Source organism: Mustela lutreola, chromosome 9, assembly GCF_030435805.1.
Source record: "Mustela lutreola isolate mMusLut2 chromosome 9, mMusLut2.pri, whole genome shotgun sequence".
Lineage (NCBI taxonomy): Eukaryota > Metazoa > Chordata > Mammalia > Carnivora > Mustelidae > Mustela > Mustela lutreola.
In genome coordinates this window covers 9,359,271-9,503,449 of record NC_081298.1, presented here as the reverse complement: position 1 = coordinate 9,503,449, position 144,179 = coordinate 9,359,271, and the positions used below count along the sequence as shown (strand labels likewise).

Here is a 144,179-nt window from a genome sequence, read left to right as displayed (position 1 = left end):
AACGTGGGAAGGAAACATTGGGAAGCGGTCACCAGCCTGTCAGGTGACTTGCATGCTCTAGTCCAGCAGCTGGTTTGTAAGTGGCGGGGACTTTGTCCCACGGGGCACATGGGGCACTGTCTGCTGACATTTTTGGTTCTTTTGACAGGAGATGCTGCTAAATATCCTTCAACGCCCAGAACAGCCCCCACGACAAGGAATTATCCAGCTCAAACTGCTGGGAGTGCTGAGTGATGTACTAGTGGGGGCTCTTCTCCTGCAGCCCATGTAATGTAAAGTCGGGTCGCTTAATGCCCTTTTAGGATGGGGTCCAGCCCGGGACGCGTCGTTTTTTCAGATCCTGGGAGGCGTTGCCAGGAACCACAGACACAGCAAGTATCACCTGGGGAGCACGGACTCTATCATTTGTCCTCACAAAAAACAATGTCAGAATAAAGAACTCAAGAAATAACTATAAAGGGAAGACATTCAGTTCTCTCCTTTGGTAGAGAGGGTGTAGGGAAAATCAGAACACTAGCTGAAAGAGGAGATTTGGCTGCGTGGTCCTCTCTCTGATGGGAGCCGTGTTATTTTTTATTTATTTATTTTTAAAGATTTTATTTATTTATTTACCAGAGAGAGAGAGCACAAGCAGGGGGAGAAGCAGGCTCCCCACTGATCAGGGAGCCCAAAGCTGGACTCGATCCCAGGATACTGGGATCATGAACCGAGCCAAAGGCAGATGCTTAACCCACTGAGCCATGCAGGTGTCCTGGAGCAGGTTTGACTCAGCGTTGCACAGACCCCCTTGGAATTAAGTGGTAAATATAATTTGTATGTGGCAAGGGGCTGCAGCTTTCATCAGATTCTTGGTGGGATCCATGACCCCCCCAAATATTAAGAACTACAACTGCAAAGGGTTCCAAATACCACTGGTGGCTCCCGCCACCGCCGCCCCATTTCTGAATATAAACTATACTTGCGTGCAGGGGAAGCAAAAAAAATTAAACGGTACAAAAGGTAGCCACAATGGAGGCTAGGGTGAGGGGATCCTTCATTCATCTTGTGCACAAGATTTAAAGAGGGTGTCCCAAACCTCAGTCATTGAGATAAATACTATTTTAATGCAATTTTAAAAAACCTCAAAATTAATGGAAATTAATGGAAATGAAAAAATGAAAAAAAATTCATGATGAACAAAATGTGGAAATTTTGAATTAAAATAAGGTCAGTGTTAGTGATTTTTCTTCTTGCTTCAAGCTCCACTGTGACTCAGGAGACCAGTGTTACCCCTCATGTCTGTTGTTAAGTTTCTTGTTTCTTACAGAGATTCTAGGCAAATGCAAGCAAGTATGTATAAATCTACCACTTATGTGCATACTTCCTGTTACACTATATATATCACTCTATATCTTGTTTTCTCTTTTTAATTAATTAAAAAATTATTTATTTGACAGAGAGTGGGGAGCAGCAGAGGAGGAGGGAGAAGCAGGCTCCCCACTGAGCAGGGAGCCCGATGTGGGGCTCAAGCCCAGGATGCTGGGATCATGACCCGAGCCAAAGGCAGATGCCCAAGGACTGAGCCACCCAGGCACCCCAGAAAGAGAGACTGTTAAGCAGGCTCCAGCATAACCCGACACAAGGCTCGATCTTGCGACCCCAAGATCACAACCTGAGCAGAAACCAAGAGTCAGATGCTCAACCCACTAAGCTACTCAGGTGCCCCTGTCTTCTCTTTTTAAAAGTTTTTTTTTGTTTTTAATTTTTAAAGATTTTAAAAGTAATCTCTATACCCAATGTGGGGCTTGAACCTACAACCCCGAGATCAAGAGTCACCCACTCCACCGATGGAGCCAGCCAGGCGCCCCCTGCTCTTTATACAATTAAACTTCCTTCTGCAAAGTATAATCTTTTCCTTCAAAATCCATTTCTCTAATACAGGATGCTACATTTATTTGCCAAGTCACATCACACACACACACACACACACACACACACACACAATCTTTAGAGAACAATACTTAATCAGTTCTCTATTTTTAAAAAAAGTGCATGCCTCCATTCCTCCCTTACTGGGGTGGGTAAAGTTCTAGAAGTGGCTAGACTGACTTGGCAAGACTCCCAGGTAAATGGAGTGTCCTGAAGGGCACGCTGGCCTCCTCAAGTTACTGGTCACTGCCAATTAGTTTAGAGAGTATAAACCTTTCATATTCTCAGATTCCGTTTTCAAAGAAACAGGAGGTTTAAGTCGCCACAGATGTGAGTGATGTCACCAAGAGGGACCTCATGAGCTGTAGCAGAAATTCATCTGAAACTGGCAAGGCAACGTAAGCCCACCCCACGCTGCTGAACTCCGCTATCGTGACTCATTCAGCTCAGGACCCACACAGCTCATCCCTTCAGGAGCTCAGTGGCCTCTAACAAATTCTGAAGGATGCACGCCTCTTGTTTCAGTTCTTGATTAAAGAAAAAAGAAAGTAAATAGCAAAGCTGGAAATCTGTCTTTTGTTGGAAATTTGACCAGCATGTTGTCCCGGGGTAGCCAATGTCCTTATGCCAATAAGGACCCCGATTTAGTAAAACTTCCTTTATGTAATTCCCTTTATGGTTTTTCTGATTACACATTTCCTGTGCCCAGTAATTCAACAAGTATTTATGGAGGGTCTACTTCGTGCCTGGTTTTGCTTCTGGGACCGGTGATAGAGGACAAAGAAGGCAAAGATGAACCAACAAATAAGAGTGTTACAAAATACAGTCCATGGGAAGGAGAGATTCTGGCTCAACCCTCTCCTGGGACAATGATTTCTCCAACTTTTTTCCTTCGATGCACATGCATGCTAGCATATACTATTTCACAACAATGGGAGTTTCTTGTGTGTATATGCACGCTCTTCTACAGGCACGTAGATAGTCTCAGTGACATCTAGGAGGGGAGTCAGAATCAAGGGATTTAAAAAATATTTCTTTAAAAAATATTTGTTTTATCTTTAATCTTAACACAGAATTGTCTTGAAAATTGCTACGACTCTGAACCATATTCTATATTTAAAAGAGTTTTCGGCCTTTGCTCATGGGTGAAATGTTGTCACATTTGTGTGTATAACAATGGCAGCAATGGCAATAATCATAGAAACAAAAATGTTCCATTACTGAGGTCTGGCTGGCTGACCGATAACCTACAGAGTGTGTTACTTAGGCTGGCTTACGAAATCACACGGCAACCCTTTGTGGGGGGGGTGGTAATTCACGCCCCCGTCCTACCCCCCAAACACCCCGTGGAGAAGAGCGAGGCTCAGAGCAAGTTCTTAGAAGTTCCCGTTACAGATCTGTCCCAAGTACAGCATTTTCCACTATAATACCATTTAAGCAAAGAAAAGCATTCACAAAAGCTATAAATCTATGTGTAGAAAGCTAGGTATCATTTGTCAGCCGCTGTGTTTCTTTGGGGGGCAAGTGCCACTAGAGAAAAGAGGTCGAGATCTGGATTTCTAAGTCTCTACTCCTATGTTGTTACTGGATGGTAACGGGTGAGTCTAAGTTGGATTTGTCTTTGCACTACAAAATGAAATGAGTATTCAAAATATGGACCCCCAAAGGGGTTCCTATCTTATGAGGATTAAATCCTTAAAAAAAAAAAAAGTCTGGGTGGCTCAGTGGGTTAAAGCCTCTGCCTTTAGCTCAGGTCATGATCTCAGGGTCCTGGGATCGAGCCCCGAATAGGGCTCTGCTCAGCAGGGAGCCTGCTTCCCGCCCCCCTCTCTCTGCCTGCCTCTCTGCCTACTTGTGATCTCTGTCTGTCAGATAAATAAATAAGATCTTTAAGAAAAGGTCTATAAACTTATTTATTTATTTATTTATTTAAAAGCTTTTAAGTAATTTTATAACCAACGTGGGGCTCAAACCCACAACCCCAAGATCAACAGTTGGGTGCTCCATCGACTGAGCCAGCCAGGTGCCCTTGGAAATTTTTAAGTGTAAAACTATCTTACTGTCTTGGCGGTGTTTGTATCCCAGTAGCTTATTATTTTAAGATTGTTTCATTTTATTTACTTATTTTTTTTGAAGTGTAATTCACATAACATAGAAGTAAGCATTTGAAGTGTACCATCGAGAGGCTCTTAGTGCATTCCTGACGTCAGGCAACCACCCAAGTGCATTATCTTTATGAACATACATACACTGCAGGTGACAACTTTGGGCACCAGACGCTTCGTTATTCTGTCCTTTAGTAATTTAGTGCCCCTGAAGGACACTAGGCTCCTGCAAGAGTCCTCCAGCCCATAGGACTCTAGCTCACACAGGGATTCCAGCCACTTCTCAATCTTCTCATTGAATTTCAAAGTCTTACAACCGCACCCAGCAAACTGCTGTGGGTGTTTGCGGTGGGTGGCTGTTTCACAAAGCAAGGGAATGCCTGGGTCTCTGGCGACAAACCCCCCAAATAATTCAGGTTGACAAGAAGAAATTTTAATTATAACCACACTTGGCTTTAAAGACACTCAAATAATATTCGTACGCACATGGAACCCTCTCCTCCCCACCCCCCCCCATTTCGTCAGGTCGCTTGGTTTAGGATTGACTTCAATGTTTATACTGTTGGAAATTTCTAAAAATAAAAGGCTCAAGAACATTTTCGACTTCAAAATGCCCTGAAATGCGGAAGCCAGCTTGAAGTATTTTCCATATCTGATAACTGGAGCTATCATTTCTTTTTAAATGCAAATAAGGTCTTCTGAGTATTGGTGGGGGGGAGCTAAACTGGATTACTTGTGGCGCTGGGCAGGATTTTACTTTTGGAAATAACGAAGGTTTCCACAGGGACCAGTGCTGTTTTAGTTCTAGACAGGTCGTTTTATAGAGTCACGCAGAAAGAGAGACCGTGGCATTTTCTCTGAAGCCCCAAAGAAGCTCCGTCTTTCTTTTGGGTTCTTACGACGTGTCCTGGGTCAGGCAGTTTGCCTACGGTCACACCACCAGCAGCATCCAGTTCAAAGTAGGGGAAAAACAATCTTAACAATGCAAGAATTTCCAAAAGTCCAAACATCCTTGGCCAGGACGCTCCCACAAATGGAAATGGTGTCAGATCTGCATCATAATTGATCCTCCAGATTTCCATCCGCAAAAGAAGGATGTGGTCAATAAGAACAAACAGCACCAGGGGCCGCAGAGCAGCCTTTTTGCAAACTTTCCCCTGGCCTCCGCCCACAAAAGTTTAGCAACTGACATCAGTTTCGCTGTAATCCCTCAAGATACTATCACCTTGAGGTTTACGAAATGTTACGGAGAGCAGTGGACAAGCAACATCTGTGCGAGATTTTTCCCCTCGGAGATGTGAAAGGCTGATAACGATCCACCGTCGTGGGTTTTTTCCCATAATTTTTTGAATTTTCAAAAAGCCAAACCATTCTTAGAGTCACAGCTTTTTTGCCTCTGCCCTCCCAAACACAAGCTGGGGTTTGCGGGGCGGCGGGGGGGGGGGTGGGGAGGAGGTGGGGGAAGGGAGAAATAGAGAGGGAAAATGAAAGAGAAGAAAGAAAAAATTTGATACAGATAAAAGAAATTAAGGGAGCCATAAAGTCTGTGCTTTATTTTAACTGGGTTGGTGGGTCCCGCTGTGCTGCCTATAATCCAGCTGGAGGAGGGGCTCCTGCTGGGTGGCTAATTAAAACAATTATAAATACAAAGAAGGTATCAATGGCATTCCAAGACTCAAACAAAGAGATCAAGCATTGAAGATTTAAGTTGTCAATGGCCAGTCTCTCTTTAAGGAGGCTGTGAAGGAGCGTGAGTGTCCCCAAGCCTCGACAGCTCCTCTCTGACCTGACTTGGGTCTGGTTACTCGGGAGGCTTCCTTTTTGTAGGTTTATAGACATCAAAATAGATCAATGATGGGAGTTAGGGGAGATACAATCATAGGCTGGAAAACACTGGGTTGTCCTGGCATGTCAGGATAGTGGGTCTGAATTTAAAAATAAAATCCTCTGTGGGGAAGGGGAAGGGGAAAGGGGGAACGGCCCTTGACCTTCCTTTTGCAATCGATAGTTTCAAAAACAAAACAGAAAAGCTCTTGAGACCTTTTTACTCCAAGTGATAAGAAGAGTCAGTGCAGAGTGTGATCCCTGTTTTAGAAGCAGGGCAGACAATCCAAGGATTGTTAAGCAATTAGCAAGGGTGCTTGGATCCCTCCTGAATGTGTTTTATAAAAGTGATCTGAAAAATTCAATTAATTCTCCAACAAAAATGGACATGTTTCTCAATGTAGTCGCCAGTTTCCCCTACCCCCCCCCCCCCCCCTTTCTGGCTTTTGTAGATGGAACCTTGAAAGGAACACCCAGAAGTAAGATAACCTGAACGAAATAAATTCGTTCCCTGATTATAGTCAAGATTCTTCAAAGGCATGAAACTGAAAGGCGCAGGCAAGGCTGTACCCAGGCAAAAGCCATGCACATTCTAGAAACCATCCAGCACACTCCCTGAGGAAGAGGATTCCAGATCGTCTTCTGCACACGCCTTGCAACTTTTTCTCACCCTGTCCTCGCTCAGAGCTTGCTGCGTCCCTGGAACATCTCAGCACCGCAATCAGAGTGAGCACAAGCGAACGCAGAGGTCCCAGGTGAGTCTCTAGGGAAGAGTGGTCCCTCTGCTCTCAGGAGGGAGATGGGGCCAGTGTGGCCCCCCGAGCACTGGGGCCCGTCTGCTGGCCTACAGGAGCAGGACCCCGAAAGCTCCAAGGCGCCAAGGCTGACCCTTAAAAGGAGCAACTCTTGTTTGTACCCAGAAAGAAAGTAACTGGTGTCATAGGTGAAAGCCGAGGGGAGGAAGGCGGTTAAAGTGGCGGGCGCTAGGGGGCGCGAGGGGGCGCCCGGGTGGCTCAGCGGGTTAAGCCTCTGCCTTCAGCTGAGGTCATGATCTCAGGGTCCTCGGATCGAGCCCCGTGTTGGGCTCTCTGCCCAGCAGGGAGCCTACTTCCCTCTCTCCCTGCCTGCCTCTCTGCCTACTTGTGATCTCTCTGTCAAATAAATAAATAAAATCTTTAAAAAAAAAAAAGGTGGGGGGCGCTAATAAGACCTCAGTGGGGGGGTAGGAGCCCCAGAGACATTCCTTCCTTCCCCCTCCTGCTTTCTCAGCTTCCCTGCTCCCTCTCCCTCCTCTCCCCCAGCCCCTGCTCCCCCCTCCCCCCTCCCCCCTCCCCTCATTTTGTCTCCTGTTGCCAGGGGATTGAGTCTGGCTTCTTTGGGAGTATCAGTGGCTTCCCACTCTTTGCCTTTGTGTTATCTTCCCCACTGAGTCACTGGAAGCTTCATCTCATTCCGGGTGGTGAAACGGTACCACGACAATCACTAAAAAGGTCGAAAGGACTGAATGGACACCTTGGCCCCAAACCTTTGCAACACAGGATGGTGATGACTTAAAAGCACGTTTGTTGTTTTACGTATTTTTAGATGACCATGTAACCAGAGTATTAATACACAGCACAGGATCTCCTCTAGTTATGAAGGTCCAGTCCAGACCTTTTCTTGATGTGAACAAACTCCAGAGCGAAAGCAAAAGTGTGACAACTCTACCTGATGCCAACAGAGGGCGATACATTCAGGCTCTGTCTCTCTTTTTATTTTTTAAGAGTTTGTGTGTGGTTTTTTAAAGATTTTATTTACTTATTTATTTGACAGACAGAGATCACAAGTAGGCAGAGAGGCAGGCAGAGAGAGAGGAGGAAGCAGGCTCCCTGCCGAGCAGAGAGCCCCATGCAGGGCTCGATCCCAAGACCCTGGGTTGGTGACCTGAGCTGAAGGTAGAGGCTTTAACCCACTGAGCCACCCAGGGGCCCCAGGCTCTGTCTCTTAAGTCTGGTCAAAATTCGTAGGTAAGGCAACATTGAACCTCAGATGCGCTCAAGGATCAGAGCCCAGCAAACCAGCAGATCTCAGCCCCAGCCCACAAAGTCATAAATCAGCCGAAACAAATTTTAAATAGATCACTGAATACTCCTCCAATGACAAGTACATTCCTGACGACCAAGCCAAAGCCTGCGAAAACCATCAACAACGAGAATTTCCATATGAGTGCACATGGCTGGGTGTTCTGCGGTTGGGCCTGTGATCGTATTCAAATGAGTAACAAAAATAACTCACAATCATTTATCCTAGGTTGTGTTAGTGTCTGGTAAGGATTACATATGCCATTTCTTCTGTGGCTTCCATTTCGGTAAAATTATGAAATATGCAGTTACAGCCAAGGGTTCTTTTTTAAAACATATTTTTGAAGATTTCTTTATTTATTTGAGGAGAGCAGGAGAGCAGGAGAAGGAGAGAGAATCTCAAGCCGACTCGCTGTGGAGTGCAGCGCTCAGGACCCTGAAACCAAAAGTTGGTGTTTAGCGGCTTAACTGAGCCACCCACACATCCCCTTTTTAAAAACTTTTAAGTCATCTCTCCACCCGGTGTGGGGCTTGAACTCACAACCCCGAGATCAAGAGGGGTTGATCTGACTGGTTCAGCCAGGAACCCCTGTAGTCAAGGTTTTACATAATTTATGTCCTATTGACCAAAGGTTGGCAAAATGTTTGTAAAGAGCCAGAGAGAGTTTTGCCTGTTTGTTTATTATAAAGGACTTATTTATTTGAGAGAGGCAGTCCAGGTGAGCCCAAGCAGGGAGCGGGGTGGAGGGAGAGGGAGAAGCAGGCTCCCTGCTGAGCAGGGATTTTCCCCTCCCCTCCCCTTCCCCCCCTCATCCTCCCAACATGGGGCTCGATCCCAGGACCCTGAGATCATGACCTGAGCCGGCTGAAGAAAGACACTTAACGGACTGAGCCACCCAGGTGCCCCCAGAGCGTGTTTTAGGCTTTATGGTCTCTCATATATATATTTTTAAGCTTTTATTTAAATTCAATTAATATATAGTATATTATTAGTTTCAGAGGGAGAGGTCAGTGATTCGTCAGTTGCATGTAACACCCAGTGCTCATCTCGTCACGTGCCTCCTTAGCGCCCATGCCCCAGTGACCCCATCCCCCCTGCCCCCCTCCCCTCCAGCCACCCCCAGTTTGTTTCCTAGAGTTAAGAGTCCCTTATGGTCTATCTCCTCCTCTGATTCTGTCTTGTTTTATTTTTCCCTCCCTTCCCTGATGCTCTTCTGTTTTGTTTCTTAAGTTCCACATATGGGTAAAATCATGTAATTGTCTTTCTCTGACTTATTTCACTTAGCATCATACCCTCTAGTTCCGCCAACGTCCTTGCGAATGGTATCATATATTCTTTCTTGTTTTACAAATCTTTAACATATTGTTATTAGCCATTATGGACAAAATACAGCTCACTAGAGCCGTTAGGCTTTCAGAACTAAAATCCTCTCATCAGTTGACTCCTGCTATTGATGATAATGATCTAAAAGATGAAAAGAAAAATACAGCCATACTTAAAGGATAAAAAAGTTGAGCATACGTTCACTGAAACATTAAATGTTAAAAAACAATACAGGGGCACCTGTGTGGCTCAGTGGGTTATGCCTCTGCCTTTGGCTCAGGTCTTGATCTCGGGGTCCTAGGATCGAGCCCCACATCAGGCTCTGTGCTCAGCGGGGATCCTGCTTCCCCCTCTCTCTCTGCCTGCCTCTTTGCCTACTTGTGATCTTTGTCAAATAAATAAACAAAATCTTAAAAAAAAATACGGACTTCATACATATTTAAAAATACTTTTTGCCCAAGATACCCAAAATTATTGAAGACAGGAAGGTAAAATACAAATGATAATTGGTATCAAGCTTCACATCAAAATTATTTAAACTGAAATGTGCCTATATACGTTTTAGCTAAATCCCCCTAAATACGTTATAAAAATAAAACTACTTTCAAGTCCAGCACTCCCTTTTCATCTAGATGCCGATATCGAGAATCTAAGGGGCGCCTGGGTGGCTCAGTCGGTTAAGCATCTGGGTTGGACTCCAGTCATCATCCCAGGGTCCTAGGATCGAGCCCCAGATTGGGGCTCTGCGCTCAGCAGGGAGTCTGTCTCTCCCTCTCCCTCTATCTGTAGCTCCCCCTGCTTGTGTGCTCTCTGTCAAATAAATAGAATCTTAAACAAAGAGAGAGAGAGAGAGAATCTAAGTATATTCAACAAGACCAATATCTAAGTAGACTCAAGAGTGTTATGAGTTGCTGAGTATTGTGGGATGCTCCTTACCCAGTCCCGTGGCCTGGGTAAGCCCATGGCATGACGTGTTGAGACAATGAGAAATTGTCCAGGGAAGCCCTGGTGCTGCCGGGGAGACCCCGTGTACCTGTATCCGCGGAGTCTACGGAGCCGCCACAGTGAGTGCCCGGTCCTTTTTCTTTCCCGGTGGCTCTGAGTGCTGGGATCCTCCCTACCCTGTGCAGATCCTGCAGGCCCCGCAGGGTGGGGTCTGCCTTCTGTGCACAGTGGCGCAAGGACACAGCTGCAGCACGCAGGGGCCGGTGCCTGTGCTTTGCAGAGGACCAGAGATGTGCAGGAGTGCTTTCCCGCGGTCTAAGGGTGTTAGCCACAAGAGCGGATGTGTTGTGCCACAGATGGCCCCGTGCCACCCCTGGGGACCAGCGCTCAGGGCCAGATTGGCCCATGATGTTCAACAAATGTTTTGTCTGTGTAGTTTACAGTCAGAGCCACCACAGCGGGGCATCGAGGGCAGAGGCCCCTCTCGGTCAAGTCTAACGGGAGACCCGGGGCTGGATTCAACAAACAAGTAACCCAAGTGGAAAGACACAGGGTTGCTGACACTTGGTGGCAGAACCAGGAGATGACGGGAAGTGGACTGCGGGCATCTGGCAAGCCCACGCCCTGTCTGGAGGGAACTGCTGACCGTCTGCCCGCACCGATGGCAAACCTGGAGGAAGGTGGCCCTGGGGTTTGCTGGGCTGTCCGATTTCTCAAGAGAATGCCAGATCTGGGGTTTTCATGCACAAGAATAGATATTGATAGGTAATAAAAAAAAAAAGTGGTGGGGGGCATCTTTGAGCTAGATTGGTTCCCGAAGCTGCCGGTGATCTGCCCTCTGGTCTCCTGTACTTTGCCATAGTTTGTGTTTATTTTTGAACATTTATGATCATTAATTCTTCACTTTGGATAAATTCTAAAGAATGGCAGAGTCAAAATTGTGGAGGAGAAGGAGATGCAGAACAGGGCCAGGAAAGAAAGTGATGGGCACATGGGGTCCCCCGTATTCAGTCCCTTAGACTCAGCAGAACATGGACCCAGCAATGTCCTGCTTCTTCTTCTTCTTCTTTTTTTTTTTTAAGATTTTATTTATTTATTTGACAGAGAGATCACAAGTAAGCAGAGAAGCAGGCAGAGGGGCTGGGCGGGTGGGGTGGGGAGCAGGCTCTCTGCTGAGCAGAGAGCCCAATGCAGGGCTCAATCCCAGGACCCTGAGATCATGACCTGAGCCGAAGGCAGAGGCTTAACCCACTGAGCCACCCAGGCGCCCCCAATATCCCGCTTCTAAGAAGAGAAGCCACCGCAACCCAAAGAGTTCATCTGCTTTTGGCTCTGCCACTAAGGTAAGAGAGTTGTTTTTGTTTTTGTTTTTGTTTTCATTTGTTTTTTAGAGAGAGCTGCATTATACTTCCAGCTTATTTTCAGTAATCGGAGAGTGGTGCCAAATGTGAACCTGGAAGGAAGGGAGGTCAGAGATCTGAGAAGAATATTTTCAGGAGGTGCGAAGATTCAGGACATAGGGTTACAGGCTGGGGCTCTAGGAGAGCAAACAGAAAACATCCGGCATGGGAGTTGTGGGGTGGAGAGGAAAGGGGAAGGCAGCAAGTTGTATGTTTCAGTATTTTGGAGCACAAGTGAGATGCCGAGCACCCATGATTAAGAGGTTAGACTGTGGGGCACCTGGGTCACTCAGAGGGTTAAGCCTTTGCCTTCAGCTCAGGTCATGATCTCAGGGTCCTGGGATCAAGCCCCACACTGGGCTTTCTGCTCAGTGCGGAGCCCGCTTCCCCCTCTCTCTCTGCCTGCCTGCTTGAAATCTCTCTCTATCTCTGTGTCAAATAAATAATTAAAGTCTTAAAAAAAAAAAAAGAGGTTAGGCTGACACAAGTTCAAACCCTGACTTTAGCATTTGCAAGCTGGAAAAGTTGCTTTTCCCTCCGAGCTTCTGTTGCATTGTTGGTAAGAGGGTGATAATGATGGCCGACCTCAGGGGGCTGCTCTGGGTTGTAAATGAGTGAATCAAAGTCAAGATCTTGACTTTGATCTAGTACACAGTCCACAGCAAGGGCATGTGGGCGAATGGTTGGGGTTAGTGATGAGAATTTGGGAGTTAGCTCAGAAAGGTGGATGGCTGACATCCACAGAGGACACCTTGGAAGACACAGGACATAAGTATTTGGGGAGCATCTCTGGGGGAGTAGAGGAAGGATGGGGAGTCCTCAGAAGGATCAGGGAAGGAACAGTCAGGTAGGACAAAGGCCAGGAGATGGTTAAGGGCAAGCCCCTGTGTGAGAATAAACTAGAGACCTTATCTCACATCAGTCCTGCGTGAGAATCGGTTGGGCTAGAAGCTCCGTAATCTTTAGGTTACCTAAGAGTCACCTAGGAGAGGGGAGATGTTTCGAATGCAGATTCCCAGAAAGACTGGCTGGGTAGTTCTGGGCTGGGGCCTGGGGACCTACAGGGATTCCAACCGCAGACAGGCGACGAGCCATACCTGGAGGGACACCATGTGAAGACTGAGAACGCGGCCCAGGAGAGGAGCAGAGCGGCCGCCATCCTTTCAAGGCAGATAATTAGGGCACACACACCCTCCTCCACCCATGCACTGAACAAAGTACAGTCTCCTGGGGGAAATGGGTTGCTTTCAGCAGGTTGCTTGGCGAGTGAAAGAAGGCATGGTGGCTGGCAGTGGTTTTTTTCTCCTGTGTATGTGTAATGGCAAGGAGATTTGAGTATCTGTGGCCCTGGGTTGTCACGGGAGAATTAAACTGGTTGGTCTTCACGTATTAAACCAGCCTTGCATTCCTGGAATGCTCCAGCTCGGTCATAAGGGATAGTGGGAAAGAGACATATGGACCAGCCCTCAGTCTCAGGTCTGTGCTCCCTTTCCTCTCTCCAGACTTCAGGCATGCACGACCTTTTCGGCATAAACAACCCAAAAGCTCCCTAAGACTTGGATATACATACCGGGTCTTCTAGAACGTGATCTTCCAACTGTTTTTCTCTTCTGCCATCTAAAATAATTCTTTAAGAAGTATATACTCCTCCCCCCGCAAAAAAGTGTATACTCCCATAAATGTTGTGAAGTTGGTATCTACAGTGATTTTACATATTTAAATAGTTTAAAAGGATTCTGGGGCATGGTAATTATTCATTACATGATTTATTTAAATGTATTTAAAGTAGTCTGAATATTATATATCCTGGATCTCCATGGTCCATCCATTTAAGTAATATACAATATTATTATATAATATGTATAAATAATATAAGCAATATATTTTTATTAATGAAATAAGCTGTTCTTTAAAAGTTGAGATTCCATGTTATTACTGAAGGAGTTTTTCCCCTAAAACTTGTATTTCAATTCCATTTCCCCATGGGATTTTATAGTCATGCAATAATTATTTTGGGGGGCGGTGCCTGGGTGGCTCAGTCCTTAAGCATCTGCCTTTAGCTCTGGCCATGATCCCAGCGTTCTGGGAACAAAGCCAGCTTCAGGCTCCCTGCTCAGCGGGAAGCCTGCTTCTCCCTCTCCAGCTCCCCTGTGCTTGTGTTCCCTTTCTCGCTACCTCGCTCTGTCATAAATTTAAAAAAAAAAAAATCTTTAAAAAAATTATTTTTTGGCTTCGATGTCTTATATTGATCACCCTTCAAACTTCTTAGCAAAAAAAATTTATACATAAATTTAAAAAACCTTTTTAACTTCCTTTGGTTGATCTGAGTTACTATTATAATGATTATTTTAATGTAACTGATGAAATGATTATTTTTATGCCATTGATGCAAACGAGGAGAGGATATTATAAAATCAGAATGACTGCAGGTTGCTAGCTGCGGAAGCTGGCTCATGGGTAAAGAGAGGAGCATTGTGATCTTCACTCCTCTCTATGGGTTTGAAATTGTTCATAATAAAATGCTTAAAAACATGGTGGACATGTTTTATGTAATATTATATAATAAATTATGTAATAGATTCTTAATTTGGGGGGCAATTATATATATATATATATATATTACATTTTTAAGTATCTTATTTATTTATTTGTTGGAGAGAGAGCAAGCGAGCGAACACATAAGCAGGCAGAGAGGCAGGCAGAGGTGGAGAGAGAAGCAGGCTCCCCGCCGAGCAAGGAGCCCGATGTGGGACTCGATCCCAGGACCCTGGGATGATGACTTGAGCTGAAGGCAGCGGCTTATCCGACTGAGCCACCCAGGTGTCCCTGGCAATAGTATTTTAACAGGATGGCTGTCCCTTAGATGGTCTCTTTGGTGCCAGTCAAGAAGCAGACCACTATTGCCAGGTTCTTGTGTATCTTTCCAGTGATACTGGATGAACACATGAAAAGTACTCATCTGTACTCCTTTGATATGTAAATATAGCATAGAGTATGCACTTATGTGCCCTATTTTTTTGCTTATGTATTTTTGCATATGAGCGCATCATGCAATATATGTGTACTCACACATTCTTGTTCCACATTTTAAAATGTCTTCAGAGAATTCTATGGCTCCAAAGAACCACAGTTACTTAGACAGACTCCCTCCATGGGGGTGAGGGGGGCACTGAACTGGTTTCTAGTCTTTTGCTTTTACTAACATCAGTATCCCATGAATAATGTCCACAAAATGTTGTTCTGCTCATCTCTGAGTTTATCTTAGAAACACACACACACACACACACACACACAGTTTTTAAGACCAGTCTTGATTGAAAAATGCCTCCTGGGGATAGCCCGTGAGATACCTATCCTCGATTTAAACACAAAAGTGATCAGAAGTGATCCTCTTGGCTTTCAGAGGAGATGGTTATACGCCCTCCCTGCTTTTCGAATTCGAGTGAGCCAACATCAATGACGTCATACAAATCTCACTTCTCATTATTTGTCAAATATACAAGCACAGCTGATTGCTCCTTTTTCTGAAATGACAGGGAAAGGGAAGATAGGGCCGGCAGAGGATTTACGAGGTGTGGGAACGCCATGCTAGGGGGTGCGTTACCTGAGACCCCTCACAGATCCTTCACCACACCCCCACGGTGTGGACACTGCTTAAATATAAGAAAGCTGGGGCGCTGGTGTGGCTCAGTCAGTGAAACCTCTGACTCTTGGTTTCAGCTCAGGTCATGGTCTCAGGGCCCTGAGATCAAGCCCCGTGTCCATCCAGAGCTCTGTGCTCAGCAGGGAGTCTGCACAAGATTCTCCCTCTCCCACAGGGCTCCTGAGTGGCTCAGTGGGTTAAGTGGCTGCCTTCCATGATCCCAGGGTGGTTGAGCCCCACCTCAGGCTCCCTGCTCAGTGAGGAGCCTGCTTCTTCCTCTCCCAAGGCCTGACATTCTGTGTGCTTGTGCTCTGTCAAATAAATAAAATCTTAAAAAAAAAAAAAAAAAAAAGATTCTCTCTTTTCCTCTGCTTCCTGCTGACCCCTCCACTCCCCAGACTCTCCCTCTCTCTCAAGAAAAAAAAGAAAAAAAGAAAGAAAGAAAAAGAAAAATAAGGGACGCCTGGGTGGCTCAGTTGGTTAAGCAGCTACCTTCAGCTCAGGTCATGATCCCAGCGTCCTGGGATCGAGTCCCACATCGGGCTCCTTGCTCAGCAGGGAGCCTGCTTCTCCCTCTGCCTCTGCTTGCCATTCTGTCTGCCTGTGCTTGCTCTCTCCCCCCCCTCTGATAAATAAATAAAATCTTTAAAAAAAAAAAAAAAGCAAGCCATAAAAAAAAAAAAAAGCAAAGAAAAATAAGGCTTTGAGAGGTTAAGTCACTAGCCCAAGGTCACACAGCTGGTAAATTGGTGGGGGGTGGAGGAGGGAGAAAGAGATTCTTCCCAGGTCTGTTTGATTTCAGGAATTCCTCCACCGTCTCGAGTCCGACAACATCTACCTATGCCACCCAAGCCAACACTTCCACACTTCTTTTCTCTTGACGTGCAGTTGGCTTACAATATTATATGAGTTTGAGCAGTGCAACATAGTGATTCAATGCTCACGTACATTACGAAGTCATCTCCAGGATAAATCTAGCTGCCATGTGTTGCCACACCAAGTTATTACAATATTATTATTTATTTTACTCTTTCAACATTTTTATTTATTTGTGAGAGAAAGAGTGAGTGAGAGATCGTGAGCAGTGGTGGGAGGCATGGGGGAGGAGGGGCCGAGAGACGGGGAGAAGCACACTCCCCCCTGAGCAGGGGGCCCCACAGGCTCCATCCCAGGACCCCGGGATCTTGACCCTGAGCTGAAGGCAGACGCTTAGCCGACTGAGCCACTCAGGTGCCCCCACAATATTATTAACTAGATCGCCTATGCTGTACATTGCATCTCTGTGTCTTGCCTTAGAACTGGAAGCTTGTACCTTCTAGTTGTCTTCCATGCTTTTAAAACTACCTTTAGATTCACGGGAATTTGCAGAGACAGGACAGAGAGTTGTAGGTGTGGCTCACCCAGCTTCTCCTGATTAACAAACCAAGAGACTCACATTGGCACACCACCACTAACTAAACTAGACATTTTACTTGTATTTCACCAGTTTTCCTCCTAATATCCCCCTCCCCCCCTTTTTTTGTTTTGGGATCTAGAATACTGCGTTGCTTGTAGGATTTTCTATGCCTCGTACTTCTTTCTTTTCTCTCGGTCTCAGCTCCCCCGCTGCTTCTGGAGAGAGAACGATTATGGAACGTTGAAGTCCAGCCCCGGGCCCTAGGGACAGTGCCGGACTCGCAACATGGAGTCAGTCACGACGTGCCGTGATTTATCAGGTTTGGACTGATTTATTAACGTTCGGGCTGTAGAAGAAAACAGAAGGATCCAGGGCTCTGGGATATCAGGTGTGCTAATGAACGTCCTCTAAAGCCGGCGGAGCACATCAGCACGTTGTCACCTTGTCTGCCAGGCGCTGGCGGAAGTGGGAGATTTGTTCCTAACACCGGGTCATTTCCTCCCTTCCCAGTCTGACCTCCGCCACTTTCAGCATCAGCCCCGACGCCAAGAGCCAAGGCACTTAGTGACATCTTAAGGGGAGGCGAAGAACTGACACGGTGTGCGGTCCTAAAACTCACAGGGGACCCTCCATATCCAGAGGTCCTGTCCTTGGAGGGCTTGCCATGGGGAAATACGAGGAGTCTAGATTTTAAATGGATATTTGAATATCCTTCATAAAGACTATATATTTGCTATGCAATTTTACCCAATCCCCATGATTATGTAGTACTTACTATCCATAAGTTTTTATAAATGCGGCGGAGGTGGTCATTCATTTATTCATTTAACAAGTGTTTACTGAATACCTACTATCTTCTAGGCACTGTTTTAGGGCTTAGGTATAAGGAATAAATGTTAGAGTCCTAACCCCTTCCCTGAAAGCATGTATATAGATATAGGAAGCAGATCGCTAAACAATCGACAGTCAACAGGTAAGTGAAATGTTAGTCAATTGTGCTAAGTGCTACTTTCATTTAGTTAAGTATTTGACCACCTTTGTGTGATAGGCACAGTTCTAAATGTTGAAGATGGGAGAGGGAACAAGATAGTGCCAAAGCTTTAAGAAGACAAATTCTAATAAAAGGGAAGGACCCTTAAATAAAGGCATTGGGGAAGGCATCTTCAAGACTGTGTCCTTTAATCTGGGATCTAACAGACAGAAAGAGCTAGACTTGGGCAAAGGGAGTTAAGATTATTCCAAGCAAATGGGGCAGCATGTGCAAAGGTCCTGTGGTAGAAAAGAGGTTGGCAGATTTGAAGAACTGAGAGGAACACGGTGGAGTATGTAGTGAGCAAGGGGAGAAGGCAGCCACAGTGTGGAGTGAATTTTTGCTCATCAGAAGTTGGAAGCCACTAGGCTAAATTGTCTGTTGCCCTTTGGACATTTCCCAGAATCCTCTTCCCTATGGGTTCCAGGTTAGAGACTGCCGGTGGGAGGCACTGTAAGCCAGTTGGCCTGCAGAGGAAGACAGGATAGCTGAAGACAGCTGCAGGCATGGGATCAGGGGTGAGGGTGGGGTGGAAGAGGCTGAGGCAGCTTCCTGGAGAACTTCGTATTAACTGTGGAACTACCTACTGAAAGCTTTCTAAGAGTTCATAGTGCCTTTGGACAAGGTTTTGAAACCACCCGTGAAGGCAGGCCAAATCCACCTCATTGCCCATTTTGTAAATCAAATTTCTGTGGAACATGGCCATGTTCATTTATTTGTACTGTGTTTATATCTGCTTTTGTGCTATAATGGGCAAATCAAAAATAGTGACTTTCTGGTCCTTTATTACAAAAAAAGCTTGTCAACCCTGTACCAAGATGTGGCAGGCCAGTAGTGTTGGCGGCTGGCCATGAGCAAGGCTTCAGTTCCCCATGCTCAAATATGTAGTGATTTCTGTGGTCTCAACCTGACCTTGACATCCACCAAGGTTTTATGCAAAGAGATGATAAGGTCCAAATTATGTTCTAAGATTACACTTGTTACACCATGGTGGGTGAATGGGAGAAAGGCTTTCTGGGGACCCACAAAGAGGGGATTATTCTGATGACATGTGATGGCTTACCAGGGAGATAGCGGTTGGGGAGGGAGACAGGACAGGGGGTGGGAAGGATGGAGGGAAGATGCAGGGTACGGTTTGGAGACACCCAGTAGCAAATGGCACACCTAGTGCCCAGACTGATTTCAAATACCCTTTTTCAATAAAAGAAACCTGTGGGTTTTTTTTTTGTTTTTTTTTTTTTAGAAATGGCTTATTCTACTGCTGGGGCAGGAAATGTACAAGATGAACCTGGAACATCTTGTGAGGCCAGGAAGGAAGTGCTTAAAAAATGATGGGGGTGTTTTGAAAGGACACAGGAGCCAACATGAAGACCTCCCAATGGCCAAAATCTAGACCAAATGAGCAACCAAGTACGTCATGAGAGCAGTGACCGATTCAAGTCGACAGCTGAATACATAAATGGGGCGAGAGGACCGTACTTACAGAAAGTCCGTATGATAAATGTGAAAGTAACGACAGAATTTGAAAAATTGTCATTTGGCAAACAACACAGCAATAATCGTGGTGACCACAGAGCATCGATGGACGCTAAAGTGTGGGGCAGGTTGGGGGGCGGTGAAGGGAAACTGATGGCATCAAAGAATCTCCCCACAAGGTCCTTATTAAGGACAAAGGGGAAGAAAGTAACCTTAGAGTGGGCAGACCTTACGGACATGGCCTTAAGACTGCAGTGTAGCAAGTTTGTAGATTATGGGGACTGGATCCTCAGATCTCATGTTTTTTAGCCCTTGTCAACACATGGCATCACCAACTGTAAAAGGTTTGCCAGTCAGATGGTTGGAAACTGTCTTACCATGCCATTTTCCTGAGTCAGGCTCGGACCAGCCGCTTGCCTACAGTACTGACCACATGTCTGTCCCTGTTGGTTGTCTGTCCACAGCCTTTGGCACATTTTTTTCCCTAGTGGGTTGTCTTTTTCCTACTGATTTGAAAGGGTGCTTTGTGGATTCTGGATCCGTCATTTGTCTAACACAGTTGGGAAATAGTTCACCTGGTATCCTGTTTGTCTTTAACTTTGCTATGTGCCTTATTATTACTACTACTTGGTATTTTGAATCTGGAGATGTCCAGTGGCTTTGATGGCTTTTGCGTCCTTTAAATATATTTTTTAGGACTTGTTATGTAATTAAAATTTTTGAGGGGGGTACAGAGGAAGAGGGAGAGTAAGAATCTTAAGCAGGCTCCACGCTTAGCACAGAGACCAACAGGGGTTGGGGGTAGGGGAGGGACTTGCTCTCACAGCCTTGATATCAAGACCTGAGCTGAAGCCAAGAGTCAGATGTTTAACTGACTGAGCCACTCAGATGCTCCCAGGCTTTGTTATTTAATCAGTGGGGATTTTCTTTTGTAACTGAAGTAAGGAATCCAGGGGCATCTGGTGGCTCAGTGGGTTAAAGCCTTTGCCTTCAGCTCAGGTCATGATCCCAGGGTTCTGGGATCAAGCCCCACATCAGGCTCTCTGCTCAGCAGGGAGCCTGGTTCCCTGTTTTCTCTGCCTGCTTCTCTGCCTATTTGTGGTCTCTGTCAAACAAATAAATAAAATATTAAAAAAAAAAAAAAGTAGGGAATCCAAATTGACTTTTCTCCCCTACTCAATAGTCAATTCTACCAACCACATTTATTGAATTGTCCCTCATCTTTTTCTTTTTAAATTATATGTAAGATTGAAATCTTCTACAAATTATACAGTAATTTTATAATAAAATACCCTTACTTGAAAGAAATAAAATCCTATATCAAGTACTCTCTCTCTCTCATGTCTCTGTCTCACAAACTGCCAGGCACACACTAGGTGCTTAATAAATATTGTGGAACTGGGGCACCTGGATGGCTCAGTGGGTTAAAGCCTCTGCCTTTGGCTCAGGTCATGATCCCAGGGTCTTGGGATCGAGCCCGGCATCGGCATCGGGCTCTCTGCTCAGCAGGGAGCCTGCCTGACTCTTCCCTTACTTGTGATCTCTGCCTGTCAAATAAATAAATAACTCTTTATAAATAAACAAACAAATAAATAAATAAATAAATATCACAGAACTGAAGGCGTCCACTTTTGTTTTCTACTTAACATTGTTACGAGTGGTACCCTCTTCGTGTTAGCTATGGCACCATTATGGACATTTGGGGGTAAGATCATAATCTTTTGTTTTCTTAGTGTTTAGTTTTTCCTCGAGGTTTTACAGAATCTCATTCTATGGCTGTAAGACCAGTGATGCTGGGTGCCAGGAGTCTCAGTTTTATAAAAATGACATCAACAAACCACATATAATCTTCAGGCTCTCTTACGTCCTTTTTCATCGCTGGATTATTCACATCACACATTCTCAGCTATTTTTAAACTGAGCTACTTTGCAGCGACCTTGACTCTTTTCCCGAAGAATTGGACGAAGTCATAGAAATGACTGCATGAGCAGCCCGTAAGAGAGACTAGATAAGTATTTCTCCTCCCTTTTTAAAGACGCTGACTGGAGGGGCTTGCTGGGGTTAGAGTCCCTCCTCCCTCCCCCAAGGCTCCCATTCATCTTCTGACGTAAGGAGCTTTGTCAACGGCTGCACATTTCCGATTTTTGAGTTGCCCTCAGAGTTACTGAAAATCCGGCACAGCTGTACATTTACTTTATGGTAGCCCCTGCCCCCATACCCTTTCCTTGATCAGTGCTTTGTTCAGCTATCAAAAGTTACATTTAAATACAGGAGTGGAAACTGTCTCTGAGGCTATTAGCAATGAGAGCTAATCAATTGGAAATGGCTCCCTGCTGGACAATTTTCCAGCCGAGTCATCACCAAAACCCAACTCTGCTGGCAGCTTTTGGTCATCATGAACATCACCGTCCAATTAGAAGTTACATTCCAATGACTTATATACAAGCAATATTTCATATTGATTAAGCCAATCAAGACACATGGGAAAAATTCCCAACATGGGGGCAAAAAGTCTGGGTTCCTAATAATTTCCCTTTTTGCTGGTGACTAGAATCATATGCTAAATAAGGTGATGAAATTACAAAAGTTTGTATGTCTCTATAGTGTTCATTCTGCTGTCAGATTAAGTGATGGATACATTTTCTATTTGTGTATTGATACCTGGCCATCAAGATACTCATAATCCTTTTTTTTTTTTGTCATTCTTTTATTTACTGTACTATCTATCACTTTATGCAAAAATATGACCATGTATGGATTCTTTTTTTTTTTTTTTTAAGATTTTATTTATTTATTTGACAGAGATCACAAGTAGGCAGAGAGGCAGGCAGAGAGAGAGGGGGAGGCAGGCTCCCTGCTGAGCAGAGAACCCGATGTGGGGCTTGATCCCAGGACCCTGGGATCATGACCTGAGCCGAAGACAGAGGCTTTAGCCCACCAGGTGCTCCACCATGTATGGATCCTTAAAAGCTCCTCTACTAACCCCATTAAAAGTTACTAATAAAATAATGATAATCGGCTTATCTAAATTAGTATGGTACTTTGCAAAATAATACCCAATTTTGGAGCAGGGGAAGTAAACTTGGCCTCTCGGTATTGTTAATGAGTATAAACTGGTCCAGCCTTTGTGGAAAGCAATTTGGCAACATTTAGCAAGTGCCTTAAAATGTTAATAACATTTGGCCCAGTAATTCAATTTCTGGGAATCTTATCTGGAGAAAATAATCCTATATCGGAAAGAGCTTTATGCGTTAAGATGATAAATACAGCATTCTTTTTCTTTCTTTCTTTCTTTCTTTCTTTCCTTCCTTCTTTCTTTCTTTCTTTAAGATTTTATTTATATATTTGAGAGAGAGAGAGAACACAGCAGGGGAGAGTGGCAGGCAGAGGAGGAAGCAGGCTCCCCGCTGAGCAGGGAGCTGGATGTGGGGCTCCATCCCAGGACTCTGGGATCATGACCTGAGCTGAAGGCAGAGGCTTTAACCCACTGAGCCACCCAGTACCCCCAGCATCATTTCCAATTATTAAAAATTCGAAGCCTGAATGTTCAACAAGGATGTAATGAAAAGTAACCTATATTTGTAAGCAGGATATAATAACACGGGGGAAAAGTTACATTTTAAAGAAGGGAATAGAAGCATTTCAAATTGTGCATATGGTAATACATTCGGCAATGATGTAAAAACATAACAAGCACATCAAAACGCTACAGAAATAGAGCAAAAATGTCAGGAAATGTTGCCTGCGACTTTAGGACTAAAGGTGATTTTACTTTTCAGTATTATTCTGCATTTTCTGAATCTTCTACAAGCATGAATTTAACTTAGATAATGAAAATGATCACATTGCAAGAGGTTAAAAATGAACATGTTAAAATTTAAACATTTAAAATTTAACATTCAAATATTTAAAACTTAACATTTCCTTCTCGTGTGAAATCTCACTAATAAATTGTGTTGTCCCTTGTACAATACTCCCTGTTTTTAAGAGATGGAGAATATTCTTTAGAAATATTTAATCAGAGGAAAGCACAAGAGTGGGAGGTAAGTTACAAACAGTGAATAGACACACTCTGTGACAGAAATTTTTTTTTTTTTTTTTTGGACAGAATCAAGGTCAGCTGCTGAAATGGCCACTGTACGGAGTAAACTTCTATTTTATCCTGAAGTTAGAATCTCAGAGAATAACAAAGAAACCCATGAAGGTGATCGATTCTTCTAGGCTCACATTTGGAGAGATGAGATTCTGCAACTCACAAACTGCCTTAGAACGTTTCCCATTTGTTGTCCGAGCTCTCCAGAGACTGGCAGGTTAAAAATGTCCAGAAGTGGGTGGCGAGGGGTGGGGAGACACAGGTGCAGAGGCACCGCAGAGAAGCAAAATACGAGAAGGGAGGTGTTCGTAGGACTCCTAAATTCCAAAGGATTTTACGTGTTTAAATTAATGTATTGTATATATTTACAACGTGGACATCAAAGTGAATAAGTGAGAATGTGGGAGAAAAACTTAAAAGCCATTTTTGTTATTTATGTAGTCCTTGCTTGTTGTAAAAAGCCCAACAGAAGGCTATTAAAGTAATAAAATCTCCCCTCTCCTCACACCTGCTTCACGGACCAGAGACAACCACCATTCAAGTTATTTTGTATCCTTCGAGGCAATAGGCGCACACAGAATTTCTCTTTTGAATGCTACAGGGACTACTGTACAGAGAGCTCTGCAACTTGCTGTTTGCTCACTTAATAAAACTGACCTTCAACCATTATCCATATCAGCACACAAGGGTCAGAATTACACCTTTTGAAGAGGGGGAAAAAAAAAAAGAACCCATAAGGGTTCATGTGTCAGCCACTGCATGGCTGTGTTATGATTTTGCCTGTGCTCATGGAAGTTTTGGCTGGATGCTGCTAACTGGGCCTACGGACAATGTCACTTCAACCGGCTTAATACACATTCACTTGCACATGTAACCAAATTCTTTCCATGGGAGAAACTCCTACAAGGAGCATCTCTGGGTCAAGGAGAGTCACCTTTTCTATTTTCTTTTTTTAAGATTTTGTTTATTCATTTGACAGGCAGAGATCACAAGTAGGCAGAGAGGCAGGCAGAGAGAGAGGAGGAAGCAGGCTCCCTGCTGAGCAGAGAGCCCGATGCGGGGCTCCATCCTAAGACCCTGGGATCATGACCTGAGCCGAAGGCAGAGGATTAACCCACTGAGCCACCCAGCCGCCCCTCGCCTTTTCTATGTTTGGCTACATTCCTCTTCCGGTGAGTCTCCCTCTAGCAGAGCCCAAGACTCTCTTGCCCCACGTCTGGCCGTGGAATTGAGTTTTGTCTGTGATACACAGACGATTTCCATTCTATTGAGTCCCCATATTTGCAAGGGACAAGCATCTTTCATTTGGCCAAAGAGAAGAAAATAAAGGGCAAGATGTGTATAGGTTTATTCAAGTCTGAGCACTGGACATGACTACTGACAAAATAGATAAAATACAAACGTAATAGAATTAATTCCAAAGTCACACATAAATGATTTAAGGAAACTCTTGCACAGCCTCGTAGGCGTGGGTAAAGAACTATGTGCAGTTATTAACCACTCATTTACAAATACAAATTATAATTAGCCAGCTCGCGATCTGAGGCTTATCATTATGTGCCAGACACCCTCCTCGCTCTCTACACAAATTTATTTAATCTTTGTGACAATTCTGTGAGGTCGGCGCTATGATTATCTTCATTCCGTAGATTTAAAAAAAAAAAGGAGGCACAGAAGTCTCAAGTAAGATGACCAAGGTCATGCAGCTAACACAATGACAAAGCCAGAATTCAAAGCAGGCATCCTGACTTCTGCCTCTGGGCTCTAACCCACCATGCTATATTTGAAGTTCACATTCAAGAAATAAGGATGCACTTGACAGTTCTCCACGAAGCTTTTCACTGTAGCATTTCCAACAGGGAAAGTTCCTTACCTGCCTTTGGGTTGCAGGTGCTCCAAGATCAAGAAACTAACAATGGCTAGAATACAGGTTTTTCATTTTTATTTTGCTTTTCAACATTTTCCCTGATGACCACATACGGCGGGGTCGTAAGAAAACAAAGTTGCTTAAAAACATCGACAGTTCTTGAGGACAGAACACTTTCCGTAGCAGAAAGTGGTTCATCTTTCAAATGCCTAATCTACCCTCCCTACCAACGGCCACCTGGCATCAGGAAGGTTTCAGGACACCAGACCACAAAGCCTCGTAGGCACCAGAGGCAGAGTTTCAAAATTCCTGATTATAACATGTCACAACGGCGTTTCACATACTTGGCATACAAATCTGGAAGATACTGCGCACCCAGAGAATTTAGGGTTTCTTTTCTTTTCTTTTCTTTCTTTCTTTCTCTCTTTCTTTCTTTTTTTTTTTTTTTTTAAAGATCTTATTTATCCTGGAGAGAGAGAGATCACAAGCCACAAGCAGGAGGGAGGGGTAGAGGTAGAGGGAGAAGCAGGCTCCCTGCCGAGCAGGGAGCCCCACGCGGGACTCAATTCCAGGATCTGGGACCATAATCCGAGCCAAAGGCAGATGCTTAGCCGACTGGGCCACCCAGGTGCCTGACAATTTAGTATTGACTTGAGCATCCTAGTGTCTGTATCCCCGGTGGAGGGGTATGACGTGGGCAAAACAACCTTACACACAAACCCTAAAAGCAGAATCCGACAAGAGCTATTGTCTGCTTTGGGAAGGGAAAAGGAAGAGGAAGCCCTTCCAGCCCCGCAGGATTAGGAGGCGGCATCTGAAACAGGCTTTCAAGGATGGCCAGAATTCCAACAGAGAATGTGAAGACCAGGCTAATCGCACCGCCCAGGGGTTGCTGGGACTCTCCTCCCTCGGATGCTTTTGTCTGTTCTCACTCTTCGGCACAGCAGGACACAGCACCTAAAATCCACTGTCCCTACTAGCACTTGGATGGAGCAGAAAGACCGAGAACAGCATGGTGGTTAATACTCAGGTTTGGGTTGTGTGGGGTTCTAAGCCGGCTCTGCCACTCATAACCTTTGTGTCCTCGGGCAAGTTCTGCAGCTCTAGTTGAACTCGTGTAAAATGGGGATAAACGGGGTTTTCTGCCCCCGCACCCCATACAGTTCTTGGGATGATTCCATGACTTCCAGTAGGTAAAGCTTATGAGAGCATCCGGCATGCAGGAATCCCAAAATAAAGGCAGGCTCCTGCCAGTAGAGGGGGTGCCTGCTGTTAGGGGTTGGGCCAGGATGGGCAAGCAAGCCCCTTCCGTAAAGACCACGATCTTTGATGGTTAAGGCTCTGCAGGACACCTGCTCCCTGCCTCTACTAGATCACTGGAACTCAAAAGCAGTCACAGACAAGGCCAATGAATGGCTGTGCTGTGTTCTTTATGGACACACATTTGAATTTCATGTAGTTTTCCCATATTGCAATTTTTTTTTTCTTTCAACCATTAAAGAAAATCTGAAAACTATTCTTAGCTTAATGGCTGTACAAAAACAACCACTTTGTACCGCGGGTCATCATTGGGGGAAATTGGGTGAACTGTGCAAGCGCTTGCTCTGTATTCTTTCTCGTGACTGCAGGTGAATTTATGACGATTTCATCCGCATGTTGAGATTCTAGTAAAAGTATAAAAAGAGGCAGCAGGCCAGATTTAGCTCATGGACTGGAGAACGCTGATCTCTGGATTAGCTTCTAGGTTCCCTGCTCTTTTCGAACAGGATTACACACCCCCACCCTTGGCTGAAGAATGCTGTGGTCCTCCCAGTGCATGGAAAATGTATCTCCCTGCCCCTCGGGTGTTGGGTTTTCTATAGCCAATGGGATATCAGCCAACGGGATGTGAGCCGAGGCTTTATCCAGTTTTGCCATTTTTGCTTTGCCCTGTGCCTTGCTCCCGTGACTGGCCAGGAGGAGATCATGACCATCACTGACCCAAGGAGAATGTGGATATTCAGTGAATAGACCAGAACCCAGCCCGAAACCTGGAGCCTGGTCTGGTTAACCTAAAATTGAGCTGTTAAGACAACCACAGATGAGAAAGTAAATGTCTGCTGAGAGTCCCTGTGTTTGGGTGATGGTGGTAGTTTGTGATGCAACATTATATCAGCCATGGTTGATTAATACACCACCTAATGCTCTGAGCCGAGCACTGGGGCCTTGTTTTCTGGCTTGAAGGGTCTTTGTCAGGGTGTAGGTTTTTCTTGCTTCACCATAGTCTGTTTTCCAGATGAAGGACTACGGATTTGTAGCTTAACTAAAACATGTAGCCTTATTTTGATGGTTGACCATGCCCACTGGATATAAAAATGCCAGGAAGTCAGCAGGGGGGATGTGTGTCCTGTTAGTTTTTGCCTAATCAAGAATAATTTTTTGAAACTTGAATACTTGTAGAGAAGAGGAGCGGACATTTGCTCCAGAGATCCTTATAAGAATGGTCACAGGAAATGTGCCATGACTTGCAGGGAATACATTTCCAAGGTGACCAGATAGCCCTCTGCAATAGCCGAGTAGTGCATGTCTGTCGGGGGTGGGGCCCCCATGCAGACGGGAGAAGTAGAAAAGGAAGAGGGAATGCAGAGAGGTCATTCGCAAGACAGGAGGCCAGGATCACCACTGCTCGGGCCGTGAGGGTAGACAGGCGGCCTTCGGCACCATGCCCAGGTGCTTCCTGTGCAGGCAATGGGGAAAATCGCGAAGAAATGTCTGCGACCGCTACCTGCGAGTGACTAAGGACTTTTCCAGGAGCTCGATCTGTAAAGTGGGGCCAGCATCACCTATGTTGGAAAGTCGCTGTATGGAGTAGAGGTGTTTGAGGTCTGGAGCACCAGCTGCCACTGGTGGCTACTATAAATTACTGTTGGCGGCTAACCCAACTCAAAAACAGCCATGACGACAAATTTGAAATCAAAACTTCTAAGGAAACAAAGACACAGCTAATGATGACCGCCTCTTGGAAGGGACGAAGAGGGACCCAGATGAGAGACTTCTCACAGCACATCCTGATGTTTTTCCCCCTAAACCACATGTACATATTACTATTTTAAAATATAAACAAGACGCTAAGAATGCAAGTTTCATTTACAATAAATGACTTTCCTAATTAGAAAGTTTGACACGTCATCTTTCCTAAATCAGTGAACATCTGACAACGTAAATGCACTGCATCTATCCCTTTGATGCTAGAGAAATGCTAGAGTCTTTGATTATGTGGATACCTATACGAGATTTTGTATTTTAATTGTATTTTGTATTTTAATTGTATTTTATTGTATTTTAATTGTAATATAAAGGCAATGTTTGGGAATGGCACACATCAGAAGAAATCGTATTCAAGCATGCTTTTCGTGTCAAAAACAATCTAAGAAATGAGAGTGATTTAAAATTAAATACCATGTTTTATAAGTTTTTCTGACCGGCAGTGGTTGTAAACTACAGCTCAGGGGCCAAATCCAGCCAGTTACCTGTTATTTCATAAAACACAAACAAACAGACACCCTTTCTACTGAGAACTGTAGGTCTGTATGCAGTTGTACAAAGTAAGAGAGAGATCCCTTGTACGTTCCGCTCTGGGTTTCCCATGGTAACCCCCCCACTTGTTTTTGCACAGTCCATGAGCTAAGAGTAGTTTTTAGATTTTCAAATGCTTGGGAAAAAAATCCAAGTCTTTTGTGACGTGATAAAGTACATGAAACTCATTTCACTGTCCATAAAGATTAACTGAACACAACTATGCATTCCTTTACTTACTGTCTATGGCCGCCTTTCTGCTACGGGGTCAGAGTTGAATGGTTGCAACAGAGATGGAATGGCCCACAAAGCCCAGGATATTTACTACCTGCTTTACAAAAAGTTTACCGACCCCTGGGCTAGAAACTGGTCTAGGGGTCAGGGAAGAAATGAGGATCTGGAATAAAGATATTTCTTTCAAAGGCTAAACATTTATCTAAAGGACATCTGTACCATGAATGCCCTCAGATACTGGTATTAGAAAGGTCTTCAACTGGGGATGGGTGGACAATCGGAGAGGCAAATTGTATCTAATTTTTCTCAAAATCCAGAGATGTCTTTTTTTTTTTTTTTAAAGATTTTATTTATTAGAGAAGGTGTGAGAGAGAGAGAGAGAGAGAGAGAGAGCGAGCGCATGGGGGGTGGGCAAGGGGCAGAGAGAGTAGACTCCTTGCTGAGCAGGGAGCTGATGTGGGACTTGATCTTGGGACTCCGGGATCATGACCTGAGCTGAAAGCAGACACTTAATTAAGGCACCCAGGGGTCCCCAGAGATGTCAGTTTTAAAAGAACTCCACACAGGGAATCAACTTCTCTTACCTATAAAGGGATCATTATAAAAACTAAAAGAAATGGGGAGCCTGGGTGGCTTAGTGGGTTAAAGCCTCTGCCTTGGGCTCAGGTCATGATCTCAGGGTCCTGGGATGGAGCCCCGCATCGGGCTCTCTGCTCAGCGGGGAGCCTGTTTCCCCTGCTCTCTCTGCCTGCCTCTATGCCTGCTTGTGATCTCTGTCAAATGAATAAATAAGAATCTTAAAAAAAAAAAAAGAAAAAAGAAAAAAAAAAAAACCTAAAAGAAATGAAGGTAGGTTGTTTCAAATCCGTAAGTAACCACCAACACGCATGAAACACCATTCCCTCCCCTCCATGCCCACACTTGTGACAAGCGCAAAGGACCCCGGGTCTGAATACTAGAATTAACTGTTGTGATTCACCTGTTACCCACCCAGCTTTGGGCAGACGCCTGCCCTTAGCGAAGCCTGTCTTTTGCAACCTTCCAAGAAATATACGGTACAAGGTGAATGGGGGCAGTGGCTCTAGAACTTCAGAGTTGTCCGATAAACCTACAGGGTCTGTTTTCTATGAGTCAAAGTCCGTTAAACTAACATGTGAGGATCGAGCCCCTCATCAGAAAAAGACCGTACACCGTGCTACAGAGGGCTCATTTGGTGAAGCCCTCCTACTGCAAGGTGTTTGGGGCAGGGGTGGCGGGAGTGGATTGTTTTTGTTTTTTTGTTTAAGATTTATTTGAGTGACAGCACAAGGGGGAGAGGGAGAGAGAGAATCTCAAGCAGAATTCTCCCAGAGCCTGGTGGATTGGGGGGCTTCATCCCAGGACCTTGAGATCATCATCTGTGCTGAGACCAAGAGTTAGACACCCAACCGACGGCACCACCCAGGCACCCCAGGCTGTTTTCAAATGCTGGTTCTACTCGATCTGGTTATGACAGAAGCAAGTGCAAATTCAAATTTTACAATGGGCACCAGATTTGAGAAGCTGCATTAGCATTAAAGGTCTCCATAGAAGGTCAAGAGGACCATGGATGGAAGTTAGAGGGTCCAAGGACTTGGACAGGAAAGAAGAGGAACTCACTGCACAAGCCTTTAACTGAATCGAGCATTTCTGTTAATTCTGGACATAGGTACCAAACCACGGTGGCATTAGCAAGTCAAAGGAAATCAGGTATATGCATACAACATGTGAAATAGAACTTTTCAGGCTCTAGTTATCTTGAAATACCATCACCACTTCAAAATAAAAGTAGTTATTAGATCTGCTGCTAGAACTTATTTAAGCACTAATAAGTGTACATAATTCAAAAACTATTTTGATAACTATTTTAATATAACGGTTTTCCTTACAAACAGATGCACTGTTTTCTTCTTTTAAACATCACTCAGGGGGTGCCTGGGTGGCTCAGTTGGCTAAGCATCTGTCTCTGGCTCAGGTTATGATCTCAGGATCCTGGGATTGAGACCTGCATTGGGCTCTGTGTTCAGCAGAGACCCTGCTTCCCCCTCCCTCTGCTTTTGGGCTCTTGGCTTGCTCTCTCCTCCTCCTCAAATAAAATCTTTAAACATCACTCACAAGGGAGTCATAATTTCATTGGACTGAAAGACGTCTGGGCCTCAAAAAAATGAACACAGGCCTTTAGCTAAGTCTCCCAACAAGGCAGTACTGGGTATTAGAAGGACTTCCTCCTGCAGGCCTCCGACATGGGTTCAAATCCAAACGCTCTTTAGACACTACAATTATGTAACCTGCCTGCCTTGGAAGGTCATGTCGGTCATTCCTGTAATACTTGCGCCAGCATGCAGTTGGACAGCCTAGGGACATTTCTGTAATCATCTGATAACCATAACTGAGGGTTTTTTTTTTTTCCCCAATCACACCATAGACCTCACCATTCTTGCAGAAAGAGCTTATCCTTTTTCTGCCTTAACACTTGGAACTCAAATGGTTCTACCTCTGATCCCCCCATCTCTGCCAAGGGAAGACTCCCCACCCCAAATACTTGAGTGGAGAATGAGACTGCCAATGCCATGCGGGGACGTGAGCCTGGTACACACGGTGTGACCATCCCGCACTAGCTATATTAACTTTTTCTGAAGATCGGTTCCCTTATTAGGACAAATGCAAATGCCATTCATGGGGGGGTGTCTGAATGGACTCATGCAGAGGAATGCATGAACACTATGGTTCCCTGGGCTTGGTCCTCCGATGCAGAGCCCTGCTGGCCAACCATGGTTACAACAGTTTCTGGACCAGCCACACAAGCCGGTGTCCTTCTCAGGCAGATTCTTTTTTTTCCTTCGCAGGACCAGCTACATAATTTGCACGGTCTGATGCCGAATGAAAACACAGGACTCTTTGTTTAAAAATTAAGAATCTTAGGATGGCAAGAGCACAGCATGAAATTAAGTGGGGGGACCTTTGTGACAGCACAGGTGGCACGCTGGTCCCCGAGGACAGCTCCACTCCTTCAACAGGAGCAGCGGTCTCCGGCTGCATGTTAGAATCACCTGCAGAACTCCAGAAAATACCATTCCTTTCTTGTCCCCCAAGGTAGATTCCATATACCTAAGAGCTTCCCAGGTGACCGTGGCCATTGTTGAGCCCACCAGACTAGAGGGACAGAACACCTTGGACAAGTGCCATGGACCAACATCCATCAAAAGCAGGCAAAGACAGGCCCAGCAAAGCCCTGATAAAAGAGTTGTGTGCTGAACACCCTTGGCATTCGGGATCTGAGCCACGTGATTCCCAGGAAAGTCCCCTCCAGTGTCAGGAGGCTGCTCAGGGCAGAGAACACTCGTGACCCAGGGTCTCTTTCCAGGTTTGAACTTAGCACAGGCTACTCCAGAGCCACCATCTCCCAGTCCCCTTCACGACAGCAAGGCTGGAGGACCAGCCAGGTAACCAGGTGAGGTGAGTGAAAGTTTACGTACAGCTTGCTGGCAGTGTTAAGGGGAAGGGGCTTGGCCTTTTCCACCTGGTTGGAGCTTAAGGCGGTGCCACCTTGGGCCACATGCGGAAGATCTAGAGGGGGAAGACAGAAGCCAGGTTCCCCAACATCAGAAGGTCGCAGTACTAGTTCTTGGTTATTTTCCAATCTGTCTCCCCCAAAATGAAACAAGAAACAGGCAAACAGGTAAGCCAGCCTTGGTTTTGCTTTACAGCAACTGATTTGATCATGAAGCCAAATGCCTGCAGTGGTATATTTAGAGGAGCAAACAGAGAATCCGAGTCTCTGGTTGGATGTCAGCCACAGAGCTGGGGCTTCCCACTTCCTTCCTCCTCAATCCCATTAACTTCTGTCAAAAGGCTTCTTTGGGACTGTCCACACCACGCTGCTCAATTTATTACTTCAATAAAATTTTTCTCTGAGACCCAGCCTAGCAGCTACCCTGCCAGGGGCTGAAACCCAAATCTGTTCTAGAAGTTTCTTTACCCTTCACACGGTTTCTGCTTCTGGACAAGAGGCAGGGATCAGGGTGGGGTGGGTGAGACAGTTCCTGCAGGTGCCGAATAGAAAGTGGTTCCCCGAACCTCATTGATCAAGGTCAGTATTTTAATGCAATTTTACGTGAAGGTAGGATCCAATTCTGCCCCTAAACAGCTGGCCTCAGTTCCTAGGCCAACTTCTAATGCTACTTTGCAACAACAAAGCGACTGACCTGCGGGCCACAGTTTGCCAATTAAAATATTTCTTTTTTTTTTTTTTTTTAAGATTTTATTTATTTATTTGAAAGACAGAGATCGCAAGTAGGCAGAGAGACAGGCAGAGGGGGAGAGAGAGGGAAGCAGGCTCCCTGCTGAGCAGAGAGCCTGATGCGGGACTCCATCCCAGGATCCTGAGATCATGACCTGAGCCGAAGGCAGAGGCTTTAACCCACTGAGCCACCCAGGCACCCTAAAATATTTCTTGATTATGGAATTTCTGGTGCCCTAGGCAAAGGCCTCCCCTTCCTTGCCCAGTCCCAGCTCTGGATGGCATTGGGAGAAAGCAGTGAACACAGGTTAAGTTCTTAGCATAATGTCTGGCTCCAAGTAGGGACTCCTGTTGCCACGGCAACAGAAAAAGGCTCATCTTCAAGAAAGAAATGAAATGCAAGGACAAAAATCATGCTCTGTAGTGCCTAGACGGCAGCGAGAAACTGTAAGCAGGAAAGAACATAAGGTCATCTTGATTTCTGGACTCTTCCCTGGGATTTTAGAGCCGGGGAATAATGAGTAAGGGTCAGAAGGACTCCGTTTTCCCTAATGCCTAACCTTGAACGCATCTGTTGCATGAAGCAGCTCCCACCTTGATGAGACCAGGACATTTAGCATTCTCAGTATCTCTTTCCCACGTTTTCAGCCCACGATCATTCACCCTGTTGCTTGCACTCAACAGTCCAGCTCAGGGGTCCGCAAACTAGGCCTTTCACATCATGGCCTTTTTCGTAAATAAAGTTTTATCAGCACACGGCTATGCCCATTCGCTTACCTACCATTCCCGGCTACTTTAGTTACAGTGGTAGAGGTGAGTAATTGTGCTACAACAGTAGAGATGAACAGAGCTGAATCATTTCATCGGAGACAAAGGCCAACAAAGCCCAGAATATTTACTATCTGGCCCTTACGATCTGGTCCCGGTGAAGTAAAACTGCTCACACACTCAGTTTCCCCTTTCAGACCCACACTGACCTTGCAAACGGAGGCAAAGAAACTTGGCCTTTCTGGTCTGCACCAGGTCAGCAGCCCCTTAGCCAACCCGGCTGTTCCCCACAGTTCTGTCACTATCTGTATATTTAGAGACTCATTCTAGAAGGGTTTACTCTTCCACTTCCTCAATTGTTTTATAAAGTTTTATTGGAACAGGTAGGTTCATTGTTTCTCTTATAGCCTATGGCTGTTTTTGAGCGAAAGCCAGAGTTTCTCACAAGAGAGACGTTATGGCCCTAGAATGCCTCCAGTATTTACAGTGTGGTCTGGAACTCTTTGCAGACCTTTGCTCTATGGGGAATCCAAATTTGCTAGGTGATACAGAGGGCGGACCAGAGACCCACGAAGTCCATACAGTTGGAGGGGGAAAAAAAACCTTCTAAAAAGGCTTTTCCTGTTTATCTGAAGAGCTGTGACAGGAAAAGTTCGAGGGACGTTTATATGATTTCTATCTGTGGGTTCCCACTTGAAAGGTCAACAGCCCACTTGCTACTAGAACAGAAACACGGATAAGAGTCATGACAAACAGAGGTGACAACCGAATCTGTACCATGCCCAGGCATTCAGTCACCAGACACTCCCGGACCTTAGAAAACAGTTCCAGGGGCGCCTGGATGGCTCAGTGGATTAAAGCCTCTGCCTTCGGCTCAGGTCATGACCCCGGGGTCCTGGGATCGAGCCCCACATCGGGCTCTCTGCTCAGCAGAGAGTCTGCTTCCTCCTCTCTCTGCCTACTTGTGATCTGTCAAATAAATAAAATCTTGAAAAGAAAACAGTTGCAAAGCAAAGATTAATTCTATCATGGGTTTCAGACATCACATTCTCCTTACACCGAGATCTGACAGTGTATCAATCATTCACCCGCTGCCACCCTCCAATCAGGTATGTTCAAACAACAGAATTCATAACGAAATAAGCTACACACCTCCCATAAGTGAACTACGTATTCCGTCGTGTACAATCTATAGAAGTTTTCTCGTCCTTTTCCTCCCAGTCTACCAAAAACAATGGATTTACACGTTTAATGTGATGAGGGCACGTAAGAATTTCTATTACTTGTACTTGAAGAAAAGATGCCGAACAACAGAACAACCGTGGGTAAGTTACATACCCACTGGCACTCCAGAGCCTCCTACGTTTTGGCCAAAGTAAAACGTCCGCCTATAAGAAGTTTGGATTTTCATTTGTTGGTTCGGCGAACACCAAATGCTGATTGGGATGAAAGACCCTCAGCTCTGCCTGTGTCCTGCATCACATGTCCCGGAACCAAGCCCGGGGCCCATGGGTGCCCCAGGTCTTTTCTATACAAGCACAGAAATGCAGCTTCGCAAGGCACAGGAGTGGGCTCAGCTACTGTTCGCTTGATCTTTGGCGCCACCTTCAGGTCAAACTGCATTTCTCATCTCCGTGGCACTCAAGGCCGGGAGAATCCTGCGAGCGTCTAGAACGCGTTCTGGAATCGGGTGGCCATGAAGAACCCCACTGCATACCCACTCGAATGGAAGGAAGCAAAGAAAAATGAAGCATTCCCCTTACCTCATTCTACAGCGCAGTCTGCCTTTTTATTATAAGACAATGATAAAAGGAACCACATGAACGCGTAAGGCAAACACTCGTCACCACCACCCAGATTAAGAAATAGAACTTCCCAGAGGCCCCCAGGTCCTCCACGGAGCGTACCCCCGCGGCCGTCCTAACCATTCCCACTATACACATCAGTTTAGTCCCCCACGTGGTCTAAATACTTTCGTAATTCCATCGCAGGTGGGTCAGTTTTAGGATCGGCCTCCATCACGAAACCATCCCTACGGGACAGAGGGGTGCGTGACGGACCTCCCCACCCCACCTTGGAACCACGGGGTCAACCTGGGGAGCCGACATTTGGAGGGGAGACAGCAACGGGGAGGGGAGCCTCCACCGAGCTGCTTTGGCGTCAGCTCTCAGGCCGGTGACCGCAGCCCACGACCTCGAGGCCAACTTTATAAAGGTGGAGCATTCCGTCCCCAGAGCTGGGGACACTGAGTCTGGCTCAATGGCCTCCCCTCGGAGGGCTGCACTGCAGTGTCTGTCCGGCGTCCGGCCAGCCCACCAGCCTCTTCGGCTGAACTAGAGGCACTGGCCGGGCTCCAGGGACGTGTCCAGCTGCCCCGCGGAGACCAGGGTGCCCAGCTGCCCCGAGGCACTGCTTTCGGGTGGGAACGTGACCAAGTCCGAGTTCTTGTTCTCACTCTGCTCGTTGTGCTGCTTCTTATGGCATCTCAGAGAGTCGTCCCTGACGAAGGAGGCACCACAGGTCTCGCAGCGGAAGGCCCGCTGGGTCACTATTTTGGCCACGTGCTGGGAGCCGCTCCCTCGGGGCCCTTCCTTGCCCTGCGGGGCCTGGTTCTCCGTTTTGGTCTCGTCCCTGTGCACCTTGTCAATGTGCTTGGCCAGGCTGCTGGGCCGCTTGGTGTCGAAGCTGCAGAAATCGCACTTGAACGGGCGGTCCTTGCAGTGCACGCGGCTGTGCACGCGCAGGGCCGCGGCGCTGGAGCACGAGTAGCTGCACTCGGGGCACTTCTCGGGGTGGTCGGCCTGGTGCAGCCGGCTGTGCTCCAGGAGGTCGGCCCGGTCCCGGCCCTGGAAGGAGCAGTGCAGGCACTTGAACGTGTGCTTGATGCGGACGTGAGACTTGAGGTTCGCCTTCATGGTGCAGCGGACATCACAGAACTCGCACTTGAAGGGCTTCTCCCCCGAGTGCACGATCATGTGCCTTTTCAAGTCCGAGCTGATTTTGAACTTGGCGCTACAGAGCCAGCACTGGAAGGGGGTGTCCCCTGACAATGGAAGGGGCGTTTCCATTAGAGCAGACAAGGACAAGCAAAGAAGTCCCCTCCCCCCTCCAAACATGCATCAGAACACCAGGTGCAGAGAGAGTTGGGTCTTTGGACTCCAGCGACGGGTAACTCCCTGACACCACCACTTACCATGTACGGTAACTTCTTTTATGCTCACATCAACCTTATGAGTGGGTCCTATGACCCCCACTGAGCAGATGGGAAAATGGAGGCTTCAAGGTCAAATAGGAGGGATTTGAACTCAGGCACCAGGGCATCCTGGCCTCTTCGTGAGGCCACTTTACTTTCGACTCTAGCTCTCATTTAATCTAATACCCCAGAACTGGACATGGAGGAGGTACGGTTTTGTTACAACTGCTGTAAATCAAACCATGACGTATTACCGACTCCAGTGTTTACGCTCTATTACGTCAACTGACTGGCTTGTATTCCTGAAGTCTCATAGTTACACAAGACTGAATTTTATATACAAAATACAGGAATACGGCAGCAGGTGACCAATTCCTGAAAATCCACGGCCTCCTCTGTACTCTGGAGCGCTGTTAAGGACTTTTAGTGCCTTTGGAGGTCACTACCCTAACAACTGTCCTCAGCTGAACATAAGCAAAGATGATCTCTCTTACCCTACACGTCCAGCCTCTCCCCACTGCTGGGTGTGTATTATATTCCTCTAGCATGAACCTTCTACGTTGGGTAAGAGCCTCCTAACTTTTAGTCCATCAGCCTGAGAAGTTTCTTGAGGATTCCCTCGTCTTCACCATACTACCTCTTCCTACTTGTTGGGATTTTGACATTTAAGTTCAAGAGCATTTGCATTCTGGCCAGTGAATTCCCATGCTTTAACGAGTTGTTTTCAGTGTTAGAATCAAACTCTATTTTAGGACTGAGTATAGTTCATTCACTGGAGGCAAATACTTCACCAGAATTCTGCACACTTTAGAGGGTCACGGTCACCCCTGGGCCATTTGACAATGGTGTCAGCATCAAGGTCACATTAATTCTCTTATCTTACATGCTCATTTTGGGTCACGGGTTAGCTTTATTCTTGATGGGACTATGCATTCGGGGGGAAAGAATCTTACCATCATCTCAAAAGTCACCCAGTCTTTTAATTATGGAACATTGTAGATGAGATTTCTTGTGGATTTTGAGTTTTTAATTCACTGAATTTCCTTTTAAGCCTCAACATAGGAATCATCCTCATACTTTCCTTTACTGAAACCTGTTAGCAATATTCAAATGGACATCAGATAGGCCACATTTTGTTTCCTCCCTGGAGAAGAATTTATCTTCAGTAACTGCCACTAGCATGACACCTGGAAGTTTGATTTATTATTTTTTTCGTTTTTGGTTTACTTTCTACTCATACACTTCAGGATACTGGTATACTTCAGTTTAGCTGGGTATAGAATTCTTCATCCAAAATCATTTCCCAGCTTTGAGGGCACTATTCCACTATCCCCCTAGAAGCTAATACCACGGGAGAAGATTTTCTAGGTTTGACTCTGCCCATCCACTCCATCTGTCCTGCTTGGCATCCTTTCCACTCTCATGGCTCCTTAGAATCAAGATATTCTTTCTTACTTGATTTTCTCACTTCTGTTCCCCCCCCACCCCAGACCTGGCCAGTGGCCAAACTTCCAGTTTCTTATTCTTTCTTAGTTATCCAAATCAGTTTTTTTTTTTTCTTCTTCTTCTTCTAGGCTCTGGAAAATTTCTTTGCCTTTGTAGCCAGCAACTTCAGTTTTAATTCATACTTCGTTCTCACTACCTTTTCACGGGACTCTTCTTGGATGCAGCGTTTCTGCTAGTGGGTAGATACCAATTAGAACTGAAGAATTCTTGTTTATGACCCAAGGTATTCTGCTAATTCCAGGATTTGTTAGATTTGGGGCATCTTAGACCACTTGTCTCTTGCCAGTGATTCATAATCCATAGGGGACATTTAGATTTAGGAAGAACAGACCAGATTAAGGACTAGGTAGAGGCGGCCACAGGTTTTACGTGCTACTGGGTAGTGTGGGCCATGTTGCCAACAGGCTTTCGCTTCTCCTCTGAACTCTGTGGCCTTGGCAGTCTACGTGCCAGTTCTGAGTCCAGACTCTCAGGGTAGTAAAACATGGGTTCAAGAGGCTGTGAGGGAGCCACAGAGTTGGGAGCCATTTGTCTGCTGGAAGAGTTTTTCTTTATTTTTTTAAACTTAGTTTCAGATGTCAGCATATCCCATCTGCTTGCCTTCTTCTACGAATTCACTGGACAACCTCATTTTCTGAGCCTTATGAGCCCCCAATCCCCACTTCTCTGTGCCTCGATAAACTGGTTGATTCTATTGTTATTCAGTGGGGTCTTACAACGGAAGAGAAAGCTTTTGGCAAAGTCTGATTTCTAACACTAGAAGCCTGTGATTTGTAGGTCCAGTCAACTAATTCTGCTACGTTTCAGAATTCAGCCATGTGATCAGTTTACGCGAAATGACTGAGACACGTCGTTTAGACGTCAGGCTTTTGAGAGACATCCCTTGCTTCCCTGTTGTGGCCTATGTTGTCGAGTTAGGAAAAAACCGAGCTGTCAGACTTTCACGTTTTACGGAACATTGGCTGTCTGGGTGAAAAACCACAGAAATGCCAACTCCTTTACATTTGACCACCAAGTCCTCTCGGTTGCTTGCATTTTAGCGAGACGGAGGTGAAGAAACTGGACAAGAAGTAAGGCACAGGTCTCTGGGCCAAGGACCTACCTGTGTGGGACCGCAGGTGGACGGTGAGCTGGCTGGAGTTGCGGCTGGCGTAAGGGCAGAGCTGGCACTTGTAGGGCCGCTCGTCCGAGTGGATCCGCAAGTGCTTCTTGAGGCTGCTGCTGTCTACGGCGGCGTAGTCACACAGGTGACACTTGTGGGGCTTCACACTGGTGTGGCAACGCATGTGCATGGTCAGGTTGTCTTTCCGGCTGAAGCACTTGTCACAGAACTCACACTTGTGGGGTTTGTCTCCTTCAAACACATAAGGAAGATTCAAGGTTTTAAGGGTTTCTCTGTTAAGGTGACTGCAAAGAGATCGGACCAAGAGGGTAGCCGGGGCCGAGGGGTCTGCCTCTTCCCTCTGTCCCAGTGCCCAGATAGGAAGATACTGGAGTACGTAGTTCAGCGCATTGGGAAACGAGAAGGTGTGCTAGTCATGGATGGCTCACAAATTATAAAGAATCGTAAGGAACAGGTAAGATCAGGGTGAAGGCCAAAAATCATAGGCCAAACCCTGTCTGGGGAAATGGAGAGTCGTTACAGAAGTCCTCAGGGTCAGATACAGGGACCTTGGAACAGCTTTCATGGTTCGCACCGAGTGGTCAGGTTGCCTCCTCCCTCAGTTGTACCAAACCATAGCAGCAATGATTTTAGAAAATGAGGGTGCTTACACCACAGAAACAGTGCAAAGCCCTCAAGTAGTTGGAGACACTCCAGAGAACAGAACCCCGTGGCCAGAGCATTTCCTCCAGTGTTCTGTCCCTCCCCTACAACCATTCCAGAATAAAAAAGTCTACCCAATAACCAAATGCTTGGGGGAAAGCCAGAACCAGGAAGACACACCCAACTCAAGAAGATGAAGATCTAAAAGCAAATACTTTTCATTCCCCCCCACTTTTTAAAAAAGATTTTATTTATTTATTTGACAGACAGAGATCATAAGCAGTCAGAGAGGCAGGCAGAGAGAGGGGAGGAAGCAGGCTCCCTGCTGAGCAGAGAGCCCGATGCGGGGCTCAATCCCAGGACCCTGAGATCATGACCTGAGCCGAAAGCAGAGGCTTAACCCACTGAGCCACCCAGGCACCCCTCATTTCCCTTCTTAAAAAGATTTTATTTATTTGACAGAGAGAGACATATAGTGACAGAGGGAACACAAGCAGGGGGAGTGGCAGAGGGAGAAGCAGGCTTCTCGCTGAGCAGGGAGCCTGATGTGGGGCTCGATCCTGGGATCCTGGGATTATGATTTGAGCCAAAGACAGATGCTTAATGACGGAGTCACGGAGGTGCCCTGGTTTTCATTTCCATAGTAATTCTTTTTTTTTTTTTTTAAAGATTTTATTTATTAATTTGACAGAGAGAAATCACAAGTAGACGGAGAGGCAGCCAGAGAGAGAGGGAAGCAGGCTCTCCGCTGAGCAGAGTGCCGGATGCGGGACTCAATCCCAGGACTCCGAGATCATGACCTGAGCCGAAGGCAGAGGCTTAACCCACTGAGCCACCCAGGCGCCCCTCCATAGTAATTCTTATTCTCCTGGGACTCTCAAGATTCCAAGTTGATGAGCGGAAAGGATGTCACAAAAAGGACTTTGAAGATGGAGCCCAAGAATCTCCCAGAAGGCTGCCCGAAAGGGAAAGTACAAGACACTAGAGCCAGCTCTAGACGGTCCAAGACAGAACAGAGAAAACAGGTATTTCTCAACACAAACGACAGTCCGGAGTCTTCAGATAGCTTATCTGCAGACAGGGAGATACAATTTCAGGAGCCCACGAAGGAGCTCTTACAATTTCAGAAAGAAATGCTCAGATCAGCATGTAACTCCTCAGACAAGGGAAGCAGTGTCTGCAAAGTTCTAAAGAAGTTACTTAAATAGAGTCCGATACTTGAATTAGCATTCTGTGGAAAGAGAAGAGAAAGCCAGCTGATGACTCAGAGCAGCACACTTGAACTGTGCACATCAGAGAAAAGGAAGTGGATAAGATGTGGGATATAATCAAGTGGAAACTATTGCTTCCAAGCCACAAGAGAACCATACAGAAAGGCAACAGAACACAAGTAAAAGTCAAGCTATATATAAGTAAGAACAGATTTAGTTTCCCTGTTAAAAGCTTTAACATATTTTAAAAATCAGCGTAATGCTCCTAAGGTACATAAATATTTTAGGAAAATGCTAAAAGATAGGAGTATTGAATACTGGATAAAAGAGAGCCACTAAAAAATACATACTGAAAAGATAAAAACAAATAGATGTAACTCAAACTTATGAATCTGATATTGTTTCCCAAAAGGTTTTTCAAAAGTCAGGGCATATTTTAAAACAGTTTTTAAAAAAGATTTTATTTATTTGAGAGAGAGAGAGAGAGATCCTAAGTAGGCAGAGAGGCAGACAGAGAGAGAGGAGGAGGCAGGCTCCCCGCTGAGCAGAGAGCCCGATGTGGGGCTTGATCCTAGGACCCTGAGATCATGACCTGAGCCAAAAGCAGAGGCTTAACCCACCATACCACCCAGGCGCCCCTTTAAAACAATTTTTAAGAAAATCAGATTACAAACTCTCTAGAGATGAGCAGGGAAAGCTGTGTGTGTCAAACCTTTTAACCTACCCCTGTTTTCAGAACAGTGTTTGTAGACATAAGTTCATTTTTAACAAAAGGCTGGAGTGAACGATGCATTTCAATCAATTAGAAGAAATCAAGATATACAGCTGTTGATCCACATAAACAAAATAATGGTTAAGAAGGGAGGTTTGCTCAAGATACCAAAACTCTAAGGTCTTCGAGCTCAGCATCACTGCCCTTTTGGCCAAGTAATCCTTTGCCATAGGCTGTCCTGAGCAGCAGATTCACCACTTCCCACTGGACACCAGTAGCACCTCTAGCCCGAGTTTTAAGAGTCAAAAAGGTCTTCTGATTATTGACAAATGTCCCCAGGACCGGGGGGCTGGGGGACGAGACTACCTGGTTGGGAACCATTCCAAGAGACAGTGGACGAGAGAAAGGGGACCACAAATCCAATCCATTATGGCCTAAGTAGAACTTTGCCCCGATAAATGAGGACTTGATGAAGTGGATAACGTTCTAGGAATATACCCAGTTACCAAGTGGGAACCAGCAGAAAACTGATCAACGGCAACTCCGGTTGCTCGGTCAGAGGTACACCCCCCATGTATACTATGTACAGTTGGAGTATTCACTGTCCCCTTTGCAGGGGAACTCTGCCTCCAATCCCAGTGACCACAGGCTTGGGCATGCGACCTGTTCTGCCCAGTGAAACAGGACTGAAATGGAGGAATCACTCTCAGGCTAATCCTTTTAAGAGCCGGTGTGTGGTTCACCATGGTTCTCTTGACCAGCTGACGTGTAACATTCCAGATCAGGCTTTTTTTTTCCCTTTTTTTTTTTTTTTTTTAGCTTTTGAGAGCGCAAGGTGGGGGGTGGCGGGGGTGGGGGGGGGATGCAGTGCACGGCGTGCCCACGGGGAGTGGAGAAGGAGAGGGAGAAGTAGTCTCCAGGGACCCAGACCCTGATCCCAGAACCCTGAGATTATGACCCGAGCCAAAGGCAGACACTTAATAGACTGAGCCACTCAGGTGCTTCCCCCGACTCAAGATCAGGGGATTCTTAATTTAGGGTTTGAGGATAAGATGTAGGAGATCCAAGACCTTACATGGGAAATTATTACATTTTTATTTCTACTACCTCTAACTGGAATTTAGCATCTACCCATCATGTAATCAACAACCCGAGACTCTGGTCAGTACACGGGAGCCACGTTCACACCCACCAAGCATACTTGCGGTTCTGAAGGGTCCTTTACGTTAATCACTACGGCACGATTAAGAGGACCTGGTAGCTGGTCTGCTAACATTAAACTTGGGTTTTTTTAAAAAAATATTTTATTTATTTGACAGGGACACATTGAGAGAGGGAACACAAGCAGGGAGTGGGAGAGGGAGAGCAGGCTTCCCGCCGAGCTGAGAGCCCGATGCGGGGCTCGATCCTAGGATCCTGGGATCATGACCTGAGCTAAAGGCAGACGCTTAACGACTGAGCCATCCAGGTGCCTCAAACTCGGGGTTTTCTTAGTGTTCCTGCATATCCCTATCATTTGGGGCCTGAGGGGGGTGGGCTCATTAAAATGGGTTTTTAATGAGATTTGGGATATCACTGACATGACATTAAGGTATACAATGTGGTGACTTAATACAAGTATAAGCTGAAAATGGATTACCAACATAAGGTTCATGAACACTGCCTTCACCTCAGATAATCACCGTTTCTTTGTGGTCAGAACACTTAAGATCTACTCTTGTCAGGACAGACTTGGAAGTCGCTACCTGAACAGCTGGCGTGCCGTACATCAGCCTCCTAGAACTCCTTCATTTTCCAGCTGGACGTTGGTACCCTCTGACCAACATTCCCCATTTCTCAAGTTGAACTTACAGAAACCGAGGAAAATGTAGTTCATGTCAGTGCGGCTGGGTTGGCCCGGAGATTCGGGGTTTCTAACAAGCTCAGGGGTGAGGCTGTCTGGTCTTTACCACACTTAAGGTAGCTGGGGTTTATGTATTAAATGCCACATGTTTACTACTGATAGAAGTGTACCTAAATACAATTTAAGGGGCTTTAATTTAAAAAATCCCAGAAAGGGCCTATAGGGTTCACAAAATTGCCAGGAGTCCACCGTAGGAAAAACCGGTCAAGATTGCCTTTATCTGGCAGGTTCCAGACAGAGGCTGCTCCACTGGCCGGGGGATGTCCCGGACAGAAGACAGCACAAAGCAGAGTGGTGACTGACTCTGGAGGACACTGAAAGGGACTGAGCGGTCTTCATTTGTCCCGGAGATGGACATGGTCCTCACAGCCTAATAATCTACACTGCCTCCATCTGCTGAAAAAGTCAGAAGCAGAGAGCAGTGTGGGCACGCTCTAAGTCTGCCAGGAACAGTGATTCACGTTCGAGTAATGGTCTACGGCACAGCGGAAGAAAGGCCCCCACTTATGCATGACCAATGAATCCGGATTCCCGTGCTAAATGAGGACAGAGGATAAAAGACAGCAGTAGTGTGAGTCCCTCTCCTTTACTAAGCTAAATACATGCATGAGCATCTTAACACATTTATAATTCAACTCTTGATTAAAAATTTTCATCCAGGATAAACTGGCATTTGGGATATAGAGAGGAAATGCAGTTTTAGAATAAAGGTAATTAACCCCCCTCTAGGGCCTGGTTTTCCAGGAGGTCTCTAATGTGAGCACACTCCGCTTTCTCACCTTCCCCCAGATAAGCGCGCAGCAAGCCCTCACTCTGGGCACACAGGCCGCATGCCCTCCCCCACACGTAGCCTCCACCTCCACGGTTCTCAAAGTGCAGTCTGTGAGTGCCTGGGGGTACCCCAGTCTCCTCTGGTTGAGTCTGTAGTCAGAAGATCTTCATTCTATTAAAAAGATGGGGATTTTCCTTTTCCATTTTGACCTCCACTCTGCTGTGGGAACACTTGGGCAGAACTACACATGCCTGAGCATGAACCACTAGCCGCTCCTTCTCCCCATCCCACCAACAGGCGGTGGCACGGAGTTTCCTCCTGGCCATACCCTCCCAGGGAACCCAAAGCCAGTTTCACGGAGGAACAGCCTTCCCAGCAGCAAAACCTAGACCTTCTATTAAATTTCTCCCTCCTGAAGTTTTTTTTTTTAAACACGGTGTCTTGAAATGGGAAGGGTACAGACCAAAGCACACGGTTGTACCAACAGGCCCTGGTGAGTTTTTCAAATTTGGGATTTGGTGAAAATCTCCTTCAGAATGAGCTATGCGAGCCTGTCCTTTCAGGGAAGACTGCCTACAGTGCTGCAGCAGCAACATCTCAGCTCTAATAAAGTTAGGATTTCCGAACCTCTATTCCCTACCCTGTGTGTGCAGCTTTCTTTTCAATTTTTCTGATGAGATTGGGAATATTAATAAGTGATTTTTTTTTTCCTATTGTAAGACGGGTCAACGTTAGGAAGGATTATGTACATTGCTAAACCAGTGTTTTCCAAGTGGCCAATGTAGGACAAGTTAAAAAAAAAAAAAATCAAGCATGATTAAGAGCCATTCAAAAAGTAAACAGAACAATGGATTTTATCAGTTTGAAAAGTTTGTGGATATGGCTCCAGATTCTATATAGCAACTGAGCCTTAAGGAACTAACCTTGGGGCACCTGGGCGGCTCAGTCCTCATCTGACTCTTGGTTTCCGCTCAGGTTGTTTTCTCTCAGGTCCTGGGCTTGAGTCCCGTGTCCAGCCCTGCACTCAGTGGGTAGTCTGCTCGAAGATTCTCTCTCCCTCTGCCCCTCCCCCCGCTTGCACGCTCCTTCTCTAAAATAAATCTTTAAAAAGTTAAAGAATCTTCCCTCTGTTGTGTTTTGGTAGGATATTAAAAATTACCGGAAAAGGCTATCCAAAATATTCCATTCCAACCACACGCAAGGCAACAGATTTTCTTCAGATGCTCAAAACACGGCAATGGACTGTATGCTGGTGGGAGAACCCAGTTGACTTCAGGAGATTTGCAAAGGTCTAGATAATACCACTGGTCACATTTTTGGGGGCAAGTAGTTACTTCTCATGAAGTACTGCTATAAGGAGCTTATTTTTTTTTTTAAATTTTTAATTTTAAGTAATCTCTCCACCTAACGTGGCGCTCAAACTCACAATCGTGAGATTAAGAGTTGCCAGCCTTACCGCTTGAGACAGCCGGTCACCTTGGCTTACTGTTATTTGTAAGTGCATACATATTTTAAAGTTCAGTTTTAATTTTTGGCACAGTAACTATACATAAAACACAAACTTGGGGTGGGGGAGATCTCAATTTTTAGATGTAAAAGGATCACAGCAGTGTTTTGAGAACCACCGTGGTATCCGTCTGGCAAAAGTCCAGCCTAAGCCTCAAAAGATGACCTGCATATAGCACCCTCCCTGCCTCTCACAGCTCAGTCCGGGATGCCCTTCAGCCCAGTCGTCCGTGCTTTTTCTTATAAGCAGAACCTTCACTCTAGAAGCTGGGCACATGGCCAGAGTCAAGACTTTTCTCCCAGCCTCCATTTCCACAGCTTGGAATGGCCATGTGACTATGTTCCAGGCCAACAGGCATGAACCCAAGTGATGGGTAACTTCTCATACCTTAAATGGGGGGTAGGGGTGTCAGTAAGCCAGCTCAGACCATGCCAGCATGGGCTACACACCTGTGATGTTAAGCAACAACATAACATAAGAGCCAAAGTCCCCAAAACCATGGGCTACCATACCCGACTGGGACTGTGGTTAAGACGGTAATATCTTGGCTTTAAACCACCATAGCTGGGTCTCATTATTAATCACAAGGGATCCTACTCCTGGGTCATGCCCTGAGGGAGAGATGCTTTAAGCCCCCCCACCCTTTTTCACCAGTTAAAATATTCAGAGCTAGAGCATTTGCCTTGGACACAGTAAAACAGCCTAAGTAAGTGCTGGAGAAGCCATCTGTCTACACCCCCTTCTGTACCCAGGAATCTGACCCCAACGACAGGGCCTTGTCTACTTTCTGTATCCCCATCATGTACTGTATTATTCCAATAAAATATTAATCCACCCCCTATCTTTCTAGGTCCACCACAGCACTGTTCACATTTGGGGATCTGGGAATTTTGTGGTAGGGTCTGACCTGAGCATCCTAGGGATTTGGAGGCACATCTGGCCCCATCCACTAGGTGGCGGTAGCATCGCCCAGCTGAGGGGGGCAGGACTGAGCCACCGACGGGCTTTGAGGTTGCCTTAGCCAGTCACGATGGTGGGGTCTCCTTCAGATGGCTTCTGCTGACCTCATCCTGGCAGCCTGGTCTTTCAAGGAGATGATCAACATTCCCTTCACTAGAAGGCCCTTTATGACCTACCCCTTCCTGGCAAAAAGGACCCTTCATTTTCTCATTTGCACAGCACGACACCCATTTCTAGCGGAGACTACTAATCGCCCAGAAGTTGGTCCTCCCATGGGAGCTCCGGAGTTTAGTGGTTTCTGGAAACCACTTCCCTGCCCCCCCTTGATGCCCGAGGTTTGTCCAATCCCATGAGGGATGCTGCTAGGGGGCGAGGCAGGGCATGGCCTAAGGGAGAGGCCCCCTTCCCCGCTTCTGCTTTCCACTAGTTAATAGAGCTGTTGCCTCGTACCTGGAGATGAAGCTATAGTTTAAGGACGACAGCCATTCTGCCAGCTCTGGAGTACTCCATAAGTTGTACTCGAGAGAAACTTGGTTATGTTTAAGCCGCCTGGTTTGGTTTCTGTAAGAGCCAACAGATCGATTTTTTTTTTTTTTTTAAAGATTTTATTTGACACAGAGAGAGAGCACAAGCAGAAGGAGCTGCAGGGAGACGGCGAAGCAGACTCCAGCTGAGCAGAGCCTGACCTGGGACTCGAGCCCAGGACTCTGGGATCATGACCTGAGCTGAAGGCAGACACTTAAACTGAGCCACCCTGGTGCCCCTAAATTTTTTTTTTAAAGATTTTATTTTAGAGGGAAAGACTGTACACACACAAGTACACATGAGTGGGGGGAAGGGCAGAGGGAAAAGGGACTCCCTGCTGAGCACAGGGCTCCATGCTGGGCTGGATACCAGCACCCTGAGATCACCACCTGATCACCACCAGATGCTTAACCAACTGAGCTACCCAGGTACCCCTTGATTTTTTATATTTATTTTTTTAGTTCTCTCTATACCCAATGTAGGGCCTGAACTCACAACCCCAAGATCAAGAGGGGCGTCCTCTCTTGACAGAGCCAGTCAGGCTCCCCAGAGACCACAATCTTAACTTCCACAGACTCGTACAGGGTCTACACTTGAGACCAATAGGTAGGCAAGGTTTTTGGAAAGAGCCAGATAGTAACCGCCTTCAGTTTTGTCCATTGCAGTTTTTTCGGGCAACGACTCAATGCCACCGTAAGGGGCCAAAGCAGCCACAGATGACATTTGGCTTGGATTTGGCTGGATTTGGCTTGCAGGCTGTAGTGTGCAGACCCTGATTATACAGCATAGAAATTTCTTTGCTACAGCAAATCTTATTTCTCTTATTCTCAGTAGCTGGCTGCTCAAGGAACGGTTAAGAAGCAACCTTAGTACTTTTATTTTTTTTAAAAGATTTGTGAGAGACAGAGCCTCGGGGAGCAAGTGCACACAAATGGGTAGGGGGCAAAGGGAGAGGGAGAAGTGGACTCCCCAGTGAGCAGGGAGCCCAACTCAGGGCTCGATCCCAGGACCCTGGGATCATGACCTGGGCCAAGGCAGACGCTTAACCCACTGAGCCATCCAGACACACAGGACCTTATCTGAGGATTACTAGAGCCACACCGCCTCTTTGTAGCCTGTCCTCACCAATCTCCCCAACTAGCGCACACCTTCCCTGCCTTTGCACCTGCTGTTCCCCCTGCTGGAATGTTCCTGGTCTTGTCTGGTTACTGCTAGCCACCGATAGCAAGTCAAGGCAAGAACCTTCTTCAGAAGGCCTTTCAGAACAGCCATGAGCCCATCCCCACGACTGATTTTCCTCGGACGCACCCCCTAGCTTCTGACTTTTGAGGCCGCAGCCCACCCCACAGACCATTTCCATCCTGTGCAGCACGCGAGGCCAGCACGCGAGGCCAGCACGCGAGGCCAGCACGCGAGGCCAGCACGCGAGGCCAGCACGCGAGGCCAGCACGCGAGGCCAGCACGCTCCAACTCCTAGCCACTTCCTTCAACGTTCAAGTTTCCAACAAAGGAATGGAGACCTACCCGTATGGATTCTCAGATGGCGGTCCAAGTCTTTCATGCCGTGGACAGTTTTGAAGTGGCAACCTAGAAGAAAAAAGCCCAGGTTTTCTCAAAATAGAGCCTCAAAAAGGAAGCACCCATAAACCTGATCAGACGCCACAAGATGCTTAGGATGCATTTGCGCATGTGCTGTGAGTGTGCGGGGGGCGGGGCCAGGACTCCGCAGGTGAGCCGGGCAGAGCTCACCCGCCAGTGCCCACTGGGGAGGGGTCTGCCCGTCCAAGTTCATGTTTCACCTGGATAGCAACAGTTGAAGGTCCTTTCTCCGAGCGTCACCGTTTGTTCCTTGGACTCTGAGGGAAGTGCCAAGGCAGGGGCTTTCTGGGCATCACTGCTGTCCGTGGAGGGACACGTTGGTTTGGGAACATTATCTTCTAATTCTGAAGCTGAAATGGACACAAAAAGAAGGGTTAATTTCTCAGATACAACCACCATGGTAAGTCTTACAGTAGAAGCAGGACTGTTTTCCCTCCATCACCTCTAAAAAAACCAAACAAAAACAAAAACAAAAAAAAACTAAAACCAAAAAAACCCCCAAATTCATTAAAAATAGAAAGCCACGTATGCTCTGGCCTTAAGTCCTTTCTTGAACTACCAACTTCCAGAAAATACAGGGAACCAGGGACATGGAAACAGAACAGACCCAACTGGCAAGACCCAGGCTGCAAAACTTTGCAACAGTGGCTTCTGAGGTGATCTAGCAAAAGCTTAGTTTGTAAAAGATCTTCCAATCCATCAGTGGCTGCTATTTTTATAAAATAGAACACAAATTACAAATGAAATAAGACAAAACAAACACATGCCATTAGAGAGGACAGAAGGCTGGTCCTGCAAGGTTAAGCTATTTTTCAAAGCTTACTCGATTTCTGAATTTGTTTGGTCTCCATTCAGTAGGTCACAGACCACACTTCAAGCACCATTGGTCTCCTGGACAAAATGCCACTGTTTCAGCAAGTCACTTAAAAGATGGAGGGGGAGGGACACCTGAGTGGCTCAATGGGTTAAGCCACTGCCTTTGGCTTAGGTCATGATCCTAGGGTCCTGGGATCGAGTCCCACATCGGGCTCCTAGCTCAGTGGGGAGCCTATTTCTCTCTCTGCCTCCCCCTGCCACTCTGCCTGCTTCTGGGTGCTGACAAATAAATCTTAAAAAAAAAAAAAAAAGGATGTTGGGGGGGTGGGGTTTGAAAACCAGACTCAAACACTTGAGAAGATGACTCGCAGTATCTAGAGGTCACTTGGATCCTGATTTAAACATATTGTAAGAGCCACTGAAGACCACAACAAGCATGAACACTAAAGTGGGTTTTTTTTTTTTTTTTTTTTTGGGTGTGAGGATGAAGCTTCGAATAATCCAGGGCAGGGGAAGAGCTGGACAGAAGAAACAAGCCTGCCTACGTGTGATTAATTGTTGAAGCCCAGCCCCAGGTACACGGGAGTTCATGGCATCATATTCTGTTACTATGGTAGAATCAGGGGACATTTGACGTTTTTGTGGGCCAAAATGGTCAGTTTCATGTGGTTCAATCTAATGTGGAGGTTTAAAAATTACTGTAATAAAAAAGCGTTCCTGAAAGATTACAAAGTGATTTCTCTCCAAACAGATTTAAATCCAAGGAATAAAAAGGTGTTGTTGATGTCTAAAGTCTTAAAAAAAAGATACTGACTAGTATATAAATTATAAATTAGAGGCCAAAGGCTGGGATGGTTTTCGCTCCAGGTAGGGAAGGTGGATTCTGTTTACAGGGAGAGGTTTTGTCCAGGTAAACCTCTTACTACGAGAAGCTAGTGAACACACTGGCGTGTGTTCACACAGGCCTTGCTTAGCTACTTATTAACTGAAACGTAACCTTTCTGAGCCTCAGTTTACGTGGCAGAGCAGGGTTAGAATGATGTAAATTTTCAGTATGATGTAAATTTTCAGTACGTCAGCTTGTGCCTTGTAAACACGAATATAGGATTGCAGAGTTCCCGTCTAAATAGTGGTGGTACTCAAAGCCCCTTAACAGGGTTTGAACAAGTGACCTAACCCTGGGGCTCTCAACAAAGGGCCATTTTGCCCCCATGGGGCATTTGGGAATGCTTGGGGACATTTTTGATGGTCCTATGTGCGCACACATAAGTGACTGTAGCATCTAGAGGGTAAAGGCCAGGGATGTAGGTAAACATCCTACAATGTCCAGGAGAGCCCCTATACCTGTATCCGAGTCACTTGGATTGTGGATTTTAGGTGCAGCTTTCCCGTGCTCACCCTCGGATAACTTGGGGTGGGGGGTGGTTAAGGGTAGATCCCAGGAACCTGCACTTTGGAGGCCCCATGATTCCATCATCTACTCTAAACCCTTGCAATTTGAAGGGTGGTCCCTAGAGCTCTAACATCAGCATAACATGGAAACTTGTTAGAAATGCAGAACTTCAGGTCCCAGTCAACAGCATCAGTCTGCACTGGAACAAGATCCCCAGGTGATTCCTAGGCCAATGCCAAGGCAATGCTTCAACACGTGCATTGGGATTACCTGGCGGGCTTGTGAAGGCGCAGGTGGCTTGGGCTCCACCTTTAGAGTTCCCGATCCAGTGGATCTGGAGTAGAGCTGGTATTTTTCGTTTTTAACAAGTTCCCACGGATGCTGATCTGGAAACCACACTTTTGAAACCTTCGGCTCTGAGAAGGGAAACTGGCTCAGAGATGAAGGTTGCAGGGCTAGAAGTTTTGAACGTTTTGTTCATTGATGTGTGTACATGAGCCACTGGGTTCTGCAAGGGAGGGAAATGCACTGTGCCATAAAAAACTTGCAACCAGGCAGAAGAGACTGATGGGTTAAAGTGATTAAAAAAAAAAAAAAAAAAGCTATCCAGGGGGCTCCTGGCACCGTTGGTTAAGCGTCTGCCTTCAGCTCATGATCTCAGGATCCTGGGATCTAGCTCCATGTCCTTGGGCTTCCTGCACAGCAGAGAGCCTGCTTCTCCTTCTCCCTCTGCTCGTGCTCTTGCTATCAAAAACAAGATTGTTTTAGGGTGCCTGGGTGGCTCAGTTGGTTAGGTGACTGCCTTTGGCTCAGGTCGTGATCCTGAAATCCTGGGGTCAAGTCCGGGATTAGGGCCCCAGCTCCACGGGGAGTCTGCTTCTCCCTCTGACTTTCTCCCCTCTCATACTCTAATAAATAAAATCTTAAAAAAAAATTGTTTTAAAAGATTTTATTTGACAGAGAGGCAGGCGGGGGTGGGGGGGAGAGCAGGCTCCCTGCTGAGCAGAGAGCCTGACATGGGGCTTGATTCCAGGACCCTGGGATCATGACCTGAGCCCAAGGCAGAGGCCTAATCCACTGAACCACCCAGGCGCCCTCAAAAATAAAATCCTAAAGACAATCCAGTGCTAGAAAGGGTCACCCAGGTTGAACATGGAGGGCCGTGAAGGGCCTCCCGAGGAGAGGACCTCCCGCGTCTCCCAAGGAGACTTCTTTACTTCTAAACACCCAGGAAACCAAGCCAGACTGGAGGCCCACTCTTCCCTGAAAACAGGGCAGCTGGGGCAGAGACCCTTCTAGTCTGAAAGAGGGGGTGGGCCACATACAGAACCCAGTATAGTACAGTGGGCATTTTAACCCTATGAACAACCACTGTACCTTTTATAAGGTTACCTCACTTTTTTTTTTTTTTAATACAGACAGATCATGACTGAAGTCTACCAGTTGACCTGCTCCATTTTATTTCTTCCAAAACCTGAGTTGCAAAGCCATCTGCAAGTTAACAGTGGCCCACTCCTGCTAACCTTGGGGCTGGAGGGGAAGCCTAGACAAACTCAAAAGGAGGTGGGCCTTTGATCAGCGGGACAGACCTAAAATGCAGGCGGAAAACCCACATCAGATGGTGGGTTGCTTTTTCTCTCCAGGGATGGCTGGTGCTTAATTCTGATTGTGTCCTGCTCCCACAGGGGGCACCCCAGTACCTCACAATGGAGAACACCCTAAGCCTTCTAAACCTGGAGGCGTCCTCACAGCCATGTAGACAAGAACAAAAGGAGCCCAGGGCACTGAGTAACAGCCAGGGGTCATTCAGGCTATTGTCTTTTATAATCGCGTCCCCCCATGATTCAACACCCCCAATTACACTCTCAAGTTCCTCTTCTGCAGAGAATCAGCAGGGACCCTGCCCCCCCTCCCATTTCAACATGTGTCCATTATAGTCCTTGGGGACAAAGGCAGGTCTGGTCTTTTGGTTAATGGTAGTTCCATCCAGCCCAATTTTGGTTTTAGGTACTCTTACTTCTAAAGTAGTTTCATTACACCTCTCCCCTCCACTACCTCCTTGGGTGTGTGGTCATCAAAGCCCAGCGACCTGCACTGCTGGAGATCGGAGGCTTACTGGCAGAGACCCGAGATCCCCCAGGTCCCTTTCTGGGCCGAGGGCAGGCAGGGGAGAGGGAGGAAAAAGTTCACCCAGAACTAGGAGGTTATCACTTAACCGCGGACGTGGGGGAGAGGAAGGGAGAGGAGACCGAGTGGGAACTGAGGTTATCTTTATCTGAAGGCAAGATAATCAGAAGGGAAGCGCCTTAGAGATGCAGATCCCCCCCCCCCCCCCCCCGCCCCAGAAATTCCAACGTGGGCGGTGCCCAGGGTAGACTGAGGAATTTAGCGAGTTCGCGAAGCTGCGTACCTGCAGGCTGTTCAGAAACCGAGGCTCGGCTGACCACAGGGTGAGAAATACTGCCCTCAGGGTTTAGGGTAATCCGGGGCCCCTGGGCGTCACCCGGACCACCTCCACCAGCCCCCTGACGGCCAGGTCAGCCCGCCAAGTCCGACCGTGGCACACTCCTCCCTCTCTAGCCTCATTTAAAGTTAAAGGGAAGTCCTCACCTGGAGCCCTTAGCCCCCCTCCCCCAGGCTGCAGCCTGACGTCCCCGGCCTCGGCACTTGCTGTTCCCTCTGCGTGGAATGTTCTCCACCATCACCGGCCCCCCTGCCCCCCCCACCCCCCGGCATCTCCAAGCCTTTCCTCCAGAACCTTCGGGTTTTTTACTCAGTGATACCCACCTCCGCGAGGCCCTCCCTGGACGATGCATTCGAAGTGCCCCCTCCCCCCTTGCCGCATCTTTCCCTTCCCAGCTTGGTGAGGTTTTGCTTCCATCGCTCACCCCTCACGCACCTTACGCCTCCCCCTTCGATCTCGAGGGCCGTTTTTCTCGACCCCACTCAGCCATAAACTCGAGAAGAACCCGATTCTGTCTGCTTGCTCACCGCTGTTGCCCTCTCCCCAGCACCTAGCTCCAGCGCCCGGCGGAAACTCGGACGTTCTCCCCCCGCCCGGACGCGGGTCTCCGAACGCCCACCTTCCAGGCGCGCCGCCCCAGGCCAGCACCGAGGAGGTCGGGGACCCGGGCGCCGGCGCGCCGCGCCGCGAAAAGGGCCCTCCGAAGGGGTCTCGGAGCACCCTCCCAGCGTGTCTGGGTGAAAAACCACGATGTACCAGCGTTTGCGGGGAGCGGCACAGTTTATCCCAAAAGGCAGAATTTACAAGGAGGTGTAACTTACAAAGGCGCTGAGCGAGGGCGCCGAGGTCCCAGCCCCAGCGCTCGAGGTGGAGGCTTCCCCCGCCCTTCCACGCCCGGAGCCCCGCACCCGCGCGGGTCCCCCCCGAGCGTCCGAGAAACTGCCGGCAGCGGCCAGGCGGGGCGTCCCCGGCGCCACTCACCCGGGACCCCCGCCACCCTGGGGCCAGCCTCTGCGAACTCGCGGCGCGCGGGCTGCGGCTCCTTGGAGTTGAGGTGCTGAGGCTTGGCCTGCTTGCGCCGCGACATGGCGAGAAGAGCGCGGCCCCCGGCGAGTCGCTGCGAGTGGCCTGCCTCCCACAACCGCTTCCCGGAGTTCGGAAATTACCCCCCCCCCCCCCCGCTCCCCCGGCTGGAGCGCGCATGTCCTGGCAATTCTGCTCCTCAGCCGAGCGGGGCGATTTATCAAGAACCCTGACGGCTGATTGGCCCGGAGCCAAGACCTCGGGGGTCCGGGGGAAGAGTGGTCCGCGCCCCTGCAGCCCACAGCACCTGAGAGCTCGTTAGGAATGCAGACTCTCGGGCTCCACCCCAGACCCGCTGAATCAGAATCTGCATTTTAACAAGCTCCCCAGGTGATTCGCATACACATTAAAGTTTGAGAAACCGTGTCTGCATTTTAACGAGATCCCCAGGTGATTCGTTTGCCCATTAAAATTGCAGAAGCACAGCTCGCCTCCAACTTTCATGTGCGCTCGATTCACTGGGGATCTCGTTAAAATGCAGATTCTGACTCAGTGGGTCTGGGGTGGGGCCTGAGCTTCGGTATTTCTAACGAGCTCCCAGGCGAGGCCACTGCCGCGGCTGCGGCACAGGCCGTGTTTTTAGATTCTGACTTAATTAGTCTGGGCCGAAACCTGGGCATTGGGGTGGTTGTTTTTTTTTTTTTTTTAAAGCTCCCCAGGTTATTCTGATGTGCAGCCAAGGTTGAGAAGCACGGCCTCCACCGTCTTCGTATTTAAAATTTAAATGAGGCCAGAGAGTCTCCAACCGCAGATGAACCGCTTTGCTGAGGAGCCCATTAAAAACGCAGATTCCGAAAGTTTTGGCTTCACGCGGCAGAGCCCAGTAATCTGTATTTCTATAAGACGCCCCCAAACCGCACCCCATCCCTCGCGCGCGGTGACTCGGGCGCTCCGGGTCTCGGACCACACGCACGGGAGGCCTCGCCGCCCACAGGGGCGTGGGCCCGCCCAGCAGGTGACTGAGGCGTGGTCCTGGGGGGGAGGTGGTTGAGCTAATCGGCGTTCATGCTCAGACTGGCTGGTACCTTGATGAGACCCGAGGGGGACCCTCCTTGCTCCAGGTGAGCGACATCCAACAGGGAGCAAGGAAGCCACCTACATCCCTCAGGTGTTTACTTTCTACAAACTGGGGAGTTGCTTAAGGCGGGGCTATGCCCTAAGCTTATCCAAACCTGCGAATCACGTGGGGGCCCTTGCTAGAAAAGGCTCAGGTTCCGGTCTGAATCCTCGGGCGGCAGAGGCCTCAGTCCGTGTACCTAACAGCGCCCTTGCTGACCTTTGACCCGTGGCTTGGGCGGCCCCTTGGGGTTCAACAGCCGCTCTAACTTGCCTTTTGCGGGGCTACCGTTAGCATATGCTAGGGCAAGGCCTGCGAGAAGACAATTTTTACATTTTTCCAAAACCTCAGCTATTTTTCTCCAACTTCCATTTCACATGGTGAATGGATTTTAGGGATGGCTGTATAATGCCTGGTGATGTCACTTAAGGTTAAGTTATTTAATTATATATTTATGTATTTTACTGACTTTTTAGAAAAGTACTCCCTACCCCACAACGTGGGGCTTGAACTCAGTCCAGGGAGATCAAGAGCCGCAGGCTCTACCCACTGAGCCAGCTAAGTGGCCCTGGGTTAAATTTTAGAGCCCCCCCTTTCTTGTTGTTTTTATTTTTTAAATTTTTTAAAGATTTTATTTATTTATTTGACAGAGAAATCACAAGTAGGCAGAGAGGCAGGCAGAGAAAGAGAGGGAAGCAGGCTCCCTGCTGAGCAGAGAGCCCGATGTGGGGCTTGATTCCAGGACTCTGGGATCATGACCTGAACCAAAAGCAGAGGCTTAACCCACTGAGCCACCCAGGAACCCCTCTTGTTGTTTTTAAAGAAACTTTTAAACTTTTCTTTGGGATGTGCGTGTAAGGTACACATATACAGAAAGCCACTTGAAAACATAGGTCTGTGCTTATGTTTATCCTGTCTTGTGGAAAGTCTCACGAGGATACTGGATAAGCTGGAACAGTGGGTGCCTCTGGGGAAGTGAACCCAGCCAGAAGGATGGGAGATATCGGATATCCCTTTATACCGCCCGAGGTGCGTACGTGTGGCTATATACTTAATAGTTTTATAGTGTTTTGCCAGCTCCGGTGCACACAGTTGGATTAACCCTTGGTACATGACACCTGGTCATTACCGATCCGTTGCTGGCTATGTTTGTTTGGCTGCTTGTTTGCTCCCCGTTTTCTTAGGATCTAATAAATACCGGGGAACCCACCTCCCAAAGCCAGGAGCATACACCTAACCTACGTCTCTCTCCTACAGCCATCAGCCTAAAAACCCCACATACTTCACTTCTTTGCTTCAACTTTTCAGCAAGCCCTTTTGCATCTACATGTAATCTTCAAAAACACAATTTTAGGAGCACCTGGGTGGCTCAGTCAGTTAAGCATCTGCCTTAGGCTCCGGTCATGATCCCAGGATTCTGGGATGGAGCCCCTCATGGTCCCTGATCTGCAGGGAACCCGCTTCTCTTCGTCTGCTGTTCCCCCTGCTTGTACGCTCTGTCTCAAATAAATAAATAAAATCTTTTAAAAAAACCCCAAAAGACAAAACACATTTTTAATTTTTAAAGAGCTTTAAAAGGGTATGTAATTTTCTAGGAATCCCCCCTCATTTATTATATTGCTAAAATCATCCAAATTGCTGTCACTGTCGTTTGTCTGACTGATGTGTTATAGTCTATGGTGTGAAAATAGGAGTTTATTCATCTGTCCTCCTGTCGATGGGCGCCTGAATTGTATCCCGGTCGTTCTGAATCGTGTGGATATGATCTATGATCCTCCTAGAAAGTGTCAGAGGTTAAGTGAATGTACACATTTTTGGATTGTAGGGAACTGTTTAAGAGATTACACCAAAGTGGTGGCACCTATTTACATTCCCACCAGCAAAGTAAGAAATACTGTGCGGCCACATCCTTTCCTATACTCGGTATTATCAGATGTCGAATTAATATACAATGACATTTCACTATGGTCTTGATTTGCATTTTCCCTGCATGTATGGCTTCAGCAAAAAACAAACCAAAAATTGCTTTTCACAAAAGTAAGGACATTGGGGTGCCTCAGTGGGTTAAGCCTCTGCTTTAGGCTCAGGTCGTGATCCCAGGGTCCTAGGATCAAGCCCCACATCGGGCTCTCTGCTCAGCAGGGAGCCTGCTTCCCTTCCTCTCTCTCTGCCTGCCTCTCTGCATACTTGTGATCTCTTTCAAACAAATAAATAAAATCTTAAAAAAAAATATATATATATATATAGGGGTGCCTGGCTGGTTCAGTCGGTAGAGAATGAGCCTCTAGGGGCTGTGAATTCAAGCCCCACACTGGGCATGAAGCTTAGTAAAAAAAAAAAAAATATATATATATATATATAATATGTAAAAGTTATTTTTATATATTACATGTAATATATTATATATATAAATTTTATATATTACATATAATATATAAAATACATAAAAATTATTTTATATATCATATATATGCGACTCATAGATTAGAGATCTAAGTGAAAGAAAGGTATCATTTACTGGCAATCCCATTCACCAATTACACAAGTTGACTGTTTTTTGAAATCCAGCTTGTAAATTTTCATCTTCCCTGATAATCAACCTGGGGCTTTTGCCAATTAAACTGAAGAGGAGGCATTACTAACATTGTTAACAGATGGATTTCAAATGCACTGTACTTGGACAGTGTTTAAACAGATCAGAAAATTCTGTTGCTAAGTTTAAACATGCAGAATGAGGTTTTTCCAGGTGCCTCCTTTTCATTGTCCTTCAGCAACAAAATCACAGAGCAAGGAAAACCATGGACAAACATGCTTTTCAAAATATTTTCACCACAGGATGTTTCTCTAGAAATAAGTTACTTTCTCATTCTTTCTATATCATCTTCATCCTGATTTTTTAAAAAGATTTTATTTATCCATTTGAGAGAAAGAGAGAGAGAGAGCACAAGCTTGAGATGCTAGAAGTTCAAAGGGAGAAGCAGACTCCCTGCAGAGCTGGGAGCCTGATGGGGAACTTGATCCTGGGACTCCGGGATCATGACCTGAGCCAAAGGCAGTCACTTTACCAACTGAGCCACCCAGGTACCCCTGATTTTTTTTTTTTTAAATGCTTATTAGGTAGTCCCTTTCAAGAGAAGGTCAGATTTTTCAACGCTTGTCCCTTTTTATTTATTTATTTATTTATTTTTAAAAGATTTTATTTATTTATTTGACAGAGAGAGATCACAAGTAGGCAGAGAGGCAGGCAGAGAGAGAGAGAGGAGGAAGCAGGCTCCCTGCCGAGCAGAGAGCCTGATGCAGGACTTGATCCCAGGACCCTGAGATCATGACCTGAGCAGAAGGCAGCGGCTTAACCCACTGAGCCATCCAGGCGCCCCCGCTTGTCCCTTTTTAAAGGAAAAATGGAAACTCTCTGTAATTCTGATAACTCAAGTCTTTTGCCAAGAGATACACGGTGCACCTCTGAATTACACAGGATTCTCCTTATCCCTCTAGATCTCTTTATAAAGCATTTAGATTAAAGATTGATTAAAGATTGAGAGGCAGTAAATAACATATACTCTAGGGCCAGTGTGAGTTGGAATCCTGGCTTTGTGACTGTGTGGCCTTGGGAAAGCTGCTGTGTACTCCCGTTTTGTCATTAATAAAATGGCAATGCTAATATAGCTAGGACGGTTACAGGGATAAACAGATTTTCTCTATGCAAAGGACAAAAAGCAATGTCTAGTGCCAAGGCTGTACTCTCTGTCAACCAAGACTATTTATAATAACAGAGCACATGTATTAGTTTACTATAATAGTTACCATGTATACTAATAGCTCACCCTCATTCAGAATTGGTGGTTCCAATTAACTCGGCACAGATATTGTTGTCTATGGAAATAAACTGGAAGCAAACAAGTCCGTGTTGATTTCACCCAACCCTTCTGAGTTGCAGATTTTCTAGGCTTTCATGCCAGTTTCAGGATACCTGTATTATTTTTTTAGAGAGAGCATGAGTCCAGGGGTGGGGGGGAGGGGTTTGGAAGAGAAAGAATCTTGGGCAGGCTCTACAGTGCAGAGCCCGAAGTGGGGCTCGATCTCACAACCTTGAGATCATGACCCGGGCAGAAATCAAGAACTGGACGCTTAACCGATTGAGTCATCCAGGAGCACCAACATATGTATATTTAGTGAGAAATTCAAAGGGACTCATTGAATATTGCTCAAGTAATGGCTTTCTTTTTTAAGAGAAAAAGGCATTGCTCATCTGACCTCTGTCCTTTCTGCTGACTTTCTCCGCTATGGATATAGGAATGAATGAATGAATAAATGTTTATCCAGGTATAAATGACTCCCAGAGAGGGTGTAAAGACTACTTTCTCTGCCAGGAATTTATTTCTTCAACTGGTAGTTTTTTGAGTTCACACTATTGCCTGGCTCGGTACCAGGTGTGCAGTACAGATTGATAATGCGAGACAGACAAGACCCAGCCGGGCAGCCAGAGAACGAATGAAGGAATGAATGAGTGAGGGCATGAGCTCATTTCAGATAAGGATGGATCAATCAAGATGACATGGGGTGATGTGGACTGAGAGTGACCGGGCGGTACAGAGGAGGGTACCGAGTTTGGGTAGAAGTGACCTTTGAGCTAAAACCTGATGTCATAGGCAGCCATGGGAAGAGCCAGAGAGAGAGCATTTCTGGAGGAGGTAACGAGCTTTAAGAAGCTCAGCTCTGGGGGGCGCCTGGATGGCTCAGTGGGTTAAAGCCTCTGCCTTTAGCTCGGGTCATGATCCCAGGGTCCTGGGATCGAGCCCCACATCGGGCTCTCTGCTCAGCAGGGAGCTTGCTTCCTCCCCTCTCTGCCTGTTTCTCTGCCTGCTCATGGTCTCTGTCTGTCAAATGAATGAATAAAATCTTAAAAAAAAGAAAAAAAAAAAAGCTCAGCTCTGGGATGTTTGAGGCAAAGTAAGAAGCATCAGTGACCAGCTGGTTCCCAGAAAAAAAAAGGCTTGTAAAAAGTTGAAAAAATAAAAAAAGTCTGAGTTCACTTATGATGAAAGAAATGTAAGTTAAAATAAATTGAAATACCCTTTTTATCTTGTCTGAACAGGGAAGATGAAACACACCCATATTAGCGAAAAAGCACATAATACTATGCTCCGACTACTCCTCCCCATGCTGCACTTCTCACACTGACTGCTCGTGAGAATCACCTGGGGACCTTGTTAAATGCAGATTCTGACTCCAGCGTGTCTCAAAATTTAACATGAGCGTCTGATCACCTGGGGACCTTGTTAAGGCACGGATTGTGATTTCACTGCCTCTCAGACCTTCACGTGTGGAAGAATGACCTGGTAATGTTGTTAAAAGCAGATTCTGGGCAACCAACCCATGAAGAGGTATTCAGCCTTACTCACTATGAGGGAATGAATATTAAATAACCATAAATTCCTCTCTTTCGACTCTTATCAGATCAATAAAAATTAAGAATGCTGGTAACATCTACCGCTAGCAAGTGCGGGGGGAGTCTGGTCTCCTAATGCATTGCCAGTGGGAGCGTGAGTGTTTACAGCCACGGCAGAGGGCAGTCCGGCAATCCCCTCTTAAATGCGCCCTGCCAGTGATCTATCAATTCTGCTTTCCATCTGTGCTCTAGGGAAACATCTGCCCATGTGCATAAGGGAGCGCATCCAAGGATGTCTGTGGCGACAGCACTGTCATAGTAAACATAACAAAACAAAACCAAACACCATTGAGAAATAGGCTAACAGCCCAACAACAGGGGACTGGCCAGGTTAAACTGTGGTTTAGCCATACCATGGACTACCAGGCAGCAAACAAAAGCAATCATTCAGACTTATGTACACATGCACGGTTAGAGCTCCAGGTACACTGCACTGAAGAAAAGCCAAGTTCCACACGGTCAGAATTAGACACCTACTCAAATCCATATAGGCTTTCAATGGTGAAAGTGAAAATCCGGAAACTAAAAGGTGCTGGAAGGATACACACTGGCTGTGTGTTGAGCAAGATGGCGGCTGGGTAGAGGAAGGACTGGAGAGCCTGGAAATGTCTGTGTAAGAAGATGTGATCCTTAGTGTTACCTCCTTTTTTAAAAAAAATGGAGTGAATTCCCACACTGCTTGACAGTTAATAAGTTAAATAGTTTATAAAGCAATAATTAACACAATTATGGTTCTGTCATACAATGGAATACATTCTGTATGACCATAACGGAGAATAATGTATTTCCTTGTGCACTGATATGGAATGTTCTTCAAGATACGTTAAGTGAGGGGCGCCTGGGTGGCTCAGTGGGCTAAGCCTCTGCCTTTGGCTTAGGTCATGATCTCAGGGTCCTGGGATGGAGCCCCAACTTGGGTTCTCAGATCAGTGGGGAACTTGCTTCCCCCACCGCCACCCCCTGCCTGCCTCCCTTGTGCCTATTTGTGATCTCTCTCTCTGTCAAATAAATAAATAAAATCTTTTTTAAAAATGTTAAGCGAAATATTCAAGGGAAAGAATGGTATACAAATTATGTTATTGTGGTTATGTATGCGTTTCATATGCAGACATACGTACATACATATATAACAGCATCTCTATGAAATTAAACACCCACAGACACACACAGGCACACAGATATACAGACACACGTGAATGCAGAGGCGATGGGGGACTGGTGATATGAATTATTCCTGGAGACAGGACAGAAGTCTGAATGGCAGCTTGATAAACACTTTTTGGCACTCTCTTAAGTTAAAAAGCTTCAAATCATAAAATCTGGCACACCCCAAGAGTGTATAAAACCCAAATGTACAATTTATGGACTAAAAAAAACACCCTTGTAACCACCAACCACTTAAGGTCTAGAACATTCTTAGTACCAAAGTAACTCTTCACATGTTCCCATGCATTAGGTTCTCCTGCTTTCTGCCACCTTCTTCCACTAGCTCGAATTTTGTGCAATTCTTATTTAAAAACAGTTTGGTGGGGTGCCTGGGTGGCTCAGTGGGTTAAAGCCTCTGCCTTCAGCTCAGGTCATGGTCCCAGAGTCCTGGGATGGAGCCCCATATCGGGCTCTCTGCTCAGCAGGGAGCCTGCTTCCTCCCCTCTCTGTCTCTCTCTCTCTGTCTGCCTCTCTGCCTAATTGTGATCTCTGTCAAATAAATAAATAAAATCTTAAAAAAAAAAAAAAAACCCAAAACCAAAACAAAACAGTTTGGTCACTGTGCATCAAAGATACTCCAATTAAAAAACAACAACAATAGTAGTTTTGTCGCCTAAATAATGTTGCTTAGTTTTGCCGCTTTTGGAACCACATGGCTAATATTCCTTCTGTCGCTTCTTTAAGTTTGTGAGACGCACCCTGGTGTTGTAGGTAGCTGCCGCGGATTTTCACTCTCGCATAAGCTCCACACGAATTTACCACATTTTATACCTTCACTGCCAAAGGGTAGTTTCCATTTTGGTAATTATGAGCAACATCGCTGTGAACATTCCTACACAGCTTCTGTGGCTCTTGTGAATAAGCTGCTTTACGCCCAGAATCTGCATTTTAACAAGGACCCCCCCCCCCTCTTGTGCAGTAAGTGTGAGACGGTAAGTGTGAGACAAGCAGCGCATGGGGGAGGGGGGGAGGACTAGATGGGTCATAGCACAGGCTCCCCCCCAACTTTCCTAGGGACTCCCCGAACTATTTTCTGATGTGACCGTATCAACTTAGGTTCCATCAGTGTCTGTGACTTTTTAAAATGAGAATGGAAAAAAAAAAGAAAAAAGGAACTCGTTAAAAAGTCACTAGGGCACGATCTTCACTTCCTCTTCTCTCCTTTCTGCTCCCACACCCCAGCCCCTCCCCTTCCAGGATGAGAATAGGAAACGCTGAGAAGAATTCCTGGAGGATACTGTGTGGGCCACAGAACGGATCAACGCCCTTTATTTATAGAGAAAACAGCCTCCCGTCCACTGGCTGGCTCCTACAGGTTTGGTGGTTCCCGAACTCTGAAGGAATGTGGTCCCAGAAGAAGGAACCAAGCTTCTAGACCTGGGGGAGGGGGTGGCAGAACTGGGCTTGTCCGTTGTCTTCCCTCGTCCTAGGAAACGTGAATTTCCGATCCCTTTATGACAACGCCGGAATCACCCGGGGCCAACTGTCACCCGTGGGTTCTTTGAGGGTTTCTGTGTCGTGGGCCACACAGTCTCCCTGACTCTGACATTGTCTATTAGGGCTTTTGCTCTTGGGGCCATTCATCTGTTTAGCAAACATGAATTGGGTTCCATCTGGTCGTGAGGTCGCTCACCTCTAGGAGTGCAACAGCAAGCGAGCCTTGAAGGAAGTCACAGAGGGACGAGGAGGGAGCGTGAGAGGCAGGTACAACACACCGTTTGGGAAAGGGTCGCATGGCGGTCAGGGAAAGCTTCCTGCAGCAGGCGGGTTGGTAACCCCGGGTGGATGGGACGCGTAGGTCTTGGGCAGCTGGAGAAGTGAGGCGAAGAGGATTTGGGGCAGAAGGGACCCCTGTGCCAAGACCAGGAGGTAAAGAATGGGATGGCCCTTTTGAGGACCCTCGGTCTGGCTGGAGGTGGGCGGAATGCTGGCAGGAAGGCAGGGGAGGCGTGGGAAGGGGACGCAAGGGTCTTGTTTGGCAAGCGGGACCCCGTCAACGCTTTCCTGCTTCTCCTCTCCCCTCTATCCCTGTTCAACCACGGACACATCCAGAGGCAGATCCCAGGCTTGGTCTGACCAAGGTGAAGGTTACTTCCCCTCTCCTCACCTGAGACACAGCAACACTGGCCAGGAAGTGACTCTGACAGTGAGAAAACAGTGGACACTCACCGACGCTCGCCCCATACGGGGAGCTGGGTTAGAACACATTCTGCGTGGATCTTACCAGAGTCCCGCTCGCCACACACGTGTGCTTTGAGCAAGTCTCTTAACCCGTGGAGCCTCAGTCTGTAAAACGGGGACAATAAATAATCCTACCTACTACCTCAGCTGGTTTGCCTGAGCATTGAAAGGGAATGTCTGTTAAGCGACGGACTCTTGGTTTTGGCTCCAGTCTTGATCTCAGGGTCATGAGATCGAGCCCTGTGGTGGGCTCTGTGCTGAGCATGGGGCCTGCTTGAGAGTCTCTCTCCCTGTCCCTCTGACCCTCCAACCCCCTGCTCGCAAGCTCCTTCTCTCTAAAAAATAAATAAATAAAAATAATAATTAAAAAAAAATAAAAGGGAATGTATTAAAGGGATCGACACACAGTAAACAATGAAGACTGTCACTGATAATCACTATTGAACCGTGACCTACTCCCAGGACACTACACTAATTTTGAAAACTGTGAAACATAAGTTATTTATAAATGTGATCGACTTTAATACCCACGTCGTGCTGGGCATGCTGGGGCCGCATCCGAGAAACAGAGAGGAGGGGGCTGTGTTTGGAACACTCGGTGTTCCGCCGTACTAGAAGGCAGCCCTCGTGTGGTCCTGTGTTTAGTTAGGCTAGTGCTTTGAGATTTTTTTAAGAGAGACCAAATAAAAGTGACAGGTAAAACAGGAGGTTATTTCTTATGGACGGTGCTCCGAGAGATCATCCAGGAACCCAACTCCTAGCTTCTTCCTCTACTGTCCCCTGGAGCGTCTCTCTCTCAAGGCGAGCACCCACACCTGGGATCCGGTCCACAGGAAGGAGCAAAGAGCGAGAGGAAGGCAAGGGGCTGCCTTTGATAGAGTGACCCAGTGTGTGTGTGTGTGTGTGTGTGTGTGTGCGCGCGTGCCACTTCTGGTTAGGTCCCCTTGGCCAGACTTTAGTCACGTGGTCCCATGTAGCTGCAAGGGAGTCTGGGACTGTGGCTTCTCACAGGGTGGCTGTGTGCCCGACCAACCCCGGGTGGGCTTCTGGGACCTGACCCTCCCGCGACACAGGCACAGTCACAAAATGACCCCTCGGCAAGATTACTCCCTGCAGCTCTCCGACAGTGCAACAGCCAGGACACACCCCAAGTCAAGTGTATGTCTACAGGTCACTTGCTGAATAAACTGTGGTAAAGCCACATAATGGCACACTATGTAAAAGAAAAAACAGAATGAGGAATCTAGATGCTCATATGGTAAGATTTTCTGAATATATTAAGTGAAAAAAGCAAAGGAAGCAAAAGCGAAACATATTTGCTTATGTTTGTAGAAAGAGACCCCGGAAGGCTAGAGCGTAGCAATGGCTGCCGGCGCCCCGCCTGTATCGCCTCGCCCTTGTCACCTTGGTCCCCGCCGGCCTGGTTTCCCGCTCTCAGTACCTGCATTATTTTCCTGAGGGTTTTCTCTGTTGGCCAGCGTCCCCTTTGCCCACCTGTGCAGTAGCCAGAAAGACGTGGGCTGGTCATCTCTTCCTGTCACCTCAGGAGTGGCTCAATCAGCAAATGCTGGGCATGGGTGAATAAATACCTCAGCTCCCTCGCCCCACAGGGCCTAACTCCGAGGCATTAGTTCCTTCCTGCCTCCCAGGGGCTCCCGGCAGAGGTCAGGGCCAGATGCCCGGGGTGGTGACTGTGCTGGTAACACACTCTGTATCAGCTTTCTCTCCTGTCTCTCTTCTCGACCCATCCCACTATGGTCCTCTCCAGGGATCACCTCCCAAAGAAGCTACTTGCTCTCCAATCCTTGTCTCAGGGTCTGCTACTGGGGACACCCCAGTAAGAGCAAAAGAAAACCAAAAAGAAAGAAGAATTGGGAAAGAAAGAATGAAAGGTAGGTAGGAAGGAAAGCAGTTACCCGTACAGACCGGGAAGGGAACTCCACAGGCTGGGAGAGAGACATCTCCATGTATACCATCCTCTATTGTTTTGTTTTGCTATTTGGACATTGTGAATGCGTGAATTATTCATGAAAGCGCTCATAAAAACATTAGGGATTCTAGTCTTAAAAGGAACACATTGGTTGCTGGGGTAGAGTGAACGGGTTTTGGCGGAGCCCTACTCCTGCCGCATTCACTTCTGGGGGATGTCAAACCACTTCCCATACTGGAAAGGTGTGAGGCCCCCCAGCTGCTCTCTCCCTGCTCTGTTAGGGGCATGAGTCCCAGGCTGCAGATGGAATGGGGAAGTTGGATGAGATGGTGACTCTTGGCATTGCCAGATTGGTGGTGGACCTATGACTTTGGACCTCAGATTTACCGCCTAAGAAGTTGACAGTAAATATCCATGCTGCTTTCCTCTCAAAGTTGTAAGGAAAATACTGGATCTGGTAAAGTTCACCCACAAGAAGTATGTATGCCTGGGGCGCCTGGGTGGCTCAGTGGGTTAAAGGCTCTGCCTTCAGCTCAGGTCATGATCCCAGGGTCCTGGGATCAAGCCCCGCATCGGGCTCTGCTCAGCGGGGAGCCTGCTTCTCCCTCTCTCTCTCTGCCTGCCTCTCTGGCTACTTGTGATCTCTGTCAAATAAATAAATAAAATCTTTAAAAAAAAGAAGTATGCATGCCTGACAAGCTTATGGATACTAAATCAATCAATCAATCAATCAATCAACCAATCAATATGATAAATGTATTTAACTTGAGGGGCTGGGCTTATAAAAAGTGTACAAAGAACTAAAAGGTGTGATGTTTTCACCAGAGACACTCATTGAGGAATAAGGCAGCCTAAAGAATATTCAGAAATATCTAAGACAGAACTGGTCAAGTCATAGCTCTATAGCTTGGAACAAATGCTTCTAATATAAGTTTTTAAATTTTTTTAGATTTTATTTATATGAGAGAGAGAGCACATGCCTGGTGGGGGGAGGGACGGAGGGAGAGGCAGACTCCCCGATGAGTGGGGAGCCCCACATGAGGCTTGACCCCAGGGCCCCAAGATCATCACGGAAGTCAGACGTTTAACCAACTGAGCCACCAGGTGCCCCCAAGTGATTTACTATTTCTGGGCCTTAGTTTTCTCGTTTGTAAAAAGAGCATTATTGCGTTGTCCACTATTCAGGGCCGCTGTAACATGCTCGGCAGAGTGGGAGCAGAGCAGTCAATGAAAAATGACTCTATCAATTACTAGGGATGCCGCAGGCTTCCTTGGACTGTTTCCGTCATGGAGGGTCTAATAATCAGGCTTGTATGCTTGCAAGTAACAAAACACCCTTCCTTTTTTTTTTTTCCCTTAGGAAAAAAATAATAATTTGTGCCCAAGAATGCAAGGTTAGGAGGACGTTTTCATTTCAGCTCTGGTTCTGTCCAGGGGCTCAACATCCTGCCGGCTTGGTCCTGCTGGGCTCCTCTCAGCACAGCTGTGTTGTGCGTCCACCTGCTCTCAGGCTCCTCTCTCAGGGGCCGGGCAGCTTCTGACCCTGCTCTGGGGGAGCCCCGCCTCCCCATGTCCTTGCTCTTGACTAATTCCCTCCCCCTTGGCTAGACATAGAGACTCACTTCAGCCCTGGTGAGGCTTGGTTGCCTTGTCTTGGGTCATAGGCCCATCCTCTCGACCAGGAGATGACAAACTATGGTCTAAATCGGGCCGCTGCCTGTTTCTCAAAACAGGTTTTGTGGGAACACAGGCTCCTTTGCCAATGTTTATTGTCTAGGGCTGCTTTTATGCTAGAACCGTAACAGAGACTGGATGGCCCCCTACCCCTGAAATCTTTACTATCAGAGATTTCTGTTGAATTAGCAACCATTTCTGTTGCTTTAGAAAGATTTTGCTGACCCTTGCATTGGCCCCGTGTCTTTGACCAAGGTCAGGGAGTACTTGGGTTGGCCAAGCATTGGACCATGCCCTTCCCTCATGAAGGGAGTGTGTCGGTCCCATTTGGAGCATACGTACGGGCTGGAGATGGGAGCAGAGTGAATCCCCAAGGATCATCCAGGAAATGCACAGGGAAGGAGGTATGCAGAGGGAGCAGAGGCTCAAGGCCTCCACAGTGAAGCTTTATGGTTTTGTATGACAATGCGACCCTTCTTCTTTTGGAGAGCTAGTTGTGGTGCGATGGCAGGGTTGGGGGAAGTCATCGAGAGGATATGACCACTGGTTGATCTGTGAGCTGGACCCCAGCAACAGGAGGCTCCTTACTCTCTCCCCAATCCTTGAAATATGGGTTCTGCTTGCCTTCCCGGCTCCCAGAAGCTGCCCCATGGACATAGCCTTGAGATAGTGATGTGGTGCTTAGACCATCTGGGTGGTACATGACTGAACCAGTTATGGCCTAATATGTAGATTTTTAAGGGGCGCCTAGGTGGTGCAGTTGGTTAAGTGTCTAATTCTTAGTTTCGTCTGAAGTTGTGAAGACCAAGCCCTGGGCTCCACGCTAAGTGCAGAGTTGGCTTAAGATGGTGTCTCCTTCTGGCCATCCCCACCTCTCATAAATAAATCAATCTTTAAAAAAATTTAAAAAATTAAGCCTTTAAGATTCGGCAGGAAGGTGCGGACATCTGTTCATCTTGTGGCTTTTGCCCAAGACAACCATCATGTGTAAGTTCCCTTGCTTACTAAACCTATCATCTGCCAGTATGGAGTGGCCTGACTCTTTCTTCCAATACAGAACTGGTTTCAGATGACTCCCAGGAAGCTCCCCAAGAGGTCTTGAACCAACAGCTAATTCTAGAAAGCTGCTGATGGTCAGTGGGCAGGATGGGCTAGTTCTAGCTCACTGAGTTCCCCAGACCACAAAGCTGCTCTAGCACTGGGCACGTGCCTCAGTGGAGAACCATTCCTGGACTATTTCTATACCAGAGCAGAGAAATCCCTCTGGGTTGACTGAATTGGGATGGGGTTAAGCTGGAGTTGCCAGTGACCATATCCTTCTGCCATGTACAGAAAACCCGTCTGCAGGGGCAAAGAATAAAGCCAAGCAAAGATCTGCCACGATGGGCACGATCATGAAAGAAGACACACACAAGACCACCTCCCTGCCGTAGGTCCCCAGGTCTCCAGGTCCCCGGACTAGCTCTGACCCCTGTGTTTCTTTCTCAGGTTCTGGAAACTACCTAGTGTCTGTCCCAGAAGTGTTTTTACTTCTGCTAGTTTTTGTGTGTTTCCTGTTGCTCATAACCAAAAGTGTCGACAATATCTGATCAAGCCATTGAGAAAGACCAGGGAGGGACTCCCCTCGCCTGGAATCAGGAAAACCCAAAAAGCCTAGGGAGAAGCCTAGGGGTATGTGAAAGATACAGAATAGAGGACGAGGTGCAGAGTCGAGAAAGAAAATGAAACAAAGGGATAAATGTGGGATATCTGAGTCTTATCTATGGCAGAGAAAATACTCAAGAATTCCCAGAACTGATAAACTAGCTCTGGCTTCTGATCTCCTGACGTCTGGTGGCCAAGCTTTCACTGCAGATACTTCCCACATTTTTGTTGTCACCCGGGTCTTACAAGCATTTAAGCCTTGGATTAAAAGTACCTCTAAGAAGGAACTAGTTTTGGGGCGCCTGGCTGGCTCAGTTAGTTACGTGTCTTCCTTTAGCTCAGATCATGATCTCAGGGTCCTGGGATCAAGTCCTGCATTAGGCTCTATGAAGTGCCTGCTTGAGATTCTCCCTCTCCCTTTCTCTCTGTGCTTCCCTGTCACTTGTGGGCTTGAGCTCTCTCTCTCAAATAAATAAACCTTAAAAAAAAAAAAAAAGAACTAGTTTAGAGGTGCCTGGCTAGCTCAGTTGGTAGAGGCTATGATTCCTGATCTTGGGGTTGTGGGTTCCAGCCCCACATTGGGGATACAGATGACTTTAAAACCAAGTCTTAAAAAAAAAAAAAAAAGGGAATGAACTAGTCACACATGAGCTGATATGGAATGATGTCTGAATCTTAAGCCCTGGACGGTGGCGTGAAACTATTCCAAACTGTCAGGGTGCTTGCTGTGTAGAGAAAATGCCTGTCACATAGTAGGTGCTTAATAAACTTTGTGGAAAAAGTCCTGAAAGATATAGATAAAGAGAAAAGATATAGAAAAAGAGAAAAGAGAAGACACTATGTAGATTAAAGGTCCATCTTAGTTAATTAACAAAGAAAAGAAACAAAATCTATATATACAAGCGTGGGTAAGCACATAATAGCTTTTGGGGAGGGGAGTTGAGAATCTGGTGTGGGAAGGAGAAGAATTTTCCATTAGATACCACACTGAAATGTTTCAATTTTTCTACTTTGTGCACGTATTAAATTTTTCAGTGAAAAATTTACCATAATGTAAAGATATTCGATAAAGCAAATATAATGTCATGGTGATTGAATCTTCATGCACAGAATATGGGTGTTCCCCAGAAAATTCTTTCAACTTCACTGTATGTTTGAAAATTGTTACCAAAAAATTACTGGGATTTGTTTACTTTCAAGAGTTCTCCCTTATGATGAAATCAAAGGCCAGCCCTGAAGCTGGTTCCCATGCAGCTCTCAGAAGGGAGGACAGTGCCCTTGGCAGTGGGTGGAGGGCTCTTTCTGCATAAAAACACCAAGGTTTACACGACTAGAGTTAAAAACATCTGAGTTGGATTAGGGCAAGGGCTGAGTCTACAGCAAGGACTTCTATGTTGGTATGGCCTCAAATTCTGTCCACTGGAGCCCTCCGTTTTGTTCGGTGACAAAAGATCCAATCAAAGCTGCTCTCTCTGGGAATGCTGGGTTTTGTTGGTGATTCCTAACAGAAACCACTGGCCATTTGAACCAGAACAGGAACTTATGGGCAGCACATGAGTCAGCCAAGTGCCTCAAGGAGTACGGAGACCCCGGCTCAGGTAATGGGCAGAGAGGGGGGCCGGCCAGCCAAGTGTCACCATGAAGGACATACCCATACTGGGGGACTATCTGCTTTGGATGGTGCAGGGAGACAACTCTGGTACTGATGCCGGGAACCTCTAAGCTCCACCCCACTCTCCCCAGACCCCTTGCTGCCACCATCACACACTGCTCAGGCCTCTGCCGAAATGCTCTCACTGTGAATGAACTTGGATCTGACCCGTGGTTTCTGCTGCCTGCTCACGCTTGGGTCAGAGCATCTGACTGGCCAAGCCCAGGTCACGTGCTTGTCCTCCAGCTGCAAGGAAGTGGTGGGAGTAGCGGATGTTCACCAGCTTGTACAATGGCAGCAGGCAGGACACTGCCCCCGACCCAGGTGAGCACAATGACATCCCCTCTGCACAGGAAGGAGGTGGCTCCTGAATGGCCCTACTAATGATGAGTTAGTAGGGTTCCCCAAGGATGATGGGTTCCCCAAGGATGAGAAGGCAGATCATTAGTTTTGCTAGTGCATGTGGCTACACCAAGTGACGGCCTACGATGTGTCAGGTACTCAATGTGTATTGCTTAATGTAATCCTACTTTACAAGACTCTAAAATAGAGGTAACATTATTTTTTGCGCTAAAGCAAAAGAAACTGTGGTTCAGAGAGGTTAAGGTCACTTCCTGGGTCATATCTCTGAGAAGATGCAGAACTGGGATTTGAACCCAATTCTTTCTGACTCCAGGACCCCTGTTCCTAATCAGTGCCCTCTACTGCCAGCTGTTCCAGTCCTCCATGGGCCTGCTGAGCAAGCCAGGCAGGAGAATGACTTCCTGACTCACCTCCTCATATAATTTGCTTCCAAATTGTACTTTCTCAACCCACTTCTGTTGAAAGTGATTTTCAAGTAGTATTGTAGGGGAAACATCATCTCATTCATCCAAATAAATACCGAATACTGGATACGGCAATTCCATAGGCAATAGTAAGCTGGAGGTTTCACTCATAGTCTGCTGTATTGGTCTGCTTTTGCTGTGTAACAACCAACCTCAAAATCTCAGTGGCTTTCTACAATGACTATCTATTTTCTTTTTTATAGGTCTGGGAGTTCACTGTGGCTCTGCTGGGTTTGGCTCTAGGCTGAGGGTTGGCTTGAGGTCAGTTCCATTGGTCTGTCCATTTCTCCTTGGGTTATCAGCCACACGGGCATGTTTTTCTCATGACAAGGTCTCAAGGTTGCTTGAGAACAAGAGGATAAGGCACACCATACAGGCACATTGAAATCCCCTCTTCCCATCAGGTCTATGAGAATTCCATTAGCCAAAGCAAAAACATGGCTTTGCCCAGAATTAGGGGGGTAGGGAAACACATTCCACCCACCATGATGCCAATGGACAAGGGAAGATACCTATAATCCCAGACCAGGGAGGGAGTGTTGAGTTGGAAACAACAATCTAGCACAGCTGTTAACATTGAAAACAGGATTCCAGTCACGAGGTGAAGACTGATGAAGACTGACAGATACATTTACACTACTCATATCGAAAGCACTAGGCTGAAAACCCAAACACTGAAAAGCATTGTGGCATGGGACTTGTACTTTTTCCTGGAAAACTATCCCGTGGGATGTGGCACTCTCTTTGCCTTGGGTTGCAATGCTGCATTCCACCGCTAGGGTGGAGCACTAGTCATTATTTTATAGCTTTTGGCTTCCATCCAGCAGCAACAACAGCAGGTAGAAGCTGATTCACACCTGCTTTCCCAGCATTGTTAATCAATAGTGCCTCTTCGCTCCCAGAGGTGTCCCAGTTCGGATGAGGAACTATATGGCCATCTTAAATTTATGTTATAAATGGGGCACTCTTTTCTCCTGAAATCAACTTTCCAGGAGCCTAATACACCCCGAGAAACACCAATCTCCCCACCCCCCCGCCCATCTTCCCTCTGGAAAAATGCTCCAGTAACAAATGACCTCTCTCCCTCCAGACCTGTGTATGCTGCCGTCCACCTTGGAATGCTCATCCCCCATTGCTTGGTTCCTGCTTTTCAGCTGTGCCTCCTACGCCTCACTGACTTTGCACAAGCAGCCTCCCCTGGGCGGTCCAAATCTGGGTCACATGGCTTCCTCGTCATGCTTCTGGGGCCCCCGCTAGAAACCTCAGGTGCTGTGGTAAATATGTATTTGCCTGTCTGCCTTACTTGACTGCGAGTTCCCAGAGGGCAAGGACCCTGACGGCCTCATGACACCAACACCCTATGTACGCCCCTTTGGACATTGGTATTTGCTGAATGAATGCAACTGCTGTCATTGGTTTAATGAGGATTATAATATACATCAGATACGCACAAAATGTAGAGAATAATTCTCTCATCAACTTCACGGTCTACCTGCTGCTGTTTCCTGCTCTCCCTTCTTTAGCCACATCAAAGGGTTTTTCCACTGGCTTTTCCCTCTGGAATTCTCTTCCTCTTGATATCCACATGGCTCCCTTCCTTGCTCTCTCCCTCATTCTAGGCTTTGTTCCACTCTTAACTCAGGCCAGGCCTTCCCTGACCACCCTATTTAAAACCTTAAGCCTTCTTCCCTTACCAAATTGCCCCTCGAGCCCTCGTTACCTCCTTACACTATAACACATGTATGTGCTCTGTTTATTGTGTGTTGTCTGTTTCCCCATTCTGGAAGGCAGATTCCACAAGGGCAAGGATCATTCTCTGCTCAGTGATAACCCCCAAGTTTCCAAAAATGCAGGCAGCACATAGTAGGTGCTCAAAAAACACATATTGAACGAGTGAATGAGTTCAATGAACATTTACTGAGCGCTTTCTTCTGGGGGGTTAGAGGGGTCAGTCTCAGACCCCCAAACCCACAATTTTGGTAGAGGAAACAATGGCACACTGGACAATAAACCGCTTCAAGGCAGGGGCTCAGTCATATGACCTGGAGTCCTCCTAGCCCCTCGGGCCTGTTACTAGTTCTACACATGTGCCCGGAACGATTCTACCAATGAACTGCCAGTATTATAACGGTTGCTGGTTCCAGAACATTCGCTCCATAGTCTCCCTCAGTCCAATAACTAAACAACACCCAGTTCCACCTTCGGAAATCAGTGAATTAAGTCTTAGGGGAAGAGTAGTACTGGAAAAATATAGCCCAAGGGAACCGACCGTCACCACTGCTCAAAAACCACAAAATCAGCATTAAAAACTTAACTGCTGGGGGCACCTGGGATGGCACAGTCAGTTAAGCATCTGACTCTTGGTTTCAGCTCAGGTCATGATCTCAGAGTCGTGAGTTCGAGCCCTGTGGCGGGCTCTGCACTGCACTGATCAGTGCAGAATCTGCCTCTATCTCCCTCTGTCCCTGTCCCCACTCTCTTTCTCTCTCAAAAATAAACAAACAAATCCTTAAAAAACAAAAACCAAAAAACTGCTTCCTAAATTAATTCTTATAAAATGTTATAGTTAATTTTTAAACAGGAAAGAGATTGATTTAAGGAAGAAGAGACACAAGTACCAAGTCTTAACTCTCCTGAGAAACCATGTTTTAAAAATACAAATAAGTAGATCTTTGTTAAAACAAGTAAATATGATCCACGTACAGATGGATGCATTTCCTGGGGGCTAAGTGATGCTAATTTGTGCTGGAAGAAATGATAGAACTTTCCCTTGGTCCATTCTTGACTTTTTTGGGAGTTGGTTGTAGGAGGCAGCAGTTAAATATTTAGCAAGTACCCAGCTCATGGTAAGTGCTCAAAGGACGTTAGCTTAGTAAAAGAACCGAGTAGCTCCTTGGCCAGGCACCTCTACCCTTCCTCCTCACCTGAAAGAAAAATGTGCCATTTCCCAGCCATGTCCTACTATTTTCATGTTGGCCCCTAGGCTAGGATCTACTGCTTTGTCTTCATGTTCATGCAGAGATGGATGGATGTGCCCTGCTTTTTACTGGATTTCCAACATGGGATTCTGGCTCCAGAATAAGATCTTAATCACCATATGATTCAAATCAAATCAAACTAAGTCAAATCAACTAGCTGTGTGACCCAGGGTCAGCTGCTTATCCATTCCATTGCTCAGCCTCATCAGTCACCAGAGAGGGTGGTGGTAATAATACCTCCTTTAGGGGGCACTGCTGGGGATGGTCAGTGGGTTAGTGTGACTGACAGAGAGTAATTGCTCAATATGTAGTGGGTATTATCATAAAAATTCCCCAATAATTCTAAAAATTGGATGATGTTATAATATATTGCTATCTTAAAAACTAGGACAGGGGCGCCTGGGTGGCTCAGTGGGTTAAGCCGCTGCCTTCAGCTCGGGTCATGGTCTCAGGGTCCTGGGATCGAGCCCCGCATCGGGCTCTCTGCTCAGCGGGGAGCCTGCTTCCCCCTCTCTCTCTGCCTGCCTCTCTGCCTACTTGTGATCTCTGTCTGTCAAATAAATAAATAAAATCTTAAAAAAAAAAAAAACAAAAAAACTAGGACAAAAACTAGGACACTCTGGACCAAATTTCCATCCAACTGGTGAACAGATAAACAAAAATGTGGTCTGGCCATTCAGTGAAATACTATATGGCCATGAAAAGGAATGGAGCACTACACATTATGATGTGGATGAACCTTGAAAACATTATGTTGAATAAGAGAAATCAGTCACAAAAGATCCTGTAAGGTTTGATTCTAATTATGTGAAATGCCCAGAATAGGCAAAAGCTAGAGACAGAAAACAGATCTGTGGTTGCCAGAGGCTAAGAAGACGGAGGAATAGGGGGTGTTTGCCAATGGGGACAGGGTTTCTTCCTGGTGTGTTGACAGTGTTCTGCAATTAGATGCTGTTAATGGTTGCACAACTTAGTGAATGTACTAAAAATTATTAAATTATACAGTTGAAAGGGTGAATTGTTATAGTATACGAATGATATCTTTTTAAAAAAATATTTTATTTATTTGACAGACAGAGATCACAAGTAGGCAGGGAGGCAGGCAGAGAGAGAGAGAGGGGGAAGCAGGCTCCTCACTGAGCAGAGAGTCTGATGTAGGGGGTTCAATCCCAGGACCCTGAGATCATGACCTGAGCTGAAGGCAGAGGCTTAACCCATTGAGTTACCCAGGAGCCCCTATATAAATGATATCTTAAGAACTTTTATAAACAGATCATCTAAACAGAAGATCAAGAAGGAAGCAAGGGCTTTGACTGACACACTGGACCAGATGGAATTAACAGATATATTCAGAACATTTCCTCCTAAAGCAATAGAACACACATTTTTCTCGAGTGCACGTGGAACATTCTCCAGACAGATCATATACTGGGTCACAAATCAGGTCTCAACAGGTACAAAAATACTGAGATTATGCTCTATATATTTTTAGACCACAATCCTTGAAGTCAACCGTAAGAAAAAATTTGGAAGGACCACATGTACATGGAGGTTAAAGAGCATCCTACTAAAGAACGAGTGGCCAGACCAGGAAATTAAAGAAGAATTAAAAAAAAATACATGGAAGCAAAAGAAAATGAAAACATGTTCAGAACCTTTGGGATGCAGCAAAGATGGTCCTAAGAGGGAAGGCCTTCTGCAAGGAGCAAGAAAAGTCTCAAATACACATCCTAACCTTACACCTCAAGGGGCAGAAAAAGAACAGCAAATAAAGCCTCAGTACTGAAGGAGAAGAGAAATAATAAAGACTAGAGCAGAAATCAATGACACAAAAATAAAAAAACCCAGTAGAATAGATCAACAAAACTAGGAGCTGGTTCTTTGAAAGAATTAACAAGATTGATACAGCCCTGGCCAGACTAATCAAAAAGAAAAGCAAAATGACCCAAATAAATAAAATCATGAATGGAAGAGAAGAGATGCCAAACAGCACCAAAGAAATACAAGCAATTATAAGAGAATATTATGAGCAATTATATGTCAAGAAATTAGCAATCTGGAAGAAATGGATGCATTCCTAGAAATATATAAACTACCAAAACTGAAAGAGGAAGAAATAGGAAACATGAACAGACCAATAACTGGCAGACAAATTGAATCAGGATTCAAGAATCTCCCAACTTGAGTGCTGGGGTGGCTCAGTTGGTTAAGTGTCTACCTTTAGCTCAGGTCGTGATCTCAGGGTCTTGGGATCAAGTCCCACATCAAGCTCCCTGCGGAGTGCTTCTCCCTCTGTCTCTGCCTCTCTCTCTGTCTCTCATGAATAAATAAATAAAATCTCTTAAAAAAATAAAAAATATCTCCCAACAAACAAGGGTCCGGGGCCAGAGGGCTTCCCAGTGGAATTCTGCCAAACATTTAAAGAAGAAATAATACCTATTTTTCTGAAACTGTTCAAAAAAATAGAAATGGAAGGGAAACTTCCAGACTTATTCTGAGGCCAGCATTACCTTGATCCCAAAACCAGACAAACACCCCACTTAAAAAGGAGAACTACAGAGCCATATCCCTGATGAACATGGATGCAAAAATTCTTACGAAGATATTAGCTAACAGGATCCAACAGTACATTAAAAGGATTATTCACCACTATCAAGTGGGATTTACTCCTGGGCCGCAAGGGGGGGGGGTTTATCATCCACGAATCAATCAATGTGCTACACCACATTAATAAAAGAAAGGATAAGAACCATATGATCCTCTCAACAGATGCAGAAAAAGCATTTGACAAAATACAGCACTCTTTCTTGGTAAAAACTTTCTGCTATGTAGGGAGAGAGGGAACATACCTCAATATCATAAAAGCCATATACAAAAAACCCACAGCAAATATCATTTTTAATGGGGGGAAACAGCTTTCACCCTAAGGTCAGGAGCAGGACAGAGATGTTCACTCTCACCACTGTTGTCCAACATAGTAACTGGAAGTTCTAGCCTCGGCAATCAGACAACAGAAAAAAATAAAAGGCATCTGAACTGGTTAAACTTTCAGAAGAAGTTTGTCAAAGAAGTCAAACTTTCACTCTTTTCAGACAATATGAAAACCCAAAAGACTTCAACAAAAAATTGTTAGAACGGATACAGGAATTCAGCAAAGTTGCAGGATATAAAATCAATGCACAGAAGTCTGTTGTATCCCTATACACTAACAATGAGGCAGAAGAAAGAGAAATCAAAGAATCACTCCCATTTAAAATGGCACCAAGCCCCATAAGAGATTTAGGAATAAAACTAACCAAAGAGGTAAAAGATCTGTACTCTGAAAACTATAGAGCACTTAAGAAAGGAATTGAGGAAGACACAAAGAAATAGAAGAACATTCCATGCTCATGGATTGGAAAAACAAATATTGTTAAAATATCTATGCTACCTGAAGTAATCTACGCATTCAATGCAATCCCTATCAAAATGCCATCAACATTTTTCACAGAACTAGAACAAACAATCCTAAAATTTGTAGGAAACCAGAAAAGATCCCAAATAGCCAAAGTAATATTGAAAACGAAAACCAAAACTGGTGGCATCACAATTCTGGACCTCAAGCTCTATTACAAAGCTGTAATCATCAAGACAGTACAGTACTAGCACAAAAACGGACACATAGATCAATGGAATAGAATAGAGACCCCAGAAATGGACCCTCAACTCTGTGGTCAACAAATCTTTGACAAAGCAGGAAAGAATGTCCAATGGAATAAAGACAGTCTCTTCGTTAAATGGTGTTGATAAGATTGGACAGCCACGTGCAGAAGAATGAAACTGGACCACATTCTTATACCATATAGAAAAATAGACTCAAAATGGATGAAAGACCTAAATGTGAAGGAATCCATCAAAATCCTAGAGATCATATGCAGCCACCTCCTTGAATTTGGCTGCAGCAACTTCCTGCTAGACACATCACCAAAGGCAAGGGAAACAAAGGCAAAAATAAATTATGGGGACTCTATCAAGACAAAGAGCTTTTGCACAGCAAAGGAAACAGTAGACAAAACCAGAAGGCCGTGGACAGAATGGGAGAAGTTATTTGCAAATGTCAGATAAAGGGCTAGCATCTAGAATCTAGAATGTATAAAGAACTTATCAAACTCAGCACCCAAAAAACAAAAAATCCAGTCAAGAAATGGGCAGAAAACATGAACAGACATTTCTTCTAAGAAGACATACAAATGGCCAACAGACACATGAAAAAGTGCTCAACATCACTTGGCATCGGGGAAAGACAAATCAAAACCACTAGATACCACCTCGCACCATTCAGAATGGCTAAAATTAGCAACTCAGGAAGCAACAGATGTTGGCCAGGATGTGGAGAAAGGGGGACCCTCTTAACTGCTGGTGGGAATGCAAGGTGGTGCAGCCACTCTGGAAAACAGTATGGAGGTTCCTCAAAAAGTTAAAAATAGCGCTACCCTATGACCTAGAAATTGCACTACTAGGTATTTATCCAAAGGATACAAACATAGTGATTTGAAGGCGCATGTGCACCCCAATGTTTATAGCAGCAATGTTTACCATAGCCAAACAATGGAAAGAGCTCAGACGTCCATCAACAGATGAATGGATACAGAAGTGAGATATATATATATATATATATATATATATATATATATATATCACTCAGCCATCAAAAAGAATGAAATCTTGCTATTTGCAATGACATAGATGGACCTAGAGGGTATTATGCTAAGTGAACTAAATCAGAGAAAGACAAATACCATATGGTTTCACTCATATGTGGAACTTAAGAAACAAATCAGATGAACATAGGGGAAAGGCAAACCATAGAGATTGCTGAACTTTGGGGAACAAACTGAGGGTTGCTGGAGGGGGGTGAGGGGGATGACGTAACTGGATGATGGGCACGAAGGAGAGCACTTGATGGAAAGAGCACTGGGTGTTGTTTGCAACTGACGAATCACTGAATTCTACTTCTGGAACTAATAATACAGTGCATGTTAACTAAAGAGAATTTTTATTTATTTATTTATTTATTTAAAGATCTTTATCTATTTATTTGACAGACAGAGATCATGAGTAGGAGAGAGGCAGACAGAAAGAGAGGGCGAAGCAGCCTCCCTGCTGAGCAGAGAGCCCGATGCGGGGCTCGATCCCAGGACCCCGGGACCACGACCTGAGCTTAAGGCAGAGGCTCAACCCACTGAGCCACCCAGGTGCCCGTACTTGTTTATTTATTTTTTAAAAAGATTTTATTTATTTATTTGAGAGAGAGGGAGAGCATGAACGGTGGGGAGGGGCAAAGGGAGAGGGAGAAGCAGGCTCCCTACTGAGCTGGGAGCCTGACATGGGGGCTCGATCCTCCATCCCAGGACTCCGAGATCATGACCTGAGCTGATCATGATCTGAGCTGAAGGCAGATGCCTAACCCACGGAGCCACCCAGACACCCTAAACCGAATTTAAATAAAGAATACAAAAATAAAAAATGGAAAGCATTTGTAAAAAAATTTACCTAGGGCAAAACAAAGATAAGTACATTATCCGTCCGCCCAACCTCTCTCTTCTCCCTGTAGAACGAATCTTCTCTTGCATTCCTCATGCTGATCACCATCTCCCAGCCCCATTTTCCATTAGGCTCAGCAGGCATCATGCTTGGCGAGGAGTCCGTGAAAGTGCTTTCATTTCTTTTGACATTAAAAGAAAAACAATGGAATGGGATCCCTTCTGGATTACCCATCTCTGTACCCCCATGGTTGCAAAATATAATTTTAAAAGTTTATGTGTGTGTGTGTGTGTGTGTGTGTGTGTGTGTGTAGGGAGGGGACTTATGCACGGAAAAGCACCCACAGTCCAGGACATGGCACTGTGACCCTGTTGGCTCCTAATAACTCAAGATTAAACTGTAACCTTCCTTGAAGCTTATGTTCTCTGGTTTGGGGACTTACAGGGGTGGGGCACCCTGTTGCTCTCACAGCAGGATGAAGTCAGAGGCACCGAGCAAAATTAGAAAGCTAAACCAAACAGAGGGCAAAAGGGACTCTTCCCCACCGGGGAGACACGCAGTGCTGGGGAAGGAAGTAACAAGGTGTGGAGGGCGCTGGCTGGGCTCAAGTGCCATCCGGCCAGTCACCAGCAGAGTGACCTTGCATAGGTCACGTGCCTGCGGAAAGCACAGAACTAGGCAGTGAAACAGCGTTTTAAAGAGTGAAGGGTCAGTTTCCGCAAGAGTTCACCCTCTGCAGCCTGAGCTCCTTGAACCTGCAGTTCCTGTGTAAGATCAGGAAGTCCCCTGGCCGAAAGGAGAACTCTTCTGAAGCCCAAACCAAAAATGGGTGAATTCAAGAAAGAAAAAGCATCAGTAGCAAGGATGCCGGCAAGGACCGTGATTCAGGACACAGCCCTTGGGTTCTTGGTCTCCTCAAAAGGACCCGTGGGAAAGTCAACCGCAGCCTGTGGACACCAGCTCCGCGGGCTGGCGCATGGCCGAGCAACGGTGAGCACAGAGCGGAGGCTTCCTGGCGTGCACAAGCTCACAGCAAAGACACGAACGTGAACTCCCCAAACTATACTGTAAACTAAGGTGCCCCAGAATTGGGTCTGTCATTCACAATGGGGTGGGTTTGCAGGAGAGAAAGAAACGGCCGCCCAGTCCGACTTAGTATCCCACCGAGATCCCTGGGGAGAAGGGCAGAGAAGTCCCGCACATAAGCCATTTAGCAAGTTGGCTGAAGGTCATGACTCCCGAAAACATGCTGGTGAGAACACGGGGCCTGGGTGCGTCAGGAGGTTAAGTGTCTGCCTGTGGCTCAGGTCATGGTCTCAGGGTCCTCTGATGGAGCCCCGCATCAGACTCCCTGTTCAGCAGAGAGTCTGCTTCTCCCTCTCCCTCTGTCCCTCCTCCCCTGTCTCTGTCTCTATCAAATAAATGAATAAAATCTTAAAAAAAAAAAAAAAAGAACAAGGCAGGTGGTTTGATGCTGGCTTTAGGTTTAGACCTCTTACTGCTAAGAGCTGTGTGACCCTGAGCAGAGCTCTCCTTTTTTTTAAAAAAAATTTTAAATTTTTAAATTTTTTTATTTTTTCCTAAGCAGGTCTCTTACCTTCTCTGAGCTTCTGGTTCAATACTTTAGTATTTCTTAACTGCCTGGATCAGAAAAATCTCCAGAGGCTCTAGATTTCAAACACCAATTATCAGGCCCCCGGCCAGAGGCACTGTACTGGAATTTCCAGAGCTGGGCTATGGCTGTGGGCATTTTAACACGTTTTCCACTTACACTAGGCAAGATGGGAAACATATCCTTCTCAGCACAATGCGAGTGATAACAGCACTTCCCTCATGGGCTATTGGGGGCATTAAACGAGTTTACTGTGTATAGCACTCAGCACTGTGTTGGCACGTCGGGAGCCAGTAAGTACTAGCTTTTATCACTGAAAATCATTACTGCCATTTATTTAATAAATATTTATTGTGCACCTACTGCGTGCGGGGTCCAGATCAAGAGCTGGCAAACTATCACCTAGCGCTTGTCTTTGTACGATCTGTAAGCTAAGAATGGTTTTCATGTTTTTTCTGGAATGGTTGCAAAAAAAAAAACCAACAAAAGAAAAATAATATTTCCTGACATGTGAGTATTTTAGGAGATTCAGATTTTGATGCCCATAAATAAAGTTTTATTGGAACATGGCCACACCCACTCCTTTACATACTACCTATGGCTTCCATGTTCCACAGCGGAGTGCACAGTTGCAACAGAGACCATGTGGCCCGCAGAGCCGAACATATTTACTATCCGGCTCTTTACACCGGAAGCTGAACCACTGCTCTAAGACAAGGGACTTCCATTAAGATTCTTGTATTTTGGCCACGTGCAAAGATTTTTCAAGGGCGTGCTTAAAGAAATCAATTATCAGGTTCTCGTTTTTTGTATGTACTTTTTCCTAAAATTGATCATTTAAGAACATACCAGAAGGTGGCTCCCCTTGAATAATCTGCACCAAATCAATGCACGGACCTATAAAATCGCTGGGACAAAAAAAAAAAAAAAAAAAAAAGGACAAAATGTTGGAAATCATGGGTCAGTGTTGAGAAAGTGTTCCCTGCCCAGGGAGAGAAATCCCAGGTGACTTTCAGTTCTTTGCTTTTCACAAAATTGACCCACTTAGTTATGATTGATCATTATGTGATTTTCTAGCACATCATTTGGAAGGAATTAAAATAATTGAGAAGCATACTGTAACCATACAATTTCTCTCTCCATATCCTTATTTATATGGAAGAGACTTCTCAGACTTTACATCAAGAAGAAAGAAAATAACTGAAGATTACCTGTATCTTCTTCTAGCAGTTGGTAAAAAAAAAAGAATTTGTTCTTAGGTAATGTTCATCAAGGATATGTAAATAAGCCGATTCAAAAGTAGGCCTATCTATCTCATCAACACATTTATTGCCAGTAAAATTTTCCTTATATTTAATAATTATCAAAATGCATAATATATTTATGTTATTTACAGCATACCAACCAAAAAATTGTTTCCTTCTTTTTTTAATAGTTTATTTATTTAACTAATCTCTACACCCAATGTGGGGCTCAAACTCATGACCCCAAGATGAAACTCATGTGGTTCTCTGACTGAGTCTGCCAGGCGCCCCCAGAAATGGTTTCTAATGATGAGCTGGTATGGAAAACATGTTTAAAGCTTGGAGCTCTATATAAATTCTTGCAACCATTATGGAAAACACTGAGGAGTTTCCTTAAAAAAATTGAAAATAGAACTATCATATTATCTAGCAGTTCCACTTCTGGGTATTTACCCAAAGAAAATGAAAACACGAGTTCAAAAAGACACTGGCACCTGTGTGTTCACTGAGCATGATTTACAACAGCCAAGATACGGACGCAACCTCAGTGACCATCAACAGATGAACGGATAAAGATTTGGTACAATATATAGGTGATGTGTATGCATTACTCAGCCACAAAAAATGAAATCTTGCTTTTTGTGACCACATGGATGGACCTCGAGGGAATTATGTTGAATGAAATGAGTCAGGAAGGGAAAGACAAATATCATATGATCTCACATGTTAAACCCAAAAAGCAAAACAAATGAACAAACAAAATAGACTCACAAATACAGAGAACAAACTGATGGTTGCCAGATGGGAGCGGGGTGGGGGACTGGATGAACTAGGTGGAGGGTATTCAGAGATACCCCCTCCCCATTATAAAATAAATAAGACATGGGGATCTACTGTGCGGCACAGAGAATATTATATAGTGACCGACAGTAACTAAACTTACGGTGGTGATCATTTTGTAATATATATATGTAACAAATCACTATGCTGTACACCTGAAACTAATATAATATTCTATGTCAATTACACTTCAATTAGAAAAAAATAAAAAAGCTTGGCGCTGTATGGTCATAAGGAATAAAAAATGTAAACTTCAAATGACAGAACCATAATTTTTTTGCTGAGAATTAGGAGGAGATGAGCAACAAAATAATTTTCTACATTCTAACATTCAAGCCCCGTGTTCAAGACCCTCTCCCTATTCTGGAAGCTTCAGAATCTGGTTCTCTCATTCTGCCTGGCTGAGGTGAGTGAGGTGAGTCCCCACTTGTTTTTCTAGCAACACTGACAGTTTGTCTCAACATGACGGGTCACCAGCTCTAAGGCACCTCAGAACTGGATGAGATGGGTATTACACCTTCCATCTCCGCTAGAACAGAATTTGAAGATTACCGAATCCTACGCCCAAAGGTATCATTCATCTGCCGGATGAAAGAAACGCCAACCGAGGTGCCCGTTCTAAGCGGTATACTCAAGAACTCACTCTCACAGAATGATGGTAAGATCAGAGTAAAGACACGAAACAGGGAAGAGGAAGAATATGTAAGAAACGATGGCAGACAATGACCGTTGTCATCTTTGGCCAGATCTAAGTGGGTGAAGGTAACACAGGAATTATGAGACAAACCACAGGACAAAACTTAGCGGAAGCTTGGAAAGAAGCCCATGAACTGTCTTAGCAAAATTTGGGATTTGGGGAGAAGGGGGTTGCAGCAAGAGATGAAGTTCAAAGGCCTCCTGTCATGGGGGAACGAGACTTTTCAGTGGGAGGTGGGGGCATGTTCACTATTTATATTTGAGACGGCACTAGAGAAAAGTGAACTTACAAATAATTGGTAAAGTTTGGAAAGTAACTGTTAGCAGAATGGAGACACAGGCAGGAACTTTCAAGAGAAGAGGAAATAGCTAGAAAGAAAAAGAGAGAAAAAAAAATCATGAAGTTTAATAAACAGTAAATATTCAGTAAGACAGAAGTGAATGTACAAAGTCTATGTGGCTATGATAAAAGCAAACAGTGTGACTTCTATCCAAGACAAAGGGAAGCTGATAAAAGAAATATCTTAAATAACAGAGTAGGCAAGAGTAAATAAATAAATGTAATAAATATAAATGTATAAATGTATAAAAATAATGTATAAAATGTATAAAAATAAATGTAAATAAATATAAAGCAGGGCTTAGAATGTTATCAAGAGATAAAGTATAATGTAAGGTTAAAAGCTACTGAATGGAAAGAATAGGTATAGAAAAAAGGAAAAAAAGGTAAAATCGACAAAGAACATATAATAACCACGAACTCATACACCTAAAACAACATGGGGCAAGGTATAATAAAACAAAACACCCTAGTAGATATAAGAAAAGCTTGGTTTAAAAGAAAGATAACCATGCTGAGAGGTTTACAAATACTTCTTTCAAACTTTATCAGACAGAAAAGATGAGAAGTGAATAATTAAGTCAATGTGCTTCTTCTTTTTCTTATAAAAGATTTTATTTATTTGAGAGACAGAGTGAGCATGAGTTACGGGGGCGGGCGGCGGAGAGCAGAGGGAGAAAGAGAAGCAGACTCCCCGCTGAGCAGGGACCTGATGGATGATGGACGGTATGATGCTGGGCTCAGATCCTGGATGCTGACGGAGACCATGACCTACGCCGAAGGCAGGCCCTTAATGGACGGAGCCACCCAGGCGCCCCGCCCCACTGCCTCTTTAAAAAAGATTTTATTTATTTATTAAATATTTTATTTATTTATTTGAGAGCGAGAGAGAGTGAATGAGTAGAGGAGGGGCAGAGGGAGAGGGAGAATCAGACTCCCACTAAGCAGGGAAGTCCCATGTGGGGCTCGATCCCAGGACCCAGGGATCATGACCCAAGCCAAAGGCAGATGCTTAACCGACTAAGCCACACAGGTGCCCTTAAAGATTTTATTTAGAATGTTAATTTTTTTCCTTAACATGCTTATTTCATAGATACCTGTCAATCATAGCAAAAACTGGTCACATGCATTGTCATTGAAAGAACTAATAAATTACAGGGGCACCCAGGCTCCCTGCTCCGCAGAGAGACTGCTTCTCCTTCTCCTTCTGCCCCTCCCCACCAAGGGTTCTCTCTCTCTCTCTTGAATAAATAAATAAAATCTTACTAAAAAATAAACTAATAAATAACAAAGTGTATGTATTTTCATAGATCACATCCTCAGGCCTATGAGTATCAGAAACCACAATTCCAAATACAGTTTTCCACATCGTAACTATTTGAAAAATAAGAAACGTCCTTTTCTATAACCCACCAAACCAAGCAACCCACTCTGAAACAAAATAGCAAAGCATCTAGAACTTACAAAAGAAGAATACTTCATATATAAATCTATAGGAATATGGATTTTGTGAACTTTTTAAAAATTAAAAAAAATTTTTTTAGATTTTATTTATTTGACAGCCCGATGCGGGGCTTGATCCCACGACCCTGAGATCATGACCTGAGCTGAAGGCAGAGGCTTAACCCACTGAGCCACCCAGCAGCCCCTATTGTGAATATTTTTGAAAGACCCCAAAATAGGCAAAAAAGAAAGATGGGGTGTCCTATGTCTTCCCTGCTCTGGGTTATCTAATTCTTTGGACATTTGTGCCTTTCATTGTTTTTGAGATAGTTTACAACCTTCTGAGGCACAGAAACATATAATAAGGCAAACAACTCATCCACAGAAACGTGAATGCACTTTGTCCCAACGGAAAGTCCGGAGGTTGCCATGGAGACACCTGAGCCACTCTGTATGCGTGTGAATTTCTGGCTGCCTATGTAACTGAACATGCACTGAATTCTCCTGTGAGCCTGTTGGAGCCTGTTGGAGCCTGCTGAAACCAATGCACTCATTAATATCTTCATGACAGTTCACCCATTAACATTTTACATTTGTAGGATACTCATGATTGGAACTTTTAAAAAAATGATTTCTAACATTGGGTTAAGTCACCGTGGAAAATACGTAGCTTTAAATGCTTTCATCATGAAAGCCTCAAAATCATCGAACTTAGAGGAACTTAGAATAACAAAATAAACAGAAAGAAAAGCAGGAAGAAGATTAATTAAAAAGAGAAAAGCCGAAATGAATAAAATGGAGGAGGGAAAACTGAGTAACTAACAGCAAAAGCTTCCACATGAATAGTTTTGCTTTTACTTTAATACAAATGAAAAATAGACAAACCCTTTGACAAACTAAGGAGAAGACTGACAATACAAGAAAACAAAAACAGAAACCCTGCCCGGATCTGAGACCACTACCGTCCGAAACCAACAGCCATAAGAAAGCCGACAGACACCTCAAAATGCCAAAGATTTAAAACTCACTTTAAGAGGATATTAAACGGAATGTAAAATTCAGAGCAAAGTGAGTAATTTTTCATTTTGCAAAATAAAAATGACCAATATCGAGCCACATGGGCTGTAAAATGCAGACTGGTCGTTGTGGAAAAAGTAGGAAAGTTTTTTTTTTAAGCATGGGCCACAAAAGAGGGACGAAGATTACATCATAAATGGATCATTCCCGACATGGCGAAGCTATTGCTAAATGGCTGAAAAAGAAGGGAAGAGCCCCAATTTATTTTCAGAGTAGCATCACCTACAACCAACAAGCAAAAATCAGAGCCTGAAAAAGAATCCCAGAGATCAACTGCACTTATGGATAGAGTCGTACAACTTTCAAGCGAAATACCATAATTGCAAACCGAGCAGTGTGTTTGTTAGAAGAATAAGCCAACATGACCCACGGCTTGTTCAGGAATGCAAGGTGATTCGTACCAGCTATACAAATTCACTACATCCACAGACTTCAGTCCCAAACCCAAGGATTTGTCAAAAGATACTGAAAAGGTATTTGATACAATTCAGCAACTTACCCTGATACAAACTCTAAGTGAAAATGGCCGTAGAAGAAAAAGACCCAGGTCCTAGAAAAACCACCACTCAAAGGGTCAGTGCATTTATATTAACCCAGGAAATTCTGAAGCCGTTCATACTAAAACTGAGACACAAAAGGATGTCAGCTGTATCAGCTTTGTTTGATGGGACAAGGAAACAATTGAAATAGTATAAATATTACAAGAAAAAGCAACTTGGAAATGAGATGACTGTATCATAACCATTATAAGTTATATTTGTCAGAGACCAGGAGTTTCTAATAAATAAGTATTGTTAATTAATAAGAAAAATTTTTTAAAGATTTTGTTTTTAAGTAATTGCTACATCCAATATGGGACTTGAACTTACAACCCCAAGATCAAGAGTCTCACACTCTACCAATTGAGCCAGCCAGGCGCCCCAATTAATAAGAATGTTTGCTAAGGGAGCTCAATATAGACAAATACACCAAATACAGCTTTTCATTATATGTTTGCAACTATTTTAACATGGAAAAATCCTATTTATAATTATAATAAAATGATAGAATAATAAGGAAATATAGGCCTCATATTGTAAGAACAGATTGTATATGAAGAAAACTATATGAATAATGGTTACCCCAGGATTTGAATAAAGGTTTTTGGGTATAAGATTTAACATATTTTAAAAAGTCATTCTTTGTATAAGTTCAACATCACATGGATCCATTTCTAATACAAATTCTCAAAAGGTTTTTTTGGGGGGGCCCTTGAGAATTACTGGATAAAATGATAGCTCATTTGAAAATGAATATCTAGGAATTGCTATGAAAATTCTGGAAAAGAATAGCTAGAGGGAGGCTTTGTGATCCTAAAAGACAGTCAGGCTCGTCTTAATGCTCTTATAATAAAAAGTGTGCTGCTGGCAAACCAGAGAAGATATAGATCAGTGAGACACAGCAGAGCTTCCAGAAACAGAACTAAGTATATTCGAGAACTTCCATTTATAGGTGAAATTAGGATTTCCATGGAAAGGAAAATAATATTTTATTTAAAAAATGGTCCTGGCATAGGTGGGCTCCCAAATTCCCATGTCATATGGGCATGGAGTTTTTGCTGCAGTAAGTTGCTAACTAAAAACAAACAACACATATATTAAAGAAAAAACAAAGCCTTTTTTTCATCTCAGGGGAAGAGGTGATCATCCTAGAAAAAAAACAAGAGCTCTAAGTGATGCACCCGAAGGCTGACTATAGGAAAAGAGAGTTCTTTCTATGAGGTGACAGCGCCACAGGAACAGTCAGAAGACAAAGGACAGGAGGAAAGAAATTGTGACAGACATGGGGTTTGTGTTCCCAGTGTACAACAATCCAAGGAGAAACACGATGGAGAATGCGTTTTAGGTTCACAGACAAGAAAAATGCCAATGATCAACAAGTCTATATAGAGATGTCACAGAAATGCAGATCCAAATGCCAGCGGGGGAAATGGACAGAGCCCAGATGGCGTATTTTATTTGTCAGACTGACTGACAAAACTTGGAAAGACTGCTAACAGCCAGGACTGGTGAGAGCTGGGGCCCGCATCACGGAGGAGGCAACATTTCGAAAAAAGCAATCTGAATCCATACGCAAGTACGAACTACAGACACTCACTGTAACTCCAAAAGCACAACTGAATGTGGGCAATTGTGCAGGAGAGTGATTGCTACTGTTTTTAACCTGAGTATCCATGAGCAGGGAGTTGAATAATGCACGGTATGTCTCCACTACTACCTTTTGCTTAGAAAAACATTAGAGACAGATGTATTCACCCACAGTCGTGTGCATACATGGATAGTAAGAGCAGAAGCAGTATGGTACAATACTAGAAAAATAGGGAAAAACCTTTTCTACATGATTGTTTTGAGTCTGTGTAAGTCAGTATGTACATGGAGAAAACTTAACATTACGAACCTTGGGTAGAAGGATAATAGGAATGGCGCTGGAGATGACTGGCTTGGTTTTTGTACAATTCTGCATAGAGTTCCTTTATTATAAGGAACAAATTTTGCCGTTGTGGTTTGTTAAAAAATATCCAACTCTGTGTGTGTGAGTGTATGTGGAAGCATGTATAGGTGTGTATGGAGGGAAGCAGCTAGCTGGGGATATAAATATACAAAAGGAAATATATAAACAGAAAATAGTATGCTTGATTCAAACCCAATTCTGTAACCGGAGTAGAAAACATACATACATAACATAGAAACAAAGGAAGTCCATTAAAAAAGGAAATCCATCAACATGGTCACAGTTTTAATGTCTGGATAGTAAGATTACTAGTAACTTTAATTTCAAATTTTTTAAGTTTTTATTTTTTGAAAGAAAGATTTTATTTATTTATAGAGAGAGGGTGTGCACGAGGTGGAGGTAAGGGAAGGGGGGAGAGAGAATTTCAAGTGGACTTGACAATGAGTGCAGAGCCCGAGGTGGGGCTTGGCCCCTTGACCCCAAGATTGTGACCTGAGCAGAAACCAAGAGTCAGATGCTTAACCAACTAAGCCACCCAAGTGCCCCAACTTTAATTTTTTTAAAATAATATAATGTGTTTTTCATCTTGAAATGCACATTACATTTCTAATCAGGAAGAAAAAGTCCTTTAAAATTTGAAGAAAGGGGCATTCTGGAAAGAAAGATCTAGAAAGTAGGTTCACGACAATAGAAATTTCCTGGCTAAAACTGAACAGCTAAATAGTTTCTTTAAGAGCTGTAGGCAGGGGGCGCCTGGGTGGCTCAGTGGGTTAAAGCCTCTGCTTTTGGCTCAGGTCATGATCCCAGAGTTCTGGGACAGAGCCCCACATCAGGCTCTCTGCTCGGCGGGGAGCCTGCTTCCTCCTCTCTCTCTGCCTGCCTCTCTGCCTACTTGTGATCTGTCTGTCAGATAAATAAATAAAATCTTAAAAAAAAGGGGGGGGGCTGTAGGCAGGACACCTGGGTGGTGCAGTCAGTTAAGCATCTGACTCTTGGTTTTGGCTCAGGTCATGATCTCAGGGTCCTGAGATAGAGCCTCGTGTCAGGCTCTGCGCTGGTGTTGGAGCCTGCTTAAGTTTCTCTCTCCCTTACCTTCTGCCCCTCCACACACCCCCAGTTAGTGCTCTCCTTCTCAGTTAAAAAAAAAAAAAGAGCTGTAGCAATAATTCTAAAGCAGTGAAATTATTAAAATATTAACCAGCAAGCTGCAAGCTTTTTCATTTTCTTGCCAAACCAGTTAATGACTCATTATTACCATCGCTAATATGAAAATAAATTGTGGCAATCCCCCCGCCCCGTGTTCAAATACTGAGGATCAAAGAAAGGAGACAACTCTAACTTTACAGCTATTTCCTAAGGGAAGCTGATTTTCCTATTCCAATAGGCAAACCCTGAAGGTTTCTGCATCATAGCCTTTTGTGTATTTCCTTAGTTTGTTATTACCAAAGAAAAGGGGAGAGAGGATGGGTAATATCTTTATGTAAAAGTGAGCTAATCTGCATGAGAATTTTAATGTTTGTGTGCTAGGAAAGTCAAAGTGATGAGGGGTCTGGTAAAAATGTAAGGGTTTTCTGGGTACCTGGGTGGCTCATTTAGTTAAGTGACTGCCTTGGGCTCAGGGCATGATCCTAGGGTCCTGGCACTAAGCACCCCCTGGGGCTCCTTGCTCAGTGGGATGCCTGCTTCTCTCTCTCCCTCTGCCTACTGCTCCCTCTGCTTGTGCTCTCTCCTCCAGTGTCAAATAAATAAATAAAATCTTTAAAAAATAATGCAAGGTTTCTTGTAACATTTAAATGCGCTTTCCTCACCTATCCTTGCTGACACTCTGTGGGAGCATGTTTCAGTCATTCAATATGTATTAAGAGCCCACGGTGAGTTGAAGATCCTGGTAGAGGCTGGAAATCGTAACTGGTTCAGGGCTTTGGGCAATTCTAGCTTGCTCTCTGGCGCCACCTACTGATCATACAGCATTTTAATTCTAAAACAGTAATATTTGAATTCCCCTTTCCTCAATAGAGCCTGGGCTTCTGAAAAACGCAGGTGCTTTTCCAGTCCCGTTCGTCTTGTCCCTGGGATGGCACACATACTGATACTTAAAACAACAGTATCCTAGAAAGCCATCCTAAATGTTAATAGGAACTCACATCATATTTGCATCTAAGCAGAAATCTCAAGTTTCAAAATGGAAATGGTATCACTGGGTCACTTTAGCACGAGGCATACTTAAGTCGAGTGTGAAGGTGGTAAGACATTTGCATCCTATCGCTCAGAGGACTAAAAGCCTTTGCTTCTTCAAATTCCCTTTAGTTATAGGATAATTCACACCCCGCTATGCTCCAGGCATACTGTGACTCTAAAAAAATCATTAACATTCTGTATATTTTACTCACATATCAATTTATTAGGAAACCATTCCTTTTTTTCTCATTAGCACTAGACATTTTTTTGGGGGGGTGGGGGTCAAGTATCCATGTAACATTATGTAGAAAATGGTCCTCATGCCGATCGATTTGTATCCATGTACTAAAACAGTAATAGCCCAGACTTGGAGGGAGGATGTTTCAGCATGATGACTTCAGAGAGGTTGGGAAGTCTCCCATCTCCCACACAACTTTAATGAGATTGGAAAAAACCCTTCTCAGAACTGGGAAATCAAGCCGGACAAAAAAACGTATTCACTACTCACTGCCTTGAATTCCAACCCCTGACTGGAATCATCTCGGCGACAGCCAACAGTCAGAACACTCCGAACACGGCGACTCAGAGGTGGTCTCAACGTGATCACAAGCATTTAAAAAATTATAGTAAGCAGTATAAAATTACAATTTATTACGAGGGGAGGGGTTTCACAACAACCCTTAAAAACATTAAGAGCAAACCTCTCACAGAACTCTATTTAGGACTTCGTGTTTTTGTCACTCCATTTCCCCCTTTCTTTTGGTTTTTAGGTACTAATCTGGTATGGAATCCGCCGGGCAGAGCAAGGCCGGGTGGGCTCCCCCTTGAATGATGGAGTAAGTCTGCTTGGGCAGTTCTTGTTGGGAGGAGGAGGAGAAGATAGGCGGCGCCGTGGTGGCCACCGCGATGTTCTGCCCTCCGTCGCTCACCACGGTCACTTCAGCCGTCCCCTCCTGAATCAAGGCATTAAGGCCTTCAAAGTCCGTGCACGTGATTCCCGAACTAGTGATGAAAGTCTGGTTGCCGGAGCCTTCCTGGGGGCTGCCGGGGGTGGTGGGGATGAGAGTCTGGTGCAGAGTGGCGCCGTCGGCCTGGTCGTGAGTGGTTAGCAGGACCGCGGGCTGGCTCATCGCGCCCGCCTCGCTGGGACACCCCGAGGGCTGAGGAGGGGCGATCAGATTGACCTGGCGCAGGATCTGCAGCCGGCTGTTCCCGGGGAGCTCCTCGGCGTTCTGCGCCACCAAGGCGGGGGGTACGATGTTCACCGCGGTGGCCGCCGCCTGGATGATGGTGTTGGCCTGCGGTACTTGGTGCCCCACGATGATTTTGACTCGGCCCTCGCTGAACGGGGGCACTTGGCTGGGCTGGAGGGGCACCTGCAGGTGGCCCACGGTGAGGGGCGCGGCCGGCTGCTTGCTGGGGTCTATCTGGAACTGCAGGACCGTCACGTCCGAGTTCTTATTCTCATTGTACTCACTGTGCTGCCTCTTGTGGCTGCGGAGCGAGTCCTCGCGCATGAACGAGGCGTCGCATATGTCACAGTGGAAAGTCTTCTTGGCGTCCAGCTTGGCCACCTGCCGACCGCTCTGTCGGCCCGCGTCTTTCCTCTCCGCGGCCTCGCTCTTCACCATGTCCCCATGGAACTTCTTCATGTGCTTGCTGAGGTTGCTGGGCTGCTTGGTGTCGAAGCTGCAGTAGTGACACTTGAAGGGGCGGTCGGTGCAATGGATGCGCTCGTGCACGCGCAGCGCGGCCTTGCTGGAGCACGAGTAGCTGCACTCGGAGCACTTCTCGGGATGCTCCGACTGGTGCGCCCGGCTGTGCTTCCGGAGGGTGGCTTTGCTGTCACCCAGGAAGTCGCAGTGCGGACACTTGAAGTTATTCCCGCTGTGCTTGATGCGGATGTGCGACTTGAGGTTGCCCTTCATGGTGCAGCGGACATTGCAGAACTCGCACTTGAAAGGCTTCTCCCCCGAGTGCACGCGCATGTGCCTTTTCAAGTCCGAGCTGATTTTGAACTTGGCGCTACAGAGCCAGCACTGGAAGGGGGCGTCCCCTGTCAACACAAGGTGAGTTTCGATAAGAACAGGCAGGCAACAACCACAGCGGATCCCCCCGAAGCACACACCAGACAATCGCTTATACCAAGGCAGGCGAGTGGAGCCTTTCCCACCGCAGCTGCTAGCAGCCCCTGGGAGAAAAAAAAAAAGGGGGGGTGGCGTAGGGGGCGGGGCTTCTTTTCTTTCCCCAAACCTAAACCACCAGCACCCTTATAAAAACCCACAAGAAAAAGGGGAGATTGAAAAGAGCTATTTAATGGTCCCAAATAAAATAGTTTTTGTGAACACACTTATGTTCTTTAAAACGACCAAGCTATGGTTCAATTTTGCTACTGTGCCTGCTCTGCTAGTTAATGGTTCCCAGTTGTGTAAATTTTGCATAATCCGTTGATTCTGATTGAGTTACATGTTGTAACAGACTCGAGGACACATTTTGGAAACCGTCCGCTCCATGCTCCCTCATCAGAACAGTCTTTTATAAAGCGATTGAAACGCCCAGCTTACGCTTCATGCAGATTTTTATTAATAAAGACGTGTTTATTGCGCAAAATTTATTTATCCCACATTGCCAGCTGCGTTCTTGTGAAGTTACGAAATCCAGCTGCTTGATTTTTTTTTTTTAATTCATGGTCGCTGAAAGATGAGCAGAGAAAGTGAAATTGCAAACATCTGAATGCACACGACACTCCAAATTTGTTTCCTCAATGAATGGCAAATCCGAATCACCTACGGCACTGAGAGTTCAAGCAAATTGGTGACCCTGCCCATTCCAGTATTGCTGAAGCAAACAAAGTAGCAGCTAACATTCTTCCGTTGTTTCCAAGATGGTAGGTGCTCTGCTGAGCACGTTACAAGGTCACAAGAGTGGTCTCATTTGATGATCCCAACATTCCCACGAGATGGGTACTATTATCGGTATTCTTCTTCTTTTTTTTTTTAAGATTTTATTTATTTGTTTGACAGACAGAGATTACAAATAGGCAGAGAGGCAGACAGAGAAAGGGGGAAGCTGGCTCCCTGCCAAGCAGAGAGCCCAATGTGGGGCTTGATCCCAGGATCCTGAGATCATGACCTGAGCCGAAGGCAGAGGCTTTAACCCACTGAGCCACCCAGGTGCCCCTATTATCGGTATTATTCTTAGCACTACTGCACAAATGAGGCCTAGAGAGACTACATCAGCTTGTTCATGGTCACCCAGTAGTGCGTAGCAGGGCTTGGATTCCTTCCAACCCAGGCTGGCTCCAAAGCTGGTATTCCTAGATGCTGGGTAATTATCTGTGCATGCGACTGATGTTCGCTTTCTTAGGCCATAAGCTCAAAGATGGGCTCGTGTTCCAGCCTTTTTGGCATAAGGTCTAAAACATCATCATAAGCTGCTTAATAAATGCAAGTAAGTAAAGATGGCAGGGAGCAAATTTGACAAACTTCTAGAAGACTGAGAAGCTCAAACCTAAACCATGCTTTGTATGACTAAAGACCACCAAGATCATGCATAGGAAGTTCTAGAACAAGGAATGGTAAGCTATATATAGCCTGTGGGCCAGATGTGGTCCACTGCCTGTTGTTTTATAAATAAAGTTTTATTGGAATCTAGCCACACACCAACATGTTCACATGTTGCTTATGGTTGTTTTGTGCTACAAAGGTGGAGGTGAGCAATTGTGACAGAGACTGTATTGCTTGTAAAGGCCAAACCCTTTGCTATTTGGCCTTTTACAGAAAGTTCACTGACTCTTGGCCTTGGAATCTTTTTCTTAACCTCTTTGACTCCAGCAATTCCTTTTTGGCAGTGTAGAGAAGCCCATGGACCCTTTCTTAGAATAATGTTTAAATACAAAAAGCAAACTAAATAAAAATCAATACGAATGCAAAAGAAACCAAGCCTAATGAAAGAATTATATAGAAAATTAAAGGAAAAAATTCACAATATAACAATGTGTGTGTTTTACTAAAGTCTTTTTTTTTTTTTTAAAGTAATCTCTACACCCAACATGGGGCTCGAACTTATGATCATAAGATCAAGAGTTGGATGCTCCACCCAGTAACTGAGGCAGCCCCGTGCCCCTCGGTGTGCTTTATGAATGCGTTAAATAAGATCTAGTGGAGGATCTGTAACTATAATGATTTCTAACTAGAAAAGAGCATAAATGATATATTGATCGATCTCTAACAACTGTTACGAAAAGATCGGTGATTTCTGCTGGCAGCAAGTTCATATGCACTACTCATAGATCAGCTGCCAATTTTCGTAATGGAAGGACATGCCCAATTTAAATACAGGCTAGTGAAAATGAAGATGTAATTTTTTTTCCTATCCAAGTTCCTGGACCATCTAAAGTCTATTCATGGATCCCTGCATGGAGGAGTCTGTGGAAGGAGGAATCCCTGCTCTAGGATGTCCTACTAGGTTTTCCCATTACATCCCTGCCCAAATAAGTGACAGTCTTTTTACCTTTTTTTCTTTTAAGCCATAGTAGAGGTGGAACCCAGAAATACCGGATAATCAAATCTCACAGCTGAGCTGCAGCGTTAACACTTTTGATATGAAAGCAAAGGTTTCAAATCCCTTTGTCATCTTTTTTTTTTTTTTTTCAAATCACAGATTTCTTAACTGAGGCATACCGGTCAATAATAGTTCCTGGGACCATGACCTCTCCAAAGCTAATGACTACGTCTGTTCCTGCCCTCCACCTGGTCCTTACAGTGTCCAGTACCGTGTGGGGACTTAATGAATGTTGTTGAATGAATAAGCAATTGATATATGTAAGCTGACAGATCTTTCTTGAGTTTAGCTTGCTATGAAAACCACTGATGATGAAAATCTAAGCAATGAAAAAATCAAAGCAAAATCCTATTTATTTTACGATTTGTAAACTTTTCTAAGTGCCATGGATTCCTAAAAGGGAAATGAACAGTCTACGGAGACATCGCATAAGCACACGTTTAAATTTTTGAAAATTCACCTTTTCTAGATCAACTTGATGATGCTACTATCAATGGTAAGTCTATCCTCATAAAGTCAAAATGAATCAGAACCACTTAGATAAATGAGTGCTTCAGCCCCTCTAACAAAGGCGGGGGAGATTTCTGGAGAAAATCAGTTGGCCATCGGTGATGTCTATGTCTTAACTTGCTTTTGCAGATTACAAAGATGTTCTCAAATCTCACCATCTCTCCTCCCTCCCTGTAGCCATGGCCTCTGCCCCGTGTGCAATTCTGCATGGTCTCCAGACAGGGGCGGGATGCCCTGCTATGAGCCTTGACAATCACGTGACTGGATCTGGCTGATGGTATTTTCAGTAGACTTGATCCAAGTAATGGCTTGAGCACTGGGTTTTGCTCGCTTGCTCCTCTGTCAGCCATTGCCATGAGACGATCGAGGCTGGCTTAGCGTGCTGGTCCCAGGAGGAGGGTGACAGAAATGTGGAGCAGCACTGGATTTCCGCAGCCGAGACCAGTGGATAGACGGCTCACAGCCAGCAGATTCCCAGATGTGTGAGTCCAGCCAAGATCAGAACCGCCGAGGTGACCCCCAGCGGATCCCCCGAACGCCAACAGGAAAGACATGTCATTAGGTCCACTGAGGTTTTGTGGGAGAATTTGTTACGCTGCACTAGCGTGCCAACAGAGAGCTAATACAGAGACTGGTATCTAGAAACAAGAGTGTTGCCATAACAGAAAATTAAAATATGCGTCATTGGCTTTGGGACCAGGTGGCAAGAAAAGACCAAAGAAGTGGCAGGGTGCACTATTTAATGGCAAACATTTGGTCCAACTGTCGTGTGCCGTTAAGTTAGAAGATAAAGATTGTAACACACCTGTTCAATCTGGGACTTGAGCAAAGAGATTAATTCTGGGCAAACAGTGAAAGAGCCTGATGAGGTCGTATAAGGTCATATAAGGAAGAGACAAACTCATACAAGAACTGGCCATTTCTCTAAATGGAATTTAGAGAGAATAGAGCAAACCACAGACGTGATTTCCCATCTCCAACTAGCAAAGGGTATTCACTGTAAGACAGAAGCCGGGGACAAAGGTCATATCCAGGGATGTGATCTCAGGGGTAAGACCAACGAGAAATGAGAGATGTGAATGTCAAAGTTCTTCATGAATGTCTCCAAAAGAATTAAGTTGGTGCCAGGTAGGTTCTCCAGCTGGACAAGGATTCCTAGGAACATCAAGGGATTCAGCCACAGAAGGTTATCTGTTAAAGTGCCCGCAGTGGGGTTCAGAAGGAAGGAGAGTTTCTGAGAGAATCATGGGCGTGGCTTCTGGCACACGGACACACAGGAAACTCACAAAATTTTGCACGTGTCTCTACCAGCAAACCCGTCATTCCCGTTGACTAAAAAGAGCCCTACTTTTGGTAGGCAGGAAGCAGGCTGAGAATGTTTCGCAAAGGTACTTCTTCCACAACTTTTTGGAAGTGGCTCAGGCGGCTGATGGGAAGATGCTTCGACGGGCAGAGTCAGGAACCAGGGGACATGCGCCCAGAGGGATTTTGGAAATCCATGGAGCTGGGACAGCAGGGTTACTGGGATTACCCTGGCTCCGTGTCACCACTGGACATCAGGAATGGAGGAGCAGACTTCTCTTTTTACTTCAAAGGAACTCTAGGTCAAGAGAAGCCATACCCAGAACTGGTGGAGATCAAGGGATCCTGGGGTTTGAGCCTGACCCCGTGATGAGGTGTGACTTATGTGGGTCTTAGGAAGGTGTGATTGTATCCACCTGTCCGAGTTGTGTGTGACAGCATGGTGGACTGTGGTGGTTTGCAAAAATGGTCGCAATTCTTTACCCTCCCTCCTATCTCTGGCTTTTGCCCTGTAACCGCATGGTGACCTCCCATGGTAGGTGAGCCCGGCCCCATCCCTGATATCTGGCCCCATCACATAGCCTGCTTCAGCCAATGGGATGCAACCAGAACCTGGAAATGGGCCTACCCACCGGATGTGCTTGCCACTGTCACGAGAAGGACAAGCCTTGGGTAGCCCACTGGTCCAAAAGGAGGGTGAGAGGCAAGTGGAGCAGAGCCGGACCACCCCAGCTATGGCAAGTGGACAGACAGCTAACCCACAGGCAGCCGATCCCCAGCCAAGGTCAGTGGACACCCAGCCTTTTGCCCCACATGTGACTGAGCCCAGTCAAAACCAACAGAGTGTCTGGCCAACTGGCTAGACCTGAAGTATGTGAGCGATACTCGATTACAATCTGCCATTGAGGTTTTGTAGTGATTGTTACACAGCATCACCGTATCCAGAGCTAACTGATACACTTGCCCAAAGGAAATGTCAATGACTCGTTAAGTGACCTCCCCTGCTGCGTTTTCCCATGAAGCTGTCCCAGGCTGAACTCATCTGAGTATACTTCAAAAATGACCGGAATGCAGACACTATGCAGAGATTTATTAAAAAATGCGTTGTTGACGTTTCTCTCATGAGTTCATGGAGCTCACCTTCTCATCGAATACTTTACTAGTGAATAAGTTATAGAGTGGCATAAAGATAGCGATGAGGTTATAAGCTCAATGATTTTTTTCTCCCTCATCGAGAAAGGCTCTTCCAGGTGGACACAAAACGAACCCGCGAACTGTGCAATGAGCAGACGTCCCCCGTGTGTGTACTGAGATGGTGCCTCAGTGCTTTAAGGTGCTTTTCAGCAGCTGGCGGTGAGGAGCCCAGCGTGCGAGCAGCAGGAGGGACCTACCTGTGTGGGACCGCAGGTGGACGGTGAGCTGGCTGGAGTTGCGGCTGGCATAGGGGCAGATCTGGCACTTGAAGGGCCGCTCGTCCGAGTGGATCCGCAGGTGTTTGTTGAGGCTGCTGCTGTCGGCCGCGGCGTAGTCACACGTCTTACACTTGTAGGGCTTCACGCCCGTGTGACACCGCATGTGGGTCTTCAGCTTGTCTTTCCGGCTGAAGCACTTGCCACAGACCTCACACTTGTGGGGCTTGTCTCCTTCAAACACACACACAGAAGGTATCAGAAAACAACACTGAAGAAGAAAAAGGCTGATTCCCCCCTCCGGCCCACTGGTCCAAAAGGAGGATGAGAGGCAAGTGGAGCAGAGCCGGACCACCCCAGCTACGGCAAGTGGGTAGACAGCTAACCCACAGGCAGCCGATCCCCAGCCAAGGTCAGTGGACACCCAGCCTTTCACCCCACCTGTGACTGAGCTTTATGGTGAGAAGAGTACGCGGTCACTGAAGGATATTCAGGTCACTTCAAAAGCTAGATAGAAAAATTTGCCAAGAGCTAACATCTTTGTGTGTGGGGGGTGTTCTTCTATTTTGCCTCTTGCCATTTCTTGGTTTTTCCTGCATCAAATATGAATTCCTTATCCATTAAAAATAAGGGACTCACATGTCTGAAGTAGAACTAAGGAGAATAAGGAACTGTTCATTGTCTCCTTCCGTTCTCTCCTTTTCCTGTTTTTCCACAGATACACCCTAACGTGCAGACACTCTAAGTTTTCAGAGAGCTCGGGGCTGAGCAGCTCCTGGCTCCCTTCCCCAGCCCGGCCCGCAGCCACGAATCATTCTGCAGCGCGGTCCTCGCCAATGAAATGGCAGAGAGGGTCAATGCGTCCCTTCTGCGAAGGGACACTGCTTGCCTTTTACTTTCCACTTTCTGCCCTTCCCTGCCGTTTCCGAGACATGGGGTGAACGCGCAGGTGAGGGCACCTTGTCTGCAGACGGCTGATCCTGTGACGTGATGTGCTTTAATGACGCAGAAGCAACTTAAGTCCCTGGCTGATCTCGTAGGACAGAGCCACCTACCTGCTCTAGACCTCGTGCCTAGCTCCGGACAGTGACGTGAGAGAGGCATAAAGCCCTATGGCGTGGGAGCTGGGGTGGGGCTCTCTCTGTCACGGCAGCTTCATCTATACCCACTAACATACCTACTACCCATGAATGACTGCTGATTGTTTTACGGGCATCTCTCTAATTATTTGTGTGTGATTCTCCTCAATCCTCCTAACCACTGGGACTAGAACCCACGACGGTCTTGCTTTCTGAGCCCAAATGCAACAAGGCCTCCCCACTGACTACTCCCTTGCACATTAACTCATCCCGATTGCCTTGTCACATCATTTCATCTCTGCAACATGATGTGTAAAGTGGAAGGATTTCACTGGATGGCGGCACCACCGATGACTGAACCAGTGTCCTACCTGGCCACCGAAAAGAATGAAGCCGACATGTACTACTGATGTGGAAAGATGACCAATAGTGACAGCAATTTGCAGGGATGGTATATATAATATTAACTTCATAAGAGATGGAAAAAGTAGATTCTGTGTATTTTTAGAGTAAAGATTGGTCTTCTAGAATGAGACACAATAGTCAACTAAGACTGGTGACTTTGGGCTTATACCGCATAAGGAGGTGGGCTCTGAGTCAGGATTTTCCCTTTTTACTTAACATATTAAATATGTCTTTTGGTTAAATCCTAAATGCCAAGTGCTAAAATGAATGGTCAGCCAAAGCTGACCACTACCGTCAGAGAGCAAACGTCTGGGATTTAAGAATATACCTCAAAGTGTATGAAAGATTCTAATTTTATTAATAAAAAATGTTAGTAGTCAAATTTAAAAATCCATGAACAAAAATTTCTCAGTGATGGTCAGCAGCTGATTAGCTCCTGCGGTCGCCAGGCTGTGTATGTGTCACCGTGGGCGGCCGCCGGATGCGGGAGCAGAAGGATGATTTTGGGCCAGCTCGCTAGGGCTGCTCCTGGCCACACCCTCCTCTTGGAAAGTAACAAAGGTAAGGACACCTCGTCAACTCTCTAGCTGTAAGACGTTATTGGAGTTGCTGCTGTCATGCAGAAACCATCCCAGGACCTAAGCTGGGCTACCGGCACGTATAAGGTGCTTCCTGAAGTGCAGAAACGGACTCAAGGTCACTGCTTCACTTATGCATCTCGAGTGTTCCCTGGGTCCTCGTGAACAACGACCACACTCCACTCTGGCAAGGATACATGGGCTACGCTTCACTCGACTGATGGGATCCACGTCCAAGCCGCGTGGAGAGATTCTTTCTTTGTGACCTCGAGAATGCTTACCAACACTTGAAACTTAATATTCTAATAATCAGAGTAAGTCCAAAGGACGTGACACTGTGAGGTTGGTTAGAAGGGGATGGGGACCCCAGCGTGGCCAGGCCATCACTAGCATGGCCAAGAAATTTCAGAAATCATAGCTGGAGATTTCATCTTCCAAAGGTGAGGCCGACGTTGGGCAATTACTGATATCTCAGCCACATGTCAGAGGACGCCTGCCTTATACACTTCTATCCTCTCTACATTCACACTCTCTCATTTGAATTATGAGTATCTAATGCTTTGTTAAAAATAGTCTAAATGCAGCTCCTTCTCCATTCAGAAAATCCGGGAGACATAACCATAGTATATTAAAGAAAATTAAAGTCACCAGAAATAAGTACATTTTTCTTCTCCATGGACCAATCTTTTCCTCTCCTTTTACAGTTTTCTTTAATTCTTTCTTTCTTTCTTTCTTTGTCTTTCTTTCTTAGTAATCTCTACACCCCACATAGGGCTTGAACCCATGACCCCAAGACCAAGAGTCACATGTTCCACCAACTGAGCCATTCAGGCATACCGTCAATCTTTCACTTTCCTTTTATTATTTATTATTTTTTTAAAGATTTTATTTACTTATTAGAGAGAACACAGGAGCAGGTGGGGAAAGAGAGGGGAGAGAGGGTAGCAGACTCCCTGCTGAGCAGGGAACCCGACACGGGATTCAATCCCAGGACCTTGGGATCATGACCTGAGCTGAAGGCAGACACCCAGAACCTCCCAGGCACCCATTTTCTTCACCTTTTACAAAAGATATTTATTTATTAAATTTTACTTTCAAAATGGCAAAAATAACATACACACACACACTCTGTATCCAGTGATACAGTAAAGATACTTTAAAAAAAAATGGAGTCTTCTTCCCCTTCTTTCTTCCTTTATCAATTGTTACACATACACACATTCACAAGACCATCGCCTCAAAATAAGAATACGTACCTTTAAATTTTAATTAATTCTGGCAGATTAATTGTCAAAATGGTTGGAGCTGTTTACACTTCTACTAGCTAAGTTTGCTCCTATCTGTCCCAGCACTGGATTTTATTGTTTTATATACTTTCTGCCAAAATCATGTATGGAAATAGTATCTTATTTTTATTGAATTTGTGTGTGTGGTCCTGTGACAACCTGCGAGGTTCCATGGCCTATCACATGTCTGACTTGTCCGGATCCCCGGCTCCTAGCACAGAGTAGAGGCTCTGGGCACATGTGCCACAGAAATGCCACTTACCAGTGTGAATTTTTAAATGACGCTCCATGTCCTTCATACCATAGGCAGTCTTGAACTGGCAACCTTAAAAAGGCAAGAAAAGATTAATTACAGAGGGAAACATCATAACCTAAGGATGGAGAAACCTGGAAGAAACGTCCTTAACCAAGTGACAAGAGTAAACCCCATGGTGAGCGGGACAAAGAGGTATCACGTGCCTCCTGATACGAGGCCCTCAGAAGGACAGACATCACATCTGTGCTTCCTGCCCACACTGCAGAGCCTAAATCTCATTGTGAGGAAATAACAGACAAACCCAAACTGAGCAACACTTTACAAAATAACTGGCCTGTACTTTGCAAAAATGTCTAGGTCGTGAAAGACAAAAGCTTAGGATTCAAGGAAACCGAAGAGACGGGAAAATTCAAAGAAACGTGCAGTCATGAACTGGATCCCAAATCAGGGGAAAGTGCTATTGTTTTGCTACAGAGAACAAGAGTGAGAAGCTAATAAAATCTGAATAAGGCCAGTGGTTTGATAAAGTGTGTGTACATGTTAATTTCCTTTTTTTTTAAGTAAACTCTCTGCCCAACGTTGGGGCTTGAACTCACGACCCCAAGACTGAGACGCATGCTCCTCCCTCTGAGTCAGCCACGTGTTCCTAAATGTTAATTTCCTGATTTTTGAGGATTGTGTTGTGGGTTATAAAAGAACTTCTTTGACTCTAGGAAATATACATTGAGGTATTTAGGGATACAGGGACATCACGTCTGCAACTTACTCTAAAATGGCTTTGGGGACCATAAGAGACTCTTAATCTCACAAAACAAACTGAGGGTGACCGGGGGGAGGGGGGTAGGGAGAGGGTGGTGGGGTTATGGACATTGGGGAGGGTATGTGCTATGGTGAGTGCTGTGAAGTGTGTAAACCTGGCGATTCACAGACCTGTACCCCTGGGGCCAATAATACATTATATGTTTATAAAAATAAATAAATAAAATGGCTTTTGGGGAAAAGTATATATATATACAGAAAGAATGATAAAGCAAATACAGTATGTTAACATTTAGGAAATCCAGATGAAGGGCATCCATAAATTTCTGTACTATTTTTGCAGCTTTTCTGTGAGTTTGAAATTATTTCCAAATAAAGTTTTTTTTTTCTTTTTCTTTCTTTCTTTCTTTCTTTTTTTTTTTTTTTAAAGGAAACAGCAATCTTTCTGGGTATCTTCCTAAGCCATAGCACAGAAAGAAAAATTCACAGTAACTTGGATCCTCATGAGTCCCATGTTTGTAAAAAGTCTTTTTTTTTTCTTCAAGATTTTATTTATTTATTTGACAGAGAGAGAGAGGAAGAGCACAAGCAGGGGGAGGGGCAGGCAGAGGGAGAGGGAGATGCAGGCTCCCCACTGAGCAGGGAGCCCGGTGAGGGGCTCGATCCCAGGACCCCGGGATCATGACCCGAGGCCAATGCTTAATCAACCGAGTCACCCAGGCACCCCTATAAAAAATCTTAGAGTCCAAGTGCACGGTGACCAGAGACAGCGAGATAGGTCATATGTGATGATGGAAATGCAGGGGGAGGGGGTGCTCTGATTTTTAAGCCAAGCAGTTTAGAGCATGTCTATATCCAGTTGTCGGGAATTCACAAGTTAGAGTCCCGAGATTTGTTACGTGTCACATCCTCTAGACAAGCAAGTCCCAATGCCACTTTTACCTGGATAGCAACAGTTAAGCCTTTTCTGAGCAGGTGGTGCTGTGGGCTTTTTGGCACGGGACTTGGCAGGGAGAGAGATGACAGTGGCTGTCTGGTTTTCATTGCTTTCCGTGGGCAGATAAGTTTGATAGCCATGTTCGAAAACGAATTCTGGAGCTGAAACTAAAAGATGAGATGATGATTAGTTTTCATAAGATGAACACCCAACAGCTATTCCCTTTGCCTATCTTCCTTTCTAGAGAACAAACAGGCTAAATTACTTCCCCAGTCTCCTTTGCTGCTTCAGGGTAATCCTGTAACCCTGTTTTAGTCAGTGAGACACTAGAGAACATCTGTTGGGGGGTTTCTGGAAAAGATTCTCTCTCTAATTAAAAAAAAAGAAAGGGAGGCAGTTGAGGAAAAACTCATTCTTGCTGTCCTGGTTGCCCATTTCCTGTCTTTCCTGGAAGGAGGATGTGATGCCTGGATCTGTGGCAGCTATTCTGTAACGATAAGGGAAAAAAGAAAATCTGATGTTGAGCCAGAGCTCTGAAACTATCCAGACTTATTAAATCTAGACTTGGTAAATAAACAAGAAATGTCCCTGTCATCTACACCAGGCAAGCTGTCTACTAGCTCCAGCCAAATGCATTTGGTATTCATAAGCTTTATCAAAATAGCCTAACAAACAGTGGGAAAGAAACTGATGAAAGGAATTGTGGCCCAAACTACAAGTAATCTCTAAAAACACAAATATTACTAAAAGAAATCCTTGCTTTTGCAGATTTTTTCTTTTAAATGTTTTATTTATTCATTAGGGAAAGAGACAGAGGGAGAAAGAGAAAGAGAAAGAGCATGAACAGGGGGGAGAGGCACAGGGGAAGCCGACTCCTGGCTAAACCAGGAACCCGATGTGGAGCTTGATTCCAGGACTTGGAGATCACGACCTGAGCCACAGGCAGATGCACAACCACCTGAGCCACCCAGGTGCGCCAGGTATATTCTTACTGAAATTTTCAGGGGGACAAAAAGAAAGGCCAAACATCTTTACCATCTTTATCTTTACATTTATCATTATAAAAGATAAAATAGGCAGTCTCAAACTTCTTTTTCTGCTTATAAAATTTTTGTGACGACTTTGTTAACTCAATTTATGGTTTTGGATTTAGAAATAGTTCTGTCCACATGATTTGTCCCATGCAGATCTGGTTTCACAGAGGGAGTCAATCTGACTAGCGGGGTTCTGTTCGTTGGGTGAGTTTGTCAGGCTGAGAGGCCCTAACGATGACTTTGAAAGTCACTGGATATTCGGTTTCCCAAACTTCAGTCCCTGAGGCACCACTTTCGGCATATTCTGCATTTACAGAATATCCTGACTGAAATTGGCGCAGGCCTAACATCATGACCTACTTTGGCTTTGCCTCCAGCAGTAAATATCCACGTAACAGGCCGGTGGTGCTAGTTTTATTTTCTCTTAAAACAAACACCATCTTTCTTCGAATATTAGATCTTACAGACTGTCAGATGTGTTATTATTTGAAGTACAATACATTTAAAAGTTGCTGATTATTACAAAGCAATGCTTTTATATTCCTTATTTTTTATTTAATGAAATTCCTTAGAAAGTGTGTATATATGGAATGAACTAGGTTCATTTTCTCTGGGCATCGGCCATGAAACCCTGTTTCCTTATCTCCCCCTCTCGAGTGCCTCAGGCAATGACAGCACCACTGATGTCGGTCCAAGAGCACCTGGTCCACTAGCATTTGCTATTCGGGTAAATGGTTTCAGGGTTTCAGTTGCAACGTGCACGAGGAAGTTAAGTGGCTTTTGCTTAAAGTTGGCTGGAAGATTCTGACAAATGGATGTTCTGTCTTCACGCCAAGTCCCCTGGATGCCTGGATCAACCACACCTGCTTCTTGCTGAAATGTTTCATCCGGGCTGCGGGGTTTGGCTTTTGCTCTGGCTTCCATTGCTCTGCTCTGTTCTCAAAGTGGGGTTCCCAGCCAGCATCACGGGACCTACGGAGGAACCGGCTACAAAGATCCTCAGGCCCCTCCCCAGCGCACTGAATGGGAACCTCTGGGGTGGACCCAGCCCAGCAACCTGTGTTCTCACACGCCACCCAGGCTGTTCTTCCGGTACGTGGTCAAGTTTGAGAACCACCGGCGTAGGCTATTCTCTTCCATGTACCTCGCCGTGAAACGTAACCCAACTCTGTCTAGTGGAGGGAAGCCCTCTTTCCAGTTGTTGCTTTTCAAGAACTGCAGTTGTTCCTCCAACCACCACTGTGGACCCCTGCTACCGTCTGCAGCGTTTCTAGGAACACGGTTACTGCTCATCTGTAACCAGAATCATCGCCCAGTCTTGGAAGGTGTTTTATCAATGGAGCTCGATACACGGAGTTCCAAAAAAGGCACCCTGCTCTGCCAAACAGACAGAATGTGTTCAACAAGGTTCAGGTTTGTTCACGGGCTCCCAAAAACGTGTTTCTTTTTTCTTTCTTTCTTTTTTTTTTTCTTCTGGTGACTGCCTTTTGGTTGACAGGAATCTCACGGACTCTGGCGCACACCTCCGTGTCAGATGTGTTAAAATCCATCTTCTAACCAGTATGAGTCTGGGTCTGGCCACTTACTGGGTGTGTGACCAGGCCAGGTGTAGGCCAGGTACCTAACCTCTCTCTTTTTAAAGGAGTTATTTATTTATTTGAGAGAGAGAGAAAGAGAGAATTTCAAGCAGACTCTGGAGCGGGCACAGAGCCCAACTCAGGGCTTGATCTCACAACTCTGAGACCGTGTCCTGAGGCAAAACCAAGAGTCAGATGCCAAACCGACTGAGCCACTCAGGCGTCCCTACGTAACCTCTTTGTGCCGCACTTTCTTCACCTGGGGGACGGAGGACAATTTTTATCCCTCTCTCTTAGGGCTGTCGTACAGATTAAAAAATTAGGCACGTAACACTGTTGGTGCTGTTGTCATTATTCACGGACTTATCCAGCAAGTACTGCCGAGGTACCTACTGTGTGCCAGGCACTGTTCTAAGCACTGGAAACACACCAGTGGGCCAAAGGGACAGCGATCCCTCTCTTCGTGGAGCTGACACTAGTGGGGCATGGTGCAGGCAATAAATGATTTAAACACACACTATATGGCTACTATAGATACAGAGCTAATGGCTATGGAGAGAAATAAAGCCGAGAAGGGACACAGGGAGTGCTGGAGGCAGTATTAAGTAGGGTGAGGCACGAAGGCCACAGGGAGAAGGTGACATTTCGGGATGTGGAAGCACGTAATTATTAATGGTTTCTGTGGCAGGCGGCTAGAAATCAACAGCCAACAAGGGGTCTTGCTGGAGCTCTTGGCTGGCTTTACAGAGGGCCCATCGGTCCCCCACCCCTGGCTTCGTTCCAGGATGCCCTGGGAACAGCAGGGCCTACAGATACCCCAGGGAAAGGCTTCAAGTGGCCTTGGTCACCAGGGGGCTGGCTGCCTCAGGCCCTTTAGGGTTTGGGTGGGATCGGGTGTCGCAGTCGTACTCATCGCGCCCACTGACCTGAGGGCAACTCTTTGCAAGAGCTCAGAGCGCACCTCCTCGGGTGTGGCTACGAAAATCAGGTCCCACGTCTAGTGAGATCAGCCCCCCTTTGCCCTCCAGGAGCGCACGGCCTCCCACACCTGCTGTGGGCTTTCGCTCCGTTTCTTTGCCTCCCCGGGGATTTCCCTTGCTGCGTCGCATGTCCCGGTGTCGAAGTGAGTCCTGGTCTGGAGCAGGAGCCCCTCAGGGGTCCAGCGACACGGTTATGATGCTGCTTAAGATGTAAGACTGTTGTATGAATGTCTCAGAGAACCAAAATTTTTCTCTCTGAGGTTGTACGCGTCAGTGTCTGAACCCGCCGGGGTCACGTGGACCGGCAGTATAGCTCCTTTCCCCAAAGCTGTCCTTCGGATAGCTGAAGGCAGTCATCACACCTCCCAGCCCAGTTTGCTTCTCTTCTTCCGTTGAAAAACTCCACTTTGTTTCCCTTTCTTTTTAAATTAAAAAAAAAAAAAAATATATATATATATATATATATATACATATATATATACATGCATATATATCTGTGTGTGTATATATATATATATTTAAGATTTTATTTTTAAGTCATCTCTACAACCAAAGTGGGGCTCGAACTCACAACCCTGAGATCAAGAGATCAAGAGTCACATGTTCTTCAGATTGAGCCACAGGTGCCAAATATTTATATATATATATATAAACATATCTATCTATCTATCTATCTATTTTTTTAAATAAAAGGAAACAGTAACTGTAGAAAATCTAGGGAGTATAGAGTAAGTGTAGAGAAGAAAAGAAAAGCTGCCCAAAGCGACCAAGGCAATATACCGCGTGACGATACACACCCCTTCATTATACGCTCATTATACACTGTACGTTTTCTCTAAAGCACTTATCTCTACTGTGATCAAATAATGACTTGGGAAATTACTTAATGGCCATCCTCCTCCCTTTGGCTGGACGAACCACCTGAGGACACGCCTGTCCTTTCCATCACTGTCTCCCAGCACCTAACGCAGAACTTGACAAAGGACAGGGGCTTAGAGGACCTTTGTGAATTAATGATCAACCTAATGGCGAAGAAGACATTTCTTTGTATGGAGATTTTTAAAAGCATAAAACTGGCATTGTGGCTTAAGTCATTTACACTCTTTTTTGTTAAAAAATGTCACCATTTGAAGCCATTTGCCGCCCTATCATTGATCCAAAACACAGTTTCAAATGGCTACATACTCTTGCTTCATTTTGGTTGTGGCATGGTTAAATGATCTAGTCCCCCGTCTTTGACACTGAGCTGGTTTCTAAGTACTACTTTTATAAATAACACCTACCCCAATTTTTTAACGGACCTCTAGGTTCTTTGGATACGTTCTTCTAAATGTTGAAGGATTGGTCGGAATGGTACGGTCATTTAATTGCTTGCTGATAAATAATTACAAGATCTTTCCCAAAAATCTGTATCAGTTTACATTTTTCCCTTTACTTTCACTAGCTCTTCCCAGCTACGTGATAGGACAAAATGAGATCAGGTTAGTTTCATGGGCATTTCCTTTATAATTGGTGAGGATGAATCCCTTTCAACATTTTTTATCCAGCCCCATTCCTTCTACACTGAATTCCCTGTTGATGCTATGAGCTCCTTTTTTTTTTTTTCTTTCCTATTGAATTTCACTTTCTTTCTCATTGACTTGTACATGAGCTTTACAGATCAAGGGTATTACTACTCTGTCATATATTCAAATCTATGGCTCTTTTCTTCCTACGTTGACTGGGCTTAGGATTCACATTTAGGGTTCTGGATCCAACTGCAAAGTCAGAATTCATCTCCTGAGAGAAAAGGGTTTTCACACACGTGGTGCACAGGGACCCCACCGGCCAAGAGGCACCCCCCCACACCCTGCCCCGCCCTGTGCACCCTCCTCCAGGCTCCCATCCCTGACTTCGCGCCCTCTCTCTACCATAGCTGATTGGTCCAGCAGCAGATACCCTGCCAGGAGCCTAGCCAATCGGAACTGCTTGCCCTGAAGGTAGGAACTGGGACTAAGATACTGCGCTTTGGTGTGAACTTTCCTTGGGTGGGGGGTGCGGGGGGCATTAAGCTTGGGGGCAGTCAGGCAGACAAACTTCTTAGGATCTTGAGATCCATCTGGGGATCTCTTTATTTATTTATTTATTTGACAGACAGAGGTCACAAGTAGACAGAGAGGCAGGCAGAGAGTGAGGAGAAAGCAGGCTCCCTGCCAAGCAGAGAACCCAATGCAGGGCTCGATCCCAGGACCCTGGGATCATGACCTGAGCCAAAGGCAGAGCCTTTAACCCACTGAGCCACCCTGGCGCCCCTGGGGATCTCTTTATAATGCAGACTCGATTCAGTACTTCAAACCAAGCCCTCATTGGCTGGCTTAAATTCCCGACCCTGCTCAGAGCGACGGAGATGTTACCCCAAGGGGAGGGGGTTCTGGGTATCTGCGTGGTTCACCAGAGCTTTGGGTTGGGGGCGGTTCTGAGGCATGAACAAGTGTGAGAAACAGTCATGAAGACTCTTCCAAGGGGTGGTCAAGAGCAAAGATTCTGCCCCCCAGGAAGTTCAGATTTGCCACTTTCTGCCTTTGGCATCTTGGACAAGCTTTTCACCCTTTTGTGCCTGAGTCGGTTATTGGTAAAATGGGGATCGTAAGTCTTAATACCTGACTTGTGGTTCATACAGAGTGCTGAGGAAAGAGATGGCCAATAAGCACTACATCAGAGTCAGCTGTTCCTCCTACAGTCAGATCCTCCAAGCCAGTCATCAGTCTGACTTACTCAATTGCTCACCCGCTCAACAACCTTCGGGGGCTCCCCAGCTCCTTTGGAACGAAGGCCAGAGCTGAAGCATGGCTCGTACCACACATACTCTGTCCTCTCTAGTCACCGTTACCACATCTTACCCTGAGCTTCCCCACTTCTCAACCACCATCAGGAAATGCCCCCTTCCCACCATCTTCCCTGCAAAGGCCAGGGAGTCTTTCAAGGCCAAGTATACCTTTGATCTCACTCACAATCTTCTCTCTGGCTTTCCCCACGGGGACCAATCTACTCCATTAACCCTCTGCACCAGGCTCTGCTTGTCACAGATGGCCGGGCTTGGGGGTCTTACCACCAAATTCTCCTCCCCAACGGGCTTGGAATTCTCCAAGGGTGAGCATCCCCGCTGCCTTGGCTCCAGCATCTGGCACACAACAGTCCCAACGCTGCCCTTGCTGGACCCTCCCAATGGGGCCCACCCCACGCCACAGGCCACATGCACACTCATTTAATTTAACGCTCCCAGCTGCCCTTTCCTTAGCTCATTGCATTAACTGGTTTATTGAGTGTCTATGGTGTCCCAGGCCCAGTGCTGGGGCTGGGGGTGGGGGAGGGCAGGAAAACAAGATGGATTAGGTCCCTGTTGGCGGGAAGGTTTACAATCCAGTAAATTAGAAATTAAACCATTCACTGGGGGCCCACAGGCCAAACTGAGCCTTCAGATTCTCTTTCAAGGTTTTCAAAATCAGTGAGGCGGCTGGGTCTTCCCAGGTCAATGTCCTCTGGCCAGAGACCACCAGGGACATGGCTGTGGTTGAAGTCTGTGGCTCAGTGGCGCAAGGGAAACCTCAGACCATGTCACACAGTATCTCCGAGACAGGGCTGCTACGAAGGACTCACTCCTGGTTGGGGATTCATGTTCGGGAGGTGCAGGCAGGGTGGAGGCCCGCCTGGGAGCTGTCAGGAAGTGGGGAAGACCCTAGGGTTTGGTATCTTAATACTGAGCAGAGAAGGCGCATCTGGCATAGGGAGAGACGCAACCGTCACTCAGATCAGCGAGGGAGGGGATGTTTGGTATCTTGTGGCTCAGACAGGAGGAGGTGCCTTGTTCCACCACGGTTCCCTGCTCATGCTGATGTTCTGTCAACTGTTCGTTCACCAGGAGAACAGCACGGCCCGCCTGTGAAAGCCAGCCCAGCCCCTGATGGTTCCTGGCTGTCGGGCTGCTTTCCTTTCCCAGCTGGGTGTCCACAGGCCCTCCCACTCCCCATGGCGGCGTATATGTTGCCGCAGTCACTGCTGCTGCCTGGTTTCTGACAGCATCTGAATCCACATCTCTAGTCAACTAAAGATTGTGTCACCAAATTACTGGTTAATAACAAGTGAGATAAATAAATGCTGGGGCGGGGTGGTCGGGGGAGTGGTGAAACACCTAACCTCGGTGGGAGGGAGGGAGAGGAGAAATCACGGCTAGCTTCTAGGTGGAGGTGACTTTTAGTTCAGGACCAAACGAGTAGGAATTAACCAGAAGGGAAGAGAAAGACCCTTCTGGGTCAAGAGATCAATTCGAGTACTACTGGCTGGGGGTTGGTCGCGAGCGAGGTTCTGCAGTCACATTTTTCCTGTGCTGTTTCATTCCGTTTTCAGAGCCCCCTGATTTGGTAAGTCAGGAGAGCTAACCCTGACAGCTCTACGTGTCTCGCATTGAGGGGACTACTGTCATGTTCCATTTGGGGCAGCAGACAGAGATCCTGTTATGTGCCCAAGGTTAGCCACCTCGTCAGCAAATGCTGCCACTGGGAACTCAGCTCAGGTAACTGGGCCGAGACCCTTTAACTACCAAGCCCTGTGGTCTTCCTATTTATTCTTGTCCCCTCTTGAAAGATGAGACACCAGGAGCTCTTATAATTGGCCACAGTCATGAGGCTCCTATGTCCCTATGTGGCCAACTCGGGGGCCTCACTCCTATGCCCCAAGGTTTGCAGAACTTAGAAAACACAAGTGGGAGGCTAATTGTTTCCACCGGCATCAATATTCAATGTTACCGCACCTGTAGGAAAGTTCTTAAACCACGTGCCAAACACAAGGCGGCTTTCAAGGTTAACAGGCAGCGAATACATTTTACTTAAATGTAAATTAAAGTAATTCAATTACTTACTTTGACCAGACAGTGATGGGGGACAGAGATGAGCCGAGTGAGGAAGGGTTTGGCTTTCATCACACAGCCCAAGAGGCACAGACAAGTTTGGGCAATGTCTGGGTGAGAGTATCTGGAGAAATCTGCTAGTGTTGGGGGTCCCACTCTGGCCTTGGGCAGTGAGAGATTTCCACGCTGGCTGGGACTTGGATTCCCTGAGGAGCTTGTTAGAAGCACAGATGCATGGGTGGCTCCCTCGTTAAGTGTCTGCCTCTGGTTCGGGTCATGATCCCACGGTGCTGAGATCGAGCCCTGCATCGGGCTCCCTGCTCGGCGGGGAGCCTGCTTCTCCCTCTCCCGCTCCCCCTACCTGTGTTCCCCTTTTTGCTGAGTTTCTCTGTCAAATAAATAAAATCTTTAAAAAAACCACCAACAACAGATGCCTGAACCTCAGCTCCAGAGCTTCGATGAAGCTGAGCCTCGGCCCCAGCATCTTTAACAAGCTCTCAGGGGACCTGGGTCCACAGGTGAATGGGGAACAGCCCCTGTAGGGAGCACTGAAGCCCGTGCAGGTGGGGAGTTGGGCCCAGAAAACCAAATGAAAACAGTGTGAAAGGGGGGGGAAGCAGGCTGCTGCTTGTTTTGAGGGAGAGGTGCTGGAAGGAGGAGGCAGAGCCGCGGAGTCAGCCGGAGACGGAACAGCAGGCAAATCTCGCCGCCTGCTCATTAATCTCGACGTTAATAAAAGCGGTTGTTTACTGAGCCCAATTATTCCATCCCAGACCGTTTATGTGGATTATTACAGAGTCCTCCAATAACACAATGACGATTAGGTAATAGGCACCTAATTCTATTACCTAATAGTATTAGGTGCCACTTGAATCCCTTTCTACAGATGAGAACTATTAAGAAGAGAGCAGAGGGCAACTTGCCCACAGTGTGGGGTGGAGGGTGGCAGGCAGGAATGCAAGCCCAGGAGCCAGTCTCTGGACCGTGCAGCTCCCCGCACCTCCGTTCCAGGGGTACCACCGTGAGCTAGGTGCACCGACGTCTCCAGGCCCGGCTTGAGCATACAGGGTGGCCAGCGAAGCGCAGGCATGCCCCCCGTGAGTGGGCACAGGGCAGTGGAAATGCCAAGGGGAGGGTGAGAGTCTTTGAGCAGACCTAGGAGGAGCCAGTACGTGGGTGTGGGGTCAGCTTTACTGATGGATGGGAGACTGGGGCAGCCGCTCATTCTCCCAGCAAGGACCGGTGCCGGAGATCCAGCGGTGGGCAGGAGGGGTGCAGCCCCTGACCTCATGGCACTTACGGCTCAGGGATGGTTTAATGACAGGGACCTAATCTGGTCCGGGGGAAACAGAGGAGGGGTCTCTGACGAGATGCCTTTAAGCTCAGCTTGGACGTATGCCCAAGAGTCAGTTTTAGGCAGGGGGTACAACACATACTCAGGCTCTGAGGCAAAGAAACGTGGCTCAGTTGGAAAAGAGAGGACTTCATCTTGGCTGCTGCCGTACAGAGTGAAGGGGAGTGTCCTAAGATGAAACAAGATCCGCCGTCGGGAAAAGTATTTTGGGCAGAGGGAACAGCATAAGCGAAGCCTCAGAACCTGGAAAGGTGCAGTGGCCAAAAATAAAGTGTGGGCCTTGACGCCTCCTGACGTTTTATGGGTTCCACACCCCATGTGCTGGGTTATTGGGAGTTTGATTCTGAGGACGGCGAACAGGGAGAAGACCACAAGGGTAAAAGCCAAAAGGCCTAAGTCCTGAGACTGTCTTGAACTGGTGGTCCTCTCCCACCTGTAGCTTTATGTCCAGCCATAAAATAAGAAAACCCACTGCTAAGGTGGTTTTTAGCTTTAACACTTTCTTAGTGACTTCCTCTGGGATGATAATTAAGATAAACTTGGGAAAAAGTGGGACAACCTCAAGGTGCTTTTCTTAAGGCTTGTGAGGTGATCAGGTAATTATAGTTCAGTGTTTTAAAGACTTGGGAGACAACCCCAAAACTTTGCTTATTGGCAAAAAAAATCCAACCACCACACCAATACCAAGGTGGTGAAAGTTGGTGCGCCCCCACCATGTTCTTTCACTCCCCCCCCCAGATCCAGATTAACTATCTGCTAAACACTGTCGGAGAAGAGTCTAGAAAAAGCCTGTGGGCTCAGTCAGGCTGATGGATATATTTCGTTTGGCCAACAAAGTTTTAAAATTTCAGAAATTTTACATTTTTCAGCTTCTCTGAAAAACCCAAATATCTAACTGACCGATTCAAAGGGCAGCTGTCCCTTCGGATGAGTCATATGTACTCATTCTACTTAAACCACAGTCCCCACCAGTCCCCATTCCCTTTCGTACAGTTTGCTTCTTTCCTTAACATTACCTGCCTCATTCCTGTTCTAGAAGCTTGCCTCGAATATAATACTAGGTATGCATCCATATGTGTGTTTTTATACTCCCCCCCCCAAGAATCTTTGTATCTCTACAAAGCTCTAGCTCCCCTTTTCAAGGTTAAGTCATATTTCACTGTCCGAATCTCTGATGTTTATTTATCTGATTTTCTCTTGATGTATACATACAAAGGTACCATTTTCTTTATAGCCTATATAGTAAATGAACACCCTTATACATCTGTTTATGAAATTTTAGGGGATAAGTGGACTTACTAGGTAAATGTGTTTATGTACATTTTAAAATTTGGAACATTTTAAATTTAAGATGTTAAATTTAAAAGACATCACAAAATTGTCCAAGTTATATGAATTTACACTGAAAGCAGTATCTGGCCCAGCCCTTCTTTTGACTCACATTAATTTAATTACTAAGGTGACAGAGCATCCTTCTATGTTCAGTGGTCTCTTTATATTAGCTGCTGCCCTTTGCTGACATTTTCATTTGCTTCTTTTTCTCTACTCTTATTGATTTTAGGAGTTCTTTATATATGAAGGACATTAAGCCTTAGTCATCTGTGCTGCAGTTTGTTCCCCCAGTTGTTGGTCTTTAGTTTTATACATTGTTTTTACTTTGGGAAAATTTTAACTTTATTTGTAGCCACATTCCTGATGCTTTTTCTTTTGCCAGAGGACTCCAGCTTGTCTTTTGGTAGGCAGAGTATTGATATGTATACCATATATATATCTATATATATATATGATTATTTTTTAAAGACTTTATTTTTAAGTCTCTACACCCAACGTGGGGCTCAAACTCACAACCGTGAGATCAAGAGTGACATAGTTCCACCGAGTCAGCCAGAAGTCCCATATACTTTCATTTAAAAATCTGAATGCCGGGCGCCTGGGTGGCTCAGTGGGTTGAGTTGCTGCCTTCGGCTCGGGTCATGATCTCGGGGTCCTGGGATCGAGTCCCGCATCGGGCTCTCTGCTCGGCGGGGAGCCTGTTTCCTCCTCTCTCTCTCTGCCTGCCTCTCTGCCTACTTGTGATCTCTCTCTGTCAAATAAATAAATAAAATCTTTAAAAATAAAAAAAATAAAAAAAATAAAAAATAAAAATCAGAATACATTCTCTGTTTCCCCGCAGGATCTGACAGCATCTCCGCTATCTATTTCATAAATGGGTGACTTCACATTTTTAAACTTGTCTGTCTAGTCCCTTGAGACTGATCCTAGAGGTGTAAGTACAGGTAATGTTAGTGCGACTGTGTGTCTGTGTGTGTGTGTGTATTTACTCTACAATTTTATGGTTTCACTGTGCACATTTAAATTTTAGATCCATCTGTAATTTATTTTTGGTGGAGTAAATGAACACAACCAAGAACTAGGATGAACTTTTCTATTTTCCTAGCTGGGAGCAAGGGATGGGGGAGTGGGGAGGCATCAAAACCTACTGGTAAATTAAAACACACAACAAAACAAACAAAACATGTTTTTTGTCCCTTTATAAAAATAATGCAAATTTTAAGATCAAACCCACACTACCACCACCCAAAATAACTTTTTTTTTCATGCATTTCCTGTATTTTTTTTTTCTTGGTGTATACAGGTTTTTGTTTTAGAAATCTGTTTTTTGTCTGTTTTAACACATGACAACATCTATAACTACTAACAGTTAATGTTGCCACCCAGCAGTTCCCAAACCTGGCTGGGCAGCTGGCTTCCCAGTGGAGCTTGTTAAAAATAATGAATCAGCCTGCCTACAGGGTGGACCCTGGGAATCTATATTTTTAATAAGTTCCACGGAGGTGTTTGGGACATAACGGGGCCAACTCTAACAGTCTCTCCCACTGTCGCGACCGTACCTGTGATCGTCTGGGTCTCGGAGGTGATGGTTCTGGTGGTGGTCTGAGTCTGGGCGGCAGGCACCGTTTCTTCGGATACAAACTGGACTGCGCTGGGGGCTGCCCCGGACGTGCCGGTCAGTTGGCAGCCGCTCTGCTTGTGAGCTACAAAGGCATCCAGGTTGTTAAACTGCTGCTTGCAAATACCGCAGATGTGGATGTCCGGAGTGAGCTCAACCAGCACTGTGGTGCCACCTGGGACTCCATGGGACAAAGGGAAAGCCACAGGTTAATTAATTAATTAACGAATTTCAAACAGCCTGAGATTATAACACTAACCAGATTCAAGGTAGAAAAAAGGGCACTGTGGCAGAGATGGCTAGAGGCTGGCCTGATGTCCCTTCTACTTCCGTCTTCTCCCTTAGTAGCAATGTTCCCAGATCCAAGTGACTGCTGCCCGCAGGGGCACTAGTGGTATTTTATGCAAGAAAGTTCTCTGAGGGATGCCTGGGTGGCCCAGTCAGTTAAGCATCTACCATCGGCTCAGGTCATGATCCCAGGGTCCTGGGATCGAGTCCCACATCGGAGCCTGCTTTTCCCTTGTCTGCTGCTCCCCCTGCTTATGCTCTCTTTCTCTGACAAATAAATAAATAAAATCTTAAAAAAAAAAAAGTTAGTTCTTTGATGTGCAGGACTGCTGTACTTTGAAGGAGCAATAGCCATGTCCCATCCCAATGAAAGGTAGTTTTATTCCCCATTCGTTATGAAAATCAATCCCTCTGCTTTTACCTGCTTCCTGCCCCGGACGCTGCCAAGAGAACTACTAAATGATCTTGGTCCCTCACATGCTTGGGAACTTCTGGGAAGTTTGGCCTTTCATGATAAAAAGGGGTCAGACACGAATGGCACTGGTTCCCTCTTCTTTTGGTCTTAAGTGCAGATGTGATGCCAGCTTCTGCAACCCCATTTTCACTATGAGGAAAATGCTCAGATCACTACAGATGCTGATCCCTTGATCCCCTGCATCAACTAATTTCAGACTTCTCATTAGGCTGGTAGAGTTCAGTTGGTTACTTGTAGCCAAAATTCATTCCTAACTGATAGGGACATTGTTTCTCAATAGTAATGATGCCAAGAGTTAATACCTGTGTTACTATATTAGAAAGTGTGATGGAAAGGTTGGTTAAATGAAGAAATACAACCAATTAATAAGTCTCTAATATGACAACCTTCATTTTTATTTTTAAAAATTTTCCTGCTTCATTATAAGGAAACTCATGTTTGTAACAGAAAATATGGAACAGAAGAAGCAGGGGGAAAATCAGTCACAATCTTTCCACCTATGTGTACCATGAACATTACAAATTATTTTGTTCCATTTATTTTCTTTATGCTTAAAAATTAAGATCATAATGTACTATAAAATTAGTCTTCTCCCCACATAATATCACATAAGCACTGTGGCTGGATCACTAAAATTTTTATAAGTATAATTATTTAAAAAGGTGCCTGGGTGGCTCAGTAGATTAAGCGCCCAACTCTTGGCTTCGGCTCAGGTCATGTCATGGATGGTAGGATGGAGCCTTGCCGTGGGCTCTGTGCTCAGTGGGGAGCCTGCCTGAGATTCTCTCCCTCTGCCCCCTCCCCACTCTCTCTTTCTTTCTCTCTCCCTCTCTCAAATAAATAAATCTTTAAAAATATATATAATCATCTAATAACACACTATTTCATGTTATCTCTGCATCATAATCTTAGTACTTATAAGGTCTTTATTATTTCTAAATTTCCTGAAATCTAAATCACATGAGAACTACCTTTGTGTATATACGGTTGGTATATATGAATCATAACTTTCTGAAAATTTATAAATATTTATATTATGTTCAATTTTCTCAAGTCGAGCTGACAAAAAAAATCTCTGTGTGGAAATACAATTTGGTTGACTTGCTAAGGAGAGCTGGTCTGGGCTGTGTCATAATATTTTCTTTTTTTTCCTTTTAATATTATTTATTTATTTATTTGACAGACAGAGATCTCAAGTATGCACAGAGGCAGGCAGAGAGAGGGAGGGGGGAAGCAGGCTCCCCGCTGAGCAAGAGAGCCGGATGCAGGACTCAATCCCAGGACCCTGAGATCATGACCCGAGCCAAAGGCAGAGGCTTAATCCACTGAGCCACCCAGGCACCCTGTGTCATAGTATTTTCTAAACCGTTCTGCAGAGCGCTTGTGCACTTAAATACATCCAATCAATGGGTGAAAGGAATGAAGCCTTTTCTATTCCTCTGGAACACGACCTCCTCCAGGCAGCTAAGATGCCCATGAGACTAGAAGGAAAACGAACCAAAAGACAAGGTGACTGGCATTGATGAGGATTCCTTAATGATCCAACAAGATTGATGCCTAGTATGAAAGGGTTTTAATGACAATGTCTCCAGTGTGTGGCAAGCACATAAACAATGACCTAGACTTTCCTTACAATCTTGACGTTACAATTTACAAACAGTGACTTGGGCTTGGTCTCTCTCATCTGTAAGATGGGTAAAAGTTTCTGTTCTATAGGATAGGTAAGAAAAGGATTAAATAAGGTGGTGCTTGTAAAGGGCCAGGCCAGGGATCCCCATGCCCGTGTATGATACCTGGTGGGGTTATTCCTGAGATACCCTGTTAGAAGTGACAGTATCCCTCTCTGAACATTTGGAATGATAAAATATACCTAACCTCCTGCATTTGCAGTGAGAATTAACAGACCAAACAGAAAACACTGGATACAGGTAGGTGCTCAACAGCAACAAGAATTCATTTATCTCGACTACGTTCTCCAAACTTGTAATGGCATCACGACAAATGGGTTTTGTGTGTGTGTGTGTGTGTGTGTGTGTGTGTTAAACATGGACTTATCTGTGCTCCATTTGGGAGATACTGAGTCCTAACGGAGGTAGGGTGCAGGAGGGGCTGGTGTTCAGAGAAATCTGTGCTTCTCACAAGTTACGCAAGGAATACCCAGCCAAGTTTGGGAGGCAGTGTCTGCACAACAGCTAACAAGCTAAGCGCTTCCTATGTGCTAGGTGTCTGCAAAACCCTGTGCCAGGGTAGGGGGTCGTTCTCAAACTCTGCAACCGAACCACTCGGGGTCTGGCCACAGATTCCCTCCCCCACGACCCCATCTAATGGGTGGGGCCCAGGGAGCTTTTTTCTTTTTTTTTAAAGAAGCGCTCCCGCTCTCAGGTGGCTGGTTTGCGCTCGGTCTCTGGACCCCACTTTGGAAAACAATGCCGCGGGCGAAATCAGGTACTTGAATAAGGCTGCTGACCCCATCAGGAAAATTAAAATGAATCCCAAACTCAAAGCGACCACCGCCCCATTCCCCATTCAGATCTTCACCTTTAATATGTAAAAGGATTCCCAGTGTGCCGGCAAGCCCAGCCCGCCAGACCTCACGAAACCCTCGGATCCCCAGACTTCAAGGATTTGGAGCCACCGAGGTAGAAGTTTTCCCATCAGCGTAATGGCAGTTACCCCCAAATCCCCCCAAACTCCGCCGGGGAGGGGGCGGGGAATGCCCCGAGGGGGTGGCGATTGTCTGAACGGCATGCCCTCCCCCACCGTTCCCTTACAAGGGGTCTTGCGAGGCTGGAGAGCGCCCCCCGCCTTGCACTGGGTTGGGTGCCCCCATCCCAAGCCCACTCCGGCGCCCCCTGCACAGCGCGCCCGCCGCGGTGCCCGAGACGCCGGCTCGGGGCCGTCACCCCGATTTCGGGGCCCCGGGCCTGCTCGCTGCGTCGCAGACGTGCTTGGGCCCGGGCCCCGGAGCGCGCACTGGGCCCCGGAGCGCGCACTGCGTCCGGAAAAGCACTTACTTTGCACCGAGCCCGGGAAGCTCTCGCCCTCGCTGCTCGCGTTCATGGCCACCGACTGGGAGGTCCCCGGCCGGCCGGGGTGCCAGGGTGGGGGGCGCTGATCTACATGGTGCAGGGACTTTTCCTTTTATTTTTCCACACCCCCCAGCCTTCCTTCTCCCAACTCCGCCGGGCGGGGAGGACGGATGTAAAGCAAGCTCCACTTCCGCTGCCTAGAGGGCGCTGGCCGGGCCCGGCCGCCCCAGCCTGGCTTTGCCTCCGCGGCTCCCCGGGGAAGCTGCGGGCCAATCCCGATGCCCGGGCCCCCCGGGCCGGGACCGCGGAATCCCCCGGGATCTGGACCGCGCGCAAACGTCCCTGCGGGTTGGGCAGCCGCGGGCGGCTCGGGATGCGCCCCCAACCCCGGCCGCGGCCGCCGGCGCCGGGCCCGCACCCCTGCGGTCGTGGCGGACGCGTTTGGCCTCCCCGGCTCGGGCGCCTTTGCACCTGCCGCCCTGGGCGTCTGGTCCCCAAGGCGTCGCTCCCGGGTCGCCGGGATGCTCGAGCAGAGGGGACCGCGTCGAGCTGCGGTTGGGGGTTGGGTGCGCCGGGCGCGGCGGGCTTGGGGAAAAACCCCAGCGGAGCATCAGCGGCGGGCAGATCGGCAGAGCGCTGGGCGGGTCCCCTGCCCGGCTAGTGAAATAAAGGGGACAGTGATCACGTGGATCCTAAGAGCAACAACTAGGATCAAGAGCCAGAGGCCCCCTGCGCCAGGGTTCTGCCCCCTTTATCGGGCACTGTCACCTGGAGGGCTCGCTAGAACACAGACGGCCGGTCCGCCCCGGAGTTTCTGAGGCGAGGCCCAAGAACGAGCATTTCCAAGTTTCCTGCTGTTGGAGTCCCAGCTGTTGGTCCATACTGTCCTCTCTGATCTGTGTCCCCTTGGCCGACCTCATCTCCTACAGCTCTCTCCTTCGGCTTCAGCACCAAGCCCTCTCCAGCCTCAGGTCGCCGCGCTAATGCTCCCTCTATTCACCCGCCCGCCTCTCTGCTGTCTTCGGGAGAGTCACACTCACAGTCACGGCGAGGCCAGTGCTGGCTAGTCCATTCTAATATGGACGCTCCCTCCTCCCCCACCCAGCAGCTCCCTGTCTCTCTCTGGTCTGCCTTTTCTTTCTTCTTAGAACCTATTACATTTAACATTATGTACCTGGAATATATCTATCCAGCGATAGATAATTTACTTGTGTATTACCTGTCCGCCCGGCCCGCCCCCCACACATTCAAAAGTTCCCGAGAAAGTGGGATTAAAAAAAACAAAAAATCTCTTTGCTTCACTGATCTATCTATCCCCAGCCACTTGGCCTAGTGCCTGGATGGTAGTAGGCGCTCCCTGAATAGGACTGTAGAGCTTATGGAATTTTCTCTGCTGCTTCCTTTAAGGGATTGTTCATGCCTCCACCAGTTACTTAAAGTAAGTGCTGCAATGTGCCAGACACTGTGCTAGGCCCTGGAGGTCCAAGGGTGATCCAAATGATTGGGTACCTGCTCTAAGAGAACTCGGCTAGCGGCTAGTGATGCGGTCAATGCTGAATAGTGAAATCAGCCGTGTGATTTCTTTCTTTCTTTCTCTCTCTTTTTAAAAAGATTTTATTTATTTATTTATTTATTGAGAGAGAGAGAGCACACTAGCAGGGGTAGGGGCAGAGGGAGAGAGAGAGAGTTCCCCGCTGAACTGGGAACCCGAAGTGGGGCTCCATCCTAGGACCCTGAGATCTTAACCTGAGCGAAGTCAGATGCTTAACGGACTGAGCCACGCAGGTGCCCCACAGTGTGATTGCTTAATAGTGATAAGGCCTTGGAAGACAGAAAACAAGGTTGTAATCATGACTGCTGGAATGGTCAAGGAAGGCTCATTTGAGTAGGTAGTAATGAGAGAGCAGGCACTATTTGCAGGTGGGGGTGGGGGGGCGGAGTCCAACCTGTGGGATGGGCAGGACTTGGGGCCATGAGGCAGGAATGAGCTAGATCTGAGCCGGCTGTTCCCCACTGGTCCTATGCCATATCTTTGCTCTCTTGCTTTTTACCCAGGCCAGCTTCACATGCCTTCTTGCCCCTGCCCCAGGAGCTGTGCATTCGCTCCTCCCTCTGCCTGGATGGCTTTTCCCTGGTCTTCTGCAGGCCTGGCTTCTTTCTGTCACCAAATGGAATGTCCCTTTCCCAGGGCAATTTTTCCTGTCCCACATCTAAAGCACCTGCTCCTCTTGGCACTCTGCCACACCACTTTCATTATACCTGTCCCTAGCGAACGTGACCCACACAGGTCCTGCAGCTTAGGGTCATGCTTGTTCTTGAATGCTTGGTCCATGTTCACGGATGTGCACACCTGGGCAGGCCCCACCTAGATCAAGACACAGAACATTTCCAGCCTTCTGACCCTTCCCAGCCAGTGCTACTGCAGCTCCCAAGCCCGGAGAGGTAAGCCCCACTCTGACTTCCTTGTGCTGAGCGCAGAATTCTTCGTATTAGCTTGAAGAGAAGAAACATCTAGAGGGCTTGGGAAAAACCAAATTCTCAAGTCCTAACCGAGACCTACTGCAGAATTTCCTAGGCCAAGACATGGTAATTTGCATATATTTCCCAAGTGCCTCAGGTAATTCTTAGTGAGCTATGAGCCTGGACCTTACCAATGGGTGGTTAGGTCTGTAGGTTCTCACCACCATATAAATCCTTGAGTTACTTGGGCGACCTTGGGCAGCTGCTCTATGTCTCAATTTTCTGTAAGTTGAGATAATGGTAGTAGCTACTTCATTACATTTTTTTTTTTCCCCCAGAGGAAGTCAGTCATTATGTATAATGTGCTTACAGTAGTGCCTAGCTCATATAACTGGGCAAGAAATCCCTGTTATTCTTATTTTTTATTTACACGAAGCCATTATCTATTTTCCCAGACTGTGAGCTCCAGGAGAGGGTATCTGGCTTGCTTTATTAGCCCTGTATCCCCAGAGACTAGGATAGGGTCTGGTACACAGAGGCTTCAATACAGTTTTTGATGTTGAATGAATTTATATGTTTCCATCGACTCCATTTTAAACATTTGCTACTATGCACAGCCATACTTTCTCTGGTATGTGTAGATCACTGCAATGGTTTTTGTTTTTGTTTTTTTTTTTTTTTTTTGGTCTTAAACTTTCTTTTCTTTTCTTTTTTTTAATCTTCCTATATTTGTTTTTCTTATTGTATAAGTATTACAAGTTCATTGTTAGAAATTTGGGAAGAAATACAGAAAAATATAAAGAAAATAAGAGCCATTTACAATCCCCTACCCAGAAATAACATTTTTTAAAAAAGTGAGCTCTACCCCCAATGTGCGGCTTGAATTTACAACTCCAAGATCCAGAATTGCGTGTTCTAGTGACTGAGCCAGCCACATAGCCCCAGAAATAATATTTTGATTGACATATATACTGAAAATCTTTTTTTTCTTTGTGTCTGTGTGTATATATATGCATAGATCAATGTACAAGTTGTTTTAATATATTTTATTAAAAATATGATTTTAATTTACATGCTGTTTTTAATCTCCCTTTTTGGGTATATATTATGATCATTATTTTTAAAGATTATACAAATGATACATGGCCACCTGAGATCCCACCATCCAGAGATAACCAATATTCACATATCTTTTTAGATTTTTCCATAGAAATATAATAGAACAAATCAAATAAATTGCTGATATTTGTGTATTTTAACGTAAAAATGTTAATTTCATATGGTTCAAATCAACATGACCCACCATATTAATATTATACTTCTGGTAGAGATTGCTTTTTGTGTACCTAATATTGGTTATCTCAAATTCTCTTAGTGGCAGAGTTTCTGATTTGCAGCTGAGTGTATGGCCTCGAAGAAGAAGGCCTTTTCCAGCCTCCTTTGTTGCTGGACATGGTTATATGACTACATCCTTGCGATGTAAATGAAATGTTGTGAGGTAACTTCCGGAAAGTCTCCTAAACTTATGAGTTGACATAGCCATTTGCTGCTTCTTTTCCACTCCCTCCTTTCCTTGCTTGGAAAGAAGATGTGATGGGTGGAGCCCTAGCTGCCATTTTGGACTATGAGAGTGAAGTTATACTCTGGGTATGGTCAGGTGGTGAGCTGGAAGTAGCCCAAGTCCCTAACTTCTTTGTAGACCTGTCAATTGGACTGCCTACTCCTGGGCTTTATTTACATGAGAAATGCCTTTTATTTTGTTTCAGCTACTGTTACTTGTGTGTGTGTGTGTGTATGCATTCTTTCATGCAGTGAATCAGATCCCCATCAAACACAATACTATATATACTGTTTCATAATTGGCTTTGATTTTGAAGAGTTTTCCCAGTTAGGTTGGTGCATTTGAATCACCTGGGATGTTGTCCCAGCTCCATGGGTGGACACTGTGCTTCTTATGCACTGGTATGAAGCCTAGGGATCTGTACATTAGACAAGAGCCCTGGGTGATTGTGATGCATTTGGTGTTTGCAAGCTTCTGCTCCTCACTGTGAATTTTAATGGTTGCATAATATTTTATTATAAGACCGCATCATAATTTATTTGATATGCCATTGAATGTTGTTAATTTTTTTAATAGATATCCTAAATAATATACTTGGTGGCTTTTTTTATTAGCCCATGTGAACCCATTATCTCTCTATGCCAGCCATCCTGAAGAGAGCTGCTGGAGAACCTGTTTCAACACCATTTGGAAGGGCTTTTCCTCTCCTTTTCTTTTCAGATCATTTTCTCAATATGGGTTCCTTCCAGATGAACTGCTCAGTAAGAATTACATTTCTTCTTTTTCTTTCTTTTAAAGATTTTATTTTTTAATATTTAATATTTTATTTATATATAAAATATATTTTTATATATTATATATAAATTATATATATTTAATATATTTATATATTTATATTTTATTATTTATTTTATTTATTTATTTATTTATTTATTTGACAGAGAGAGAGCACAAGTAGACAGAGCAGCAGGCAGGGGTAGAGGCAGAGGGAGAAGCAGGCTCCCTGCTGAGCAGAGAGCCCGATGTGGGGCTCGATCCCAGGACCCTGAGATCATGACCTGAGCCAAAGGCAGATGCTTAACCCACTGAGCCACCCAGGCGCCCCCAAAATTACATTTCTTAAAAAGGCTTTGCCATAAACACTAGAATGTTTATGGTTCCTTTTGTTCTTAAGATTTTGACTACTTCTCAGTTAATAGAAAGAACACAATTTAGCAAAGGCCAACTTCCTGTAAGTTACAAATATAATCCTACTACCTTTTGGAAATCAGTCTAGACTGTAGAATAAATTCAGATCTGTTGCCAATGCTTAAAAGATGGTACATTTCTCATAAAAATGGGGATTTAAAAGCTTTAATACCTTTTAAGTATCCCAATATATCCAAATTATTAACATTTCAACATGCAATCAATATTAAAATATTGTGTATATTTTGTTTAATTTATTTTTAAACGATTTTATTTATTTATTTATTTGAGGGAGAGTGAGCAAGAACAAGAGAGCAAGAGAGAGAGGGAGAGAGAGAGAGAGAGAGAGGGAGAGAGCGCATGAGCAGGGGGCAGTGGCAGAGGGAGAGGGAGAAGCAAACTCTCTGCTGAGCAGGGAGACCAATGCAGGACTTGATCCCAGGACCCTGGGATCATGACCTGAGCTGGAGACAGACACTTATCTGACTGAGCCACCCAGGCACCCCTAAAACATTATCATATTTTAGTATTATTATTAACAGTTTACAATCCAAAACTAAGTCTCTGGTGTGTAGCTGACACAAGACATTTTCCCCGAGACCAGGCCCATTTCAGGAGCTCAGGAGCTACGTGTTAGTTGCTACTGTCTTGGGTAGCACAGTTTTATGCCAGCATTGGGACATTATTCCAAAAAAAGCTCCATTTTAGTGAGTAGCTCACGTCTGCATCTCTATATTTGATAAATTTGGATTTAAAGTTTTTGTGTTTTTTTTTTTTTCAATGGAAAAATCTGGAAATCCAGGACTGCATTATCATATGTGTATGGTAGCATTTGCCTGGATCTGAGAAATTTCTTCAGATCTAATGAACTGCTCTTAGCCTCTATAATTTACCCCAGTCCCCATTCCTCCCTGTTGCTTCTTGGTATCAAGATTGAGTTTTGGGGCACCTGGGTGGCTCAGTTGGTTAAGCCTCTGTCTTTAGCTCAGATTCTGATCCTGGGGTCCTGGGATGGAGCCTCATGTTGGGCTCCCTGCTCAGCGGGGAGTCTGCTTCTCCTTCTCCATCTCTCCCCCCCCCCCCCCCCCCGCTCGTTCTCTCTCTTGCAAATAAAGAAATAAAATCTTAGGGGGAAAAAAAAAGATGGAGTCACTTCCCTAGATCATTGCCCATTTGAATTTATTCAAAATTTCTACCATGTTTCTGATAGAAAAAGGATTTGTCCCTCCCTATGGTTTAAATATTTTTATTTATTTATTTGTTTTTATTAACACACCATGTACAGGGGTACAGGTCTGAGATTCATCAGTCTTACACAATTCATAGCACTCACCGAGGCACACACCCTCCCCAGTGTCCATCACCCAGCCACCCCGTCCCTCCCAACCCTTTCTTTTGACTAAAAATCTCTGCCAAGGAATTACCTGCCTTACCTGTACTTTGCCATTCAATCTCCTGAAGGGTAGGCACGATTATCACTATTTTACAGATGTAGAAACGGAGTCTCATAAAGGTTAAATGGATTTCCTCTGGTCGGAAGGCCAATGAAGGATGAACTCAGGTAAGAGTCTTTAAGGACAGGTCGCACAGACTGTAGAAGGACAGAGATTTGCCTAAATCAACCTATCAGAATTATTTTCTTACTTAAATGATTTCTGGAAGGAAATTTTCAGACAGTTTCTTAAATTATTAAAAGAATACACATTTTTATTTTTTCACTTATTTAAAAAATATTATTTAATTTATTAATTTATTTGTAAAGATTTTACATATTCATTTGCCAGAGAGAGAGGGCACAAGCAGGGGGAGCAGCAGAGGGAGGAGAAGCAGGTTCCCCGCTGAGCAGGGAGCCCGACGTGGGACTCGATCCCGAACCCTGGGATAGTGACCCAGGCTGCAGGCAGCTGCTTAGCCAACTGAGCCACCCAGGTGTCCCCAGAATACACATTTTTTTTTTTTAAAGATTTTATTTATTTGACAGAAAGAGAAAGATCAGAAGTAGGCAGAGAGAGAGAGAAGCAAGCTCCTGGCTGAGCAGAGAGCCCGATGCGGGGCTTGATCCCAGGACCCAGAGATCATGACCTGAGCTGAAGGCAGAGGCTTAACCTACTGAGCCACTCAGGTGCCCCTAGAACACACATTTTAAAATTCTGGTAATATTAATCATAACAAGAATCATAAGATCATAATCACTGGGTTCATTGTCTTAAGTTTTGGGAGGAAAGATCCCCTTCTCTTAACAAGATAGTTCATAATTTCAAGTAACCAATTTTTTTCCATAGTAAACATTTTTTTTTTTCTTGAGTAAGCTCCATGCCCGGGTAGAGCCCAGTGGGGGGCTCGAACTCACGACCCTGAGATCAAGGCCTGAGTCAAAACCAAATGTCAGATGCTTAGCCAACTGAGCCACCCAGACACCCCTTCCATATTAAACATTTTAACAAATGTAGCTTCCTATAGCAGTCATGCACAGTGCACTAAAAAGTAAGGTCTCAGGGCAGGAACTTTTGTTTATCTTCTTGTTGTACACCAGCGTCTATAATGAGGCCTGGTGTATGAAAAGTGATGGATGCAGAGATGGTATCAAAGTTCCTTTGGAAGGTCACTGTTACAGCAAACCTTTGGCTATTTCAAGAAAGCATTTTCCCCCCATGTTAGTTAAACATACAGACATAGTGTGATACGATGACAGAATCCAGAAAAATGATACCTTCCATTGAAATTGTATGGTAGATGGTGTGCAAACACTTCTAAACCTCTCTTATTTTTCGAGACAAAGACTAGAAAGAACGGCGAACCCAGAGCTTTGCACTTTCAAAGGCATTTGTATCCACCACCTCTCCACTCAAAGTTCGTCAAAATTACACAGAAAATTGTGGTGCAAGCTTTCCACCATATATTTAACCAAAGGGCCGGGGAGGGGGGCAGGCCCGGAGTGAGCTCAGCTCACCTGTCAAGGCAGCTGACCCGCATCTGTGATTTCGAGGCTTTGGGGGGGCTTTTGGCTTCCTGCCAGGTTTGGTTAAGGAAAAGCCACATGGAAGGGAAAAGCCAGAACAGTTCTTCCCCTCCTTCTTGACCTTGGTGGCTGTGGCTGTGTCTGCTCTATGGCCCCAGATCCCAGCTGGACCACTGTGGCCTCATCTCAGCCACGTGATACCAGTCCCTTGTCTCTGAAAACGCCCCTTCTCCCTTTGGTCCCAGCTGCATCCCTGGGGAGCGGGGGTGGGGATGGGGGTGGGTAGGGCCTTCCAGCTGTTACGAATCTCTCAGTTGCCTGACCACGCCCATTTGGCTTTTCAGCCCCCTTACGCTGCGTGTATCAAATTCCCTGCATTAAATGTACGCGTAAATTCTCAGTGTTGCTTCTCTTTTTCTGGTTGAGCCCTGACTGACATGATGGCCATAAGGTTTATAGGGCTTACGGTTTTATTCTCGCTTTTCTGGACACAGCAGGTGAATCATAACTGGGGAGCACCTCGGACTCTCCACGGGCACCTGCTGGGAACCCACACGCTCGGGCCCCACCCAGACGCCCTGGAACAGACTCTCCGGGCATGTGGTCTCAGCACGCAGCATGGAGACACACCTTGGGTGACTCCAGCGCCCACCTCCTGACTTCGTCCGTGAAAGCTGATCCAGAGTCTTTGAAGGGGACCGGGGAAAAACTTACTCCAAAACTGATTCACTAACAATATTCAGCAACTCCCTGCGATCCCTGTATAAACATAGAAGTCAACAAAGAAAAACTTGAAAGCTCAAAGAGGCGCAAACCCCCTCGGTAATAGGGCATCATCAAGACTCAACCCGTTGTGCGTTGAGACCTGATTACTCAACCAATTATTCTGATGGGAGTTGGCGTTGGGTCTTGCCTGGCACCAAACCCAGGGTGGCACACCTGTGTTTTAATAGTTACATTGATTTAGAAAATTTCATGGGAACAAGCAGACACAGGTCTTGCTTTTTTCACTCTTTTACATAGTTAATGCAAGAGCATGGAAATACTTCCAACAGTATAAAAGAGTATACGGAGAAAAGAGGGTGCCCTTCAACTTCCCCTGAGCTCCCCCCCAAATTTCCTTTTTAGGAAGCAACTGCTATTACCAGTTTCTTGTGTGTCTTTCAGATGTTCCCTACATCTGTACAGGAAAGGATGTGTTTACCCATCCATTTCTTTTGTCCAAAGTACACTATAAAGCAAAACAACCTTCTACATCCCAATTTTTTAGCCTAACAATGTATCTTGGAAAATATTGGTTAGAGGTGGTCTAACCCTCCTTGCTTCAGGAAGTGTTCAGTTTTCCAGTGTGCACACACATACACTAAAATGTACTGACACAATTCCCGTTAATGGACATTAAGTTTGTTTCCAGTTTTTTTTTTTTTTTTTTTTTTTACTACAAAGCTGCAACAAATATCTATGTCTGTCTTTTTATCTGTATGGGAGAGAGAGTATCTGTAGAATGATTTCCAAACATAGAATTGCTAGGTCAAAGGGCATTTAAAGTTTTGATGCATTCCAACCGGGTTGTGCCACTCGGAGCTCCCGTCAGTAACTTGTTAGAGCCCCGGTGTCACACTCACTCCCAAGGTGTTCTCACGTTTCTGATCTTTGTCAATCTGATGGGTAAAAACATGCTCAGTTGTAGACTTAATTTGCATTTCTCTAATTAGAATACAGGCCTAAATTTGAGCAAACTAAAGCAAATTTTTAATGCCCATCTCTAAGAAACCAAAGCATATAGTTACAATCTAGGTAATTATTGACTCCGAGGAGGTTCAAATATAATGCATAGATGGTAAAGGAGACACACTGTTCCAAAGTTTGAACATCAAAGAGGGAATCTGAAAGTGAACCTCTTGGGGTCCTCAGTGTGTGAAAAGGTAGCATGTAACAAGTTTTGGGTGTGTATTATCAAGTTGTGTTAATTATATGTTAAAGGTGAAATTCAAATCAGATATTTGCTGAGTGTTCCTAAGGGAACACCCTTAGGAGCCCTGTGCTTGGAACAGCACTGATCTAATTCTCATTTGACAGAAGGGGAAACTGAGACCCTTCCTTTCTTGTGGGAATCCAGAGCTGTTGGCAGAAGTTTGAAAAAAATATTAAGCCTTTTTTGGATATCTTTTTATACCCTTTTATTTTGAGATAGTTTGACCCACAAGAAGTTGCAAAAATAGTACAGGGAGTTCTCATGTACCCTTCACCCAGATCCTGCCAACGATAACATCATACTCTTTCTGAGCGGCAAAAAATGTGGATTACTTTTAAATGCTCTTTAACCCATCCTCATTCACGGCCAATTCTAAAGGGAGTCTTATCACAATTGTACTGATAGTCCAGATTTCATTATAATGTCCTGGAAAGTATTTTAGTTAGGGCCACATTTGCTCCTGAAATCAATACCCCCCCCATATAAATACAAAGCTTCGAAGTCACAGAAACTGACTGCTTATTCTCAAGTCTGAGATGGAAGGTCTCCTTCAAGGTCCTGGACCCCCTCCATACTGTGGCTCTGTCATCCCCCACAGCTGCACCTGAAGAAAGTGCACTCATGTCCTAGAATCCTTTGCTCTAAAAGACACACACCTACTTCTGGCTAATGTGCCATTGGTAGAGCCTAGTCACACAGCCTTGAGTGACTGAAGGGGGCCAGCCTGGAAAGCGTCATCCCCGGATGGGCAGTCCTTTGTAAACTACAACTCTAGGCTGCAGGTGGGGCAAATTTTGATGGAGAGACAGCTGTTTTCCACAGAAAGTTCTATACTTTGGCTCAGATGATACAACACCAAGGAGATCTATGAACCCAGGTTTTACTTCAGCTTATTATTATTTAGCTAATTCTAATGGATTTTGGTGGTTTTGTTTTGGAGTCTGCCTGGTATCTTCTGATAATGGGATGACCTCCTTCCATGTTTTCCTTTTGGCAAAGGTTCCCCGGGCTCCACATAGAGTTAGTCACAGTCTCCGGTCCCAGGAGTCACAAAGGTGTCCTGGAACTTAGACACAGCCAATACCTTCCATGGGACTGACTTATCTGGAGCCCCTCCAAGCTTCTGTACGAGGTCCACTCTTTCTATTTCCCATTGGAAGTTCTGTTTCCCACCATATGTTCAGCAGTGGACATGGTTTCTGGAGCTTCGGGAGCCATCTTGTGGACCTCAGCTGGTGAGCTTGGGTGTGGAAGTCGGGGTGCTGAGAGCAAAGTTAGAAGGAACCTGGCTCCTGCTGAGATTACTGAGCCATTGAAATGGCTTTGACACTGCCTCCCTTCTCACTTTCCATTAATATAATAATAAATGTCCTTCTGATTTCAGCCAGTTCTTCCCAACTTTTTTCGCGTCAGAGTACATGCCTGAAAAGCTATTGGTATGGAAGCTAGGAGAAAATGAATCATATTTCTTTTTTTTTAATTTAAGATTTTATTTTTTTATTTGAGATAGAGAGAGAGAGAGTGAGTGCACAAGTGGCGGGAAGGGTAGAGGGAGAAGGAGAAGCAGGTTCCCTGCTGGGCAGGGAACTTGACTCGGGGCTCCATCCCAGGACCCCGGGATCATAACCTGGGCTGAAGGCAGATGCTTAACTGACTGAGCCACCCAGGCACCCCTGAAAATGAATCATATTTCTTTATGTTAGTTCCTTAAAATGTAAAAAATAAGACAGGAAGTTTTCAGAAATAATTAAGTATTATAATTTTCCATAAGTTCTTATAAAATGTCAGATTTTTATTTTTATTATTTTTATTTCTTTAAAGATTTTATTTACTTATTTGAGTTAAAGAGAGAGCCTGAGCAGGGGAGAGGCAGAGACAGAGGGAGAAGCAGACTCCCTGCTGAACAGGGACCTGCCGTAGGAGCTTGATCCCGGGACCCAAAGATCATGGCCTGAGCCGAAGACAGATGCTTACTTGACTGAGCCACCCGGGCACCCCAAGTGCCTGATTTTTATACAAGAGACTTGAGTTTGTTCCACAGACACAATTTTTGTGTGTCAGACTTTATGATTCAAGTGGGTATATGCAATTCCTGCTGAAATATTTTATTTATTTATTTATTTATTTAAAAAGATTTTTATTTACTTATTTGACAGAGAGAGATCACAAGTAGGCAGAGAGGCAGGCAGAGAGAGGGGGGGAAGCAGGCTCCCTGCCGAGGACCCAGCTCGATCCCAGGACCCTGAGATCATGACCCAAGCCAAAGGCAGAGGCCTAACCCACTGAGCCACCCAGGCACCCATCTGCTTAAATATTTTTAATCATGATCTTATCATATATTTGATAGGTACTGTCAATGAAAATGTTGTTAGCACAAGGTTAAATAAAAATATAAAACTGTTTTTTAAAATAACCTTTCAGAAATTTCCAATACTAATGTATATTTTTAAGGCTCTAATGGCAAATATCTTCTTTTTTGTCCTTGATGAATGTTGGCATTGCTTGTGGCCTTCCAGTCCAACCAGACACGTAGATGAAATACCGTGTTTCAACAGTAGCTTCCACAAGCAGACCTCATGGGCATGGTTTGAGCAACCGCCCATGGCTCACCTAAATTCACCAGAAGGGAACAGCTGGGAAAGCAGAGCAGTAACCATGTTTTAAAAAGACAGAGATCAGGACCACTTACCTGGAAATGGATCAAGTGTTGTTCTGGCCAGACCGTCCCCCAGCCCACCAACCAACTCCACGCTGGTTGGCTTGGCCAACATGTTCCTTGGGCGTCTGGAACGCCAGCTCCTCCAGGAGCTGCATGGCACCTTGGCTGGTGGTTGGAGGGCATGTCCAGCTCCTGACATGAAGGTGGCTCCTGGGCCACCTTCAGCAAATCAAGCACCAATCCATTATTTTAGTAGTTGTCAGTTCTCTGTTGGTTACAATGACAGAGATCCAAGTTTGAATTGGCTTTAAACAAAGGAGAGAATTTATGACTCTAGCTTCAAGGCTGATATTATCAGAAATGGCTGTCTTTCTCTTGGCCTGGATTTAGGGAAAAAAAAATAGATTTCTATTTTTCTTTTCTTTCCCCACATGATTTCTTCATGTGGGGTTTTAAAATTTAGTTTTAATTTTTATCTGTGTGATACAGGCATGCAGTTTAAAGAGTTAAATTACTCTCCAAGGCTCGTTATAGAGAAGAGTGATCTCCCTGCCACTATTTCCTGGGCCCCAGAGGAATTACAGTGTAATTATGTTTAGACAAATATTCCATGTTTACATTGTGTAAATACTAGTTTGCAGCCGAACCATAGTATATTCTGATTATGCTGTTCTGCACAACTTTTTGTTTTCATTTGAGTTAAAAAAAAAAAAAAATGTCCCTTTCTGTTCGTCTGCTTACTCTTTGGTGTATTAACTCATCTGAATTAGTTCCTACCCATTGGGTGAATCTCTTCTCAAGGTATTCAAACACACACCAGTTTCTCGGATGTGATTTCATCTTTTGAAGAGGATTCTTCAATGTGGAGAAGAGCCACTGGGCACTGATGGTCTTGAGATGGTGTCTTCCTCATCCCCCAGGATTTCTTACGCTTCTTCCTCATGGCAGACTGTCTTGTTCTTCTACCTCTCTTCCTTCTTGGCGTTTCCCCTTTTCTGGTGTGCTAGATTCCTGTGGCGAAGTACAAGGGAGGTATATTTTAAGAATTAACCTGTATATCGTCCTCCTTAATTGATGATTTGCATTGAAAATTCTAGGGTAGGTAGAATATTACTCAACAGTCAAAAGAAATAAACTACTGATAGACGTAAAAACTTAGATGAATCCCAAAGGCATTGTGTTGAGTGAGAGAAGTTACTGTCAAAATGTTACGGACTGTGATCCCATTTATGTGACATTCTCTAAAAGATAAAATGATAGTGATGGAGAATAGATCAGTGCTTACCAGGGCTTAAAAGGAGAGGGGAGGGTTTGACGACATGGGGGCAACAGGAGGGGATATTTTTGGGTGCTGGAAATGTTCTGTGTCCTGATTGTACCCATGGTCACCCAAATCTATACATGTGTTACAATCCATAGAACTATCCACTGCAAGAAAAAAAATCTCATTATATTGGACTATAAAAAACCCATTCTAGGGTGCCTGGGCAGCTCAGACAGTTAAGCATCCAACTCTGGGTTTTGGCTCAGGTCATGATCTTGGGGTCCTGGGACTGAGCCCCGAGTGGGACTCCCCACTTAGTGGAGCTCTGCTTGTCTTCCTCTCCCCCTGCTCTCTCTCTCTCTGAAATAAATAAATAAATCTTAAAAAACCCCATTCTATGTTAAAATTATAGTTGTTTCTTATTATTGGCTACCATTGTGTTCTACAGGTACCATGATGCTGAATTAGGGAATAGTGTTGCTAGGCGAAATAGACGTGGGTCCCTTTGAGCCTCTGATCACGACATTTTCATCAGCCATCAGTCCGTCAGTCCATAGCTTTATGCACGTCTCTGTTTAAAGACACTTAATTTAATATATATTGTTGATTCACTAGGACTGAACTCTGCCAACAGCACTGTTTACTTATGCCTGAACAAACCTGATCTAAGACACCAACATTTTCTGTAAGCATCTCCCAGCTTTCCTGCATGTAGGAGCACTAGACAGCACTTCATTCCATTTAATTATTATTATTATTATTGTTATTATTATTATTTTAATTAAGTAAGTAACCTCTACACTCAACATGGGGCTCGACCTCATGACCCTAAGGTCAAGAATCACATGTTCCACTGACTGAGCCAGCCAGGTGCCCCTGCTTGGGGCCATTTTAAACAGTCTGAAATCATGAATAAAAACCCACAAAAAATGCGTAAAATGGGGCACTAAGCCGACTGACGAGGACACTAGCTCAGCTGACGTGAGGAGGCAGAATGTCACCTTGGCTGACCTCCGCTGGGTGTCCTTGGCCCTTCTCTGACATGGCCCTGACCAGCCAGGAAAACTTCTCCAGGATTGGTTTCAGTGTTAAAGGAAATTTGAGCCGGTAGGTAAATTCCAAATACTGAATCTGGCCATGAAAGCGATCAACTGGAATTGTCCTTGAGAAATTTGAAGGTGTGGGGCGCCTGGGTGGCTCAGTGGGTTAGGCCTCTGCCTTCGGCTTGGGTCATGGCCCCGGGGTCCTGGGACCGAGCCCCGCATTGGGCTCTCTGCTCAGCGGGGAGCCTGCTTCCTCCTCTCTCTCTGCCTGCCTCTCCGCCTGCTTGTGATCTCTCTCTGTCAAATAAATAAATAAAAATCTTTAAAAAAAAAAATTTGAAGGTGTTGTTCCAAGGTTCCTGAGTTTTCCGTGTCCCGGATGACCTAAGTCTGACGCCATTCTGATCGTTGTGCTTTTGGATGAAAACTTGTTTTTTTTTTTACCAGCGTTTAGCTGCATTTCCTTGTCCCTGAGTTAATCTGGAATTTATGATGCTGTTTACTGGTGGGGTTGATTCCCGCCCATTGCATGGGGTGCCCAGGGGAGCCTTATCTTCTAATAACTAGTGTCCTTTGCTGTCAGTTCTGAGACATTGTATAGTTTTTTTTTCTTCCCCTGTTTTCTCTGTCCTCTTGCTAGAATTTCCAGCATTTGGAACTGGACCTCCTGCCCTGCTTCTATCATTACATATCATTTCTCTCCAATTTCGTGTCTTGGTCTTTTTGCTCTACCTTCTGGGACGTTTCCTCTACAGTACCTTTCAGGTTTTCTGTGTGGTTTTCCTTTCAAGCTCTCCTGTTTTTAACTTCCCAGAACTCTTTTCTGGTTATTGGAATTTTTAAAAGAAAGGCACCTGATCCTTGTTTTGTGGGTGTGGCATTTTTTCTTGTCTCTCTGGTGATGTTGCTACTTTGGGGAGGCGCTTTCTTCCTCCGACATAGTTATGGTTTCCTCCAAGTGGCTTGATGCTTCTCTGCTTCATTGTTTCTGCCTTTGTCTTTGGGGTTTCCTCAAAGGTCTTACACTTCTTGGCTCTCCAGTCTTATTCTAGGAAGAGGGACGAAAATGCTGACCGGCAGCTCCGAGGGCAGGGGATGGGGTAGGCGGTTTGCCAAACCTGAGCATCCGCGTAGGGTGACCTGGCTGGGCTGTGTCACTGCTTGTGCCCACGGGTTTCCCTTTTCTACACTTGGCAAATTTCCCAAAGAATACATACCACTCAGCTGCTGGGAGGCTATCCGCCTTCTTGGCTGTGGTCTTGGAAGGTGGTGGGGAAGGGAGTGGAGGGAACAGTGGGGAAGGAAGGTCAGGGGGTTCTGCCATCAGTTTGTAGCCCTTCTCTTGTCCTCTCTGTTTTCAGTTTAGTTCCACTGCCTGGAGCTCCCTGTCCAGAGACCTTATGTATCAAAAGGCACTTTGCAGGGGCACCTGTGTGGCTCAGTGGATTAAAGCCTCTGCCTTCGGCTCAGATCATGGTCTCAGGGTTCTGGGATTGAGCCCTTACATCAGGCTCTCTGCTCAGCAGGGAGCCTGCTTCCCCCTCTCTCTCTGCCAACCTCTCTGCCTACTTGTGATCTCTGTCAAATAAGTAAATAAAATTTAAGAAAAAAAAAAAAGAAAAAAGGCACTTTGCAGATGTGATTAAATGAAAAGTCCTGATCTGGGGAGATGGTCCTAAATTGTCTGGGTGAGCCCAACACAACGACAAGTGTCCTCACAAAGGGGAGACGAAGGTCAGAGTCACAGAAGATGTGGTAATGAAAGAAGAGGTCAGAGAAGGAGAGATTTGGAGAGGCTAGACTGCTGGCTTTGAAGATGGAGGAAGGGGCCATGAGCCAAGGAATGTGGGCAGCAACTTCTAGAAGCTGGAATAGACAGGAGATGGGTTCTCCCCTAGAGCTTCCAGAAGGAACCAGCTCTGCCAACGTTTTGGTTTTCAGACTTCTGACTTCTAGAACTGTAAGATAACAAGCCATTTGGTGTTTTAAACCAGTGCATCTGTGGCAGCTTGTTACGGAAGCTGCAGGAGACGACTACACCTCTGTTTGCACACTCATTTCAATGTTCCTCAACTGGGAAATGTCTGTCTTTGAATGGGTTCTTTGAAATGTCTCCTTTGAATGGGTTCTAACACTTCCAAAAGGAAACCAGCCCTGCTAATCCCTCGAATTCAGCCTAGTGAGACCGAGTTTGGACTTCTGGGCACCTGGGCTGTAAGATAATGAATCTGTATTGTTTCAAGCCACTAAGTTTGTGGCAATAAGGAGAGCAGGAGAAGACGCTGAGACACTTCCCTCAGCTTTGGTGCACAGAGGGCCGCCTAGAGCCGGTGCCCGAGACGGAAATGTTGGTGTGTGGAAATACCCGAACAACTCACTAACTTAATAAATAACTCAAAAGGGAGCCTGCAGCCTAAAATAAAGTTGGCTTTTATCATATCAGAATCACTTACATGGTTTTTGAAAGGCACGCAAGTCCCCAAACTTTTATTCATGTGGCAGAAATTGAACTGCAAGTGTGAGAAACCGAGATCCTGTTGGCTCAGCATGAATGTCTGTCTGCGAGGCATGAAGGGCTCCTGAGACCTCCCGTCGCCCTAGGACAGAAAGTCGGCGTAACAGCCACGTCCAGGAGGTGTCAAGGGTAGCAGGAGGGGGTGCAGGAATAGTCGCTGACATTAATCTCTCCACCCACATTGCAAAGGTGACTTTATGGTTGAAACATCACGACTGACTTCCTTTTTGATTTTTACCAGAGCTTTCGCTCTCCTCTTCATTTTTTTTTTTTTTCCTGCTGGCAGATGTGTGACATTTTTTTCCCCAAAAAACTTACTCAGCACTTCAAAGTGTCATTACTCTTTAGTCCTGTGTCCTAACATATTTGGCTCAAGTTAAAAAGAAAAAGGAAAAAAAGGTTGGCTTTGGTCTGTGCCCTTGGCTGACCAGGCCTAGAATGAAGAAGAAGAGGAAAAAAAAAAAAAAATGAACAGAACTGACTAAAAGATTCAGGCAGGTCTCCCAGTGGCTCATTTTTGGTATAAGTTCCACATATTTATTCCTTGTCTTTTTCTTAGTGGACTCCTACGTGGGAACTGCTTAAAAGACACATGAGTAACTTAATTTAGGCCCTGGCTTCTGTTGTGGGTAGAATTGAATCCCCCCCCAAAATGTGTTGAAGACTACCGCTGGTCTTTGTGAAGCTAACCTTATATGGTCCTTGGGGATCCTGCTGGAAGAGGACTTCTGGCTGCCATCTTGAATTTGGACTTCTGGCCTCTGGAACCGTGAGAGACACATTTCTGTGATTTTAAGCCACCCAGTTTGTGAGGCTTTGTTATAGTAGCCACAGGAAACGAATATGGCCTAACAGTCACGGCACTATTGACACCTGGGGCTGGAGAATTCTTTGTCACGGGGGCTGTCCTGTGTATCAGAGGATGTTTAATCGAATCCCTGGCCTTCACCCACTAGATGCCAATAGGACCTGCCCACTTGTGGCCACCAACAGTATCTACAGTTACTGTCCCACGTCCTCTGGGGACAAAATCAGCCCTGTGATTGTAGTTGAGAGCCACTGGTTTAGAGTTTAGGAATCTTCTGTTCATTACCACTATAGGGGGGTAGCCAGAAGCGCTGATTATAATGAACCTCATTCCGTCTTTTGACCAATAATCCACTTCTAGTTGTTGACTACTCTTGGTGGAGGGTTTCTTCCCCAAGTTCTGCACCCGCTCCTGCATGTTTCCCCTCTCTGGGCAGCGGGCAGACCTGGGTTTTCTGTTGCCTTCCCTGGGCTACGCTTGAATGCTTAGCACAGCACCCACCCCTGTGTGGTACCAGATTGCCAGACTCACACCATCCATCCCAGGGACACAGCCTGGTACAAACGCAGATTTCTGGGCAGAGAATAGTGACTCTGACTATATGAGGTTGGGAGCCCAGGACAACTATTTTCACCAGCCTCCTCCGCTGAGGGCCACGGGAGCCAGACTAAGTTCCTGAGCTACTGGCTTAGGGAGCAGAAAACACGCCATGAATCGAAACATGCTTGTTTCTGCCCTTCATGTACACGAAAGAGGAAGTTTTGGGTCGCAGCTGTGCTATACAGCCCCCTCAGACAGACTGTGTGTAGACGTTTGTTCAGGATTTATGTCGAGGGAGGCGGAGGGCTGGAGGGGAGGAATGCCCAGGAGAGCAGTCGCGGGAGGGATTCAAAGCCGCGCGTTCCCTCGGATCCCGTGGGCCACGTGAGTCATGGTGGACCAAAGTGCGAGGGTAGCTGTGGCCGGTGACAGAGACGTCTGGGTGCAGGGAGCCTGTTCTAGGCATCGGCTCCTTCCTGCCTCTGGTCCCCAGAGACCAGGTTGGACACATCAGCTCGCTCAGTGCAAGGCTTAGACATTTCTCAGCGGACCCTTCCTCACATCTTACTGCACAGGGTCCCCTGGCTCCTCCTCGCTGGAGGGCAGGTGGGGGAAGTATTTGCACCCCCAGTCTCTCTCTCTCTCTCTTTTTTTTTTTTTTTTTTTTTAAGATTTTATTTATTTATTTGACAGAGAGAGATCACAAGCAGGCAGAGAGGCAGGTAGAGAGAGAGAGAAGGAAGCAGGCTCCCGGCTGAGCAGAGAGCCTGATGCGGGGCTCGATCCCAGGACCCTGAGATCATGACCCGAGCCGAAGGCGGCGGCTTAACCCACTGAGCCACCCAGGCGCCCCGTCCCCCAGTCTCCTGAGTGGGAGGTGATCAGTGGAGGAGAGGGAAGGCAGAGACTAGGAGGCGACTCAGCGAGGCTGCGGGAGCTCCCTGCTTCCCTCCGGGTCCGGGAGCTGTCGTGGCGCCCCAGGAGCCTTTCCTCTCCTCACACGGCCAGTGAGCCTGATCTCCCGGCACAGGTGGGCACCCAGGTCCTTGCTCCTCTAGCCAATCCCGCCTGGTGAAATATGAGATAAAAGAGATGTAAGTGAAAAGAAATAATTTGGGGCTTCTTGGTGAAAACGTTTTTGGAAAAGTCTAGATTTTATGCCGGCGAGGACTTATCTACCACTTATTTTCCATCTTCCCAGAGTGCCGCACATTGTGTTCTGAGCTGAAACAGAATGGACAGGGGGGCCGGACTGAAACGAGGCAAAGCAAAGCAAAATCTACCAACCTTAAAGAAAGCATGAAAAATAGCCCAGTAATTAAGGACATAAACATAAAGACAACGAAGTAATTATAAAGCTTATAGGAACCTTACGGATCTTTTTTTCCCTTTTTTTAAAAGATTTTATTCATTCACTAGAGAGAGCACAAGCAGGGGGAGAGGCAGAGGCAGAGGGAGAGGCAGGCTCCCCACTGAGCGAGGAGCTCAACATGGGGCTCGATCCCAGGACCCTGGGATCATGACCTGAGCTGAAGGCAGCAGCTTAACCATCTGAGCCACCCAGGTACCACTTTAGGGATCCTTTTATTATTTTATTTATTTATTTATTTTAGAGAAAGAGCCTGTGCAAGAGTCGGGGGAGGGACAGAGGAAGAGGGAGAGAGAAAATCAAGCAGACCCCGCACTGAGCTCAGAGCCCCATACTGCACTCAGTACCAGGCTGGATCTCAGGACTCTGAGATCATGACCAGAGCTAAAATCAAGAGTCAGATGCTTAACTGATGGAGGTGCCCAGGTGCCCATTAGGGATCCTTTTAAAAAGGGATTTTTGATTCTGTGTGTGTGTTTGTGTACTTTTAGGAAAGTTTTATCAGTATATTGGAGAAGAAGGTGTAGAGAAGGTATACATTGGTGGAGAATATTTATGATTTTCTTGCTGCCCAGAATATATTCCCATTTTAATGGTATAAACACTCCTTTTTCTATTGGAGAAATTGAATCTCCTGTGTTATAGGAAGTCTTGGTAGGATCATCAATGAAGATACCTTCCCTTGCAAGCCGAGTGACTAATCAGACACCCATTTCCTCCTTGTCTTGGTGGAGACCAAGGATGGAACTCCTTCTTTCCAGGGGGTGGACTCTCAGCAGTCTGTCAAGTCATCTCTGTGACCGGTCCTTCGGGAGAGAGCCCTCTTCCTGGTTTGCAAAGAGCTGCCTC

At 45.7% G+C, this 144,179-nt stretch overlaps 1 protein-coding gene across 4 annotated transcripts; it reads right to left on the bottom strand.

Moving 5' to 3' along the window:
• Positions 1-35,651: 35,651 nt before the first annotated feature.
• ZFP64 (ZFP64 zinc finger protein) lies at positions 35,652-123,382 on the bottom strand. Of its 4 annotated transcripts, XM_059132645.1 has the most exons (9): positions 122,975-123,382; positions 119,139-119,378; positions 106,426-106,587; positions 104,731-104,793; positions 101,103-101,354; positions 49,741-49,890; positions 49,466-49,528; positions 39,689-39,940; positions 35,652-36,930 (listed from the first exon to the last, which is right to left on the bottom strand). In XM_059132645.1, exons 1-9 carry the CDS (start codon positions 123,018-123,020, stop codon positions 36,221-36,223), a joined length of 1,938 nt encoding a protein of 645 aa, XP_058988628.1. In that variant the 5' UTR covers positions 123,021-123,382; the 3' UTR covers positions 35,652-36,220. The 4 variants fall into 4 exon arrangements, with proteins under 4 accessions (XP_058988628.1, XP_058988630.1, XP_058988627.1 ...); XM_059132644.1 differs by lacking the exons at positions 35,652-36,930; positions 39,689-39,940; positions 49,466-49,528; positions 49,741-49,890 and adding an exon at positions 93,964-95,392 and having other exon boundaries at positions 119,139-119,372; positions 122,975-123,377; XM_059132643.1 differs by lacking the exons at positions 35,652-36,930; positions 39,689-39,940; positions 49,466-49,528; positions 49,741-49,890 and adding an exon at positions 93,964-95,392 and having other exon boundaries at positions 122,975-123,376.
• Positions 123,383-144,179: the final 20,797 nt, after the last annotated feature.

Excerpts from the sequence above, each read along its gene's own strand:
- ZFP64 (XM_059132643.1), bottom strand. The coding sequence starts at position 123,020 with ATGAACGCGAGCAGCGAGGGCGAGAGCTTCCCGGGCTCGGTGCAAA. Across the intron at positions 119,379-122,974 it reads CTTCCCGGGCTCGGTGCAAA|TCCCAGGTGGCACCACAGTG; the intron begins GTAAGTGCTTTT and ends TGTCCCATGGAG. Across the intron at positions 104,794-106,425 it reads GCTTAACTGTTGCTATCCAG|GTTGCCAGTTCAAGACTGCC; the intron begins GTAAAAGTGGCA and ends TGCCTTTTTAAG.